The 142,991-nt window shown below is 46.9% G+C and overlaps 5 protein-coding genes across 13 annotated transcripts; all 5 read left to right on the top strand.

The window, feature by feature from the left end:
* Nucleotides 1-6,447: 6,447 nt before the first annotated feature.
* On the top strand, nt 6,448-9,308 carry LOC138785233 (zona pellucida sperm-binding protein 3-like). The gene is made up of 5 exons (XM_069960933.1): nt 6,448-6,615; nt 7,310-7,428; nt 8,734-8,837; nt 8,915-9,092; nt 9,164-9,308. Exons 1-5 carry the CDS (start codon nt 6,463-6,465, stop codon nt 9,306-9,308), a joined length of 699 nt encoding a protein of 232 aa, XP_069817034.1. The 5' UTR covers nt 6,448-6,462.
* A 26,370-nt stretch (nt 9,309-35,678) lies between these two features.
* Nucleotides 35,679-81,111, top strand: CLDN15 (claudin 15). Its single transcript, XM_069949524.1, has 5 exons — nt 35,679-36,309; nt 70,016-70,180; nt 76,084-76,165; nt 76,741-76,848; nt 77,126-81,111. The coding sequence occupies exons 1-5, from the start codon at nt 36,093-36,095 to the stop codon at nt 77,250-77,252; spliced, it is 699 nt and encodes a 232-aa protein (XP_069805625.1). The 5' UTR covers nt 35,679-36,092; the 3' UTR covers nt 77,253-81,111.
* A 4,979-nt stretch (nt 81,112-86,090) lies between these two features.
* Nucleotides 86,091-103,372, top strand: LOC138770428 (dnaJ homolog subfamily C member 3-like). Its single transcript, XM_069949534.1, has 13 exons — nt 86,091-86,190; nt 91,772-91,878; nt 92,700-92,810; nt 94,192-94,316; nt 95,067-95,141; nt 95,513-95,656; nt 95,736-95,917; nt 98,919-99,038; nt 99,231-99,336; nt 99,428-99,548; nt 99,958-100,090; nt 100,174-100,322; nt 102,915-103,372. Exons 2-13 carry the CDS (start codon nt 91,797-91,799, stop codon nt 103,052-103,054), a joined length of 1,488 nt encoding a protein of 495 aa, XP_069805635.1. The 5' UTR covers nt 86,091-86,190; nt 91,772-91,796; the 3' UTR covers nt 103,055-103,372.
* A 513-nt stretch (nt 103,373-103,885) lies between these two features.
* LOC138770438 (serine protease 55-like) lies at nt 103,886-111,642 on the top strand. Of its 8 annotated transcripts, none has more exons than XM_069949584.1 (6): nt 103,889-104,095; nt 107,203-107,302; nt 110,102-110,302; nt 110,453-110,706; nt 110,943-111,082; nt 111,291-111,642. In XM_069949584.1, the coding sequence occupies exons 3-6, from the start codon at nt 110,124-110,126 to the stop codon at nt 111,621-111,623; spliced, it is 906 nt and encodes a 301-aa protein (XP_069805685.1). In that variant the 5' UTR covers nt 103,889-104,095; nt 107,203-107,302; nt 110,102-110,123; the 3' UTR covers nt 111,624-111,642. The 8 variants fall into 8 exon arrangements, with proteins under 8 accessions (XP_069805644.1, XP_069805685.1, XP_069805678.1 ...); XM_069949577.1 differs by having other exon boundaries at nt 103,891-104,095; nt 110,086-110,302; XM_069949547.1 differs by lacking the exon at nt 103,889-104,095 and adding an exon at nt 104,249-104,340 and having other exon boundaries at nt 107,216-107,302; nt 110,086-110,302.
* Nucleotides 111,643-117,339: 5,697 nt separating this feature from the next.
* On the top strand, nt 117,340-136,642 carry TM4SF5 (transmembrane 4 L six family member 5). Of its 2 annotated transcripts, XM_069949593.1 has the most exons (6): nt 117,340-117,586; nt 117,898-117,978; nt 119,656-119,795; nt 122,899-123,088; nt 135,420-135,538; nt 136,159-136,642. In XM_069949593.1, the coding sequence occupies exons 1-6, from the start codon at nt 117,416-117,418 to the stop codon at nt 136,451-136,453; spliced, it is 996 nt and encodes a 331-aa protein (XP_069805694.1). In that variant the 5' UTR covers nt 117,340-117,415; the 3' UTR covers nt 136,454-136,642. The 2 variants fall into 2 exon arrangements, with proteins under 2 accessions (XP_069805694.1, XP_069805701.1); XM_069949600.1 differs by lacking the exons at nt 135,420-135,538; nt 136,159-136,642 and adding an exon at nt 127,817-128,044 and having other exon boundaries at nt 117,341-117,586.
* Nucleotides 136,643-142,991: the final 6,349 nt, after the last annotated feature.

Raw genomic sequence — 142,991 nt, 5'->3', positions numbered from 1 at the left:
TGGGTTGGATGATGTAGACTTAATACACCTTCTGCTTTCTATATGGTGCTATCGAAGAGGCTCTGCAGATTCCTGTTTCTACAGACTTGTAATAGAGCTGCAGTATTCTATGGGATTACACTGAGACAGGGAAGGAGAGGTTCTGTCATATGGAATCCGTAGTTCCTGGTGGCTCTGGGTAACAATTATACTTTGAGGTGACTTCAGAGACAATCACTTAATCCCAGGTTATATTTATGGGTGGGTTCACAAATTCACATTCCTGTGATAAAGTATGATCTATATATAGGAGATTAGACTCTCGGGTGGGTTTGCACTATGGAACCTGAATAGAGAATTTCTGACGGATTCCGTAGCTTGTTCATGGCCGCCTTTCTGACAGCTCTATAGACTCTCTTCTATGGGAGGCCCGATTCAGCCATGTCAAGTCTTTTATCGGAATCTTCCCCCCCCCCCCCCCCCCCCCCCCATTCCAATAAAATGACTCTTCTCTCTCCCACCCATTTATCAACTTCTGAAATGTGAGAGTTCTTCCGGGTGTCCTGTCTGCTGTGGCCTTTAATTCCAATGTTCTCCATTTCACTGCAGTTTTGGATGCAGATTAACCCTCATCATAAAGGTCATCACGGCTGTCAGATCATCTACTCCATATAAATGATGAGAAAAATTACCATCTTCAAGTGAATTTCAATGCAGAAATTTCCCCATGGACCAAGGCCTTTTGAATCCAAAATCTAATGGCAGATTTGCTCAATCATTGATCATGTTCTGGGTGTAGGGGTGGATTATTTTCCCATAGCTCCAGGCAGGGGCGTAACTAGAAATGGCTGGGCCCCATAGCAAACTTTTTATTGGGGTCTCCCCTTCTCGACCAACCACTATGCCAATAGCCCACTCAGCTCTACACAGGTTCTGTACACCATATAAATTACACTGCAGTTATATTAAGTGATGTCTTCTCTCAGAGTTGTTTCCTTTTCATTTTCTTCTCCATATGCCCTGGGCCATTATAAGAACTCCGAGTCACGGATCCACAGAATCTGCCAGACAAACAAATTAGGCTCTGTGTAGACAGCTTATAGATTGCCCCTTGTTCAGTCCTCCATATAGATGGCCCCATGTGCATCTACTATAGAAGAGATCCCCCCTGTGTAATCCATGTATAGTAGATGACACCCTCTGTGCATCACCTATATCAGGGGTAGGGAATCTCGTCTCTCCAGCTTCTGCAAAACTACAACTCCCATCATGTGTGGACAATCAAAAATAAAGCTGTAGTTTTGCAATAGCTGGAGAGCCAAGGTTCCCTATCATAGAAACATAGAAGATTGTCGGCAGAAAAAGACCACTGGGTCCATCTATTCCGCCCTTTTAGTATTTTCTTCCTTATTATCTTAGGATAGATATATGTCTATCCCAGGCGTGTTTAAATTCTGTTATTGTAGATTTACCAACCACCTCTGCTGGAAGTTTGTTCCAGGTATCTACTACTCTTTCAGTAAAATAATATTTTCTTACATTGCTTCTGATCTTTCCCCCAACTAACCTCTCACTGTGTCCTCTTGTTCTTGAGCTCAGTTTTTTACTAAAAACACTCCCCTCTTGAACCTTATTTAGTCCCTTAACATACTTAAAGGTTTCAATCATGTCCCCCCTTTCCCGTCTTTCCTCCAGACTATACAGATTCAAATCCTTAAGTCTTTCCTGATATGGTTTATGCCTCACACCCTCCACCATTTTTGTAGCTCGTCTTTGGACCCGTTCTATTTTATCAATGTCCTTTTTTAGGTGAGGTCTCCAGAACTGGACACAGTATTCCAGATGTGGCCTCACCAGAGCTCTATACAGCGGGATCACAATCTCCCTCTTCCTACTGGTTATACTTCTAGCTATACACCCCAGCATACGATTTGCTTTCCCCACCGCCTGGCTGCACTGGTGACTCATTTTAAGGCTTTCAGAAATCATTACCCCTAAATCCTTCTCTTCTGAAGTCTTTTCCAACACAGTACTGCCGATGTGATACTCGGATAGAGGATTCCTCCTCCCCAAGTGCATTATTTTACATTTGGAAACGTTGAACTTCAATTTCCACTGTTTGGACCACGTATCTAGCAAAGCTAAATCATTTTCCATATTACTGACACCTCCAGGAATATCCACCCACTTTTGTGTCGTCAGCAAACAGACAAACTTTACCTATCAACCCTTCTCCTATGTCACTTACAAACATATTAAAAAGAATAGGACCCAGAACAGACCCTTGTGGCCACCACTTGTAACCAGTCTCTGCTCGGAATATTCACCATTAACAACAACCCTCTTATATCTATCCTTCAGCCAACCACAAATCCACTGAACTATCCAGGGATTTAGTCCAATTTTCTCCAACTTCTCTATCAGCTCTTTATGGGGAACTGTATCTGCGGCTTTGCTGAAGTCCAGATAGGCGATATCCACAGCACCACCTTCATCCAGCACTTTTGTGGCATAATCAAAGAAATCAATGAGATTAGTCTGACATGATCAGCCCTCAGTAAAGCCATGCTGGTTTGGATCCATCAAATTGTTGATTCTTAGGTGATCCATTATCTTCTTTTTTAGAAGAGTTTCCATCATTTTCACTACTACAGATGTCAGGCTCACTGGCCTGTAGTTACTGGGCTCTTCTCTATTCCCCTTCTTGTGGATTGGTATAACATTGGCTGTTCTCCAATCATCCGGGACATCTCCTGTTAGCAGGGATTGGTTATACAGATCTGTCAGGGGGGCAGCAATCACAGATCTGAGTTCTTTAAGAACCCTGGGATGGATCCCATCTGGACCCATCGCCTTATTCAGCTTTAAACGGGCAAGTTCCTCTGCAACTTCAGCCTCTGAAAATACTGGAGCCGAACCCATATAGCTGGAGGCAATGTTGTGTCCAACCATCCTGTGATTGTGAAGGCCGCCTTCTGAAAACACTGAGCAGAAGTAACTATTCAAATAGTCAGCGACCGCCTTATCTCCATCAATAAACGTATTCTCCCCATTACTTATTTTAGTAATGCTGCAGCCATTCTTCTTCTTCTTCCTGTCACTTATATATCTGAAGAAGGTTTTATTCCCCGCAGTAACAGATTTTGCCATTTCCTCTTCTTTTGAGGCTTTAGCAGCATTTATAATCTGCTTTGCCTCCTTCTGTATACTTTTATACGTCTCTCTGTCAGCTTCATTCCCAGTCTCCTTATACTTCCTATACGCTGCCTTTTTTCCTTTTACAATGGCCTTAACCTCTCTAGTAAACCATAATGGATTCTTCTTCCTTTTACTTTTGCTAACTTCTCGTACATATAGTCTAGTTGCCTTTAATATGACATTTTTTAATTCTGCCCACTGAGTGCTCGCTCCCGATGTTTTATCCCACCCTCTTAATTCTTTATCTAAATACTCCCCCATTTTATTAAAATCTGTCTTCCTAAAATCCAATACTCTTGTTGTAGTATGGGATTGGACGTAGTCAGTTTGTACGTCAAACCATAGACACTGGTGGTCACTGGTGGTATCCCTGCCGTACAGTATATGGGCCCCTTTGTGTAGTCCTCTTAGATGACACCTCTGTGTAGTTCCCCTTATAGATGCCCCCTAGTCCCCTTCATAGATGGCCCTTCTGTGTAGTTCCCCTTTTAGATGGCCCACATTCCCCATAAAGGTAGCCCCCATTGTTGTCAATCCCCATCCCGCATATAGGTAGCCCCCATTGTTGTCAATCCCCATCCCCCATATAGGTAGCCCCCAGTGTTGTGCATCTCCCCTATCTGTAGCCCCCAGTGTTGTGCATCTCCCCTATGGGTAGCCCCCAGTGTTGTCCATTCCTATCCCCCATATAGCCCCCAGTATTGTGCATCCCCATCCCCCCCATATAGCCCCCAGTGTTGTCCATCCTTAGCCCCCATATTGCCCCCAGTGTTGTCCATCCTTAGCCCCCATATAGCCCCCAGTATTGTGCATCCCCATCTCCACATAGTCCCCAGTATTGTGCACCCCTAGTCCCCACATAGCCCCCAGTATTGTGCATCCCCTTCCTCACATAGCCCCCAGTATTGTGCATCCCCAGTCCCCACATAGCCCCCAGTATTGTGCATCCCCAGTCCCCACATAGCCCCCAGTATTGCGCACCCCTAGTCCCCACATAGCCCCCAGTATTGCGCACCCCTAGTCCCCACATAGCCCCCAGTATTGTGCACCCCTAGTCCCCACATAGCCCCCAGTATTGTGCACCCCTAGTCCCCACATAGCCCCCAGTGTTGCCCCTCTGATTAAAAGAACAAACAAACACATAACTCACCTAACCACACGCTCCCCCGTCGGTCGCCGGTCTCCTCTTCTCTCTGCCTCCGCCCGATGAGCAGCCCTCTGGTGAAGTCCTGGCAGCGTCATCGCTGAGCACTCAGTGTGCGCCGCGGCGGCTGGGACTTCCGGTACTAAGAACACAAACCGGAAGTCCCAGCCGCGCTGGCGCACACTGAATGCTCAGCGATGACGCTGCCAGTACTTCACCAAAGAGCTGCTCATCGGGCGGGACACTCTTGTGATTGCAAGCAGAACGCTTGCTTGCGGTCACAAGAATGATTGACAGGGCGGGAAGCCTATGGCTTCTCGCGCTGTCATTTAGAACCCTGAACACCCGGGAGGCCCGCTCGGCCGCCGGGTGTTGCAGGCGGTCATCTTTGGGGGGGCCGAGGCCACGGGCCCCCTGATGTTAGGGGCCCCGTGGCAGTTCCCCCCCTGGCTCCAGGGATGCACACCAAGCTTGGGCTCCCCCCCCCCTCAAATTTAACCATGGCCGCACTAGCATGGTGTTCATAGTGCAGGATAGATAATGTCATATGATGTAGCAGTTCTTCCATTTTAAATTTAGCGCCTAAATAACTTAATGGAGGCGCCATCATCTCTGCTCCCTGCTGTCTCTACCTGTCACACATAAGGCGGAGCTTCCTGATCTATCTCCATAGCAACCATCTCCAGGGTGACACCCAATGTAATGTCATTCTATGGTGCTGGGCTGGGTGCTACACTATGGAGGGTTGTGATATGTTCAGCATTTTTTTGGTAGGGTTTTTTTTCCCCTTTGAAAATGTGTGTTTAGTTTTTCATCTTTCTTTTTTACATTTGGAGAGAGAAGTCATCAAGGGGTTAAAGTAGGAGTCCAACGAAATCCAGAAGGGACAGGAAGGCAGGGGGGTGCGGGAAAATAAGCAAACGCGCCTATCCTTGCACCCCATAGTGACGCTCCCAGGTCCAGCTGACAGCCGCACTTCCAGTTGCTTGTCTTCTTGTCTGCTTAGCCCATGGGTCTCGAAACTGCGGTCCTCCAGCTGTTGCAAAACTACAACTCCCATCATGCCTGGACCACTTAAGCTTTGGATTTGGCTGTTCAGGCATGATGGGAAATGTAGTTTTGCAACAGCTGGAGGTCCGCAGTTTGGAGACCCCTGGCTTAGCCAATCAGTGACAGCGACCCAATCACTAACTGGCTGAGCGGGCAATCACTGAGCTTGGTGCTTAACGTTGCAGCTGGAAGAGCCAGAAAACGACATCTGGCGGCCATCAGTGGGACTACGGAGGCTTTAGGACAGGGGGGTTTATACTCCCCTGCCTTTATACATGTTTTTGAATTTGGTGGGACTTCAAACACTGGACCCCAAAATGTATTTAGGCACCAAATGAGACCAAATGAAACGCCTTTTCTTTGCCACATCCACACTGCTCCTATAATCCTGCTCTCTATGACTGGTCACTCTGTACCCACTACTCAAACAAAAAAAATATTCACGGGTTGAATACAGATTCATAAATAGAATTTAGACCAAAAATGGGCAAAAAATGCATTTATTCAACTAAAAATAGGCGCAAAGCCCTTGATAAATTTCCCTCATTGTGTGAACAGGGTCTAACAAGACAAATGGAAGCAGCTCCTAGTATGACTCCTCCTCATTGCTGTCTCCTCATCAGATGTGGTGGTGGTGGGGAGTCCCAGCTGAGTGTAATAAGGCATCAGGTGGAGGATGGCCGTGTGATGGGTATAAAGATCAGCCTCCTCCACCTTCTCCTTGTGTGACTTGTCCTGCAGTCAGGATGGAGCTGTGGATAAGGTGGAGTTGGCTCCTAGTGGTTCTGCTCTATGGACCAGGCTTTAGCAGCTCCCCGGTTAGACCCCGGCGCCAGTATGACACTTGGTTGAGGAGTAACCAGGCTGAATGGGGATCTTCTAGAGGACTTGGACAATCTTCCTCTAGACTGGGCTCTCCTAGAGCAAACCCCTGGTCTCAGTCTCACTCAGTCTCTGGTGTTGGGTCTCCGAGAAGTCTTCAGCCTGTATACGGATGGGGCTCCAGGAGTCATGGAGCAGACTATCAGTCCCGACAGCTTGCAATACAACCCTCATCCACCCCTATCAGTGTGCAGTGTGGTGAGGACAAAATGGTGGTGATGGTGAAGAGAGACTTCTATGGTAATGGTAAGCTGGTGAGGCCCTCAGACCTGTCCCTGGGTTCCTGCCCCCCTGGAGCTCAGACTACTGACCCCAATGTGATGTTTGAAGCTGATCTCCAAGACTGTGGGAGCAGCTTAGAGGTGAGTGATGGGAGGAACCCTGTGAAGCTTATGGTTGTGTACTATGAGCCTCCATATTGATCCTGTTCCCTCTCTATACATCATGGAATCTCCTACTGGCCGTCTGTAGTATGTGATAACTCTGCCATTTTTTTACTATGTGCCAGTGGTGACCGCATCTCAAACATTCAGCTGCTTATATTCCTCTTCCTCACCCGGTGAGAGATCTGTAAAGCTCCTATTACATGGGCGACTATGAGCTGTTAGCGGTCGTTTGCTCCTTGCTTTTATACGTGTGGGGGGGCTGCGGTGATCGCTTGCTCATCCGGGCAGCCCATAGCATATAGTAGCTGTCTCCTGCTGTCGTTTCTATTCCAGGTGGTGATGGCAGCAGATCACTGCTGTATGAGTCGTTTGTCTTTCAACAATGTTGAGAAACAAACTGCAATGATCAGCTGATCATTGCCTTCTTTTCCCCCCCCCCCCAGCATAATAGGGCCTTTAGTCTATGATTGTCTCTGCTGAGATTCATGATATGGTTACTTGGACTTTGTTTTAATAATTTCTTCAGTAGTTTAGCTGTGATCCTCTCTTGGTTATATAATAATTTCCTGCCCTTTCTTGGTCTCCTGTTTCCCCTATGTAGTAACTACAACTCCCACTATATGAAATTGACACTTGTTATAGTGTAACCTTACTGTGACCTTTCTTCCAGATGACTCCAGACTGGCTGATCTACAGCGTCAACCTGCGCTACACCCCCAGCTCCCCCAGAAATGTGCCCATCACCAGGTTCAACTCTGCTGTGGTTCCCATCCATTGTTACTACCCACGGTGAGCCTATACCATGGCGTGCTCCATACCGTAACCTCTGCACAACGTATGCAAAGTATTGGAGACCAATCTGTATCGCCGCAGCAGTCTTTAGGAGATATATTAGTAGGCCTTGCACCATGGCTGTTTATGTGAATGGTCATGAGAATGGTAGTGTCGTCTTCAGTCATCACTATAAAAGTAGTTTTACATGACATAATGAGGGGGAAGCGAGCGCTGACCTCTCATCTAGGTGCTCTATTTCCAGCTAAACCTTTATTAATCTCATTAAACCATACATGTGACAAGGCATAGGCCAATCTGTGTAATCCTCTTTGTGGGTTGTTACACCAACACAGACCAAGGATGGTCCTTAAAAGGGTTATCCAGCGCTACAAAAACATGGCCACTTTTTCCCCCTACTGTTTTCTCCAGTTCAGATGTGGTTTGCAATTAAGCTCCATTTACATTTACCACTTACTGGAACTGAGTTTCAAAACCCCACCCAAACTGGAGACAACAGTAGGGGGGAAGTGGCCATGTTTTTGTAGCGCTGGATAACCCCTTTAATCCACAGAGATGATCCCAGAGAAATGCTGGGATCATCAGGAGATATAAGACACTTGTGTAGTGGTGGGTGGGCCAGATTCATGGCCTTGGTCTGTTTTGGTGTAACAACCCACAAAGAGGATTTGGAGGGTTACACTGATTGGCCTATGCATTGTCAGATATACTGTTTAATGAGATTATTAAAGATTTAATTTTAAATGCCTGATTCTATGACAGTTATATATCTCACACACATTACAGTACAAAAATATACACCTGTATTGGTGGCTGCATCTGTGACTCTCCCACTGCTGTATGTTCCCCCGCTTGTTGCTTGTGCTATTACGCAGCAGGAGAGGTGGCCCAGATGATCCTTGGATTGTTGCTGATTTGATTGTGCCATGTCGACAGTCCATGGTCACCTGACGTTGTGCATGTCTGCTGATCATGTACATCTCTTTACACCAATGACTTCGGACCAGGAATCTTCAGAACACGGCCAATAGCTTTGAATAATGGGGCCTTAAAGTGACTGTACCACCAGGCCCAGGCAGAAGCACTGGAGGTGGGCCGAACCACCCTTAGTGGGAGGAAACCCTAGCCCCTCTGATAGGGTTCCATTGATTCTAATGGAGTCACATCATGGAGGGGCTGGGGTTTTCCGCCTCCAGTGCTTCAGCCAGGGCCTGGTGGTACATTTGTGCAAGTTTAAGTGACTGTATTTTCTAAACCTGTTGGTGTGCATATTACTTTATTCTGTAAACCTTTCTTGCCTAGACATGGTAATGTGAGCAGTAAGGCCATCAAGCCAACATGGATCCCATTCAGCAGCACCGTGACCTCAGAAGAGCGGCTGGCCTTCTCCTTGCGTCTCATGACTGGTAAGAAGCTTTCTAGTATTACGGTGATGGTTTGGAGTCTCTTGGCCTATACTAATCCTTCAGTATCTTCTCTCCAGCGGATTGGAGCGCTCCCAGTCCATCACTGGTCTTCCAGCTTGGTGACATGTTCTACATAGAAGCCTCTCTGGACACTCAGAACCATGCCCCGATGATCCTGTTTGTGGACAGTTGTGTGGCCACCATTACCCCAGATGTGACCTCCACTCCTCGCTATGAGATCATCTCTAACAATGGGTGAGTTACTCCCATCAATACTGTCCACGTCTTCAAGGAGTCTATTGTCTACAGCTCATCTGTCCTTACAGGTGCTTGATGGACGGGATGCAAGAAGATTCCTCTTCAGTCTTTGTTTCTCCAAGACCTCAAGCAGACACTCTTCGCTTCATAGTGGATGCCTTCAGGTTCACGGACAATGCCGTCTCCCTGGTAAGAACCCACAGTCCAGCATGACAGTGTCAAAATTAGTGTCTGCTCAAATGGCTCCTAGGTTCACCATATTTACGTGTAAGCTGCCAATATGAACTCTAGTTGCCTTTATTGGATATGACTAGGGATTGGTGAATTTATAGTACTAGTTAAGCACTTAAAGGGATTATCCAGAGCTACAAAAAACATGGCCACTTCCCCCTACTGTTGTCTCCAGTTTGGGTGGGGTTTTGAAGCTCAGTTCCATTAAAGTAAATGGGAGTTTAATTGCAAACCACACCTGAACTGGAGACAACAGTAGAAGGAAAAGTGGCCATGTTTTTGTAGCGCTGGATAACCCCTTTAACTAGTCTTGGCTGTTTTGTCATCCTGCTGCCTCTTGAGTTCTGGGTGCCTTGAAAAGATGGACCCCAACCTACTGGCTTCCCAGGACTGAATACTGCTCCTCTCCAGGTGCCTGGAAAAGCTGGATAAAGTTCAAAGGTGCAGTCTAACAAGAACTGTTAGACTAGCAAAGCTTTGCTAGTGCTGCAAATTTGCTCATTCCTAACTTTCACCCATGTTTAAAAGTCTGGCTTTGGGTAACAGTAAAAGCAGTAGTCCCTTTTTGGAGACATGACAAAGCCTTAATTGTGTACCTCTTAGATCTACATAACCTGTTCCCTGAGAGCTGCTGCCATTGACCAGACCCCTGATCCAGTGAACAAGGCCTGCTCCTACAACAAGGCATCCAGCAGGTAAGACACTGTATAGAGAGCCCAGGAATTAGGACAATGTTTGGGGCACTCTATTGATCCTCAATATCTTCTAGCTGGACACCTGTGGAAGGTTCTAGTGGGATCTGCCAGTGCTGCGCCACCGGGAACTGTGTTGCTCCTACAGGCCCCAGATCAGCATGGGGCTCATACCTTGGGAGGCCGAGAGGACTTGGGAAGAGAGATGTTGGTGAGTTATCCTATCCATGCATTGTACTGAGTGTTAGAAGCCAGTTTACTAATGGTCATTAAGATGTGGTCTTCAATACTTGTTAGGCTATGGCATGCAAGAGTTTTCAGATCATGGTAAAAGCCACTTTTGTAACAATCACAGATCAGTTTGACTACCTTTCACAGCTCAACACAGACTGCTTCTTCTTACAGGTTCTCAGGTGGAGGAGCATGGCCTGGCCACACTGGGTCCTCTTCTAGTGACTGGAGCGAAGCCTAACCAGGAGGCCAGAGCAGGAACCGCCCAAGCTTCCAGGATGGGTGCAGGCCAGGAACCTCTCCAGCTGTGGGTGATGGTGGCCATCGGATCGGTCACTACAGTGGTTGTTGCTGTTGCTCTTACTGTGGTGGGAAAATGTCTTCTGAGAAGGTTTACTGCTAAAGAATCTGTGTAGAAATAAACACGTTTTTGGTAAATCATTGTCTTGGTCTTTGAATTTGGAAACATTTGGATGGTATAGCTGTAAACTTTCTATATGGTGCTGGTCTCTCTGGTGCTATGGCAGAGATGACCTACAGATTCTTGTCTCTACTGACTTGTAATGGCCTTACAGGAGTTCATGGATTACACTGTACATAAGTATGGAGATCCTTCATTATATCTAAGAGTGGGTTCACAATTTGTTAGTGCAGGAATGAAAATAGGAGTATGGTCTATAGGGAGACTTGGAGCCCTATGGTGGCCTCAAGGACCCTTGGCAGATACTGATATTGACCCAAACCATTCATCTGTATGAGCAATGTGGGGGGGGGGGGGATCTGCAGTGTATTGTACTCTGGGCTGTGTATTCCCCTTAGTTTTCCACTTTCCCACAGTCCTGAAGCTCATCTTGCATCTCAGCCAGGGCCACAATGGAGGATGCAGAATCTACTGCAGTCTAGTTCTTGTATTATATGGACTTTGGATGGCTTTGCTGCCTCATTCACCAGGTTATGACTTGTGCTTCAGGTATTTTTGTGTAAAGTGGAATCCTGCTGGAAACCAATGATTAGAGATGAGCAAATTTATTTTTGATAAATTTGATGTGGTGTGTTTTTTTTTTATCAATTGTGTTCTCTGTCTCCTCTTTTTGTGGATGTAATTGAATATTAACAAAATATATATAAAAAAAATTAAATTTTCAGCACAAGAGGCGAATCACTTAGCTCGGCAATTGGCTTATCAGCCAGCTGTCCTTAAAGGGGTAGTGCAGCGGTAAAGAATTCACAGAATAACACACATTACAAAGTTTGTAATGTATGTTATGTCTGTGAATGGCCCCCTTCCCCGTGTCCCACCACCCCCACCCGTGTACCCGGAAGTGTGGTCTGATATACTCGCCTGTCATGTGCAGACACCCGTCTCCAATCTTCATTCAGTGACGTCTTCTTCGGCCGGCGAACAACTCCCCGTCTGTTCCGAATGCCGGCCGCACTCTGCAGCATCATCCGATGCTCAGCCGCGATTGGCTGAGCAGTTATGCTCAGCCAATCGCGGCTGAGCACAGTTGTGATGCGACGGAGGGGGGACAGGTGGCAGCGACTCGTCCATCCGAAGATGACGTTTGGCACAAAATGGCGGACGGCCCTCAACACGGATCAGGTATGTATGTATAATGCACCACACTTCCGGGTACACGGGTGGGGGTGGTGGGACACAGGGAAGGGGGCCATTCAGACATAACATACATTACGAAGTTGTATACCTTTTTGTAATGTGTGTTATTCTGTGAATAATTTCTTAGCGCCGCACTACCCCTTTAAACATACATTAAGACGCACCTGTGTATACCATAAAAAAATGAATGCAATATATTCTATGTTTAAAGGTTAGTGCAGTGCTAAGAAATTATTCACAGAATAACACACATTACAAAAGGTATACAACTTTGTAATGTATGTTATGTCTCTAAATCGCCCCCTTCCCGTGTCCCACCACCCCCGCACGTGTATCTGGAAGTGTTGGTGCATTATACTTTACCTGATCCATGTCCGCCATCTTGTGCTAAATGTAATCATCGGACGGATGGCCGAATCGCCGCCGCCACCCCCCCTCCGACCAGTCATCAGCCGCGATTGGCTGAGCATAACTGTGCTCAAGCCAATCGCGGCTGAGGGGGGGTGGCGGCAGCGATTCGTCCGTCCGAAGATATTTGGCACAAAATGGAGGCCATGTGCGACATGGATCAGGTAATGTATAATACACCAACACTTCCGGGTACACGTGCGGGGGTGGTGGGACACGGGAAGGGGGCGATTCAGAGACATAACATACATTACAAAGTTGTATACCTTTTGTAATTTGTGTTCTGTGAATTTCTTAGCGCCGCACTACCCCTTAACTTATGTGGTGAAATTGCAGGTTTTTTTTTAAATAGCTGTTAAACCAGGTGTTAACGCTGTTACAAAAAAGACCTAGCACTCTTACAGGAGTAAGAAAAGCTCCAAACTCTTAACTAGACAGTAATTATGCTTGGGTTTCTTTTTCTGGTGTAAGTTAAGATCCCATACTGTAATATTCTTTTATAATTTAAACATTTTTCATGAACATAATTAGACTGTTTTACGGATGTTACATAGGACAAATGTTTTCAGTCTCCTGCCGTTTTAAAATTAAATCCTCAATTTTAGACAGTTAAGCCACTGGTTTATGTTTTTAAAATATTTAGGAGTAGGGAAATTTTTTTTTATCAGATGTTAATTGTAACTTAAAATTGTTACTGTAAAGGCAATACAAATCCAATTTACTGAGCCAAAAGGATAAAAAAAAAATCTGTCCTATTAGGATCTGTAAATGTTATGGGGCAGGTATGAGGCTTAATAGAAATAATAACCCTTTACATCCTTCAGCCTCCACATAATCATATACAATATAGTGGCGAACTTTAGTACTACCTTCATCACCACAACATTACAATAAGTACAGACTTTTGCGAAGGGTGAATCTAACTGTAACACCCGTGGTAGGACACTACAATGACCACACCGCCGCCTACATGTGGGAAGTCTGATCTGTAGGTAATGTTTCTCAGCTGCCAACCCTCCCTACAAGCCATGGCACTGAATACAATGTTTCCATCCAGATAATCCTGCATTTCACAATAGACGGCTGTTTGTGCCCGGAGACCAAGAATGAGTAGATTATTCACTGTCACATCTCCACATAGCTGAATATTACAGTATAAGAGATCACTGCCAGCAGGGCCAGAAAACTGGCTGGGTGACACAGACTCTCTGCTGCCTCTAATGGCCGTGTTGGAAACTGTAGGGTGCTGATCACTGCTGCCGCATGCAGATACTGAGTGATGCACACCACCTGTATGCATTGCAAGAATGATAGAAGAGGGCTTAAAGGGGTTGTTCTGCAAGACATACAGCAGCTGATAAGTACTGGAAGATTGGAGTTTTTTTTTTAAATAGAATTAAATTACAAATCTCTGCCACTTTCTGGCACCAGATAATTTAAAATAATTTTTTTTTGGGTGAACTAGCCCTTTAAGTAGTAAAGCCACATATCTATACAGTGCCCATTATGTACGTTCCTTACTGACCCCATGTAACATCACAACCTTAATGCCTTACAATATACATAAACGCTTTTTCAGATACAGGAAATACAAATCATAGGTTGTAGCACAGGACCATCGGTTTCATCCCAGCACAGCTGAATCCATTCTGTTGCGGAATTCTCAGCTCAGCTCTGCCGGTGTCATAGACTCAATTCTATGCACGGATTCCGCCCTCTGTCCAAAGAATGAACTTGATTATTCTTTGGATGGATGAAAGAATCCGCCCGTGCATAGAATGGAGTCTATGACACGGGCGGAGACGCACGCGCCGCCGCAGCTTGCGAGATGAAAATTACGCAACGGAGTTTTTGTAAAAAATTACCAAGTGCGCACATACCCTTTTACAGCATTTTGGGGAAAGGGGGTGGGGGGTTCCTCAAAATTGCTGAAAACAGGCACTGCTTTACTGCGACCACACCCCTCAAACTGTTCCCCCTTGCAAAGTAAAAGCGGAAAAGAGTGTCTTAAACACATAATAAATGAATCTGAGCGAAGATGCTCCAAATAGCTGCAAATGCATCAAGTTTTAGTGCAGTTTAGGGCTTGTTCACACTGTGTAAAACAGGTGGAAATTCTGAGCAGAACTCCAGACTCCCCTCAGAATCCCGCCTGCCTCACTGTGTAATGTGTTGGGCGTCTCCGCACAAAGAATTGACATGTTATATATGTTACATGAGCAAAAGGGGAAAGGGAGGACATGATGGAAACCTTTATATATGTTATAGAAGGGAACAAGGGAAAGGGGGGACATGAAGGAAACCTTTATATATGTGGTATTCCACCATGGGTGTTTTCCCTTTGAACACCCCTCGAAAAAGCCTGGTACTTCTAAAGTGAAGTGGTAATGAAGTATTGTATAAGTTTTGCTGCTAGATGTCAGTAGTATGTATATTCATGTATATATGTTGCACAGCTGTAGTCATGTAAGGGTTACTGTATTGTATGATTCTGTACACCAATGAGAGAGACACTTTACTTCTGCCTATTTCTATCCTCCTTTCTTCTCGCACTCTCTTCTCCACCACTCACAGGAGCTATTACATACAGCCTGTAGGAAGTTGTCACATGGCGACAGGAAGTGTAGACCCACACTTCAGTCAGTTCTTCTTTGTTTCTTAGTGGAGCAAGAAACACAAATCGGGCATCCCTTCTGAGTTATCCAGGAGCCTGGCTCTGCCAGGTTCCCTGTCTGGGACGGACCAGCTGTAGCAGACAGACCCTTATGGAGAACACAGAGACTTTCTTTTCTAAAGCAACACTTATCCTCACAATGCAGTGCTAAACACCAACAGAAAAAACAAGTCAGGGATCACCCCAACCCATGCCGTGAACATCTCTAAAAGTGCAGGACAGTATCCTAAAGCAGAGGAACTTATCCTGATAGAACAAAGCAGCCAAGAGCCTACATACTCTAGCTCGCAGCGCAGGTGACACCGAATTACTTCGGAAACTTAGCTCAACTCAGTTAACTAGGACTGGGGCTTGTGTCACCCTCATAGGACGGGTAACTTGACACTGCAGGGCAAAAGGTCGTATAGCTACAAAGGTCAGAACACAAGCACAAGTATTTTTCTTCTTCTTTCAAGTATTCTTCTTCTTCTAAAGTTCCGGCAGAGCACAGTACTACATTGGGTTGGGACTCTCATGACCTACTCCTCTCCACTCCTCTAAACTCTCTCTACTCTTCTCAGCACGCAACCAAGTCAGCACTGTTACTCTACTCTACCTCAACAGCTCTCAGTACAGATCTGGTGAAGTCAAGTTTGTATCAGTCACGCATTATTCATCTGTATTCTAGAAGAATTATCAGTAAAGAAAGAGTTTATTTATTTAATCGGGACTCAGTGATCATTGCACCAGCACCTACACACAGGCTACACCGTCCTTGGGTCATCTCCCCTTTCTGTGGGTGGTTGTACCGACAGTCTGGGTGGGTCATAACTCCACTTCAGACCACCGTGATAAGCGCCCGAGGGACCCATCACAGCCCGGCAGGTCACCGACCATTGGGGAAAGTATAGCCAGCCACAAAAAAAACTAAAAGCAGGTGTGCCACCATACCTGTGTGCTGATTCAGCATTGGCATCACGACAACCTTTCACCTAGCTGAGCTATACTCCACCAACCAACCACCACAGTAGTGGCGTCACACACATTACTTTACTGAAAGAGTAGTAGATGCTTGGATCAAACTTCCAGCAAATGTGGTTGGTAAACCTATAGTAAGTAAATGTAACCTGTCTGGTATATACAAATATCTATCCTAAGATAATAAGACCCCCCCCCCCCCCCCCCTCGGGTTTCCTTATATTTCTGCCGGTTTCATAGGATTAACATCTACAGGATAAAAAAGAAAGAGTTGGAGATGGGCAAACAACTCCATACAGTAGCCCACTGTATACAGTAACCTGCTGCCTTCTGTGGAAGCCGAGTGAACAAAGCACAAGGCAGAGAATATGGTGCTGTGATGTTCAGTTCACGTGTTTTACGCAATGGCCTCCGGCTCGTCCCGTCAGTAACACGCTTCCTGTTTACACTGAAAATTACACACAATGGATCATGTTACCAAAAAGAAACCCGGTAAAGAGGGGCGGCTGGACCCTAACCCTGTCGCTGGACGCGACAATATCTGACATCTCCGCAATGTCAAGTGTTTACTTATATGGCCAGAGAGAGTTGACTCCTGGCATGCCTCACTTTTTTAAGACAATTTCTATGAATGGCCAGGACTGGATGATACCTGGGACTGTCTGCTGTTCTAATCTAATACACTTGACCTGAAAAGTTGCACAACCGAGGTTTTGTCTGCTCTGCCAGCTTCCTGGATTAAGCTAGAGAAGAATAAGTCATATTGGCTGCACCGCAGGAACACTGGGGAGGTGTGAGAAGTCGTAGAGGTGAGGCGGTAATCTCCAAATAACATCTTTATCTAAACAGCGATAAGTGCGAAAACATTGACTGTTTTTGTGTTTTGATACTAGGCACCCATAGTGTACGGGAAGGAGTCTTTCATTACAGTAAGGGGTGGGTCCTCTGGGTTCCAAGCAAAGATGGGACTTAACATTTCCCAATGGGTTGAAGAAACTTGCAGACCAGACCACAAAGGTGCACCGGAGCAAAGTTCATTTGCTCCAGAGTCCTAGTGGATTCAGTTGTCCTCCCTCTGTGTTGCTTCTTGTATCTTATCCTTACTCTTGGAAGAGCCATGGTTATCTTGTATTCATCATAGAGACGTTGCTGTCCTATGTTCATCATAGAGCCCTTGTTGTCCTGTGTTCATCATAGAGACGTTGTTGTCCTGTGTTCATCATAGAGCCCTTGTTGTCCTGTGTTCATCATAGAGACGTTGTTGTCCTGTGTTCATCATAGAGCCCTTGTTGTCCTGTGTTCATCATAGAGACGTTGTTGTCCTGTGTTCATCATAGAGCCCTTGTTGTTCTGTGTTCATCATAGAGCCCATGTTGTCATATGGTCCATGCATTGGTTACACAAATGTGTCCAGTCTCACCTTTTTATTAGTTGACAATGTGATTTCTCATGACCGCCTTCCACAGTAATATCCCTAAAAGTTATCAGAGGACTCAAAAAGCCTAATTTATATACCAATCTCTGTATCTCCTCTCATTGACTTACACAGGGTTTACACTTAAGTTTACACATTCAGTTTTCTATTTGTGGAACAGTCAGGACTAGTGCTGAGTGAACCTGTCAAAATGAACCTGAACACCCAGTGTTTGAGTCCCTGTGGCTGCAAAAGGTGGATGCCGGCCTAGGGAGTCCTGTAGGCACAGGCTTTATAAATTTTTCTTGGCAACCTCAGGGCAGGGTACCAAACAGCGGTATATCAGACACTGAGCATTCGGGTTCGGATAACGTTACCCAGAAATGTGGGAAAGCAACCATGTAAATATGAACTTCAAGCTGAGCTGAAGAGATCTGGATTGATGGTACAATATGCCGAATACTGAAGAAAACAGGGCTCTATGGAGGAAGACCAAGGAGGGCTTCAGAGTGACAAGGACAGACCACAATCCTTCTGGGAACATGTTCTATGGACAGATGAAACCAACTGGCGCTCTTTACTAATGTATTCCAGTGTTATATTTTAGATGGCAAGGTGAAGCCTAGAAAGAAGAGTGCCCCCTACCCACAGTGACACATGGTGGAAGATCCATAAGGTTGCAGGGCTGCTTTGCTGCCTCAGGGATTGGAGGTAAAGATAAACGAACTTACAGTAAGTTTGGGTTCACGCAAACCATTTGAATCCTGCAGCCAGGAGAAGTCTGCATCCATCTTCTTCAGGGTGTGGGATTTAAATGCTAAGCGATCGGTTCTACACAATCCTGGACCTACTGAAAGTTCATTCATCTCTAGTTGGAATCTTCCATTATAGTAAAAGAAGTGAGAGGAGTATTGGCCAGGGCTCAATAAACGACACACAATTTTACATCTATAAATCCGGAGAATACCATGTGGTCGCTGTTACAGCTCTCAGTTATATTTCTCTGACAGAATACACTCTTGTTTTTTCTTTTGTGCTGTTTTTAGCAAAGTTGTGAAATGTATGCAGCGTGGACAAAGAAAGCCTCAAGACACAAGAAGTGTTTCTCAGGTCATTGAGAAAGAAAGGATGACTTTGGTGCCTATAAGTTATTGTAAGCCAAAGGCAAAAATTCACTGCGTATTGTGCACCGATATCTACTCTATGGTACTCTAAGGTCTATACTTAACCGACTGATTGGAGACGCTAGATCGTGGCTCATACCATTAAACATTCATAAGAAGCAGCTTGTGCATCAGAGAGGCTCTTCTTTGTTCTTGGATCTGCCCATAAGGTGCTCTTTGTTGTTTCTTATAGTCCCAGCATGTACACCTAAACCTGCCCCGCACCAATTATCACCGGTTATTCCCTATCCTACCGCAGTGTATGATTTCCCAACACAGATTGTTGACCTTGAACCTGTGCCACCTGTGTCTGACTACACTGCTTAGCTTGCCTACTACCAGGCCTGAACCTTGACCTGTGTATAGTTGACCCTTCAGTGCAACACACCAGTGTCTCCAAGTCTGCTGGACCAGTTACGGCCCACACCATGACCACACCTGGGAAGTGACCCAGTACTGTCTACCAGCTCCCATATCCTAGAGTGGGATAAACGCTGAAAACCTACAGGGGACTTAAGGTCCCATTAGATGAAGCAATTTTTAACGGTTAATGTTTAACTAAAAAAGATTGCAAACAAGAAAATCGCTTGGCGTAATGGGTAGTGTTTAAAGTCAACCATCAGCCGTCATGCGCAGTGTCGACTGACTATTGTCTTTCAACACATTGAAAGAAAAGGATGCCAATAGTGATGGTCTGCTGGCCGTCGCCAGGAGTGAGACAGTAGATAACCGCAATCTTCTATGGCCCACCCGGATGATCATCCCGACACCCCCCCACACACAGACACACACAGCTCCCCGCACCCCCCTGCTCGCTGTCGGTGCATGTGAAAGCACCTGACAGGATGGCGCTAGTATCATACGGCCTTTAGACTCCATTTATAAACATGGGTCAAACCACTAGGTCAGCACTAACTAGGCCATTGTCCTGTTACATATATAGGAGCCCTCATACCTGGCTCAGCTCTAGGTTGTGTCTTATATTTGGAGGGATTATTGATGGACGAGTACCAGTAATACCAGTAATAGTGGAGGCAGCTTTTCTTCTCACCAGGTCATACCCTTACGGATGGGGGTTGTTGGTAGTTTTGCCTTTGGATATTCTTGTATTGCCGGTGGGGCAATGAGCAGAACAATGTGTGCCGACAATAATTATGTCACCTAGTCAATGTCTTTATATTTTCTCATAACGTATAAACAATCGGGAATGTTAACAATGTCAAAAATCCAACAATGTCAGATGTTTCTGGGATATTCATTACCGAGCCACATTCTATCAGTGAGGAAGTGTTTTCAGTCTTTCCGTCTAGATAGAAGGGAGACACCACAGTGATCTGCTGATCAATGTGTCTATGGGGGGATGCGGTCCACCTGGGGCCACTGACAAAGCTCATCTAAATAGCAGTAATGATAAAACGGGATCTATCTATCTATCTATCTATCTATCTAAACCAAGAAATCAATTTCTTGGTTTATCTAGTGGGGAGACGTGGATTCGGTCTCCAGCCGCTGGCACCCAAACTTAACCCTTACAGAGTGCACTCCGTTGTGGAAGCTTATCTATCTATCTATCTATCTATCTATCTAAATCTCTAAACACTCCGACCTTCTATTCCTGAAACTCTTCACTGATGTTCCATTTGGCATCCACAGTAACTTCTTGGATGGTAGAAGTCCTGACTACTTGAGGAGATAGCCCCATTTACCATGTAAATAAGCCACTTCTGGAGGTGAAGAGCACTATTTCGGTTCAGCTTTGTTTGCCCTGGGTAAACCTTCTCAAACTTTCTACAAAACGTCCAAGTCCTGAGTCAATAATATTATCACCCAAGTAACTATTCATTACACATCCAGAGGCATTACTAATAGAACTGAGCCTGCGGTATCCCGTGATCTGCCGGAGCGTTACCTCTATTACTCATAAGATTTCTTTTGGGAGTTCTAATGAAATTTTCAATTGGAAATTTAAAAAAATTCCTTTAAAATTGTTCTTCTAGCAGTAAAACTTGTGCGTTACTTCCCATGATACGAGTGATTTTTAGTGTATACGTCCCTATCCTGAAGAAGTTAAAGTCTAATATGTATGACCAACCTTGTTGCCCGGTAGTCTGTGTCATTTTGAGAATATCTGTCTTTAATCCTCGCTCCCAGGGTCAGTAAATAGTCATGGGGCGGAGCCTTAGGGGTATTTATTAACACTGTCTCCACCCCCCTCCCAGCCACTCATTGGCATCCTGAATACTGGGACCCTAATGCACAGCCCGGTGCTCAGGATGCCTATCAGTCCCACCAAAAAGGTGATTGAAGCGGTCATGGCAGCGGGTCTACTTTATTGTTTTCCAAGTATAGTTAAATACACATTGTAGGGCTGTGCCTAGTATTGCAGCTTAATCTCATTCATGTGAACAGGATAGATAGTCACATGCTGGAGGTGTTGATTTTATAAGAAGTAGTCCATTGGGCACTGGTGTGGAGCCTAAGGAGCCTGCCCCATTCACTTGAAGAGCAGATATGGATTCTATAAGCATTCAGTGCTGGCTAGACTTTGGTAGCTAAGGGTCCTATAACCCGTGCCGATGAAAGCCCGATCAATAAAGTAAATGGGCGCCAATCTAATAGATCTGCGTGGAGGGGTAACCTGTGATCCCTAAGGGATCATCTGGTCTTCCCCCTTAGCCCTGACATTGACTTTACTTCAGGAGGATCTCAAGGTCCTGGTCCACAGGGTGGTCATGGATTAGCAGAAAACTCGAAGTCAGTGTCCGACTGGCCCACCAGAGGTCGGGAGGATCCCCCGGTGGGCCCCCAGCTTTAGAACCTGCACTAACACTGACTGACATGTCGTTTCTCACTGGTTCTTCATTGGTGGATCCCCAGGATCATTGCTTCTGGTGGGCCCCAGATACCCCTGTCCGACACTGCTCAAAGTGGTTTCACTTTCCCACTGATCCCCCTTTAGGTCAAAATCCCATAAATAAGGTGATCATATTCATAGAAAGCAAAGAACAGTCCTCATTGCAGTCACCTAAATACCTGTGGTCCTTTGAAAGTTTCCAGAGTCCCTTCACATATCTTCTTCTTCTCCGCCATCATACTGCACTACAAGGCAGTGTAGCAGCCAGTGTGCACAGGCAATGGCGGCACATAAAGGTGGATATTAATTGGGTTACATTGTTAAATAAATACCTTTTTCTGCCAGTTTGTCCCGTGAGACCGTGACCCAGGTCACAGAACCAGCTGAGGGTTTGTTTTACTTTCACAGGATTGTTTGCACATATGCTATTGGGATTTGGCAGAGCCGCATGTGTGGGCTGTTCGTGAATTCTGGCTTAATGCATGAGATTAATTTCCTTTATAAAAAGGAAATGAAAATTATTACTAATAATAAAGAATTCAGAGGTTTACGAGTGGTCTGCTATATGGCCGAGGAGCCACTGGTCGCAGTCCAGTTCCAAGGACTTGGAGTGAATTTAAATTCTGCACTGCCCATAGTCATTCTAACGTACCAAAGTGCTGTCACTTCATGGGAAACTAATGGTGCAACAGTAGTGCCCTACAGTACAGAATAGAGAAGTATCATGGCATTTACTAGAAGATTACACTCCATAAGAGACCTTGGCTTATTCCTTAGAGAAACATCCAGTAGCTATGGTCAAGTTGGTGCAGGATGGCTGGAGGACTTCCTATTTTCGAAACTGTTTTCTAATTTTCCTGGTATCATCTCCTGGTTCCATCTCTTTGTACACACGTCATACCAACTAAGCGAAGAGATATCCTATGCACAGTGCTTCAGTCCAGCCATTGTTTCCCTCTAATGTCTTTCTTCCTATTCTCCAAGACGTTGACTTGGTTGATGTTGTTACCATGACTCATGATGTTGAACTCCTCAGGTCTTGGCTGGTTGCTGACCAGACACAATGCTTCCTTCCACCTGTGACAACAGCTGCTCTAGAATTTAGTTACAAATCTCTTTACTTTGTGAAAGAGCCAAAGATTTCTTAAACTTCTATTCATAGCTTACATTACCAGCTGTTCCAGGAACAATAGGTAAGAAGATTAACCATGACATCTATATGGACTGAAGGTCCTATTGTCTAACCCATGATTTGGCTTCTGTCTAGTTGCTTAAAAAGAGGTTATCTAATCTGTAAAAAAAAAAAAAAATGAGTGCAAGTGGTTGAACTGATGCAGATACCTCCATAAGCCAGTCTTACATACACATGACCATGCCCCTCATGCTCTTCTGAACCCATGGTTATCTCCATTCTGGCTCTCCTTGAGGGACATCACGTCTTTTTCCTCCACTGCTGCTTGGCTCATCCCCTTTCTTGAGGGACTGTGTTTCACATGCTGGACAGAGGATCATGTAGTATAAAATGGGAGTACAAAGATAATAAGGTAATAGCACTACCTTCTATCTTGTACTAGAGGGGTGTAGGCACTTGTGAAAGCAATGTCTGTGAGAGGTGAGAGAAATCATGGGAACTGTAGTCCTTGGTAATCCCACAAACAGCAAGTCCTTGTATAATGAGAAAAACAGAGCACCATAATAAAAAATAAAAAGTAACTAGTTCAGTGCTAAGGTAGCATCACATGGTGAACACTTCTTGGATAACCCCTTGAAGAATATGGCTAAAGAAAAGCTTGGTCAAACATTTTGAGACAATGAGGCTATTAATCGGCTTTGGTCCAGGTACAATCTCTTTGTCTAATGAAAAGTATCATCATAGAGCACAACATAATCCCGACAGTCGACTCCAGGCACGGTCAGGGGGCATTACTCACAGGTATTTCTGGTTTGGTCGCTTCGTGCTGTGACCACCTCTTCTTCTGACTGGTGTCTTTATAGGAATTAAGGTGCTTATGGAGGTCTCTGTGTCTACCAAGTATGAGAAAACTGCGATTGGAGATAGTGGTGGGCACCTATAGAGATATGGTCTATCTGCTGTACCTTCAAGAAAGGACTGTCTTGTGGACAAGGTTTGGCTTGGGTTGAGATGCAGAACTTTCTCTATGATAGAAGACTGAAGATGCAATCCAATCTATTCTAACTATGATGGTTTTATAAGTGTACAGAGTTTTATTTTTTCATGGCTATTAAGACTGAGAAGCAAAACATTACCATCTTAGCTTTCACGTGTCGAAACTGTATTATGCCTGAAACTCTACTGATAGGACGGCAAGCCTTGCTGTATATGCAGTGAAGTTACAGTATAGACTTTGGACAGAGCAGAGGCTGAAGTTTCAATGTTTGCAGATCAGTGTGTATCTTCAGCTGTATTCCATAGGGAAGAAGAGTCATCATTTTCTTTAGTTTTGAGAATTCGCTCCAAACCTCACTGTTCTCACTCATTTGTACCCATACTCAACTCATTGTTCAATCAGTTTCCTCATGATTGGAGAATGGTATTAATCCAATTAGTCAATTATTGGAGCCAAGATGGGATACATCACATACAAGGTTTGAGAGGCCTCATACGCATTACAAGCTAACTTTATTATGTATAGCCTGCAAGACTCTCATGGACGTATGTGATTTATCACGCAGGTCACCAGATCCTTAGAAAATAGAGAAGAATGTCCAGCTCCAACAGGTGTGTTGAAAAATTGAAGTTTATTAAAAAAAAACGTGTTTCAGAGCTTAGGTCTGCTTAGTCATGGCTAAGGAGCGCTAAGGGGGAGGGGTCTGTCTTAGGGGGAGGGGTCTGTCTATATGTTAAATCATGCCTTAAGCCTATTCTGCGGGAGGATATATGTGATGATAATGTGGAGTCTCTTTGGGTAGAAATAAGGGGAGGGACAAAGAATAATAAAATTCTTATAGGAGTGAGTTATAAACCTCCAAGTATAGTGGAAGAATCAGAAAATCTTCTTATAAGACAAATAGATGCGGCAGTGAAGCAGGGGGAAATCATTATTATGGGGGACTTTAACTACCCAAATATCAACTGGAAAGCAGAAACCTGCAGCTCCAGGAAGGGAAGCGTGTTTTTGGAAATAGTAAAAGATAATTACCTTTCCCAACTAGTAGAGGAACCAACAAGAGGGGGGGCCCTTCTGGACCTGATCTTAACCAATAGGCCCGACAGAATATCAAAAATAGAGGTGGGGGGTCACCTAGGTAATAGTGACCATAATATAGTAAGTTTTCAATTATCCTTCAATAAAATGATTAGCAGAGGGGCTACAAAAACATTAAATTTCAGGAAGGCTAATTTCCAAAAACTAAGAGAGGACCTTGGGAGCATAGACTGGGACAATGCCTTCAGAAATAAAAGTACACAAGAGAAATGGGACATATTTAAGAGCATCCTGGGTAAATCGTGTGAACGACACATACCATATGGGAATAAACGTAGTAGAAATAAGAGAAATCCAATGTGGTTAACTTCAGCTGTAAGGGGTGCAATAAATGATAAGAAACAAGCATTCAGACTACTAAAACAAGAAGGTAGTGGGGAAGCATTGAGCAACTATAGACAGAAGAATAGAATGTGTAAAACGCAAATAAAAGAAGCAAAAATAGCAACAGAAAGAAGGATAGCCACAGAAAGTAAAACAAATCCCAAAATGGTCTTCACCTATATAAATAACAAAAGACTTAAAACCGAAAATGTTGGTCCCCTCAAAAATAATCTGGGTGTAATGGTGGAGGGGGAAGAGGAAAAGGCCAATCTACTAAATACATTCTTCTCTACTGTATTCACAGAGGAGAATCCCATAACAGACGACATGACTAGGGATAATGTTAATCCTCCCATAAATCTCACCTGCCTAACACAACAAGAAGTGGGGAAACGCCTTAAAAACATTAAAATCCATAAGTCACCGGGCCCAGAAGGTATCCATCCTAGAGTTTTGCAAGAATTAAATACTGTGTTGGACAGACCGTTATTCCTATTATTTAAAGATTCTATTACGACAGGGATTCTTCCACAGGACTGGCGCATAGCTAATGTGGTACCAATATTCAAGAAGGGGTCAAGGAGTGATCCTGGAAACTACAGGCCTGTAAGTCTAACATCTATAGTAGGTAAAGTATTTGAGGGGATTGTAAGAGATGCTATACTGGAGTATCTTAATGAAAATAATCTTATGACGCAGCACCAGCATGGATTTATGAGGGATCGGTCCTGTCAGACTAATCTGATCGGCTTCTATGAAGAGGTAAGTTATAGACGGGACCTGGGGGAGGCTGTGGATGTTGTGTATCTGGACTTTTCAAAGGCATTTGATACTGTGCCGCATGAAAGGTTGGTCTACAAAATGAGGATACTGGGACTCGGGGAAAACGTATGCAAATGGGTAAGTAACTGGTTGTGTGATAGAAAACAGAGGGTGGTCATTGATGGAACATATTCAGATTGGGTTTTAGTTACTAGTGGGGTACCACAGGGGTCAGTGTTGGGTCCACTTCTTTTTAATATTTTTATTAATGATCTTGTAGAGGGGCTACAGAGTAGAATCTCCATTTTTGCAGATGATACTAAACTGGGTAAAGTAATCAGTACAGAGGAGGATAATATCATATTACAGAGGGATTTGAAGAAGCTAGAGGCTTGGGCGGAGAAATGGCAAATGAAGTTTAATGTGGATAAATGTAAGGTTATGCATTTGGGCCATAAAAATAATAAGTACAGTTATGTGCTAAATAATAAAACACTGGGTAAAACTACTTCCGAAAAGGACCTGGGGGTATTGGTGGACAGTAAACTCAACTTTAGTGATCAGTGCCAGGCAGCAGCTGCCAAGGCTAATAAAATAATGGGGTGCATCAAAAGAGGTATAGATGCTAAAGATGAGAACATAGTTTTGCCTCTTTATAGATCACTGGTCAGACCACACATGGAATACTGTGTACAGTTTTGGGCACCGGTATATAAGAAGGACACAGCTGAACTACAGCGGGTGCAGAGGAGGGCAACAAAGGTCATTAAGGGAATGGGTGGGTTACAAGGGGGCATCCTCTACGTCTAGAGGAAAGAAGATTTCATCATCAGCATCGACGCGGGTTCTTTACTGTACGAGCGGTAAGACTGTGGAACTCTCTGCCACATGAGGTTGTCATGGCTGATTCATTAAATAAGTTCAAGGGAGGCCTGGATGATTTTCTTGAAAAATATAATATTACAAGTTATGGGCATTAGATTTCTGGTGATACGTTGATCCGGGGATTGTTCTGGTTGCCATTGCAGTCGGGGGAGGGGGGAGGGGGGGGGGAGTTTCTCCCTGTGGTGGGGCGTTTGTCTTCTGCCCCATAGGGCTTTTTCGCCTTCCTGGATCAACACAGTAGGATTTTCCTAGGTTGAACCTGATGGACTCTTGTCTTCTTTCAACCTTATTTACTATGTTACTATGTTACTATGTAAGCTCTGAAACGCATCGGCATTAGACCTGGATATCCATGTTTTTTATATTTTAATTTTTTTTGGAATAAACTTCAATTTTTTAACGCATGTGTGGGAGCTGGACATTCTTCTCCCATGGTGATGGTTCAACTGTGGCAGAGCCATGAGAGGAGAGGAAAAGTACCAGAAATAGTCATAAAACTGAGCTAAAGTCATTAACAGGGAGCTAAACAGTAAAGCTACCAGGAACGATCACAAAGGGCAAGACAGGAGCAAAGTCAGGATGCAATAACAGGAGGATAATTGCACAGGAACATATACATTAACCCACATGTGGAATCTGCAGTCATGTCACCAATGTGGTCAAGTACCAAGGTCGAGGGGAAAATCATGAGGAGAAGCAAACACTACACCTCAGGCTGTATACAGGCTGCCATTTTCTGCTGCTACTAGATTATCAAACATCAATGGTGTAGCTCAAAGCTCCTCATCTAAGCATCTGTACACGTGGTGCACCCCACCTGTACCATTCATCTTCGTATGCCCCCTCAGGCTCAGGCTGCTATTATGAACCCACTATACTCACACCAGTGGATAAATCCACATTCTGTAAATGTTGTGTCTGCTAGCTGCCTGATCCCATTCGGTAGGACAGGTGTAGGGTCAAAAAGTCCATTATCAACCACTTTTTTGGTGTTAAAGGGGTTATCCAGCGCTAAAAATATATGGGCACTTTCTTTCAGAGACAACACGACTCTTGTCTCCAAGTCAGGTGTGATTTGCAATTAAGCTCAATTGACTTCAATGGAACTGAGCAGCAAAACCCCGGCCAAGCTGGAGACAAGAGTGGGGTCTCTGAAAGCAAGTGGCCAAGTTTTTGAAGCACTGGATAACCCCTTTAATTTTCCTGACATCCAGCTTCTAGAACTCCTGTTGAGCTAGTCCTATCATTGGGTGAAGTTTATGGACAACCAAGTCCAACCAAGAGCGAGGGGTGCTATCTCCAACAGTTCACTGCTCTTTCTAATAAAATAGGGTTCAAAGTTAAGAAACTTCAAGTATTTCAACTAATATGAATGTGTGGTGTACAAAGACTTCATATAGCTGTATATGGAGACACAGTATTGTATTTTCAGATAGGCACACCATCCATAGGAACCAGTAGAGAGACACAGATCACACCGGGGGATGGAGTTAGGGCTTATGCACAGAACTCTCTGGGTGTTGGATGTTGCCTTAGCGAACTGATCCCCCACTGTGATCTACATCTATGGGGAGAACATATGGAGACTCATCATCACACTGACCTTTTAAGGGGGTGTTCGGAGTAAGGGCCCCATTCCACAGTAACGATAATCGGCCGGATCGGCCCCATTTGGCCCGATTCGGCCGATTGTCGTTCGGTGAAATAGAGAGAACGATAAGCCGATGATCGTGTCATCGGCTGATCGTTCATTTAGGGCCAGACCTAAAATCATCGTTCCCCCACCGCGCATCGCTACAGTTGAATAACGGTGTGCGGCGGGCGACCAACGATTTGAGAAGAAGCAGCAGCATCATTTAATCATACATTACCTGGCTGCAGGGCTTCTTCTCTGCGCTGTCTTCATCCCCAGGTCCCGCGTGCTCTATCTTCTGAATGGCCGGTCAGCTGACGGAGCGCTCAGCTGAGTGTGGCCTGTCAGCTGACCGGCCATTCAGAAGATAGAGCGCGGGGGACCCGGGGAGGAGACAGGGCGGAGGACAAGCCCTGCAGCCAGGTAATGTATGATGCTGCAAGGGCTGCAAGGACATCGGTAACAATGTCCTTGCAGCCCTCGCTCAACGATCATCGGGCCGTGGAATAGGCCCAGTAAACGAGCGGCGATCTAGCAGATTGCCGCTCGTTTACATCGTTGATCGGGCCCTGCTCGGCCCGTGAAATAGGACCCTTAGAGAAATATGGCTGCTTTCGTTCAGACTGAAGTCAATGCATTAAAACAAACAACAAATGGGGCCACTTAATACAATGGTTTTGGTGGTCTCCAAACAGGAACAATTTATTTGCTATATTTTCCTTCCCCAGAGGGATATCTGGCGGTTTCCTTGTTTTGAGACTTTTATTTGAGGCTCTGCAGACTCTTTTGCATATTCATATTTCCCAGGGGGCACTGCAACTAGTTTCACTGTGTTGCGTGCATAAATGTGCGAACTACAGTGGTATCTTTGGCTGGTTTCCCTGAGATCAGTGATCTGTTTGCCGTATTGGTCTACTAGGCATTGCTCCAGCCAGCCAAAATCCTGCTCCACACTGATGAGGGTTAACACTCAGAAACAGCTGTCCGTGGATGGATATCTGGTCTTGGCATTTTCCTGACTCATAACTGAGTTGGATATTGACTGATAGGGCCATGTAATAGGGTGTTTTTGGTGGTCTCTGTACAGGAGCCATCCCTTGGCTGGGTTTTAAAGGGATATTTGTCTAGTTTCGTGTTTTGAGACCCTTAATTGAGGCTTCGGGGACCCTTTTAAAAGACAACCAATGGTGGCTCTTTTCTTGCTGAAGAAAATTTAGAAAATTACTTTTACTTACTTGTATAAGAAGCCTATTTCACCAGACTTTTTTTCAGAAATCAAAAAGTGCCCTAATACAAAAAATCGAGAAGTCTGGTGAGGGGACTTAGGGGCAGGGGAATAAGAACAATCTTAACTCACCTCTCCCCGTGCCTCTCTAGTGCTGGATCACCAATCCAGGATCTTCTCTCAGCCGACTTAATGACCTGGTTGATTGACTGCTGGCTCAGCCAATCAGTGACTGGGGCGGGACGGTGATGCACACACTAATTGGCTGAGCGCACAATCCATTAGCCGGAAAGGCGTTTTCCCCCTCGTCAAGACATCATCAGGACTCGGGAGAAAATGCCTTCCGGCTGGGGTCCCTGAGTCGATGCAGCGGCGTGGGCACATGTAGAGGTAAATTAGGGTTCTGTATTATGTTACCCCCTGCCGGCTGCCAAAAAAAAGGAAATGGCCGGACTTTTCTTTTAATATATCAAAGGATCACAGTTCTGCTAAAAATCACTTAGCTACAGTTACCATCCTAGATGATCACTGAGCTCCAGGTAGCACCCAAGTAACATCCTAGATGCAGGAGCAATAACCAGTGTCATTTGTACTATTATACCTAAGGGCCGTTTACACGAGCCGATTACCATACAAAAAATGGTTAAATCTTTCAAATGTTATGAATCTTACAATGAATTTAAAATCATTTGTATGTCATTGATCGCATCTTTGGAGCTGACCTCAAAATTATTGTTAATCATTCCTAAGTCTTTCAGTGTCATTCCTAAGTCTTTCTTTTTTCACAGTATACTGTATATACAAACACAATTAAGATCACATTAACGACTTTTCATAGCGATTTTTCTTCTTGTCTAAATTTTTTTTTTTGTTTAAAAGAAAAAAAAATCATTGCTGGTCGTTCTCCAAAAGAGAAATTAAACAAATTAATCTGTAGATGTAAAAAGACCCTTAGTATGCCTCCTAGCCATCTCAGCCTCAACCACTACTTGCACCAGTTGAACGGGACCACTTGGCTAAAGGCGGAAGAGTTTAACCCCTTAGGGACCAAGCCTATTTGGGCCTTAATGACCAGGCTCATTTTTCAAAATCTGACCTGTCTCACTTTATGCGCTTATAGCTCAGTGATGCTTTAACGTATGCTAGCAATTCTGAGATTTTTTTTTTCCGTAACATATGGTACTTTATGTTAGTGGCAAAATTTGGTCACTGTCTTGTGTTTTTTTTGTGAAAAACATCAAAATATCATGAAAAATTTAAAAAATTTGCACTTTACGAACTTTGATATTCTTTGCTTCTAAAAAAAGAAAGTCACATGACAAAAATTAGTTAGTAAGTCACATTATGAATATGTCCTCTATATTCTGGCTTCATTTCGTAAACATATTTCACTTTTTTAGGGTGTTAAGGGGCTCTGAAATGTATCAGCAATTTTTTTTTTTTTAGGCACCAGTTCTTTTTTTAAGTTGATTTAGGAGGCTTGTATATTGTAAACCCCCATAAGTGACCCCATTTTGGAAACTAGACTCCTTAAAGAATTAATCTAGGGGTATAGTGAGCATTTTAACCCTACAGGGGCTGGAGGAAAGTATTCACAATTAGGCCGGAATACAATGGAAAATAGAAATTTTCCAATAATATATTTGTTAAAGATTAAAGTATCTCATTTTCATAAGCAACATGAGAGAAAATGCACCCCAAATTTTGTAACGCAGGTTCTCCTGAGTACAATGGTACCCCATATGTGGGCGTAAACCACTGTATGGGCACAGAGCGGGGCTCAGAACGGAAGGAGCGACAATTAGCATTTCCAGTTCAGATTTTGCTGAAGAATTTTCTGAGCGCCAGGTGCGTTTGCAGCTCCCCTGTAGTGTCAGCATTATAGAACCTCTGCAAAAGTCACCCCATTTTGGAAAGTACACCCCTCAAAGAATACATCTTGGGGTGTGGTGACCATTTTGACCCCATAGGTATTAGAGGAAAGTATTCAAAAGAAGACGGTAAAAATGAAAAAATAGAATTTTTCCAATAATACGTTTGTTTAGTTTGAAATTTCTCAATTTCACGAGGAACAGGGGAGAAAACTCACCCCAATATATGTAACGCAGGTTCTCCTGAGTAGAACAGTACCCCATATGTGGGCATAAACCCCTGTATGGGCACACAGCGGGGCTCAGAAGGGAAGGAGCGCCAATTAGCATTTTCAGTGCATGATTTTGCTGAAGAAGTTTCTGAGCGCCAGGTGCGTTTGCAGAGCCCCTGTAGTGTCAGCAGAATAGAACCCCCCCCTAAAACTCACCGCATTTTGGAAAGTACACCCCTCAAAGAATACATCTTGGGGTGTGGTGACCATTTTGACCCCACAGGTATTGGAGGAAAGTATTCAAAACTAAACCGTAAAAATGAAAAAATTATATTTTTCCAATAACATGTTTGTTTAGTTTGATATTTCTCAATTTTATGAGGAACAGGGGAGAAAACTCACCCCAATATATGTAATGCAGGTTTTCCTGAGTAGAACGGTACCCCATATGTGGGCATAAACCACTGTATGGGCACACAGCAGGGCTCAGAAGGAAAGGAGTGTCATTTTAGTTACAGGCAATATGTGGGTGTTTACTGGCTATCTTAGGTTGCGAAAGGGAATCTGGGGTGGTTATGGGCAATCTGGAGTTGTTACGAGCAGTCTGTGCCAATCTGGGTAGGTTACGGGCAATCTGGGGTGGTTACGGGCAATCTGGGGGTGTTTACTGCCTATATGGGGGGTACGGGCAATCTGGGGGTGTTTACTGGCTATCTGGGGTGGTAACGGGCAATCTGGGGGTGTTTACTGGCTATCTGGGAGTGTTCACTGGCTATCTGGGAGTGTTCACTGGCTATCTGGGACTGGCTATCTGGGAGTGTTCACTGGCTATCTGGGGTGGTGACGAGCAATCTGGTGGTGTTCACTGGCTATCTGGGGTGGTGACGGGCAATCTGGTGGTGTTCACTGGTGATCTGGGGTGGCGACCGGCAATCTGGGGTGGCGACGGGCTGTCTGCGATGGTGACGGGCTGTCTGTGATGGTTACGGGCTGTCTGGGGGGGTTACGGGCAATCTGGGGGGGTTACGGGCAATCTGGGGTGGTTACAGGTAATCTGGGGTGGTTACGGGTAATCTGGAGTGGTTACAGCTAATCCGGGGCGGCTTTTGACTTTGGTGACAGGGGTAAAAAAGTGCGGGCACCATTTGGAACAAGCGATCAGCGGTATATAGTATATACCGCTGATCGCTTGTACTGGGACCACACCGGGTGGTCCCCGATCATTGCCCCATGCTCTCTGCCACCTCCGGTGGTGGAGAGAATGGAGCTTTGATCATTTTTAGAAATCCATCACTGTGAACAGATTCTGTTCACAGTGATGGCGACGGCCATCTTGGATCAGATGGCCGCCCAGGGAGGGGAGGGTCAGTGACCAGGTCACTAGGGTTAATTCTGGGGACAGGGGGGGGGACATGTTCTCATCTCCTCTCACTGTGGATTCACGGTGAGAAGAGATGAAAGCGTTCAGCTGCGCTGGCAATGCCCGTTACCGGTGGCCGCCGTTATACTGGTAATAACGGCGATCGCTGGTGAGGGGACTGGCCGGGACTGACCCCACATTCTTCCCCAACCCCTCAGCTACCTCTGATAGCTGAGAGGAGGGGGCTGCAGGCATTACCGGCGCTGCTGCACTATTCTGCGCCATCGCCATAAAGAGCTGATGGCAGCAGTATAGAGCCCATTAGTGATCGCCGTAAAAATCCGTATCGGCGGTCACTAATAACATAATACATATATTCTCTGGGTCGGTACGGTTACGGCGATACCACATTTGTATAGTTTTTTTTAACTATTTTCACTTTGGCGCAATAGAAACTATCTTCCTAGCAAAAACCCACAAAAACTGTCGCCGCATTGCAAGATCCATAGCGTTCTTATCTTTTCCGTGACAGAACTGGTTTTGGGCTTATTTTTTGCTGGAAGATCTGTAGTTTCTATTGATACCAAGTTTTATATGTATATGACTTTGTGATCTCTTTTATGACGTATTTTCTAAAGTGGATTGATAAAATACAGCTATTCTGGTACTTTTTTTTTTGTTTTTTTTACAGCGTGTGTCGTGCGGTGTAATTATTGATATAGTTTTATAGATTGGGTCGTTACGGATGTAATGATACCAAATATGTATATGATTTGTGTTTTTGATAACTTTTATGTCGACTTTTATTGTGTATGGGGAATGTAATGCATTTTTATTATTGGGGGGGGCTGTGTTGTGTTTGGTGCACACTTTTTTCACTTCTCTTTCAGAGGTAGCTGAAAGAAAGCATCATGGTCTGGGCCGCATGGAGAGGAAAAGGGAAAATGACGCCTCAGATCAAAGAAGACGTCACCTGTGAGTTACTGAATGACGTTTCTTTTGTATTTTTTAGAACATTATTTAGTAGGGGTGCCCTGGGGTAAAATAAAAGGTAATACTCACTCGTAATACTCACACTGCTTCTCCCTAGCAAAATCCCCCCCATTAACTGATCCATGTTTTTCCACATGTTCAAAAATCATTGGCTACGGCTGTGCTTTGCTGCGTTTAATAGTGATGTGTGACCAATGGCTGATCGAGCCTTATAATAGGCTCTGGAAGCGAGCGCCTATCTAGCAGAACGGCGCTGCTTACCCAGGATATCAGACTATGTAATATGGCCCGAAAACAGTAGGTAAGAACGCAGAGAAAGTGCTAGGTTCTCACATTGCGTTATTAACACAAACAAAACATGAGAACACTGAGCCCTCCCCTCTCCTGTCCTTAGGGCCTGGCATCTTCCTCTGCACTGCAGCCTCTTGTGACCATCATATGCACAACAGAGGAGGATGCTGAGCCATACAGCCAGGAGTGAGGAGGGGGCCCAACAAGATTGTCGCCTGGGGCCTCCACCAACCTTAATCCGGCCCTGCTTATCCCACAGATCTGGTGGTTCTACATATATTTATTGGAACTTTATCAAGTGTATCTCAAGATTCGTTGTATTACCTGCTGCACATTTACAAGTAGTAAACCAAGTCACCGTTATCAACTGAGTCTGTGATTATTCACTACCACCTGCACAGTACTTACACCGAAACCTTGGGACATTTCCCCTATCTGTGGGTAGCGGGTCCTACCACTATTCGGGAGGGTCATTACACCGCTCTCGCCACCAGTGACATAATCCCAAAGGACCTGGTAGCAACCCGACAGGACGCCGACCACAGGGGAGAAGGGTACAACTGGCCTTCCACTCTAAAAGCAGGCGTGCCATCACACCTGTGTGCCCACCAGGCACTGGCGTCATGTGACAAAACCCTAAGGTCCGGCTGTATCTCAGCCATCCACCATAGTAGTGACTTCACACTTCCACCTAGCAAGTGACCGGTCGTCCCACCGCTACAACATCATCCAGGGGCTCACCACAGTTTCATGTGAATGCAGGCTACGATCAAAAAATCGTTTGTGTGTTGTTGATCGCACCTTTTGAGCTGAACCAATAATCCTCGATGACTGTTCGCTGTAAATTCACATTTGTTCAGTGTGGTTCCACATCGTACCTTTATTTGCTGGGATCAGATAGAGCAAAGGATCATGGTAACAATCGAAACGAACGACTATTGTTCTATGTATTATGTGATAACGATTTCAGGTGTCTCTCATTTCCCATCATTTATCATTAAACTCGCTTTGTCAAATAGGACCCTATTTGCCAGAAACCCTATTGGAAAGGACAAGAGCCATTGGATGAGAGTCTACAGACGTGTATCTAATATGGATGGACCACCTGTATGACCTGTACGACCTCTTCCATTCCTGGCAATGTTTGGAAAGTATAGGACCTGTCTAGTTTGATCACATTAAAGCAGCCTATACTGCTTGTCTGTCGGTGTGATTGGACAATCTAACTTCTGCACTCATCCAGTTACTGGGGGACCACCGTGAAGAAGTTACAAGGCACTCTATCACTATAACCATATAATCTATAACCATTGAAGAGCCAGGTTATGGTGGGGACAGAGTTGCTAAATGAAGGTGTATTGGTACATAATGCCTAAGGGCAGAGGAAACAGAGAATGCAGACAAAGTATCAGACACATTCTTATAGACTGATGGTTCTGCACCTGTAAGCCCGAATGCTGCACTGGTACAATGTATCAGTGTGCTGCACAGCGTTCTCTATCAGCCTCTATAGGTGTGGTGTAAGAGAGTGCTGAGGAGGAGCTCCGGCTGTACAAACCTTTACATAGCTGTTCTCTGTGTAACAGAGCTGGGAGCCAGAACATAACATCTCCACTGGCAGGACAGCAGCTGATCCTCCATCCACAGCCACCAGGGAATCAATGACCAGACTCACAGTTTCAGATCTGAGGTTTGAAGGACGCAAGAAACAGGGGTCGAGGCAAAAAAGTGGGTGACAAAGGTGAAAGGGTCAGTAATACAGAACCGAAAGGTTATTGACAGGAAGAGACGAAGTTCATAGAAACAGATAACAGATCGGTAGCGGACAGTAAAGCAGGTCAGACCTAAAGAGAGAGAGGAGAGGGAAGCTTGTAAACACCTGAGAACGTGGATGATAGAGCAAAAGTAGACGCTCCAAAAAAAGACCTGTTCTACTTCACCTCCTACTTCACCAATCCAACCACCTACAGAGATGTCTGCCGTTCTGGAGACAGTAGGGTTCTTCTTTGGGGTCTCAGGCTCCGTCATGTTGGGGATCACTCTCTTCAATGCAAACTGGCGAGTGTCAACCGTGGATGGGAATGTCATCACAACGTCCACCTTGTTCGAAAACCTTTGGATGAGCTGCGCCACTGATTCCACGGGGGTGTACAACTGTCGAGAATTTCCATCATTGCTGGCTCTGTCTGGTGAGTTATTATAAGGGTTCAGGGGTCTAGGGGTTATACATTGTTAGGGGGATGGGTCATTTATGGTCAAGAACATGGATGAAAGCTTTGGTGAACTACTCATGGATGAGGGTTATGAAGAAGTAATATATGAGAGTTTTTCCAAGTTGATGGCTTTGGAATCATCCATGGTCGAGAAGGTTGGGAGATATTAATCGTAGGGGGCTTTGAATGTATATGTGGTTATAGCCAACACTGGTCTATGGTTCTGAGGCCACTGTTCTCGAAGTGACTGATTGACCATATGGATGGTGAAATCCTAGGAGACTGTGATAGATATTAACCCTACACAGGTGATTCTAATACTGAGCTTAAGTCAGATAAGTGACACCTAATAAAGGTTCTGCTGAGTCAGGATTTAGTAAAACTCTACAGTTATTGTACATTTTCATACTGTATGTATAGTGTGATCAGGCACTCATCAGGTAGGTCACCACAACAAATTGTATGTATAGTATGATCAGGTAGGTCACCACCACATATTGTATGTATAGTGTGATCAGGCACTCACCAGGTAGGTTACCACCACATATTGTATGTATAGTGTGATAAGGCACTCATCAGGTAGGTCACCTTCACATATTGTATGTATAGTGTGATCAGGCACTCACCAGGTAGGTCACCTCCACATATTGTATGTATAGTGTGATCAGGCACTTACCAGGTAGGTTACCACCACATATTGTATGTATATTGTGATCAGGCACTCACCAGGTAGGTCACCTCCACATATTGTATGTATAGTGTGATCAGGCACTCACCAGGTAGGTCACCTCCACATATTGTATGTATAGTGTGATCAGGCACTTACCAGGTAGGTTACCACCACATATTGTATGTATATTGTGATCAGGCACTCACCAGGTAGGTCACCTCCACATATTGTATGTATAGTGTGATCAGGCACTCACCAGGTAGGTCACCACCACATATTGTATGTATAGTGTGATCAGGCACTCACCAGGTAGGTCACCTCCACATATTGTATGTATAGTGCAATCAGGCACTCATCAGTATATACTGTATGTATAGTGCGATCAGGCACTCATCAGTATATACTGTATGTATAGTGCGATCAGGCACTCATCGGGTAGGTCACCTTCACATAATGTATGTATAGTGTGATGTAATTTGACCGTCTTCAAGCAGAATACCTCTACTTTATATAGAGTGATGAGACCTCTCTATACTGTATATAGAGTAGTGAGACACTCATGAGGTTACCACTCTATACTGTATATAGAGTAGTGTGGCACTCATGAGGTAGGTCACCTCTGTATACTGTATATAGTGTAGTATGGCACTCATGGGGTAGATTACTTATCTATAATGTATATATACAGGTTAGGGGTAGGTTACTTCTCTATACTGTATATCATGCAGATTCGTGCTCATGGGGGTAGGTTACCTCTCTATACTATATATAGCGTAGATCGGTGCTCATGGGGGTAGGTTACCTCTCTATACTGTGTATATATATAGCGTAGATCGGTGCTCATGGGGGTAGGTTACCTCTCTATACTGTGTATATATATATAGCGTAGATCGTTGTTCATGGGGGTAGGTTACCTCTCTGTTGGTGGGCTACCTACCTATTGTGAATATGTCAGGGGGATATAGTATGAACGTCGTACACACCACGTTACTGTAGAGGTTCCTACTGATGTTCCACAGAGTTTACTTATATCGATCGAATATCCCAGAATGCTTTGTGCTTATTTGCACTTGACCTTGGCTCCGAGTATAGCAAGGATTTCATTTGTTATAACAGATGGACATCCAGTCATTGTTTGCACAGAACTAGGTCAGAATAGGTTCAGCCTGCAGAGACTGTCGCTATGCTATGATGGAGCTTTAGTAACATCAAACAGGACGTCCCTTTCAACATTCAATTAAATATAGTTAAACTTTGGTGGAGTCGTCTAGAATAGGATTTCGAGAAATTTCAGTCAGACGTCCAGGATCCTTATATTTTGGCTATAAAGGGCGACCCTTGTTCTGGAGGACTTCACTGTCCTGCATTACACAGACAACACATTCATTTGAATAGATACCATGTAATACCTAAATTCCCCTGTGGTGGCGCTGCAAAAAAACCAAACACTTACTTGAGGGGTTATTTCCACTTATCACCGGGGATCCCAGTTTGTGATCACCACGTTGTCTAGGAAGCCTTCTAGTAGAGTCGCCTTGTCGAGTAGAGAGTGTCCAATGGCGGGAACCACCTTAAATTTAGGATTAACTCTTTGTATAATGTCTTTGTTTCCCTTTAGCTCTTTACTCACTGCACCAGCATGCTGACTTAGTGGTGTAGTATCCTGTATGAAGAAGCCATTTGCAGAAACTTTCTCAGATCCCTTTAAGTTGTGCAATTGCCCAATGCCTGGTTCTCAGCCCGCGCTTGTTTAAGCCTTATGTCAGTCACCAGCCCCACTAACAACAATGTGTGTATGTTGGCTCACAAAGCCATTTTACACTTTTTATACAGTATAATAGAAACTTGTTTCCACATCGATAATGACCTGGGGTGACCCCCTGATATCGAGACGTGCTCCGTATGTGTTTCCATGCCACAATGGTCTAGTATAGAGAATGGTCGCGGTCCTCACCAGTCTCATTCATGCTTTTCTAGACAAATGGGCCATTCCTATACGGATAAGGAGAATATCTCATGGATTTATAGTTGCATTGATCAACTTGACTTCTTTATGTCATCTTCTAGATGTGAGGCTGTCCAACAATGGATTTTCGGGTCAGTTGATCCCACCGATCAGGCAATGACTAAGCTTTTGTTCAGTCTAGTATAAAAGTTTCTTCAAGCTTTCCTCCTTGATACTCCACCTTGTTATTTCCAGGGTTATTATCTGGCCATCAGCATGTTCCACCTTCTACTGGTTACGAGTGTAAACACCATCCCTAAACTAGCACCATAGGGACCCAACTGATTTTACTATATGAAGCATCAACACGTCCATTACTGTGTGCCCCTATATATCTGCAGCCCAGGGCGATGAATTCTTGGCAAAGGAAAGCTCCACGGATGTCTTGGCTTGGCCCGGGGCTGGTTTTGTGGTCAGAAGGGAACGTCACTTGTCGTATAAGAATTCCTCTTGTATAAGTTATAATTAATCACCTAGAAACAGGTTCTGAGGAATCACACAGCAGTAGGTTTATTAAGCTCCACGTTTTATTACTTGGAAACCCTGCCCTTATTAAGATAATCTGGCAAGTGTCAAACACATATAGAAGATTGTATTTACTACCTTACGTTATATAATGTCAGGAAGCTATGACCTCTACTCTGTATAAGTTTAGATACGTCTATTTGTGGCTGTCATTGGAGTTGGTGGTTGTCATTGGGGTTGACCAAGGTGCACAGCAACGTGCCGTGCGCTCCTGCAGAATTTCATAAATATCATTTACATGTGTTTACGTCAATGCAGATCCCTCCATGACATTGATCCAAGCTGCGGTCGTGCCATAAAAACATCAGATGAAGAATTGATTGGAGTTGAGAATTCAAGGTCTTGGTAGAAACGTTTACAACTTAGCTCCTGAGAGACCAACATCTAGACTTTCTTTAAAAAGTTACATGCCATCAAACAAGCTATGTAAGGGAAGATCTCTTGTTATAGGTACATGCCATATGACACCATGACCATGATTTGTTGGGGGGTGTTGGTTCTATTACATCTCTTTGTCCAGAATGCCTTGTGTCTATCTGGCAGTTTAGGCCTCTCAATGGTCTATTAATGGTTCCTTGGTTTGCCTCTGTCCATCAGTTTGCCATTGTCCTCTTTCACCTGATTCCTTCAAGAATTGTCTTGTCAGATAGTTCAATGTGGTTATTTGTTCTTCAAGTGAAAGGTTTGGTGTGAAGAATCCATTCTATGACCATGTGTGGCTTTTCTGCATACACACATCCCAACCTGTAATGTCTACCAAATCTATTTTCATGTTCTCCACCAATGATCTGTACAACACCACATCCCAACTCTGATCCCATATAAACAACTTCTTTCTCCTATCATGGGCTGCTGAATACCTGTCCATGTAATGCATGGGTGGCTCGAGAGGGGCAGTGCAGAGGTCACTGATACATACTAGCCTGGCAAGCCCTATATCCCCAGGATTCAATATTCAATATTACTTGCTCTAATATGTTGGGTTATAACATCAACATTAACCCCCCCTATTCACAGGAATACTCGCTGATCAGTGGAAGTCTGACCTTGACCAACCCTTCCTGAGAACATAGTTCAAATGTCCCTCAAACTAAAGGGGTACTACAGCCCATTAAAATGTGTTATATGCCGTTATATACAAAATAATAAACATGTTATTTGTACCTCACCACACCCCCCCAGGGTCCTCCTATGGCATCTTCGGGTCTCCGGCTGAATGATCCAACCACCACTTCTGAGACACTTTCATGTCAGCAGTGACAGCCGCTCAGCCAATCACTGACCGGAGATGGGACAGCACCGCAGCCATTGATTGGCTCAGTGGGGGGACCAAAAGACTTTGCACAAGAACCTCGGTGGAGCATGGTGAGGAGGAATAACATGTTCATTACGTTCTATATAACATACCCCTTTAATAGACTGGCAGTGCACATGTGTGGACAGTGTTTCATTCATTGCCTATGAGACCTCAGACTATTGCTGGTGCTGAGGTCTATCAGAACCATGGTTGACCCTAGCTAGGTAAGTCTAGGAGCTGCTTTATCTTAGGGGCCCTACAATACAGAGGGGTCTCAGGTTGTGGCCTCCTCTCTAAGATGCCCATGTGCCCAATCCCAAAGAATAAAAGATGGTGGGGAATATATGTAGATGATTCACTGTATTCTTGTTTGTCGAACTTCGATTACAGAGTTCACATTGGCCGATTCCTCTAGTTTTAGATGTCAATGTGACAGGCAGCAGGATACAACCTCATCTTCTCATCCTGCTTCTTGTCAGTTGGTGACAGAGATCTAATAAGTGACTGTATTATTATTAGGCAGACGATCAGGCCCCCTCCAGCTCATCGGGCTATGCTCATAGTATTATCTCTGCAGCTGTGCAGGGAGAGGACCTTGACATTGGGAATGTGCGGCCGATACTCCCCTCCCCCAATAAATCTTTCCATCACACACTGAGAGTTATAACCGGCCATAAAACAATTGCTTTTATTGACTGCTGTAAGTTCATTATCTGGTGTAACATTCCAGCAGGGAGCCAGGGGACCTTAGACACCTTATGCTGAACCGCTGGACCCCATCATATGCACAGTACAACTTCTATAGGCCTACAAACTAGATATTATTCCCACGATGTATTCTAAATCCGTAAAAATAGCCACTGCACAGTACAACTTCTCCTGTCCTGTATGCTGAGTGTAATCCTCAGTATCTGCTCTTTTTCTGTATATATGGACACGGCACAATACTATGGTGTCCCACCACAGGTGTTGCTATTAGTTACACCCTTCGAAAAAGCCTGTACTTATTGGGGGACATGAATGAAAAGACATAAATGCCTTTTTTAGGCGCAAATGGGGCAAATCGGCGTAAAAATATTTGCAAACGGTATTTTTGCAAATATTTTTTTCGCATGTGCCCCATCTGTGCCACTTTCACCAGTGGGGCCGTTACGGGGGGTGCGGCCTCTGCGTGAACCACATTTATCATTTTTTCCGTGGAAAAAATTATACTGAAACCTACGCCAGATCTGGGCTGGCGTAGGTTTCAAAATTTTCGCTCGGACGGGCTCCGCGCGATCGGGATTTATGTAGAGGCACATGTCCGGCGCTGCAGGGGCATTTGTAAGCCTTCAGAAATGTCCCCCATTGTGTAGAACTGGTGATGAAGGTAGTGATAAAGTTTTGCCACTAGATGTCGCTGTATTAGATATGTGTATTTAGATGCTGCATGACTGAAGTGTGTAAAGGGTTATTGTTTATTTTTATGTCACATGGATTTGCAAACCTGTAGGAATCTTCTCTCCTATCACCTCTCTCTTTACTTCTTCTATTGCACTCTTCACCCACTCACAGCGCACTTTAGATATGCAGAGGAAAGAAGTCACGTGGGAGACAGAAAGAGTAGGTCAGTCTTAGTCAGAACCCCGTATGGGTAGGACGTCAGACAGGACACAGCTAACAGTTTTCTTCTCAGTAACGCTACACAACACTATGCAGTGTTAGACCCCCTTCAAGAGAGGACAAGTCAGAGACAACCCCATCCCACACCGTGGACTAGGAGAGTAACAGAGCAGGACAGTATCCACAGACAGCAGTAAGCTAGGAACTGATCCAGATAGAGCAAAGTTGCAGTAAGCCTAGGAACTCAATCTTGCAGCGCGGTTGTCAGCAGGGAACCCTCAGCATTCCTCTCATCCCAGGTAACAAGGTCTGGGCCTTGTGTCACCCTCTAGGACGGGTCCCCCAAATCTAGTGGGCATAAGTTGGTTGAAGACTAACAAGTCAATACACGGGCACAAGTATTCTTCTTCTTCTAAGTATTCTTCTACCTAATCCTCCAACATACTGGCACAGCACAGTACTACTTGGGTTGAGACTCTCACGACATCCTCCTCTCTGCTACTCTGCTTCTTTGTATCACTCAACACGCTACTCAGTCAGCACAACTGTACTGCTCACTCTATTACTGTCACAGATCTGGTTGCTGTACTATTCGGTGTCTTATCTAGTGCTTTATCAAGGGAACTATCAAGTGTAACTTATCTTGTCAAAGTAAATCTGTATAACTTGCTGTACACAAGTACCTTTCGAGTAAAACCAAGCTTATTTATGATAAAGAGACTCTGTGAATCTTCAACCCACACCGACACAGTGTTTACTACATCCTTGGGACATTTCCCCTTTCTGTGGGTGGCAGTTCCGATAGTCCGGGAGGGTCAATTCACAACTCCGACCACCTGTGACTACATCATCCGTGACTACACTAATCCAAGGGACCCCGTAGCAGCCCGGCAAGACACTGTCCACAGGAGAACAAGGTACAACCGGCCTTCTAAAATAAAAGCAGGTGTGTCACCATACTTGTGTTCCCAACCGGCACTAGCATCATGAGATAACATCTTAAAGGTCCGGCTGTATCTCGGCCAACCACCACCGGAGTGGCGTCACACACTACCACCTAGCAAATGACCGCCGTACCTCCGTGACACTTCTCTTGTCCTGTATGCTGGGTGTAATCCTCAGTATATATATATATAGTGCACAGTACCACTTCTCCTGTCCTGTACGCTGGGTGTAATCCTCAGTATATATATATAGTGCACAGTACCACTTCTCCTGTCCTGTACGCTGGGTGTAATCCTCACTATATATATATATATATATATATATATATATATATATATATATATATATATACAGTGCACAGTACCACTTCTCCTGTCCTGTACGCTGGGTGTAACCCTCAGTATATATGGACAGTGCACAGTACCACTTCTCCTGTCCTGTATGCTGGGTGTAATCCTCAGTATATATATATAGTGCACAGTACCACTTCTCCTGTCCTGTATGCTGGGTGCAATCCTCAGTATATATATACAGTGCACAGTACCACTTCTCCTGTCCTGTATGCTGGGTGTAATCCTCAGTATATATATATATATACAGTGCACAGTACTACTTCTCCTGTCCTGTATGCTGGGTGTAATCCTCAGTATATATATATATATATATAGTGCACAGTACCACTTCTCCTGCCCTGTATGCTGGGTGTAATCCTCAGTATATATATATACAGTGCACAGTACCACTTCTCCTGTCCTGTATGCTGGATGTTATCCTCAGTATATATATATATATATATATATATATATATATATACAGTGCACAGTACCACTTCTCCTGTCCTGTATGCTGGGTGTAATCCTCAGTATATATATATATACAGTGCACAGTACCACTTCTCCTGCCCTGTACGCTGGGTGTAATCCTCAGTATATATGGACAGTGCACAGTACCACTTCTCCTGTCCTGTATGCTGGGTGTAATCCTCACTATATATATATATATATATATATATATATATATATATATATATATATATATATAGCAAAAAGTATTCTGTGGCGCAGCACTCCTTTAAGAAAAATATGGTTGGTGCCAAACAGAAAGCACCTTTGTGACCATAGGTGCTGAATAATATAATCAAAGGAATCTCTGTGGCACTCAAAATATAGTGAAAAAAACTCGTGGTTTATTTGCCCACAACCGCAACGTTTCGAACTCACAGTGAGTCCTTTCTCAAGCAGTGTTCAAGCACATATGGCATAGAGTGAGTATAAATACATACACAGTGGTCATTAGCAACAGTGGTAACAATTTAGCAATCAGTGTCAACAAAATCAAAATAAACAACAGCACGTGTATATAGAGCAGTGGTAATCACTTACAGTGAAAATCTATACGGTGTAATAAAACAAGTGTAATCACCAATTACAGTGTTAAAAGAGTGTCTATAAGTTCATTAAAAAAAGTCCATATTTGTACAAAATATCTGGAATCTCTGGGATCATCACCCACCATGATGTCGACATAGCTGCGGCTCCCAAGATGGTGTATTCGGCGTTGTCCAAGACCGACTGCGCATGTCCAGAGTGTCACCCCATAGAATCAGCTGTCCATCCGCGATCCGTGTTGTGACGTATTCAGCTGGGTTAACCGCTTCATTGCTGATCGAAGCAGATACTGTACTGTACGTAGTGGCAAGGGTAAATCAACTGTAAACGGAGAACGTCTTCACGGCAGGTGCGCCCGCTTCATCTCGGCCTTATCTGGACACTAGTTCTGTACTACCATGTGGAGGTACAGGAGATCGGGAACGAGCTATCCGGGCTGCTGTGAAACAACAACACACGTGACCGCTCGGTGTATGGAGATCCCGGACTCGCTAAAAAACAAACCATGGATCACCTCCACTAAATCCACTCACTCCACCACCTACGGGTTCCAGGTAAGTATCCCAGCCGTGCCTGCTGACGTATAATCTCCAACAGTAATGACACATGCCACAAAAAACGTAGCCCAAAAAAACGCAGTATAGACTCATGGTCTGAATGGTGGTATAGGACATATAAGCCGATGGGAGGTTCGTTCTCTGAATCATCATGTGGTGGTGTTCCCTTCAATTCCAGAAATAAGAATGCTTGGATATCTAAATATAAAGAAAAGAAAATTAATATCCGATAACATATATTAAATGCCATATATGCAATGGGTCCACATATAAGAAGAAGAGGGAAGCAGATACTGTCAAAACCTCTAGTGAATCCTTATCCACATATTCTAGGAGTAATTTTAAAATCCACATTGAGTCCAAATGGTTTTAGGGAATTAAGCTCAAAGATCCAGTATAATTCCCGTTTTTTCAACCTTGCTAGTCTGTCCCCACCCCTTATAGGAGAAGTAATATGTTCAATGAACATGATGCGTAGGTCTTGTTCTTGGTGGTTCCTGTCACAAAAATGTTTGGAAACAGGTAAGTCTAATCTCTTTTTCCTTATCGTGTATCTGTGTTGGATGAGGCGTGTCTTAACGTCAAGTGATGTTTCCCCAACATAAATCAGGGGACATGGACAAATAATCACATAAATGACCCAATCCGTTTCACATGTAATGTGTTGTTTGATGGGATATGTTTTTTGTGTAGTGGGATGGATGAAGGTGTCACCTTTAATAACATACCTGCAATTGATACATCTCCTACAGGTATGGCAACCCGGTCTCAGGGGTCCCAGAAGAAATTGTTGTGTGGGTCCAGGAGTACTATGTGTTGTAGCATGTACAAGACGGTCTCTTAGATTGGGAGCTCTCTTATAAGATAGTAGAGGCCTATTTTGAAAATCCTCAATTTCTGGAAGTCCCCGTTGCAGGACCCCCCAATGTTTATGGATGATTTTAGCAATCTGGCCACTCAATCCATTAAATTGAGTGACAAATGGGATTCTGGAGTCAGTGTTGCGATCTAAACGTTTTGTGAGAAGGTTTTCTCTTGGTATCTCAGACACATCCTCCATGGACTTCTGGGTTATGTGCCTGGGATAGCCCCTTCTATGAAAATTGGTGGCAAAATTCGTCATGGTATGTTGGAGTTCAGACTCATCTGTGACCGGAGCGCTGGCACCAGCAATTCTATGGAGGACTCAGCTACAACAGAGAAAAAGTTTGCCCAGGGGTCCAACTTTACGGAAGATGAGGAGAGTACGATTCTTGCCGGACTGAAAGGTGATCCTAAATTTCTGCATACACCATCTATTAATGACCTTAAACGTGAACTTGAACAAGAACGCAAGCGAGAAATAGGACTTAGTCTACACCTCACCACTATTGGGGAATATTATAAGCACGGTATGATACCTCGTGGTATGCGTTCCCGGCTGAAGCCTATTATGTATACTACCAATACAGACTTCAAACAAGAATTCGAACAAATATCGAACAGATATGCACGGGACATAATGCTGTTAAACATGAAGTATCTTCAAAGGGATTTAACGACCATGGAACACAAAGTTAATAAATTAGAAGAAAATTTGAAGTCACTTATGTCAGAGGAAGAACTTACGGCGTTGTTGCAGCGAGTTAAAAATTCACTGGACAAACATGAAAAAGACATCGCGGAAGTCAAGAAAAGGAAATGGAGAAGGGATGCCAAGGATTACGATCTGGGTAACGTCTACACATGGGACTCCGAGGCCACCTATGCCAAGGCTAATGTGGGACGACGGGAGAAAAGGAACAGGATGACCAGTGACAACTCTAATTTGGACTCACCAGCTAAAGTTTTTTTAGGCACAGGGAAGATGCCAGAAACCATCAATCTAAACAAACAAGACGGGGAGGCAGGAGGCGCAACCGCCACCGCAAAAAACTTTGCAACCAAGACAACGCGGGTTCAACCGATGCGCCCCCCAAAGGAGAAGAAAAAGGGCAAGGACAATACCGCAGCAGAGAACAACTGATGGTGAATATCTCCTCTTACAAATTAAATGATATGCAAATTGATGTCTTGAATAGAGGTTTATCATTTTGTCCAGGAAATGGTGTTAACTGGTTTGACTTGGAGCTAGATTTATGGAAATTTTTTAGACGTATCAAGCTCAAAGTCTGGAGCACCACCCTTGGTGAGACTATTTCCAACGCCACACCGGGGTTGGTTTCTCCAGAACTTTGTCTTAAGGATTTTGACTTATTTACCAAAAGTGAATTTATCCCTCTTCTTACTTCACACCCCATAGAAACATTCATATCAGGGGTCAAGGGTGATATTTCCAAATTAAAAATGAACACACCAGTGGGCTTTATTAGCAACCCCAACATGACGAGGGATGAGATGCAGGCCCTGGGAGAACTGGTGCGTAACCACGACATCACCATCAAACCTGCTGACAAGGGTGGTGGTGTCGTGGTTATGAACACTACCCAATACATGGAGGAGGCCTATCGCCAATTAATGGATGCAAATGTATATGAAATTCTACACAGAGATCCCACTAGGGAAATACAATCCAAATTAAAGAGTGTCTTGGATGTAGCTTTGGCAGAGGGGTGCATAGATAAAAAGATATGGGAGTTCGTGTGGGTGGAATACCCTGTTATTCCGTTATTTTATTTATTACCCAAAATTCACAAGTCACTAGACAATCCCCCAGGTCGACCTATTGTGTCGGGGATGGGGTCAGTGTTGAATAAGGCCTCTGTCTTTTTAGATAAAGTCTTACAGCCCCATGTGACAAAAATGCGGTCATATTTACAGGACACCACACATTTTCTCCTTAAACTTAAGGAGTTAGATGCAACCAAAGTCACATTTATAGCATCCTTAGACATCGCCAGCTTATATACGTCCATAGGACATGAGAAGGGTATTAGGGCCATTAAGCATGTGCTCCATACCTCTGAACTTTCCTTAGCATGTCAGACCTTTCTGGTACAGCTACTAGATATTGTGTTGTCATGTAACTTTTTTATGTTTGACAAAAAAATTTTTCTGCAGAAGAAAGGGACCGCGATGGGGTCTAACGTCGCGCCCACTTTTGCTAACCTGTACGTCGCCACGCTTGAGGAGTCACATGTCTATGTATCCCACCACGCTCATCATGTTGTCGCGTGGTGGAGGTACATAGACGATGTGTTCCTGGCGTGGGGTGGCGATGAGGAAGGTTTGACAGCATTCCACAACTTTCTTAATAGTATGGATCCGGATATACAATTTACCATCTCTTACTCTGACACAGAGACACAATTTCTGGACACATTGGTATATCGCTGTAATAATAGATTCATTACCAAATTGTATACCAAACCTACAGATAAAAACACCCTTTTGAGATTTGACTCCAACCACCCCAGGAACACTGTGCGATCCCTTCCAAAAAGCCAATTTATGCGCATTAAACGCATAGTCACAGATGAGTCTGAACTCCAACATACCATGACGAATTTTGCCACCAATTTTCATAGAAGGGGCTATCCCAGGCACATAACCCAGAAGTCCATGGAGGATGTGTCTGAGATACCAAGAGAAAACCTTCTCACAAAACGTTTAGATCGCAACACTGACTCCAGAATCCCATTTGTCACTCAATTTAATGGATTGAGTGGCCAGATTGCTAAAATCATCCATAAACATTGGGGGGTCCTGCAACGGGGACTTCCAGAAATTGAGGATTTTCAAAATAGGCCTCTACTATCTTATAAGAGAGCTCCCAATCTAAGAGACCGTCTTGTACATGCTACAACACATAGTACTCCTGGACCCACACAACAATTTCTTCTGGGACCCCTGAGACCGGGTTGCCATACCTGTAGGAGATGTATCAATTGCAGGTATGTTATTAAAGGTGACACCTTCATCCATCCCACTACACAAAAAACATATCCCATCAAACAACACATTACATGTGAAACGGATTGGGTCATTTATGTGATTATTTGTCCATGTCCCCTGATTTATGTTGGGGAAACATCACTTGACGTTAAGACACGCCTCATCCAACACAGATACACGATAAGGAAAAAGAGATTAGACTTACCTGTTTCCAAACATTTTTGTGACAGGAACCACCAAGAACAAGACCTACGCATCATGTTCATTGAACATATTACTTCTCCTATAAGGGGTGGGGACAGACTAGCAAGGTTGAAAAAACGGGAATTATACTGGATCTTTGAGCTTAATTCCCTAAAACCATTTGGACTCAATGTGGATTTTAAAATTACTCCTAGAATATGTGGATAAGGATTCACTAGAGGTTTTGACAGTATCTGCTTCCCTCTTCTTCTTATATGTGGACCCATTGCATATATGGCATTTAATATATGTTATCGGATATTAATTTTCTTTTCTTTATATTTAGATATCCAAGCATTCTTATTTCTGGAATTGAAGGGAACACCACCACATGATGATTCAGAGAACGAACCTCCCATCGGCTTATATGTCCTATACCACCATTCAGACCATGAGTCTATACTGCGTTTTTTTGGGCTACGTTTTTTGTGGCATGTGTCATTACTGTTGGAGATTATACGTCAGCAGGCACGGCTGGGATACTTACCTGGAACCCGTAGGTGGTGGAGTGAGTGGATTTAGTGGAGGTGATCCATGGTTTGTTTTTTAGCGAGTCCGGGATCTCCATACACCGAGCGGTCACGTGTGTTGTTGTTTCACAGCAGCCCGGATAGCTCGTTCCCGATCTCCTGTACCTCCACATGGTAGTACAGAACTAGTGTCCAGATAAGGCCGAGATGAAGCGGGCGCACCTGCCGTGAAGACGTTCTCCGTTTACAGTTGATTTACCCTTGCCACTACGTACAGTACAGTATCTGCTTCGATCAGCAATGAAGCGGTTAACCCAGCTGAATACGTCACAACACGGATCGCGGATGGACAGCTGATTCTATGGGGTGACACTCTGGACATGCGCAGTCGGTCTTGGACAACGCCGAATACACCATCTTGGGAGCCGCAGCTATGTCGACATCATGGTGGGTGATGATCCCAGAGATTCCAGATATTTTGTACAAATATGGACTTTTTTTAATGAACTTATAGACACTCTTTTAACACTGTAATTGGTGATTACACTTGTTTTATTACACCGTATAGATTTTCACTGTAAGTGATTACCACTGCTCTATATACACGTGCTGTTGTTTATTTTGATTTTGTTGACACTGATTGCTAAATTGTTACCACTGTTGCTAATGACCACTGTGTATGTATTTATACTCACTCTATGCCATATGTGCTTGAACACTGCTTGAGAAAGGACTCACTGTGAGTTCGAAACGTTGCGGTTGTGGGCAAATAAACCACGAGTTTTTTTCACTATATTTTGAGTGCCACAGAGATTCCTTTGATTATATATATATATATATATATATATATACAGTGCACAGTACCACTTCTCCTGTCCTGTATACTGGGTGTAATCCTCAGTATATAAATACAGTGCACAGTACCACTTCTCCTGTCCTGTATGCTGGGTGTAATCCTCAGTATATATGGACAGTGCACAGTACCACTTCTCCTGTCCTGTATGCTGGGTGTAATCCTCAGTATATATGGACAGTGCACAGTACCACTACTCCTGTCCTGTATGCTGGGTGTAATCCTCAGTATATATATATATATATATATATATATATATATATATATATATATACAGTGCACAGTACCACTTCTCCTGTCCTGTATGCTGGGTGTAATCCTCAGTGTATATATATATACAGTGCACAGTACCACTTCTCCTGTCCTGTATGCTGGGTGTAATCCTCAGTATATATATACAGTGCACAGTACCACTTCTCCTGTCCTGTATGCTGGGTGTAATCCTCAGTATCTGCTCTTATTGCACAGTACCCCTTCTGTCTGGCCATTTCCCAGTATAACTTCTCTGGTGCCCATAGTACCCCCTCCTCCATCGGGATCAGCCCCCTTCCTTCCACCTCTGCCTTATCTCACATTGTAAATTTTACCAGACAAAATGTTACTTTTGTGTAATGGCCGGACACCTGCTCCGCATGACGTAGGATTATCACCTTGGGTCTTGTGTTTACGACGTGTGTACAAATCCTCGGCTTTTATGGTGTAATGGTGTGTGACTGAAACACGCTACACTCTTATACCAGGGCTTTATAGATTTACACAGGTAGTAATAACAAAACAAGGGCGAAAGAGCAGCTGACACCACCTCAGAGCCTCGCTCCAGCACAGTAACCGCACACACATTGGGATTCATGGTCCCTACTTCTGCAGGGCCCAGTACACACCTGACTGCCTTTAGGAGACCACAGTTCTGTCTCCTGTACAGAAAACAGCTTCTTATTTAGGGACCTATTAGATGAAGCTATTATTAACGATTAACGAAGGCAAAAGAGATCGTTTATGGTTAACCTGAAATCGGTCACCATATTGTACAGAACGCTAGTCGTCCGTTACGATCGTCACTACGATCGTTTACTCCATCTGAATCCAGCAAATGAGAGAACCATATGAGACTGCTCTGAACGATTGGTGAATGAATGCGGAATCACAGCGAACGATTAACGATGATTTTGGTGTTGACAGCAAATGAACAAAGATCGATTTCTCGTTGGTCGTTTGAACATTGCCTATATCTACACAAAATGAATATCGTTTAAATTTGAACAAAATAACGATAATTACACAGGAAAGTTCAGCATGGTCGAATGTTCCTGTGTTCTATATGGGGTAAGCCACAGTCAGACTGCTCTGGGGCCGGCTTATCTCTCCAAGAACAAAGGGGTTGGGCAGTGATTTTCCTTCACACCAGATCCCTATCTCCACTGATACATTCTTTCGGTGGAGTCTCAGGAGAGCCCCTTACCCTTGATACTGACGCAGAACAAGGCTATGTTCACACTAAGTAAAAGTATGGCCGTTGTTGCCATCGGCAACAATGGCTGTACTTTGCACGTTGTGGAACAATACCTATTGTTCTATGGGATCCCGGCCGGAGCGTATACACATTGTATACACATTCTGATGACGTTGCCGAACCCAAACAGTTTGGCAAATTCGCTCAATACTAATACCCTTTATCTGTCCAGATACTGAATGCTAGACCTTTGCTTCAATGTACCTAACCCTAATGTATATAGATGACTCTGATGTAAAAAAAAATAGAAGGGTGGGGCATATTGGATCAGCCGTCTCTCCCAGGGCTGATGATGTCGAAGAGAAGCAACGGGCATGTTGGATCAGCCATCTCTCCCAGGGCTGATGATGTCGGAGAAGAGAAGTATCGGGCATGTTGGATCAGCCATCTCTCCCAGGGCTGATGATGTTGGAGAAGAGAAGTATCGGGCATGTTGGATCAGCCATCTCTCCCATGGCTGATGATGTCGGAGAAGAGAAGTATCGGGCATGTTGGATCAGCCATCTCTCCCATGGCTGATGATTTCGAGGAAAAGAGTGATTGAACTGCTTGATCCTATTGACCAGCCATAGTCTAATCTGTATCACTCTCTAATGACAGATGATGTCGGAGAAGAGAAGGATCGGGCATGTTGGATCCCAGCTGCCTGATCCTATTGATTGGCCATCTAATCTGTATGGGGGCAGCTGACTCTTCCACGACAGATAAAGTCCCGGAAAAGAGGGAATTGGTCCATATTAGATTTTAGTTTCTTGATTCTACCGACCGACCATCTAATGGGTATTGGGCAGCTGTCTCTGGTATGACACGCAAAGGATTGGCCAGGTTGGATTTCCGCTCCCCGATCCTATTCTTAGGGTCAGCAGTAGAAAGTTGTGACATGAAGTCAACTGTCACGAGAAACCGTCACGAGTCTGACATAGAGTTATAGAGTCCTGCGATGGGTATAATGCAACAGTGGCGGCACTTTTTATTCCGACAAACATTAGCGTGTGAGCGCGCTCTAATAGACAAACAGCACTGTTACTGTGAGAAGCTCTTGGAGTGGGATGGAGTGCGGTGTTGACCTAGTTCTTAAGCTTCATCAGAAGATCACATGGATTAGATTACACAGCAGACATTAGCTTTTCCACCTTTCTGCCAAATAAACCTGCTACACAAACCTACCAGCGGCCCGGCCGGGTTCTGGGGAAATGTTTGTGCGGCGAGTGGTCGTCTGCCAATGATGTGACCCGGTGGGTCATAAGAAGTCATTAACCTTATCTTAATGAAGCCATGAATGTGGACAGAACAATAAGTGTGTGATAACAGGCAACAAACATCACGATGGAGGCCTCCGAACCTCCTGCGGTTATTAGAGCTGTTTTTCCTTACTGTGATATGATTTGTATTTCTAATGTTATTGTCCACGTGGGCTGTCATGCGGCTGGCACACAGCAGAGTAACTATAACTGTAATCTAGATTTATTGTTAAGGAGGGAAGAGTTGGCAAAGTTTCGTAAGACACATAGCCAGTGAAAAGAGGTGAAGAAGATGTCCTGGTGACCAATACCTACGTAGATCCCTATAGGAAGTTTCAGATGTGATTAGCGGGCTACACTGGTCTGAGGTCAGAGGAGGAGCTAAAAGGAGTCTCGCATAGTGGGGCTGATTTACTAACGTCTTCCAGTCAGAAAATTGTCACGTTTTTGTCCATTTTCCCTGTCGATTTGGTGTTTCGACATATTTACTAATGGTGTTGTTAGGATCCGGACAGCAGGACAAGACAAGACAGTGAGCCCTAAGCTCAGCCCCGCCCACTGTCCTCTACCTACTTGCCACAATCCGCCCTAAGATGGCGGCGAGCAACTTGGCGGCGGTCCCTGCACTGGCTAGGTGGGACACAAAGACAAGACAAACAGACAGACAGACAAACACAATGAAGAATAGTCAACAGTCCGGGTCACAACAATCGGGCAGCAAAAGTACAAAATCAATATCCAATAAACGTAGTCAAAGTCCAGGCAATATGGTCAAGGGCAGGCGGCAAGCAAGGGAAGTCAAGGAATAAGGCAAAGATCAGGAATAGCAAATACACAGAAGATACAAGCAGGCAGAGACTAAGTCAATAACCAGCAATGATATCCCAGACTGAGGAAGTTATATAGGAGGCCGGGGTTCTGATCCAGAACATCATTGGACCATCCCCCTGATCTCCAAGCACAGACACCTGAGAACAAAACAGATCCACTGGCAGGAAGACCTGTCAGTCACAGCAGAACCAAAACACAGATTAACCCTGACATGGCCAGACAGAACTCAGCAGGTGAAGTCGGGTGTGTCTCCCAAAGAGAGCAAATAAACCAGTGTTCAGACACAGCAAAACAAAACACAGAACAGAATAAGAGAATATCAGCGCCTTCTCGGCCGTACAGCACGAGCAGAGGGGCGCATAATGCTCCGCAAAGATACCATCCTGACAGTACCCCCCCTTTTATGAGGGGCCTCAGGACCCTCACAGGACTTAACCTCACTTAGAAGATTGCCATCTGACTCCCATTCATCAGAAGAAGAGTCCATGGCATGGAGAACAGGCTTACTGACAGGACGAGCAGAACAACATGTTAAATTCGCATCAGATACAGGCAAATAAGGTACAACAGAACTAGAAATATTAATTTCGCCGGAAGGTACCTGTGCGCCCAAATGACCTTCCTGGGAGTCACCTGGACGCCGATGATCTGGGTGCAGGTTTTCTTGCCGCTTGGGACGCTTGTGGCAGAAACTGATGTAATGGCCACTGTCACCACAGTAGTAACATAGACCATTGTGTCTCCGGTGTTCTCGCCTGGTCTTGGCGTCTAATAGTCCCAGCTGCATGGGCTCGTCCTCAGGAATAGTAGGGGTAACAAGAGGGGTTTTGACAGAATAGGAGACAGATTGTTTAGAAGAGTCAGAGTCTACTCTCTCCCTATGTCTGTCACGGAGCCTGCGGTCTATACGAATAGCCAAATTCATGGCCTGCTTAAGGGTGGAAGGTTCTGGATGCCCTGTCCAGGCATCCTTAATGCCATCAGACAACCCCTGCTTAAACTTGCATCTAAGTGCAGGATCATTCCATCCGGATGGAACGCACCACTGGCGGAACTCAGCACAATACTCCTCCACCGGTCGCTTGCCCTGTCTCAAAGTAGTCAACTGTCTCTCAGCTGCTGCTGCCCTGTCAGGGTCATCATAGAGTAATTCCAATGCAGAGAAAAACTGATCTACAGAAGACAATTCAGTGGCATCTGGAGGCAAAGAAAAGGCCCACTCCTGCGGAGGTCCTTGTAAGAGTGACATAACTATGCCCACTCTCTGGCTCTCATCCCCAGAGGACCGGGGACAAAGTCTGAAAAACAACTTACATCCCTCTCTGAAGATTCGAAAGGCCTTTCTCTCGCCTTTGAACCTATCAGGAAGCTGCACTGGAGGTTCTGGGGGAACAGCAGCAGATAGCATGGCATTTTGGCCCAGGAAAGACTCTACCTGCTGCACCCGTTGCGTAAGGTCCAGAACAAGCTGGTTGAGACTTTGCATTTGCTCAACCAGAGCTTTCATGGGGTCCATAGCAAGGTGGAGAGAGAGAAAAAAAAAAAAAAGTATGGCTGGTTATTCTGTTAGGATCCGGACAGCAGGACAAGACAAGACAGTGAGCCCTAAGCTCAGCCCCGCCCACTGTCCTCTACCTACTTGCCACAATCCGCCCTAAGATGGCGGCGAGCAACTTGGCGGCTGTCCCTGCACTGGCTAGGTGGGACACAAAGACAAGAGAAACAGACAGACAAAACACAATAAGGAATAGTCAACAGTCCAGGTCACAACAATCGGGCAGCAAAAGTACAAAATCAATATCCAATAAACGTAGTCAAAGTCCAGGCAATATGGTCAAGGGCAGGCGGCAAGCAAGGGAAGTCAAGGAATAAGGCAAAGATCAGGAATAGCAAATACACAGAATCCACAAGCAGGCAGAGACTAAGTCAATAACCAGCAATGATATCCCAGACTGAGGAGGTTATATAGGAGGTCAGGGTTCTGATCCAGAACATCATTGGACCATCCCCCTGATCTCCAAGCACAGACAGCTGAGAACAAAACAGATCACTGGCAGGAAGACCTGTCAGTCACAGCAGAACCAAAACACAGATTAACCCTGACATGGCCAGACAGAACTCAGCAGGTGAAGTCGGGTGTGTCTCCCAAAGAGAGCAAATAAACCAGTGTTCAGACACAGCAAAACAAAACACAGAACAGAATAAGAGAATATCAGCGCCTTCTCGGCCGCACAGCACGAGCAGAGGGACGCATAACGCTCCGCAAAGATACCATCCTGACAGGTGTGAGACACAATTTTTTGAAAAACCTGTCATTTTTGTCCAAAACCCGCCAAGTGGGTGTGCCGTGGGCGTGTCCTTTAAAGCCTGCCACAACCGACAGATTTAGGCTGGGTTCACACTATGTATATTTGAGGCTGTATTTGTGAGGCTGTATAGCAACCAAAACCAGGAGTGGATTGAAAACACAGAAAGAATCTGTTCACACAATGTTGAAATTGAGTGGACGGCCGCCATTTAATGACAAATATTTGCTGTTATTTTAAAACAACGGCTGTGGTATTGAAATAATGGCCGTTATTTACTGTTATATGGCGGCCATCCACTCAATTTCAACATTGTGTGAACAGATCCTTTCTGTGTTTTCAATCCACTCCTGGTTTTGGTTGCTATGAGGACCTGACATGAGGACCAAATACAGCCTCAAATATACATAGTGTGAACCCAGCCTTACTAAGCAAACCATCATTTGTTTGGATGGATTTCTATTCTAAAAAACAGACACTTGTAGAGCGGCGGGATGGTCGGGTTTTAGTTTTGTTTTGTGAAAAACCTTTCAGATTTACTAAGGAATTGGGCACGAAAAACCAGACACAACGGACAGCATAACGGCTTAACATTGACGGATTGAGAATGGGATGCCCACTCCACATCCATTGCTGAGGAACATCATTGGATGCATGGTCATGGGTAATGGATGGTTCTACCAAATGCCCCCATTTTGAGGATTAGTGAGCACCACTGTGGTCTATTGGGTTTATTTTTGAAAAATTATTTTTTAAGTAGAGGTTAAAGGGGTACTCTGTTGAAAATCTTTTTCTTTCAAATCAACTGAATCAACTGGTATCAGACCAGTACATAGATTTGTAGCTTACTTCTATTTGAAAATATCCAGTCTTCCAGAACTTATCAGCTGCTGTATGTCCTGCAGGAAGTTGTATATTCTTTCCAGTCTGACACAGTGCATGTCAGGAACTTTCCAGAGCAGGAGAGGTTTTCTATGGGGATTTTCTACTGCTCTACAGTTCCTGACATGACAACACTGTGTCAGACTGGAAAGAATACACTGCTTCCTGCAGGACATATAGCAGCTGATAAGTACTGGAAGACGAGGTTTTTAAATAAAAGTAAATTACAAATCTATATAACTTTCTGAAACCAGAGGATTTAAAAAAAAAAAAAAAAAGGGATTTTCGCCTGAGTGCCCCTTTTAGGCTAGAACAATGGAGAGACTGAAGTGTAAGGTGGCAGAAGGGTGTTTTCCTGCTTTTCCTTTATAGCCATACAGTTTGCATACAGTGCTCTAAATAGCTAGATACTCCAAAGTATTTTTAGATACTCCAGAGTAGTGAGTGTATCTAACCTGCATGGATGACTGATTAAAAACAACAACAACAGCAGCTCTAACCCTTCATATCCAGAAGGACACTTAGTATTAGTATTCCCGGCACTCACCAATTACTCTGCAAACGGTTTCTTAATGTGTGTATGATAAGGTGAATTTTACCTTTTCATCCACCTTATTCCCAAGTGACTATCCCTGTTCAAATTGAATACAGCTGAGTGCTAGCGACGAGAAGAAAACACCAGACACAGATAGTTGGTATTGCCTTCTCTCTCAGCGGAGACAGAAGTATACTACTCTTTATTTAGTTTCACATTGATTATATCCTCCTTCATTATAGGCGGAGTCACAAAGAGCATACATATAATACTGTGATTGGTTATTCCATAAATGGTTAGCTATTTCCTGTTCGGCGCAGTGAGCTGGGTAGTGATTAAGTGTTATCAGTTATTAGACATCATCTTCTTCTTTTGTGAGTTCAGGGTGGGATCCTATCGGGGGGGGGGGGGGGGGGGGGGGCTGCCAACATTCCTTGTAGACCAGCTAGAAGCGGTTCCAAAGCTGGAGACATTTGAAAGATTACAATGTTTTTCCAAAAGTATTAACCCTTCATGGTCACCTTCACATGTACATTACATGGGCCACAGATCCGTGTCATATGCAGAGCCCATGTATGTAAAGAAACTGCTTGCAGAGGAATTGGTGAGTGCCGGGACTACTTTCATCCAAGTTTGTAGCCACTCATCCACAAGCACCGCCGACCTCCAGAGTGCCGACTGTCCTGTTTATACTTGTTGTTAGTAATCCTATCTGTACAATGGAAGGAGAATTAGGAAACACACAGTATTCACAGAAGGGTTACTAAGGCTATCCACAAAAACGTTTTTAGTATTAGATACACCTATTTAGAGAATGTATTTAACCCTCCATAATCCAACACTCAGTAAAGGTGTAACTAATATCATCCACTTTACACGGCCATAATATATAGTCCGTATACTATTCACAGTAAGGGGTCAGGAGCTGTGGGTAGCATCAGACCCATTCTAGTCTATAGGATAATGCATATGACTGTGGACGCAATAGTCCATGCATCTTCCCAGAGCCCGGATGACCAAAGAATAGGACACACACTTGTATGGTCTGGAGTGCAGGCCAGGCTCGGGGCAGATACATAGACTTTGGCTTCATAGACTTTAGACCCCATTACGAGTGCACAGGGTGTAATTGCAGGCGGCTCCCAGGGTGACATCCGTCACCCGCAGTCATGGACTGTGCACTATGGAGCCTCATACAGCCATGTGACGGAGACCTATCAGGAGTTACATAGGCCAAAGCAGTGAGTGTATCTAACCCTCTGAGTGTATCTAACCCTCTATATCCAGAGGGACCCAGTGAAAGTGGGACTAACCCTCATCTTAGCTTTGCTTTATTAGGAATTAGATACGTTCTCATAACTAGTCAGTCATTCTAAAAAAAAGTGTATCCAACCTTATCAGCACAGAACCTTGACCTTCAGGTGTTAGATACTTATTTTCTGCTCATCAGTAAGAGTGTATCTCACTCTCCAAATCTAGATACTCAATAATTGTAGAAATCAATGGTTCTAAACTGTGTGAGATATATACTGCTCATTTTGGGGCACATCAATCAAATCCGCCCCCGTCGTATATCACAGAAAAAATCGCTCATTTTTCCACGAACCAGGTGTACCTTTTCTGTGTTGCCAACTTACCGGATTGGGGGGGGGGGGGCGTGGCAAGTGGGGGAGGTGTAGCAAGGCGGGGAGGAGTGGCAAGGTAGGGAAGGCGTGGCAAGGTAGGGAAGGCGTGGCAAGGTAGGGGAGGCGTGGCAAGGTAGGGGAGGCGTGGCAAGGCAGGGGGAGGAATGGGCTCCTCCTGCACCTGATACTGTACCATGATTTATGCCTATTCGTTTATTTGAAATTATCCATATTACCAGGGTGTAACCACTACATGACCTCCTATACACACTGCTCGGGACTATAGGGTGGTCACCCAGCTATACCAAACCCCTGGTTAGAGACTATGCTTGTGTTGTGTAGTAATACAGCCCTTCTCCCATAACTATTACATTGGACTTGCTATATAATAGTCTGTTCAGTGACGGCTCCTAAGGTTATCGGGGTTGGGGATGAGTAAGAAGTCTCTTATAGCAGATGTATTTGGATTATTGTGTTCTGCAGAAACATCACATTGTATCTTCAAGGTCACTTCTTCTCTCGTCTCCGTACATTCCTATAATTTCCCTTGGGAACATGCCTCCCTCTTGTAGATATGGATGATACGGTACATATCACAGCCAGCTCAGAGGAGATGGTCCACTATTTATCGGGCCATGAAACTACAGTAACAGGGTAATGCATTGTATCAGACTCCAGTGAACATGGATTCCGATCTCCGGATACTGACATGGAGTATTAGTGACAGGGAAGTGTCACCAGGTCGGAGTTGTGGAGTTGTGTTGATAGAAAAAGAGAAAGTTCCCAGGGACCATTATTGTATTTGTCACATGGTAACTCAAAGGGGCAGAGTCTCGTGTATCTTCACTCCTTTAACAGCCACTGGATTTCACTGGTTGAAAACCCAGGAGACGGTCCCCAGGATATTCACCAATAGATAGTCAGGTAGCAAACTGGGTCATAGATTTGGTCAACAAGGATCTGGTTCAATATAAGGCAGAAAAGTTTAAGAAGTTGGTAGTAGAAGCCAGGGTCAGATGTTAGGCCTGGGTTAGGAGGTGAGGCCAGGGTCATAAGGTTAGGCCAGTGACAAGATATCAGGCCATGGTCGGAGATGAGGCCATGATCAAGAGGTTAGGCTTGGGTTAGGAGATCAGGACAGGGACAGGAGGTTAGTTCAGGGACAGGAGGAGAGGCCATAGTCCAGAGATCAGCCCTGGATCAGGAGGTCCGGCCAGGATCAGTAAGGTTATCGTATTTGGGGATGTTCAAGAGGTTAAGTCTGGTTCAAGAGGTCAGGCCGTAGTCCGGAGATCAGGCCATGATTAAAAGGTTAGGCCAGGGACAGGAGGTCAGGTCAGGATGCAACCCAATTAAAGGAGATATAGATATGGGGGGAGGGGGGGCTGTCAAACAAAAGAAATAACCACAAAACTAAACAGCAGGACTGGCTGAGCAAGCAATTCCAGGAGCACATATCATTGTTAGGTCTTAGTCCTGCACACTAGAGGAAGCTGTGGTGTCGCCTATGTGGTGGGACGTTACCTCTCTGGATGGGTCCACAAGCCACCAGTTGGGCAGATGGTGCACCAAATCAGCTTATAATGATCCAAGACCACTGACATAGTTTAAAAACTCATCCAAAATAGTATAAGGCCAAGCTGGTTCTAGACAACCCAGTTTGAGGCTATGTTCACACTACGTAAGTTTCCGGCTGTAGCGCGAATAAGCGGCCGGAGAAATACGTAGTTTGCGTATAATGGAAAGTATACGAAGTACGGCCGCACAGTTCACACTACGTACGAACTTACGCCCTGATCGTACGCGGCGGCGTAAAAAATGAACCAGACCATTGAACCAGATCACTAAATGGGTTGTCCTGCTATACCTGTCCATAGTTTGTGTCTGCTATGGCTGCATTGAAATGATTTGGCTTCAGCTGCAGTACCCCACTCAACCTGCGTAGAAGGGTGGTGTGTGCAATGCGACAAATAAGGTCCTGTATTTCACATGAGCTCCTTCTAGAAAACTCAATTCTCCCGATATATGGAAAAGAGGAACCCAGAAGCAAGTGGAAACCTGTTGATATTTGTTATTATTGGTGGTATTACCTGGGGTTTGAACAGCAGTATGAGGGGGGCCCTAAGTGTAGGTATTATTTTAGTTGTTTGAGGGACTATAATTTATATACTGCATAATTGTGGGAACAATATGGTGGAATTATGTAAGCATGAAAGCTGAACAAGAGAGAGACAGGGCCCTGCTTTTTTAAGGCGTACAGAATGTACAGAATGCAGGCAGAACTATGAGTACAGCTCTGGGTGTAACTGAATAATGCAATAATGGTGGAGTTCTATATCCAAACAAAACATTTCTTATCTTATACATGATGAAGAGGAGACTGGCAGGATGTCCAGAAGAAACATGTGGACTTTGTAAACCAAGAAGGCAAACATAAACATAAAGTCATAATTCTTCTCCATAAAGTTGACCTATAAAGAAGGGATTGGATTAAGGGAACATGAAAACACGTTTGATAAGCCGAGCTACTAGACGTTTGTAGAATATTTTTTATAGCTCACTGGAGATCACATCCATTTCTGTAAAGTAAACAACCAGCCATTGTCCATTAATACGGCCTCAGGGCCTGGAACACCCAAAGCTCGAAAACAATCAAAATCGCATAAACAGGAATCCTGGTCAAATTGTAGCTCATCCATGAAAGCAATGTCAGACATGAACCTAAAGGTCCCCATATACCTTACACTTTAGATGGCTGTACACACTGCGGTAGTTTTGGTCATCAGTATAAGATGTATGGGGCTCTCCTGACCGTCCATCGACAGATAATGTTGGTGGAGATAGGGGTCTGTTGTGATGGACAATAAACGCCCTAACCCTTTTGTTCTGGGATAGAGAAGCCAGAGCTTTCTGGTTGTGAATTAACCCTGGGGAAGACGGAAGACGGTCGGGAAAAATAACTGATGGCTGAAAGAGATCTGATGGCCATCAGTTATTGAAGGTATATGGTGTAAGGGTACTATTACACGGAACGATAATCAGCCGAATCGTTCCGATTCAGTTGATTATCGCTCCATGTAATAAATACAACGATCAGCCGATGACAACGATCATCAGCTGATCGTTGATATAGGCTCTGACCTATTTTTGTCGGGCGCCGTAGCGGTAGCGTAGCGGTGCTCGGCCGGCGACTGACGATATATATTACCTATCCCCGATCCAGGGCTGCTCCTGCGGTCTTCTCCCCGGGTCCCGCTCGCTCTGGCTTCAGAGCGGCCTGTCAGCTGACAGGCCACTCTGAAGCTAGAATGCGCGGGACCTGTGGAGAAGCGGACCGCAGAAGCAGCCCTGGAGCGTGGATAGGTAATGTATGTAGTTTAAACAAGGGCTGCAGGGACATCGGTAACGATGTCCCTGCAGTCCTTGTTAAACGATTATCGGGCCGTGTAATAGGCCCAGTAAACGAGCGACGATCTAGCAGATCGCTGCTCGTTTACAGGTATTATCGGGCCCTGCTCGGCCCGTGTAATACTACCCTAAGATTCTGAGTCATTTCATTAGTCCTTCAAGGTTGCCTCCAATTAGAGGGGTCTTCTGTGGGGACAATAATTGCATGAGACGCTGGGCCCATTCTGAGCTTACTACAAGGAAAGGAGGTTGGATGCCAAGTATTCCATAGGGCCATGTGGCCTTGTTTGGGGCCTAACGTTTTTGGGCAAAGACTGCACTATACCTATCATGGATTTCTGGATTACTCATTGCTACTGACATCAGGGGACTCCCTCCATGGACTGGCAGACTTCTCAGTCTTGTTCAGAGCCGTACTGCCACATTTATCTTGGTTCCTCTTATTTTGGAGTACTAGTCCATTGCTTAGCCCATGCCTACATTCCTCAAAGTTCTGCCATTTCAAGACTGGATCTTCAGATTCGATACCTGGCCACCTCTGCAAAGACTGGTTTGGTATCGTGTAATATTAGCAATAATTTGTCATTGACAGACTAAAGGGTTTCCAATGTTAATTCCATGTAAGGAGAAAGATTAGCATCCTCAACATATGTACACAAGAGATTACCAATGATCATTTGGTACTGGACGTGTCTTAGGGCAATTCTCCAGCACATTCCAGTTTAGGCCACAAAAAAGATTATCCCGTTAATGCGTGTCAATCCATTCAAGTGGATATTTCTTAACTGCATGGTAAGAAAGAGTATCTTACCTGGTAACCACACCACCTGCAACAATGGTGAAAGCTCCTCCGTGTAACTTAATCACCTTATCTGGCAGAGCCTCGGGCAGCCAATTACCAAGGAAGGGCTGAATGTGCCTCCATTGAAAGCCATGTACTGTATTTTCCTATAGATCTATTGAGCTCATTATTGCTATAATTACGGACTTTTGTTGTTGCTGCGTGCCGGTGCTTGTGGCTAGTGGTTTGATTCTGCAATATTGAGTTTTAGGATTTTCCATTGATTGTTATGGTCAACTTGTCAAAGCACAATGGCATTTCAAGATCTTAGACTAAAGCTATGAGAACACAAAGTGCCCAGAGATGGTTTACTTAAAGGGGAACTATCAGCAGGTTAGATGAATCTAATCGGCTGATATCTCCCTATTGCAGAGGAGATGCAGAGGAGGAAGGTATGTGTCTTACTTCCCTCCTTGCAAAAGAACACTGCAGAGACACCATCACATGTCTCGACGTCAGTGAAATAGCCAGACCTTCCTCCGGGAAGGAACAACCAAGCCAAAGAATGTTTCCAATTAAGGAAACCACCTAAGCTAGGTATCCATCCACAGACAGCTGTTTCGGGTTTTTGCCCCTCATCAGTGTGGAGTAGTAAGTGCATGCAAAAAGATGCTGGTTGACCAATGTTCTAGAATACACTGATGTTGAGACACGTGATGGTGTCTCAGCTGTGTTTTGGTTGATCTCCCTGAGGTCAACCAGCATCTTTTTACCTCTCTCCTTGGCGCCACTCCCGTGCAGTTAGTGTTTTGCTCCACTGTCCTGTGATAGCGTTAGGAGCACTGACCGCCCACATACTGCTGATCTGGCCTGTCCAATTCATTCATTAGGCCAGCCGGGGATGGACCGGTGCTATGGGGGTAGGGCAATGCTGCTAACAGAGTCACCGGATAGTGGAACAAAAGACTAACTGCACCGAAACAGCATTGAGGAGGAAGGTAGGCCACATACCTTCCTCCTCGGCATCTCCTTTGCAATAGGGACATATCAGTAAGTTAGATTCATCTAACCTGCTGATAGTTCCCCTTTAGGGTACAAACCCACTTGGCGGGTCTGCAGCGAGTCTCCATGCTGCGTTTTTGCAGCGAGACTCGCTGCAGATCCCGACCCTATACTTTTAATGGCAGACAAACACGCAGCAGGGATGTACATCCCTGCTGCGAGTTTGTCTGCAGCCCTCCCCATTAACCCCCCGGCCGCCGGAGCTGATACTTCACCTGATCCCGGCTCCGGCGGTTCCCGATGTCTTCAGCAAGCCGGAGCGGGGACCAGGTGAAGTATATGCTCCAGCCAGCCGCCCGCAGCCCCAGCCGCCCGATCGCCCCCCCCCCCCCGCAGCCCCGGCCGCCCCCCCGCAGCCCCGATCGCCCCCCCCCCGCAGCCCCGGCCGCCCGATCGCAGCCCTGGCCGCCCGATCGTCCCCCCGCAGCCCCGGCCGCCCGATCGCCCCCCCGCAGCCCCGGCCGCCCGATCGTCCCCCCGCAGCCCCGGCCGCCCGATCGGTGCTGCGGGGGGGGGGGGCGATCGGGCGGCCGGGGCTGCGGGGGGGCGATCGGGCGGCCAGGGCTGCGGGGGGGGCGATCGGGCGGCCGGGGCTGCGGGGGAGCGGCCGGGGCTGCGGGGGGGCGATCGGGGCTGCGGGGGGCGGGCAGAATATACATTACCAGGTCCCCGCTCCTGCTTGCTTCGGCGGCTCCCGGCACGTTCTGCCCGGCCAATCAGTGCGCTGCCCTGCCGCAGCGCACTGATTGGCCGGGCGGGCCGTGAAGACACCGGGAGCCCCGAAGCAAGCAGGAACGGGGACCCGGTAATGTATAATGTCCGGCGGCCGGGGGGTTAATGGGGCGGGCTGCAGACAAAATCGCAGCAGGGATGTACATCCCTGCTGCGAGTTTCTCTGCTATTGAAAGTATAGGGCCGGGATCTGCAGCGAGTCTCGCTGCAAAAACGCAGCAAGGAGACTCGCTGCAGATCCGGCAAGTGGGTTTATACCCTTAAAGGCTTTTATTACAGTTCTCAACTGAGAAGTGGATCCTCTAAGCCTCGATTGGCTTGGCGTTGGGGTACAGCACATAAGGAAACCCCTCCCCCTCCTTCTTTACAATTAACCCTTATTAGTATTTATGGACTTTCTTCGTCGGATTCCAAGGTTGCAGTCCATGGAATCGTCACCATTTTACAGTAGGAGCGCTGAGTCAGAAACAGAGTCAAGCCGCCGGGGTGTGACAAGCCAAAAGATAAGATGGAGACATAGTCAGGGGATGAGCAAGGGTCAGAACCAAGGTAAGCAAGTGCCAGGTGACAAATCCAAGGTGCAAAGCAAAAGCGGAATACTGTAACAAGTTAAGGCCACGATCAGAGTCAGGAATAGCAACTAGGTACGAGAGCTAAAAAAAAAAAATTATGTACTGTCACCTACAGGCGATGACTGCACAACCACTAGGATTGGTGGGAGTGGAGAGGAAAACCATGGCCAGGATTCTTAGCAGGAGGCACTGCTATAGTGGAGAGTCAGGGAAAGCTGTTGCAGCTTTATAGAACCAAAAAGGAACGCTTCTCTTGGGTAATGGGTAATAAGAATAGTCATCCCCATTAACCAGACAGGCTTCCCAACCAATGGGAGCAATGGAGAGGAGAGCCCAAATCAGCCTCATAACCCAATGCAATAGCCAGTGAGCCAGAGGGTACCCGGCCAGAATATCACTTCTTTTTGCTAAGATCAAGTGGAATATTTGTGCTTATCACCAGCCAGGTGTGGGCCATTGGTATAGGATGGGTATGGTAGGTTTATGAAGGTTGTGCTCCTGGTGTACACCATAGAGAAGGCGCACATTTTTACCTTCTCTGTGGCGCTCGCCTGATGGTGTACACTGGTGTACTACTGCTAAGGGCCCAAACGGCCATGATGCTACATGAAGGCTTAACAGCACAATATGCAGAGTTTAGATTCACAAATAGCTGCAGTGATGTATACAGGACTATCTCACCATACACACATGTAATCAGTTGACATTTTACTACTTTATTCTTAGATAATTTTGGCCTAACTCATGTTAACCAACTCCTAACTAACAATACTCAAATAACAGCCGGATAATTTTTGTAACCACAGTGACTCATGTATATATCTGACCACCAAACATCCTGCTCGTGACGCCACACTTTACTAAATGTTTGATGTTTTATTGCCAATAAACAAAGTCAGCTCTCACCACTGTTGAATCTTCCAGATAACTTCATAATACAATAAAGTTTGTATATGCGGCTTCTATAGAGCCGTGGGTCCATGCCGATCCTATTTCTTTTGCTGTTTTTTGGCGAGAACCTGTGCTGTTCCAGAGTACGGGGTACGGCCATTGACAGCCACATATCACGTGCTATTCTACTCCTCTTAAGATTGTAAACCGCTCCTGGCGGCCACCTGACTTTATCTTATCATACATTTTGGCTCATTGATAGTCTGATGAGAGCTTTTATGGTTTTATAATTAATAATCTATTAGTCAGATTGAAATTTTCCATTGCAATAAAAAGAATTACAAACTGTGTTACTGAGCAGGTATCTGCTGCGCTTGCTAGGAATTTCTCTAATCTGAGACACTTCATGTCAATGGGTAAAATAATGTGGAGTCATCTTTTATCCTGTTTACATGTGCTATGCTTCAAGTACATTCAGAGCTGCACTCACAATTCTGCCTGCTTCATGTTCACTGCAACCTCACATCTCACTACCTCCTCTGCTGGTTAGGTATCTGGACAGTGTTTTTGGTGACAGATGCTACACAATACATTGTACCTGAGTGAAGGCTTGCAGACATAGCAGTGGGAGCTGATACCATCGTGAATTCTGCTTTGGATGTGAGTGGAGTATAAGGTATGATATAACAGGATTAGTATAGTACACTGAATGAGAGCTCTGCTATCCTGTGTCTGTCAACACAAAGACGATAGGTTCAAAGTAACCGCCGGCAAAATTGCAGACACAGCTCTGAATGTGACTGGAATATGATGCAATCAATACAAGTAACTTCAAGGTTGCTACAGGTGCACATCCCCTATAGAAGACGGTTCTACATTATATATGAGCACTAAGATACGGACATGGAGAGAAAGGAGCCGCTGCACCTCACACCTATGGCTGACACTAAGGCCCCTTGGCTACATTTAAAAACCAACGCCAGGATGTTGGTATACAATTTGATCAAACCATATTGCCCCATGTACCACGTGCAGGCCGCTAACCCCGCAAAGTGTGCACAAGCAGGGAAGGGAGGCCATAGAACGGCCCTGCAACCCCAGTGTCACAGGACCAAACCCCAAGGCCCCCCTCCCCCCAAAACCCAGCAGGCACCGCCGGCAGAGAAAGCTGTCACCAAGCAACACAAGTGTGAACATGGTCTTATCACTCCTTTTTCTCCTTGTCCGTATATGAGCACTAAGGGTACTATTACACACAGCGATTTTTCAACGACTAACGATAAACAATCTCAAACAACCTTAAATCGGTCACCCAATTACACGGAACGATGATCGTTACCTATGATCGTTCTTGCGGTAATCCTGTCATTGCTACTGCGTTCGTCGCTGCTGCAAACGACCGAACGACTTCTTATTATAAGCGAACTATTTGCAAACGATCAATGATATAAATAGGTCCAAATTCTCATTGGTTTCTCGTTGGTCGTTTAATCGATCTGCTATTAGACTAAATGATTATCGCTCCAATCTGAAGTATCTAACAATATTTTGAACAATAATCGCCCCTTGTAATAGGGCCTTAAGTGTCCATCAGGCTACTTGAGGTTCAGGGAGGTATGAGTTATGAGTGAAACACGGTGTGAACTAAATACAATGTTGTAATATACAAGAGTCCTGTGACACGTGAACTGTGGACATGAAGTGGTTTCGGTAGGTAAATTTCAATGCAGATCATTGGCAGCAACGTAATGGGGGAAGGAGGGAGGGGGATATATGTTTCCAGCTCATTACATCTGAAGTTTCCAGGGATGAAAGTGGAGAAGTTTTCAATGAGACCATTAATCAGAATAATTGCAGCTTAATCCTTTGAGAGCACACCACGTACTGTGTGAGCAGCAACCGTGCCAACACTGCTACATGGCAGCATGTACCAGGCCAAGGGAAAGGTATTACTCAGGCATTAGACCATACATTACATTCAATGGCTGGGTAACCAGGTAGTCCCAAAGAAAAAAAGAGGTCTATTTACACCATACAAAGACCAGACAAAGGCTACCGGGGAGGCACCATTCTCAGCCTTCGGAGAAGGTCATTGGGTCCATTGGGACAACAACGGAGTATGACCCCCTAGTCTGACCAGTTTTTTGGTAACGCTGCTTTTTGTTTGGACACCAGCTTTGTGTTATACTGGTGGTATTCTGCATACTACTAACCCCAAACTCCAATCATGGTCCCAGGGGGCAAAATAGTAACCACTCCTGCCTTGCATCCCTATCTTGGGACAAGAGGGAATTACTCTGATTTGTCCATCCCACTGCCCATCTCTTGAAGTAGAGGATGGTGATATGGCCCTCTGGTTGGGTCAACACTTTTACGAAGACATTTATCAAGACTGGTGTTTACTAGCTTTACTATCATGATTTACGCCTTCAAGCGGGTGAAAATCATGATTAATCAGGCACAGGAGGAGGCCATGTTTCCTTCCTGCCTCGATGCCCCTCGCCCATCAGGCAAGCGGGGAATATGGCTGGCTTACGCCACAGAAAAGGGTCAATTGTGCCCCTTTTCCATGGCATACGCCAGGGGTGCATCTCGATAAATCTTTCCCATAGTTTCCCTATTAATAAAATGGACAGTGCTGACCTTAGCCTAGTAATATATGGATCTATGATAAGAACAAAATTTTTGGTTATACATAAGGATACTGCTTTGGAATTTTGCAAAGCCTAACCACGGACGTTATAGCCACTCGACTGACCACACATGGAGACCTGAGGGATTTATGTTCTTAAAGTCCGTCAACCATACAAACTTCTGAAGGACGTGAGTTCACAATGATTAGTAGGATCACTGAGAATGCTTCTTTTTGTTTTTCCAGGATACTTGCAGGCTTCCAGGGCTCTGATGATCTCCGCACTGGTGTTTGGTTTTTTCGCATGCTTGTTGGGGATGATCGGACTCCAGTGCACCAAGGTTGCAGAAGGTAACAAAGTACTGAAGGGCAAGCTTGCGACAGCGGCCGGAGGGATCTCAGTATTTGCAGGTGAGATAAGATCAGCTTCTACATATTGTGGACATGTCACAGGTAAAGTGTTCGAGGGGAGGTACATCTCACCCAGGCTACTGCTTACGGTGAGATGGTAAATCCGGGAAAGATCTCTTACTCAGCAGTATTATGCTGCTGAGTTGTTCTTTACATTTTCCGGGCCGGATTTACTGGAATGGTGGGTAGGTTGGTAGTGGGACCTGCCATTCCCTTCCCCCCGATCCAGTTCGGTTGTTGCAATCAGGTGTGCCCTGATTAGCCTGCAACAACTTAAAAGCTCCACAGTGCTACAGGGGATTGCTCTCAGCCAGGGTGAACAGCCTGCATGCTGTGTTTCCTGGGAGCAAGGAGTACTAACACTGCTGGGGTCTATTCACACCCTGCGATACCGCCTCTGGAAGTGTCAGATAGGTGACCTGTGTTAGTAAGTGCCCAGACGGGCAAGACCTTTTTGTTTTGTTTTATCCTTAAAGCACAGTGTTGCTGGATTTACTTTGCTGGACTGTTTATGTTACCAATAAACATCAAAGCTGATTTTTCTAAAGTCCAAGTTTGCTGCCTGACTTGTGTCCACACACACCATCCCCCGGGAAGATCCCTACAATTGGTGGAGGATGCGGGCAGCCGCTAACCTGCGCCATGAACAGACAATGGCTGCACATCAGCAAGCGATGGCTCAACAACAGAAACTTATTGAGCACCTAATCGCAAAGCAGGAGGCGTCTGCAGGTGCTAATCCCCAGCTGGTGGCCGCAGCCGCGCCAGAGACCTTGTCTGTGAAAAGAGCCGTGCAGCGAGCGCTGCAAAAGATTAATGCTGATGACGATATTGAGGCCTACTTAACTGTCTTTGAGCGGGTGGCTGAGAGAGAGAAGTTACCCTCCACTGAGTGGGCAGAAGTGATTGCGCCTTATTTAACAGGCGAACCTCAAAAGGCCTATTATGACCTCAGTGAGCAAGAGGTCAAAGACTATCCTCGGCTAAAAGCAGAGATACTCGCCCGACTAGGAGTTACTGCTGCTGTCCGTGCCCGGAGAGTCCGCAACTGGAGCTACAGTCTGGACAAATCAGCGAGGTCCCAGATGTACGACCTGATCCATTTGGCAAGAAAGTGGTTGGAGCCAGACACCTCTACTCCTGCCCAGATCCTAGAGAGGGTCGTGATGGATCGCTACCTCCGTGCCCTTCCTGCTGATCTACAACGCTGGGTAGGACAAGGTGACCCTAGGAGTCCCGACGAACTCGTCAGCCTTGTGGAGAGGTTCCAGGCGGCCGAGGACTACCTCCGTGATGTTCCTGCAGCACCGTCACCTCCCCGGAGTGCCAGATCTGTGCCATCATCTGGTAAGAGACTTCCATCTATTGGGGGAGTGTGGAGGGGTGCTGATAGAGGGAAGAGCGCTCAGGAGGTGTCTCAGGGGCAAAAGACTGGTGATGGTCCCCGGTGGCTAAGTGGCCCTAAAAAGGACTCCCTGACAAGGAGACCAGGCCCTATCCAGTGCTGGAGATGCCATGAGACGGGACATGTGTCTGCCCATTGCCCTCTTACCACTGAGCCCATGGAGTGTGACGCTAGCCGGCGTCAGTCGCTATTTGCGGAGCCGTCATGTGTTGCAGTTCCTGGACTAGAGACTGAACCACAAGTCTGCAACATTACTGTCAATGACTTCCCTGTTAAGGCGTTGCTGGACTCGGGAAGCCTTGTCACCTTGGTGCATGCCAGCCTGGTGACTGGGGACTTTGTACCAAAAAGACATATAAGTGTGGTATGCATACATGGTGATACAAAGGTTTACCCTATAGTACTGGCTAATGTCGGGACAGAACTAGGCGCTGTACAATATGAAGTGGGTGTGGTTAAAAACCTTATGCATAATGTGATATTGGGGCGTGATTTTCCATTGTTCTGGGCTCTATGGGGAAAACAACAATCCCCTGAAAGGAGTAAGGAGACCCCTAAGTCTATGGCATTACCCACGGTCAATGATAAAAATGTACAGGATGAAAATGATGCTTTTCCTTTACAGGTCCTGGCTGGTGAGGAAGAGGCTCCTCCCACTGAGCAGAATATTCCAGACTTAGAGGTGTCTAGGGATAATTTTGGTACTGCACAGTTGCAGGACCCCACTCTCAAAAATGCGAGAGAGCAGGTCACTGTTATGAATGGGGTACCTCAGGAACCAGAAGCTGAGAAAAAGTTTCCACATTTTTCTGTGACTAACGATCTCTACTATAGAGTCACTAAGATTAATGATGAGGTTGTGGAACAGCTTCTGGTGCCTAAGTCGTACCGGCGTCAGGTACTCGACATGGCCCATAATCATGTCCTTGGGGGCCACTTGGGGACCGATAAAACGCAGGAGAGAGTCCTCCAGAGGTTCTATTGGCCTGCGATCTATGCTGACATAAAAAAATACTGTGAGTCGTGCCCCACATGTCAGCTTAGCGCCCCAGTGTCGCATTTCCGCAGTCCGTTGGTTTCGCTCCCCATCATAGAGGTACCTTTTGACCGCATTGCAATGGACTTAGTGGGTCCCATTGTAAAGTCGGCAAGGGGACACCAGTACATTTTGGTGGTCTTAGACTACGCAACCCGCTATCCTGAGGCTGTCCCCTTAAGAAACACTGCATCCAAAACAATTGCGCGTGAATTGTTTTATATGTTTTCCAGGGTGGGGATCCCCAAGGAGATCTTGACCGACCAAGGTACCCCGTTTATGTCAAAGGTGATGAAGGATGTATGCAAACTGTTTAAAATCTCACACCTTCGTACCTCTGTATATCATCCCCAGACAGATGGATTAGTGGAGAGGTTTAATAAAACCCTAAAACATATGTTAAAGAAAGTGGTGGAAAAAGATGGTCGGGATTGGGATCACTTACTTCCTTACCTGATGTTTTCTATTAGGGAAGTACCCCAAGCGTCCACAGGGTTCTCTCCCTTCGAGTTGGTCTATGGTCGTCACCCTAGGGGTTTGTTGGATATAGCGAAAGAGACATGGGAAAGTGAGTCCACCCCATACAAGAGTGTTATTGAGCATGTAGCACAAATGCAGGACCGTATAGCCACTGTAATGCCCCTAGTAAGGGAACACCTCCAGAGGGCGCAAGAGGGCCAAAGCAGAATTTACAATCGTTCTGCGAGAATCAGGACATTTAGCCCAGGTGACCGGGTACTCATTCTTGTTCCCACGGTAGAAAGTAAATTCTTAGCAAAGTGGCAGGGTCCCTATGAAATTGTAGAAAAAATCAGTGAGGTAAACTACAAGGTACACCAACCAGGTAGAAGGAAGCCTTTTCAAGTTTATCACATAAACTTGATCAAACCCTGGAAAGACAGGGAATCCTTGGTGGCGACAAACTCTATTAAGAACTTGTCACAACCAATCCCTCCGGTCAAGATTGGTGATACTCTATCAGTGTCACAGAAGCAGGAGACTAAAGAGTTTTTGCAGAAAAATAAAGACAAGTTTTCTGACCTTCCAGGGCGTACGCATCTCATTCACCATCACATTGAAACTGAGCCTAGAAGCAGGGTAAACCTTAAGCCCTATAGGATACCAGAAGCACGGAGGGAGGCGGTGTCAGCCGAGGTAAAACGTATGCTTGACCTAGGAGTCATTGAGGTGTCCCAGAGCGAATGGTCCAGCCCGATTGTGCTAATCCCAAAGCCCAATGGAACTTGGAGGTTCTGTAATGATTTTAGAAAGTTAAATGAGATCTCCAAGTTCGATGCCTACCCCATGCCCAGGGTAGATGAGTTGATTGAAAGAATGGGTAATGCCAGGTACATAACCACCCTCGATCTCACAAAAGGCTACTGGCAGATCCCCCTCACTCCTGAGGCTAGAGAGAAGACTGCATTCTCCACCCCTGATGGGCTCTTCCAATATGTAGTGATGCCATTCGGGTTACATGGAGCCCCTGCCACTTTTCAGAGGTTGATGGACTTGATTCTGCGACCACATCGTGATTACTCCGCTGCCTACCTCGATGATGTGGTCATTTTTAGCCCTGATTGGGAAAGTCACCTCTGTAAGGTCCAGGCGTTGTTAAAGGCCATAAGTGATGCAGGGTTAACTATCAATGCAGAGAAGTGTGCAATAGCCTTAGAGGAGGCCAAATACTTGGGCTACATTATTGGGAGGGGGTTAATCAAACCACAGCTAAATAAAATCGAGGCAATACAGAATTGGCCTCAACCCCTCACAAAGAAACAGGTCAGAGCTTTCCTGGGTATTACGGGCTATTACCGTAGGTTTGTGCCAAACTTTGCCACAGTTGCAGCCCCGCTAACTGACCTGACAAAGGGAGGTAAGTCCGCAATGGTGACATGGACTCCAGAGGCCGAGAAGGCTTTTCAAAGCCTTAAATCTGCCTTGTGTCAACAACCTGTACTAGTTACCCCTGACTTTAGGCAAGAGTTTCTGGTCCAGACAGACGCCTCTAATACAGGGTTAGGCGCCGTTCTCTCACAGGTCGTGAATGGTGAGGAGCACCCGGTGATGTACTTAAGCAGGAAGCTATCCCCGGCCGAAAAAAACTACGCCATTGTGGAGCGAGAATGTCTGGCAGTGAAATGGGCCCTAGAGTCCCTGAGGTATTACTTGCTAGGCAGAAAGTTCAAGTTAGTGACCGACCATGCCCCCCTAACATGGATGAAGGTTAATAAAGAGAAAAATGCGAGGGTGACTAGATGGTTTCTGTCCCTCCAAAACTTTAATTTTACCGTGGAACACAGGCCAGGAAAGTTACAGGCAAATGCGGACGCCCTATCAAGGGTACACTGTCTGTGGGGACAAAATGCTCAGCCCTCCGGTCTGAAAAAGAGGGGGGGGGATATGTGGACATGTCACAGGTAAAGTGTTCGAGGGGAGGTACATCTCACCCAGGCTACTGCTTACGGTGAGATGGTAAATCCGGGAAAGATCTCTTACTCAGCAGTATTATGCTGCTGAGTTGTTCTTTACATTTTCCGGGCCGGATTTACTGGAATGGTGGGTAGGTTGGTAGTGGGACCTGCCATTCCCTTCCCCCCGATCCAGTTCGGTTGTTGCAATCAGGTGTGCCCTGATTAGCCTGCAACAACTTAAAAGCTCCACAGTGCTACAGGGGATTGCTCTCAGCCAGGGTGAACAGCCTGCATGCTGTGTTTCCTGGGAGCAAGGAGTACTAACACTGCTGGGGTCTATTCACACCCTGCGATACCGCCTCTGGAAGTGTCAGATAGGTGACCTGTGTTAGTAAGTGCCCAGACGGGCAAGACCTTTTTGTTTTGTTTTATCCTTAAAGCACAGTGTTGCTGGATTTACTTTGCTGGACTGTTTATGTTACCAATAAACATCAAAGCTGATTTTTCTAAAGTCCAAGTTTGCTGCCTGACTTGTGTCCACACACACCATCCCCCGGGAAGATCCCTACAATATATATATTTAAACTTTTGTTCAAAATGATTCCTTTAAGGATAGGGCTATATGGCAATTCCTGACCGAGCTGGCAGAATGATATGACCAGGGGACGCAACATGATGTTTTCTGGATGTGTGAACACCAATGACTATGTAGCTATCCCCCTAATCCAGAGGACAATAAGTCGATACTACAAACACTGGATTCAGACCTAATTTTAAAAAAAAAATTGGATTCACTACAATCCAAAACCTTTGTAATTCTTTCACATTCATGCCCACTCCTGTATAGGCCTGGAGGTAAGAGGGATGCTGGATGCATTACAGCTTCTAGTCACTACATTTGCTGGGAGGGACCCTCTGCACTTGGCCCAGTTACTCAGTGTACAGCACAGAAGCAGACACTCCTGCCTGGTTGGGTTCTTCTCCTGCCTAGAAGCTTCTCATTCTCATAGATTCCATACTCTAATATAATATCATTTTCTTTCTCCAGGTATATGTGCTGGGATCTCTGTCTCGTGGTATGCCTTCAACATCACCAAAGACTTCTTCAACCCTTTGTTCCCTGGGACCAAGTATGTACTGATTACAGATTAAGCTATTAAACCAATCCCAATCCCGCACCAAGGACACCAGATAGCTTCACCAAAAAGAATAAAGGCTGTATTACATGGCTCAATGTTCATGGGGAAGCGAGTGTAGGCCTGCTTAGATTGTTCGGGGGACCCACTATAGTCTGCGGCACTCTGCTGCCGCAACTCCCATTGCGCAGAGCAACACATTGCAGACCATCGCTAACAAAATCGTGATCTTTCAGCATGTTGAAAGACTACATACAACCGATATCGTGCAGGTCGGCTGATCGTGGCTTTTCAACATGTGCTATTATACCAAACAATTATCATCCTGAATCATTTAGTGTAGTACGGCCTTTAGGTCTTGGTGGATTTTTCCATCTACATTGACAACCTGCCATTGTTTTGGTGGTCCTGATTGTGACATCACACGTCAGAATAAATCCCAACTTTTAGCTTCCTGATGTTAATTGGCAAGTTCAACCACAAGGGGGCCCCATACAAGACGATTCATTTAATAGTGATGTTCTATTCTCTTTTCTCCGATCCTTAAGACATTTGCTCTTTCCCTACAGATATGAGATTGGGCCCGCTCTTTACCTTGGCTGGTCAGGTGCCCTTCTGGACGTTGTTGGAGGGGGAATAATGTGCTGCTCGTACAAGCAAGTGGCCGAAGCTAATAAGTAAGTACCAGTAGGTAGTAAGCTTAGAAGGAGACGCAATTAGGGGCTCATTCCACCAATAAGCCATAGAACTTCAACACGTAAAAGCATGGGGGTAACAGTGAGTTCCTTGCCTATAGACACCTCGGTACAAATGCACCTATGGATGCTTGTATATGTGCACTGTACAGCTGTAGTACCGCAATACAAAAATATGTATACAGTGTGAAATCCATGGTAGGTCATGGTATCGTATTATAGTATTTTATGAGTTTTATAATGTTATATCTTCCTGCAGGACATACACCTATAACTACCGTTCAGCAAATGCCCAATCCTCGGCAAAGGCTGCCCCTCAAGCCGCCCTTCCTCGATATGAATCCAGTAACAGCATCTCTAAATACGGGAAGAACGCATACGTATAGCTTTACAGACCACAGACTGTACAAAGCGCATTGGATTGTTTGTCAAAGGATGTGACTTCTATTTACCATCCAAGGCCAGTTCTACAATCTTGAGCCATGGTCCACCTGCATTTTCAGTCATCCAACCTTTACGCATTGCTGCGCTTTCTGAAAATTTCCTGGCGTGGACATGTTGATCCTAAAAGTGAACTCTGACCTGTCGCTATGATGTTCTCTGAAGCCTACAAGGTCATCTCAAGCAGTGTCCAACTCAAGGAGACCAACGTCAATCTTCATAGCTGCTTATTTTCTAATGAGTATAGTAAAAGCTTGTGTAAAATTTTAATTTTAAAATACAATCCTGTGATTTTTTTTTATTGTACTAATTTTACATAACGTTGATTCTTGTCATCAATGAATCCTTTTCTGAAAGACGTATATTATAAGCCTGCTGGGGAACATTGGAATAGTCACTTTTTTATTCGAGAGTCATTTCGAAGGAGAGTGCTGGAGTAACCTACAAGACTTGAGCATGACCAGAGGGTCAACCATGGATTATGGGCCTGGCTTTTTCCTCAGAAACAAGGTTGAATATGTTAAAAAAAAAACCTCAATGGAAAAACTGTAGCAAATGTGAAAACTTCTTTGGGTCTTGCCCCAAATATCAGTGGTTTTCATCATGAACACGACAATGAACTGTCCAAGTGGTTGATTTGTCTTCCAGATTTTTTTTTTATAGTGCAATATGCTCTTTTTTCAGGTTTCATTTTATACTTTTATAAAAGTTGATGGTCACCAATGGTTAACACATCTCCAATCTTTGTATTTCCAATGACTTGTTCTTCGGGATGATGGAAGATTTTACATTTTGCACAGGTCATAATGCATTTCTGGGTAGCTGGTTTTGAATGTTGACTTTACAGGTCTTTATTGTGATGTTGTATCAGGTTTATCTTCCATTGGTCAACCACTTCTTGTGTTCTACTGCCTCTGGTGACCATCCCAGACCACATGAACACTTAAAGTTCAATGCAGTTCATCTGATATATTATCATTACATCATCCCTATTTATTGCATACATTCTGTTGGTACCAGGTTTTCCCAAGATTTTTTAGTGCATACGAATTATAACAATCCTTTAAATATAAATATCTGGACTTGTCTTCTCCAATCTTAGTGCCAAATATGGAACTCTAAAAAACAGTGGCATCTACAGTCCTTTGTATTAAGAGTTTGATCTTAGAGGGCAAGTCAGTAAAGTGTTTGTGAACATACATATCAAATGATGAGATGTGGCATGTAAAGTATTGTTGCATGGAAATATCTACTTAAAGGAGTTGTGAAACCTCTACTACTGACGATAAATACACTGTAGCCTTGTACTTCTGGTTAGTACATTGCATTCAGAATGACTTCAGACCCTTTCACCTTTTTCACATTTTGTTATGTTGCAACTTAAGGAAATTCCGTTCTCTGGCCGACAATTCAAGAACATTCACAGAGTTGTCCCTAGGTGGCTCCTGTGTAGTTTTGTTTGTGTGCTTAGGCTCACTGTAGTGTTGGAAAGTCCAGAGCACTCTGGATCAGGTTTTCTTTTTATTTAGAGATGAACGCAAATCGAGCATGCTTAATTCTGATCGTTTGGCACTTGAATACCGGTGGCTTAAGAAGTTGGATGCAGCCCAAAGGAGTCTGGGAAAACATGGATACAACCTATGACCTATGGCGGTACCCATGTTTTTCTGGACTCCCTAGGGCTGCATCTAACTTCTTTAGCCACTGGTAACCAAATGCTGAACGACTGAACTTCAGCATGCTTGAGTTGCGCTCATCTCTACTAAGATTACCTCTGTACTTTTCTCTTGTCATCTTTTCCTTAACCCTGACCAGTGTCCCTGTTCAGGCTTGAAAAACCTTCCCACAGCATGATATTGGGGAGGTCATGGGTAGGGATGAGCGAACCGTCGGAAATTTAGTCCGATGGCATCTTCGCTCAATTAGTATGCCTGCGATCTTGGGTGCATAGTTGCACTCCTGGGAATCTGCGGGCAGGATCTTCCAGGGAATTCAAGATACATTCCCTGGATTTCCAGAGAATTCATCTTGAATTCCCTGGAAGATCCCGGCCGCAGATTCCCGGGAGCGCAACTACCCGGGATCGCAGGCATCGCACTGGAGTGAGCGGCTTTCAGACCGAAAGTCCGAAAGTTCTGCTCATCTCCAGTCATGGGCAGTGCCTGTTTTCCGGCAGACATGATGTCTAGAATTAAGGTAAAAAAGTTCAATATTGGTTTAATCAGATCAAAGACTCAAAGTCTCTCACTCTCAGAATCCTTTAGGAAGTTTTTTCATCTGTCTGTTTCTGAGAAGCTGCTTCTTTCTGGAGACTCTGCTGTAAAAACCCTAGATTGGTGGAGGCTGCAATGGTGACCTTTTGGAGGTTTCTGCACACAGCATTTTTGGAGCTCAGCCAGAATAACCATTGGGTTCTTTGTCCCCTCTCGTACCAAGGCCCTTCTCCCCAAATAGTTTGGTGGGGGCAGCGCTTGAAGGAGTCCTGGGTGTTCCAAGTATGGAGGTCGCTAAGCTCTTTCAGTGCATCAGAAATGTTTTTGTCCCTTTCCCCAGTTCTGCTCCTCCACACAATCCTGTCTCTGAGCTTTACAGGCAGTTCTTTCCTCCTTGTGGCTTGGTGTGTGCTTCTAAATACATTGTCAGCTGTAATACCTTATATAGACAGCTTCTTCATCTCAAGTGTATTTGATTAGAGGGATCCGTTCGATTAGAGCTGGAGGTGCTGTTGTTTCGGCATCTCAGTGGCCAATAAGCAGTATTTCAAGGTTAAAAACAGTCCACTTAAATAATAAATAATTGTCCGACTGTATACAGGGGAGAAATAGTCATAGGAAGTCAGACACTGCGTGTTTGGTCTTTTCCATGTGATCTTGCACAACCCTGATCTAAAGAATTCTTTTCATCCATATTTGAGGTGACATCACAAGGTTAGGCATATATCCATGGTGACAGCCAAATCTACAAGGATTCTACTGACAGGGCAGGTCCCCATACTCCTCCATAGAGGCACAACTAGAAATGTTTGCTTACAGAAAAGCAGTATTGTAGAAGATACATTGATGCCTATCGGGCAGCGGTGTAGAAGTTATAGTTAGTGTTGAGCGAGCACTGAAGTGCTCATTACTCAAGGCGAGTATTTTTCAATGCTCAAGTGCTTGACATGAGAACCCAACCCCATTGAAAGCAATAGGAGACTCGAGCAGCCGACCGGGTGCCCCCTGCTCGGCAGAGGGGAGGGTGCCTGGTTTACCCAAAATCTTACATAGTGACAGTCTGGGGGTAAAGTTAACCACCTGTAGGCAAATTGTGCTCTACGTGAGGTGTGGGGGAGGTGCACATATGCCTCATACTAAAGTAGGCCGAACCCTCTTGACTGTCCACAGAGGATATTGGGTGTGTGGCTTTTTACTGTTCAACTATTTTATTCTTGGAGGGATAAACCAGGGCCAAAATGGTCTGGCTGCCTTTTACATCTCCAATAGAGGACGCAATGTTGGTTCAGCTGTGCTGGACATCCATGTGTATGGGAAGGACAGAGAATGAAGGTATATAGCCACGTTAACTCAGTAGGGGGCGGTCATAAACACTGGAGGGGTTACATCTCTTTAAGGGTTTCTACACAGTTGTCTTTGAGCCGCTCCTGGGGCAGATTCTGTGTCGACCAATGAGAGACTAGAACTGAGGATTATTATTTATGTATAACAATTATTCCTCCAGACATTATGGCGGGTTGACACTACGGAATTCTCACGGACAATGTCCGCGGAATTCCGTCAGCTGTCCGCCCGCACGGGCACGCGCTTTTCCACCGGCTCCATAGACACCATTCTATGGGCCGGCGTATTATGCGATCCGCTAAAAGAAGTGACATGACACTTCTTTCAGCGTATAGCGGAATACGCCGGCCCATAGAATGGTGTCTATGGGGCCGGCGGAAAGGCGCCCAGATGTGCGGGCGGACAGCTGATGGAATTCCGCGGACATTGTCCGCGAGAATTCCATAGTGTGAACCCGCCCTTACACCTCAAAAGAACCAATAATCGACACTCCAATAGAAACAGGCGTTATTCACATCATTACAGGGATTGTCGGACTGTTTATACGGCAAAGGATGCAGCAGTTATGGGCGGAGTTAGAACATGTAAGGGGTGTGGCCTCACAAGATGGAACATTCACAAAGTAACTGCACGCCAGTAGTGTAGAACATTGTCCGGGCTCAGAGTTTTCGTCTTTGTAATAAATCTATAAAATAAATGTGTAAATTTGTGCCTAATTTGATGTAATTTGTAATAAACTATTTTATATATATGAGAAGGATGTGACTTGTCTAGTCTCGTCTGTGTCCATAAGGTTTTATCTAGAATCAGTGACTTGGATAATCAGTAATGGAAGGAAGGTGGTTTTATGCTGACCGTAGTGATGTGACTGAACACCGATCCCGTACTGCTGCTCGGCTTCATTGCCCGTTGGAGTCTCGGGTAGCCTGAAGGTCAACACCGATTCCTCTCCTGACCTCCCCATATACAGTACGTGATGGTTCGACAAGACTGATCACTTATGTATTCCCTATTGAGAGGGGAGGTGTACGGCGCCGGTTTAATGGTTTGAGACGTGGATCCACTGTACCGCCGCTAACAATAGCAAAGCCACACCAGGGAGCGGAGTCTAAAGAGCAGCTGGTTTTTACCAGAGCTTGCTGCAAGGTGGGTCAGACTTGCGGCAGGTGACCACCCCAGGTCACTACCCATTGCTTGCTAGCAGCGGCGGGTGAGGTGCAGCTGGTGACACGTAGGTAGGTGGGATCGCAGCAGTACTCATGGCTTCAACCATGCATCAGGTAGGGACGCATGCATCGGGAAGAACAAGCTGGAGCATGGCAGGGTAAGGGTGTTATTACACGGGCCGATGAAGGGCTGATAGTTTACTGGGCCTATTACACGACCCGATTATCGTTTAACAAGGGCTGCAGGGACATTGTTACCGATGTCCTTGCAGCCCTTGCATAACTTTATACATTAGCTGTCCAGGCTGCAGGGCTCCTCTTTCGGTCTCAGCTGACAGGCCGCTCGGCCAATCACTGGCTGCGGCAGTCCAAGATAGGTAATGTATATCGTCAGCCGCGCACCGCAATTACACGTAGCGATGCACGGTCGGCGCCCGACAATTAAAGGTTCAAACCTATATCAATGATCAGCTGATGATCGTTGTCATCGGCTGATCGTTGTATTTATTACACATTGTATTTATTGTATTTATTAGACGGGCCAATTATCGTTCCGTGTAATAGTACCCTAAGTGTACACACGGGGCTGGAGGAGAGTCAGACAGGGACGCAGCATTCACCAGCTGGAGACGGCTCATTTTTCTCAAAACAAAAAGATCAGATGGCAAATATCCAACAAACCCGATCCTACTCTCCAGCCTCATCATCTGTTTGTGTAGAGTTAGGAGACCCCCTCACACCCACCAGCGAGTCGCACAGGGTTTGGCCACCTTTAGCGTAAAGGTCCTATTAGACAGGCCAATAGAAGCCCGACCAATAATGTAAACAAGCGCCAATCTGCTAGATCGGCACTCGTTTACTGGGCCTATTACATGGCTTGATAATTGTTTAGCAAGGGCTGTATATATATATCTATATATGTAAACTGATTATTGTATACACTAGTCTTTTTTCCTTTAATTAATTTATATAGCACTGAAGTATCAGGAAAAAGTTATTAAAAATTAACCTTTATTAAATTCACCTCTAAAAAATGTATCAAAAGCCACACGTCTAATAAATATACACAGCGTTTCTTGCACTGGGTCCCTAAGAATATGTGAGTCCTACCCTATGGCCCCTGAAGATGTGTGGTACAAGAAACGCGTTGGACTGCAAAGACCGTGTCTGAAGAGTGTCCAAGTGAAACAAGGAAAGTAATCTCTTCAGTTATTCTAAGTAAAACGCACTAATGTAAATACTCACATAACAAATATAAATGGACAATGAATAATAAACTGGGACAAATTACTTGGAATTGATTATGCACACCCGAAAAATTATATAAAGGTGTTGAAAGCATAATAGGACGATACACAGTGCTTTTGGATTTTTGAGATTTTTGCACTTTTTGTACAAGCTAAAAAAGGTGATGGCTGTGTATATTTATTAGACGTGTGGCTTTTGATACATTTTTTAGAGGTGAATTTAATAAAGGTTAATTTTTTTCCTGATACTTCAGTGCTATATATATATATATATATATATATATATATATATATATATATTTAGCGATGTCCGTGCAGCCCTTGCCCTAAACTGTTATACATTACCTCTTCACTCTCCCGGTCTTCTCCTGCCCTCGCCCTGCTCCCCAGCAACACGTGCTGCAGCTTCAAATTGGTCTCTGAGCTGACAGCCAATCACTGGCTAGGAACGACGCAGCTTCGGGAAGCAAGCAGAGCCCAGGAGAAGACCGGGAGCATGGAGAGGTAATGTATAAGGCTACGTTCACACGTAGCAAAACTAGCGAAATTGTCCCCGGCGGAATGCCGTTAGCCTCCCTCTCATAATGGGAGTCTACGGGAGGCGCGCTGCTGTTCTCACAGCGTCTCTCCGCGCTGAAGAATGAACATGTTCATTCTTCAGTGCGGGGAGAGCAGCAGCAGCGCGCGCCTCCCATAGACTCCCATTATGAGAGGGAGGCTAGCGGCATTCCGCTGCGGAATTCCGCTAGTTTTGCTATGTGTGAACGAAGCCTAACAGTTTATCCAATTGTCAGCTATCGGACGCACATTGCTATTATACGTAGCTATTACACATAGCAATGCGTGCCCGGTGGCCAATGATTTTAGGTCCAGATCTAAAGACAGGATCAGCCGATGATAGTTGTGATCGGTCAATCGATGCTTCTATTACACCGATTCAGCCGATTATCGCTCTGTGTAATAGGGCCCTTAGGGTATATGGGCATCTTGTGATGAACCACCAGTCTCACCACAGAACCAGGTTACATCTCCCTTTCTGAAGAAAGCTAAGCAGAAAGGAAGAGACGGGTTGCTCAGCCGAACACTGCTGTCCCTTTGTTCTGACGACTGGTGGTGGTCTCATCATTGTGTCTCCCATCGACCTGAACTTCTGACATATCACTATGATGTGCCACACTATAAGGTGCCATAGCCGTCTATGGACAGATGGAGTAATTAAATCCCACAGTCTATTCCTCACTCCTTGGGCTTGTCCCATTGCTTCGAAGTTATACTGATGATGTAGTAAGGACTCCCCCAGAGACCCCCCCGGGAGTGCTGGGAGCCCTGATGTTACAGTGGACGGTCAAACTCAGTCTCTCTCTGTGAATAAGGTGTCAGTCCTCAGGAGCTCACAGTTCCAAAAACTTAGGAGAGCGCCCCCATACCGCAGTGTAAAGATGGGGTTCCTCTTTTCTTTGATAAAGTCTCCGTAGAGTTTGGTAGGAACAGTCCACAGTCACTGCTTGACTATACTGGGTGATACTGGTCGGCTCCCAGTGGACTTTACATACCCGTAATCCTCACTCTCTGTCCTTTAACGCCCTCTGCAGGGTGCATGAGAACTAAGGTGTGGCTCCAATAACCAAGCGGATACTAGGCCCGGCCTGAGGACCATTGGCTCCTACACTAGCAATGTGCTCGCTTCACCCCAATGACTGGAGGAATCCTCCTTTTCTCTCTCTTTTTGGATATGATAACTCCGGTAACGTGCAGGGGCTCTATCCTCCAGGCATACTGCGGAGGTGTAAGGCCTGCTATAGGGAGGGAAGGAAACAGACTGCTCCCACTCACCTCTATAGCTATACACACACATGTATTTGTATAGCGCCAACAGATTGTGCAGCGCATCACTGAGATCACACAGGATTCCCTCTCTCAGGGTGAGGAGCTGTGCTGTCCCCAGTGTATGTCTATGGGCGGTGTGTAGAGGTGGTCACCTGCTAACAGTCTGCAACAAGGGGTCATCCAGGCTTAGAAAAACATGGCTGCTTTCTTCTAAAAACAGCGCCCCTCCTGTCATCAGGCGGGTGAGGAGTCTGCAGCTAAATTCCAGCGCATAAAAAGACATTGGGGAAGATTTATCAAACTGGTGTAAAGTAGGATTGTCTTAGTTTCCCCTAGCAACCAATCAGATTGCACCTTTCATTCCTCACAGACTCTGTAAAGCAGACTCTTATTGGTTGCTAGGGGCAACTAAGATAATTCCACTTTACGTCAGTTTGATAAATCTCTCCCATTGTGTGAACATAGTCTTATAATGTATCTGACTATTATACAAAATAGGTGTATTACCTCTACTATCCTCTGGGTGTCGCTGTGCCACCATCCTGTGACACCAGAGGGAGCGTCTAGTGCCGGCTTTGGTGTGGGCGTGGCTTAATGACAGCTGACCAATGGAGACTACAGGTTTAGAACATGCAGCTATGTAGAGATGAAAGTGGGCGGGGAAATAATTTACATAAACAGACTCGACCAATGGGAAACCAGCAGGTGGCACAGGCGCTCGTGATGTTACGGGTTCACAGCCAATAAGAGCTATAGGAGGCGGAGTCGTTAATGCCGGTCCACCAATCACCGTGCAGAGATCCGGATCTGCCAATCATCTGGTAAGGTGTACCGGGACGCAAGAAAAGCGAAAGTGGCAAAGTAAAGGAAGGCGTGGTAATGACGTCATAGAGTGCTGTCAACCTGACCAATCAGCGCAGCCCACGCTATCTCCAGCTTGTCAGTGATTGGTCGGTGGGGTGGACCCGGATGAGTCTCCTGGAATGGCTGTCAGACGCGTGTGTGTGACATCCGGAAGCGGAAGTGCCGAGTGTCTGTGTGTACAGGGGATGTGCAGTACAGAGGGGTGACAGAGCCGAGCTGCAGGTACAGAGCCGGGTGTGTGAGGGGCAGCAGGGGGCGCAGTGTGTGTGAGGGGCAGCAGGGGGCGCACTGTGTGCTGTGTGAGGGGCAGCAGGGGGCACACTGTGTGTGAGGGGCAGCAGGGGGCGCGCTGTGTGTGAGGGGCAGCAGGGGGCGCACTGTGCTGTGTGTGAGGGGCAGCAGGGGGCGCACTGTGCTGTGTGAGGGGCAGCAGGGGGCGCACTGTGTGTGAGGGGCAGCAGGGGGCGCACTGTGCTGTGTGAGGGGCAGCAGGGGGCGCACTGTGTGTGAGGGGCAGCAGGGGGCGCACTGTGCTGTGTGAGGGGCAGCAGGGGGCGCACTGTGTGTGAGAGGCAGCAGGGGGCGCACTGTGTGTGAGGGGCAGCAGGGGGCGCACTGTGTGTGAGGGGCAGCAGGGGGCGCACTGTGTGAGGGGCAGCAGGGGGCGCACTGTGTGTGAGAGGCAGCAGGGGGCGCACTGTGTGTGAGGGGCCGCCGGGGGCGCACTGTGTGTGAGGGGCAGCAGGGGGCGCACTGTGTGTGAGGGGCAGCAGGGGGCGCACTGTGTGTGAGGGGCAGCAGGGGGCGCACTGTGTGCTGTGTGAGGGGCAGCAGGGGGCGCACTGTGTGTGAGAGGCAGCAGGGGGCGCACTGTGTGTGAGGGGCAGCAGGGGGCGCACTGTGTGTGAGGGGCAGCAGGGGGCGCACTGTGTGTGAGGGGCAGCAGGGGGCGCACTGTGTGTGAGAGGCAGCAAGGGGCGCACTGTGTGCTGTGTGAGAGGCAGCAGGGGGCGCACTATGTGCTGTGTGAGAGGCAGCAGGGGGCGCACTGTGTGTGAGGGGCAGCAGGGGCGCACTGTGTGTGAGGGGCAGCAGGGGGCGCACTGTGTGTGAGGGGCAGCAGGGGGCGCACTGTGTGTGAGGGGCAGCAGGGGGCGCACTGTGTGTGAGGGGCAGCAGGGGGCGCACTGTGTGTGAGGGGCAGCAGGGGGCGCACTGTGTGTGAGGGGCAGCAGGGGGCGCACTGTGTGTGAGAGGCAGCAGGGGGCGCACTGTGTGTGAGGGGCAGCAGGGGGCGCACTGTGTGCTGTGTGAGGGGCAGCAGGGGGCCCACTGTGTGTGAGGGGCAGCAGGGGGCGCACTGTGTGTGAGGGGCAGCAGGGGGCGCACTGTGTGTGAGGGGCAGCAGGGGGCGCACTGTGTGTGAGGGGCAGCAGGGGGCGCACTGTGTGTGAGGGGCAGCAGGGGGCGCACTGTGTGTGAGGGGCAGCAGGGGGCGCACTGTGTGTGAGGGGCAGCAGGGGGCGCACTGTGTGTGAGGGGCAGCAGGGGGCGCACTGTGTGTGAGGGGCAGCAGGGGGCGCACTGTGTGTGAGGGGCAGCAGGGGGCGCACTGTGTGTGAGGGGCAGCAGGGGGCGCACTGTGTGTGAGGGGCAGCAGGGGGCGCACTGTGTGTGAGGGGCAGCAGGGGGCGCACTGTGTGTGAGGGGCAGCAGGGGGCGCACTGTGTGCTGTGTGAGGGGCAGCAGGGGGCGCACTGTGTGCTGTGTGAGGGGCAGCAGGGGGCGCACTGTGTGTGAGGGGCAGCAGGGGGCGCACTGTGTGCTGCGTGAGGGGCGGCAGGGGCGCACTGTGTGTGAGGGGCAGCAGGGGGCGCACTGTGTGTGAGGGGCAGCAGGGGGCGCACTGTGTGCTGTGTGAGGGGCAGCAGGGGGCGCACTGTGTGCTGTGTGAGGGGCAGCAGGGGGCGCACTGTGTGCTGTGTGAGGGGCAGCAGGGGGCGCACTGTGTGTGAGGGGCAGCAGGGGGCGCACTGTGTGTGAGGGGCAGCAGGGGGCGCACTGTGTGCTGTGTGAGGGGCGGCAGAGGGGCGCACGGTGTGTGAGGGGCAGCAGGGGGCGCACTGTGTGCTGTGTGAGGGGCAGCAGGGGGCGCACTGTGTGCTGTGTGAGGGGCAGCAGGGGGCGCACTGTGTGCTGTGTGAGGGGCAGCAGGGGGCGCAGTGTGTGTGAGGGGCAGCAGGGGGCGCACTGTGTGTGAGGGGCAGCAGGGGGCGCACTGTGTGCTGTGTGAGGGGCGGCAGAGGGGCGCACTGTGTGTGAGGGGCAGCAGGGGGCGCACTGTGTGCTGTGGGAGGGGCAGCAGGGGGCGCACTGTGTGCTGTGTGAGGGGCAGCAGGGGGCGCAGTGTGTGTGAGGGGCAGCAGGGGGTGTGCTGTGTGAGGGGCAGCAGGGGGCGCATTGTGTGCTGTGTGAGGGGCAGAAGGGGGCGCACTGTGTGTGAGGGGCAGCAGGGGGCTCACTGTGCTGCGTGAGGGGCGGCAGGGGGCACACTGTGTGCTGCGTGAGGGGCGGCAGGGGGCGCACTGTGTGCTGCGTGAGGGGCAGCAGGGGGCGCACTGTGTGCTGCGTGAGGGGCAGCAGGGGGCGCACTGTGTGCTGCGTGAGGGGCAGCAGGGGGCGCACTGTGTGCTGTGTGAGGGGCAGCAGGGGGCGCACTGTGTGCTGTGTGAGGGGCAGCAGGGGGCGCACTGTGTGCTGTGTGAGGGGCCGCAGGGGGCGCACTGTGTGCTGTGTGAGGGGCAGCAGGGGGCGCACTGTGTGCTGTGTGAGGGGCAGCAGGGGGCGCACTGTGTGTGAGGGGCAGCAGGGGGCGCACTGTGTGCTGTGTGAGGGGCGGCAGAGGGGCGCACTGTGCGTGAGGGGCAGCAGGGGGCGCACTGTGTGCTGTGTGAGGGGCAGCAGGGGGCGCACTGTGTGCTGTGTGAGGGGCAGCAGGGGGCGCACTGTGTGCTGTGTGAGGGGCAGCAGGGGGCGCAGTGTGTGTGAGGGGCAGCAGGGGGCGCACTGTGTGTGAGGGGCAGCAGGGGGCGCACTGTGTGCTGTGTGAGGGGCGGCAGAGGGGCGCACTGTGTGTGAGGGGCAGCAGGGGGCGCACTGTGTGCTGTGTGAGGGGCAGCAGGGGGCGCACTGTGTGCTGTGTGAGGGGCAGCAGGGGGCGCACTGTGTGCTGTGTGAGGGGCAGCAGGGGGCGCAGTGTGTGTGAGGGGCAGCAGGGGGTGTGCTGTGTGAGGGGCAGCAGGGGGCGCACTGTGTGCTGTGTGAGGGGCAGAAGGGGGCGCACTGTGTGTGAGGGGCAGCAGGGGGCTCACTGTGCTGCGTGAGGGGCGGCAGGGGGCGCACTGTGTGCTGCGTGAGGGGCGGCAGGGGGCGCACTGTGTGCTGCGTGAGGGGCGGCAGGGGGCGCACTGTGTGCTGCGTGAGGGGCGGCAGGGGGCGCACTGTGTGCTGCGTGAGGGGCGGCAGGGGGCGCACTGTGTGCTGCGTGAGGGGCGGCAGGGGGCGCACTGTGTGCTGCGTGAGGGGCGGCAGGGGGCGCACTGTGTGCTGCGTGAGGGGCGGCAGGGGGCGCACTGTGTGCTGCGTGAGGGGCGGCAGGGGGCGCACTGTGTGCTGCGTGAGGGGCGGCAGGGGGCGCACTGTGTGCTGCGTGAGGGGCGGCAGGGGGCGCACTGTGTGCTGCGTGAGGGGCGGCAGGGGGCGCACTGTGTGCTGCGTGAGGGGCGGCAGGGGGCGCACTGTGTGCTGCGTGAGGGGCGGCAGGGGGCGCACTGTGTGCTGTGTGAGGGGCAGCAGGGGGCGCACTGTGTGTGAGGGGCAGCAGGGGGCGCACTGTGCTGTGTGAGGGGTGTCAGTGGGCGCGCTGTGTGAGGGGCGGCAGGGGGCGCACTGTGTGCTGCGTGAGGGGCGGCAGGGGGCGCACTGTGTGCTGCATCAGGGGCGGCAGGGGGCGCACTGTGTGAGGGGCAGCAGGGGGCGCACTGTGTGCTGCGTGAGGGGCGGCAGGGGGCGCACTGTGTGCTGCATCAGGGGCGGCAGGGGGCGCACTGTGTGAGGGGCGGCAGGGGGCGCACTGTGTGAGGGGCGGCAGGGGCGCACTGTGTGTGAGGGGCAGCAAGGGGCGCGCTGTGTGAGGGGCAGCAGGGGGCGCACTGTGTGTGAGTGGCGGTAGGGGGCGCTCTGTGAGGGGCAGCAGGGGGCGCGCTGTGTGTGAGGGGCAGCAGGGGGCGCACTCTGTGCTGTGTGAGGGGCAGCAGGGGGCGCACTCTGTGCTGTGTGAGGGGCAGCAGGGGGCGCACTGTGTGTGAGGGGCAGCAGGGGGCGCACTGTGTGTGAGAGGCGGCAGGGGTCGCAGTGTGTGCTGTGTGAGGGTCAGCAGGGGGCGCACTGTGTGCTGTGTGAGGGTCAGCAGGGGGCGCACTGTGTGCTGTGTGAGGGGCAGCAGGGGCGCACTGTGAGGGACAGCAGGCGGTGCGCTGTGTGAGGGGCAGCAGGGGGCGCACTGTGTGCTGTGTGAGGGGCAGCAGGGGGCGCGCTGTGTGAGGGGCAGCAGGGGGCGCGCTGTGTGAGGGGCAGCAGGGGGCGCGCTGTGTGAGGGGCAGCAGGGGGCGCGCTGTGTGAGGGGCAGCAGGGGGCGCGCTGTGTGAGGGGCAGCAGGGGGCGCGCTGTGTGAGGGGCAGCAGGGGGCGCGCTGTGTGAGGGGCAGCAGGGGGCGCGCTGTGTGAGGGGCAGCAGGGGGCGCGCTGTGTGAGGGGCAGCAGTGGGCGCGCTGTGTGAGGGGCAGCAGGGGGCGCACTGTGTGCTGTGTGAGGGGCAGCAGGGGGCGCGCTGTGTGAGGGGCAGCAGGGGGCGCGCTGTGTGAGGAGCAGCAGGGGGCGCGCTGTGTGAGGGGCAGCAGGGGGCGCGCTGTGTGAGGGGCAGCAGGGGGCGCGCTGTGTGAGGAGCAGCAGGGGGCGCGCTGTGTGAGGGGCAGCAGGGGGCGCGCTGTGTGAGGGGCAGCAGGGGGCGCGCTGTGTGAGGGGCAGCAGGGGGCTTGCTGTGTGAGGGGCAGCAGTGGGCGCGCTGTGTGAGGGGCAGCAGGGGGCGCACTGTGTGCTGTGTGAGGGGCAGGCAGCAGGGGGCGCACTGTGTGCTGTTTGAGGGGCGGCAGGGGGCGCACTGTGTGAGGGGCGGCAGGGGCCGCACTGTGTGCTGTGTGAGGGGCGGCAGGGGCCGCACTGTGTGCTGTGTGAGGGGCGGCAGGGGCCGCACTGTGTGCTGTGTGAGGGGCGGCAGGGGCCGCACTGTGTGCTGTGCGAGGGGCGGCAGGGGGCGCACTGTGTGCTGTGCGAGGGGCGGCAGGGGGCGCACTGTGTGCTGTGCGAGGGGCGGCAGGGGGCGCACTGTGTGCTGTGCGAGGGGCGGCAGGGGGCGCACTGTGTGCTGTGCGAGGGGCGGCAGGGGGGCGCACTGTGTGCTGTGCGAGGGGCGGCAGGGGGGCGCACTGTGTGCTGTGCGAGGGGCGGCAGGGGGCGCACTGTGTGCTGTGCGAGGGGCGGCAGGGGGCGCACTGTGTGCTGTGCGAGGGGCAGCAGGGGGCGCACTGTGTGCTGTGTGTGGAGCTCAATCTCTGGGTCATACTGCAGTCACCTGCAGAGCTGCACTCCTAGTTCTGCCACCAGGGGGCAGCAGGGTGGCTGTGCTGAGATGTGTGTGGTGCAGTAGACACCTGTAGTCCTCCTCACCCCTGTCTGTGTCTCCCCAGGTGCAGCCCCCTCCCTCTGGTGGACATGGAGAGAGCGCGGCGCGGTGTGAGCGGGGTCCTCTCCTCCATCTCCCTCCTGTGCGTCATCCTGGACCTGCAGCTGGACGGTGAGTGATACGCCTCATACACACCTTACACTATGACAACACTTCCTGCACAGAGGGTCAGAATCTCCATGCACAGCCTCATACACACTTGACACTATGACAGCACTTCCTGCACAGGGACAGAGGGTCAAAATCCTTATACACATCTGACACTATGACAACAGTTCCTATACAGGGACAGAGGGTCAAAATCCTCATACACATCTGACACTGCATCTCTCCCCATGACAACACTTCTGCACAGCATTACAGGGTCAGAGGGTCACAGTAACCATCCACAGCCTCATACACACCTGATGCTGCACCTCTCACTATGACAAACCTTCCTGGACTGTCACAGGGACAGAGGGTCACAGTCACTATCCACAGCCTCTTATACACCTGACTTTGTCTTTCTATGACAACACTTCCTGCTTAGCATCTCAGGGACAGAAGATAACAATCACTACCCACAGCCTTGGATACACCCAACACTATGACGACACTTCCTGCTCATGGACAGAGGGTCACAATCCCCACCCACAGCCTCATATACACCTGACACTGTACCTCTCCCTGTGACAACACTTCCTGTTCAGCACCACAGGGACAGAGAGTGACAGTCACCATCCGCACACTGTTTGATATTAATGTGGATGGTGATTTGTATCCACACGTGCAGGAAGAGTTGTTATAGGCCCCTGGAGTAGAGCAGGTGTCAGCACTGTCCTCTATAGTGGTCTCATACCCTCCTGCTGCTGTAACTACTAGAGACATTATATGATTGCATACACGGCGCCCCCTGGTGGTCACCATAGTAACATCCTGTGTGTTCCGGGCAGGGTCGCTGGCTGCCGGCCAGGCTGAGGTGGAGAATCACCTGGAGATGGGCCGCAAACTGCTGGCAGCCGGACAACTGGCCGAGGCGCTGTCCCATTACCACTCTGCTGTGGGTGAGTACAGGGGGCAGGTGGGCACACACAGGGGGAGGGGAGTACAGAGGGGGAGGGGAGCACAGGGGAAGGCGGGCACACAGAGGGGGAGGGGAGCACAGGGGGGATGTGGGCACACAGAGGGGGAGGGGAGTACAGAGGGGATGTGGGCACACGGGGGGGGGGGGAGGGGAGTACAGGAGGAGACTGACACACAGAGGGGGAGAAGGGCACACAGAGGGGGAGGGGAGTACAGGGGAGAGGTGGGCACACAGTGGGGGAGAGGAGTACGGGGGAATGTGGGCACACAGAGGGGGAGGGGACAAGAGGGGAAGGGGAGTGCAGAGGGGATGTGGGCACACAGGGGGGGAGGGGGGCACACAGGGGGGAGGGGAGTACAGGAGGAGGCGGACACACAGAGGGGGAGGGGAGTACAGGGGGAGGAGGCGGACACACAGAGGGGGAGGGGAGTACAGGGGAAGGGGGGCACACAGAGGGGGAGGGGAACACAGGGGAAGGCGGGCACACAGGGGGAGGCGGGCACACAGAGGAGAAGGGGAGTACAGGGGGGATGTGGGCACACAGGGGGGAGGGGAGTACAGGATGAGGCGGACACACAGAGTGGGAGGGGAGTAGAGGGGAAGGGGGGCACACAGAGGGGGAGGGGAGTACAGGGGGGATGTGGGCACACAGAGAGGGAGGGGAGTAGAGGGGAAGGGGAGTACAGTAGGAGGCGGGCACAGAGGGGGAGGGGGCACGCAGGGGGGGTACAGGGGGAGGGGGGCACACAGAGGGGGAGGGAAGTACTGGGGGAGGGGGGCACACAGGGGTGGGCTGTACAGGTGGGAGCTGGGCACACGGGTGGGGAGTACAGGGGGAAGGTGGGCACACAGGGGTGGGGAGTACAGGGGGGAGGTGGGCACACAGGGGTGGGCAGTACAGGGGGGAGGTGGGCACACGGGGAAGGGAGTACAGGTGGGATGTGGGCAGGGGGGACGTGGGTACACGGGGAGGGGATGTACAGGTGAGCGGTGGGCACATAAGGGGGAGGGGAGTAAAGGGGGAAATGTATGGGTGAGTGTATACAGGAGGATATATATAGACAATGTCAGCCATTGTAGTCATTTGTCATAAAACAGCTGCAGATCAGTGATTGCCCACTAGAGGGCAGCGCTTCCCTCCAGCACAGCTGTTGTAGTCATGCGTGATGCTAACCTAGCAGAGCTCACCCTGCTACCTGCAGACCATGCATAGCGGGGACCCCCACAGCTACCCCCCCCCCCCCCCCCCGTACAAGAGGGGAGGCTGGTCTGAAAGATACCATCCTATCCTCCAGAGTCACCTCCAGAGCTGCGCTCACCTGTCTGCTGCTACACTGTACCCCCCCCCCTTTCTATTCTAGATGGAGACCCCAAGAACTACCTGACCTATTACAAGCGGGCTACCGTCTACCTGGCCATGGGGAAGTTTAAGTCAGCGCTGCCGGATCTCAGCAAAGCCATCGAGCTGAAGCCGGACTTCCTGGCGGTGAGTGCCTGCATCACCATCATTATCACTATACATCTCCAGCTGTGATGTCATCAGGCTGCAATCCTCCCCCCTGCCTGTAGGAGTGCTGTGATGTCATCAGGCTGCAGTCCTCCCCCCTGCCTGTAGGAGTGCTGTGATGTCATCAGGCTGCAGTCCTCCCCCCTGCCTGTAGGAGTGCTGTGATGTCATAAGGCTGCAGTCCTCCCCCCTGCCTGTAGGAGTGCTGTGATGTCATCAGGCAGCAGTCCTCCCCCCTGCCTGTAGGAGTGCTGTGATGTCATCAGGCTGCAGTCCTCCCCCCCTGCCTGTAGGAGTGCTGTGATGTCATCAGGCTGCAGTCCTCCCCCCCCCCTGCCTTTAGGAGTGCTGTGATGTCATCAGGCTGCAGTCCTCCCCCCCCCTGCCTGTAGGAGTGCTGTGATGTCATCAGGCTGCAGTCCTCCCCCCTGCCTGTAGGAGTGCTGTGATGTCATCAGGCAGCAGTCCTCCCCCCTGCCTGTAGGAGTGCTGTGATGTCATCAGGCTGCAGTCCTCCCCCCCCCCCCTGCCTGTAGGAGTGCTGTGATGTCATCAGGCTGCAGTCCTCCCCCCCCCTGCCTGTAGGAGTGCTGTGATGTCATCAGGCTGCAGTCCTCCCCCCTACCTGTAGGAGTGCTGTGATGTCATCAGGCTGCAGTCCTCCCCCCTGCCTGTAGGAGTGCTGTGATCAGTGATGATCAGTGAGATGACTCTGCTTGTTTCCTGCAGGCCAGACTCCAGCGGGGGAACATCCTTCTGAAGCAGGGGGACATACACCAGGCCAAAGAGGATTTCCACATAGTGGTGAGTGCACCCCCATGTGGGACTGATCAGTGACCTGAAATCCATCCGCACTATTCACTCCCAGAGCTGAAATCACAGCTATACCCTTACATTATATCTTGGTCTCCTGTTTCTTCCAGAGCTGCAATCACTATTCTGTTTGCAGCTCTGGATGTGACTAGAGTATAATCACAATTCTGTTTCTACTTTAGTCCCTTCCAGAGCTGCAATCACAGGGTAACTTATGCCTTCTCTATGGTAAATGTCTCATGTACCCTCAGCATCTCCCACAATGCAGTGCAGCAGGGCCTGTGGATATGGTTCCTGCAGCTTTGGGTGTGACTGGAGTATAAGGTGTGATGTAGTAACATCGTACAGTTCTCTCCCGGCAGCTGGTGAGCAGCCCCTCCAATGAAGAAGCCAAGAGCCAGCTTGAGCGGGCCCAGGAGGTGGAGGTCCATAGAGACGAGGCCTGGAGGGCCTATAACCAGGAGGACTATGTGGGGACGGTCAGCTGGCTGGAGAAGGTGGTGGAGGTAAGGTCTCTCTATACACAGACCTCTATGCCCCCGGGTCCTCCAGCTCTCTCACTGGTGATGTTCCTGTGTCCTCCAGTATTCCCCCTGGGATCCTAGTATGCGGGAGCTGAGGTCGGAGTGTTACCTGCACAATGGAGACCTGACCAAGGCCATCCAGGACCTGAAGCCCGCCACCAAGCTCCGCAACGACAACCGCGCCGCCTTCCTGAAGCTCAGCAAGCTCTACTACATCATGGGCGAGCACGAGGAGAGCCTGAGGTGAGGGGGGGCCCTGTGATCATGTATAACCACCTCATAGTACCATGTCACTATACCACGAGGAGAGCCTGAGGTGAGGGGGGGGCCCTGTGATCACGTATAACCACCTCATAGTACCATGTCACTATACCACGAGAAGAGCCTTAGGTGAGGGGGGGGGGGGCCCTGTGATCATGTGTCACCACCTCATAGTACCATGTCACTATACCACGAGGAGAGCCTGAGGTGAGGGGGGGCCCTGTGATCATGTGTCACCACCTCATAGTACCATGTCACTATACCATGAGGAGAGCCTGAGGTGAGGGGGGGCCCTGTGATCATGTATGTGCACACTGCTTAAAACAGACAAACTCCATTGTGTAATCCGTCGCTTGCAGACACCGGCAGGTGCCCGCGTCTCCGCCCGTGTCATAGACTCCATTCTATGCACGGGCGGATTCCTTCCTCCGTCAAAAGAATTAACAAGTTCATTCTTTGGACGGAGGAAGGAATCCGCCTGTGCATAGAATGGAGTCTATGACATGGGCGGAGAAGCGGGCACCTGCCGCTGTCCGCGAGCGACGGATTACACGATGGAGTTTGTCTGTTTTAAGCAGTGTGCACGTACCCTAACCGCGTCATATTACCATGTCACTATGCCATGAGGTCACATGTCTGTTTGATGTCACTATGCCATGAGGTCACATGTCTGTATGATGATGTCATCTATCCCTGTAAGCGATGTATTGTGTCTCTGTCATGTGCCTCTTAAAGTGAGTGATGTCACCTTCCCCTGTGTGTGTTGATCTGCCCTGTGATAATGTCATCACATCTCAGCATCGGTGTCATAGTCACCCCCAGCTTGGCCATAGAGATGGATGCTGATAGTCCCCTCCTCACTGTGACCATAGAGCTGGATGCTGATAGTCCCCCTCCTCCTCCATCCATCCCCTCACTGTGTCCATAGAGCTGGATGTTGATAGTCCCCTCCTCACTGTGACCATAGAACTGGATGCTGATAGTCCCCTCCTCCTCCATCCATCCCCTCACTGTGACCATAGAGCTGGATGCTGATAGCCCCCTCCTCCTCCATCCATCCCCTCACTGTGATTATAGAGCTGGATGCTGATAGTCCCCTCCTCCTCCCTCCCCTTACTGTGACCATAGAGCTGGATGCTGATAGTCCCCTCCTCCCTCCCCTCACTGTGACCATAGAGCTGGATGCTGATAGTCCCCTCCTCCTCCCTCCCCTCACTGTGACCATAGAGCTGGATGCTGATAGTCCCCTCCTACTCCCTCCCCTCACTGTGACCATAGAGCTGGATGCTGATAGCCCCCCTCCTCCTCCCTCCTCTCACTGTGACCGTAGAGATGTATGCGGATAGTCCTCTCCTCACTGTGACCATAGAGCTGGATGCTGATAGTCCCCTCCTCCCTCTTCTCACTGTAACCATAGAGATGGATGCTGATAGCCCCCTCCTCCTCCCTCCCCTCATTGTGACCATAGAGATGGATGCTGATAGTCACCTCCTCCCCTCTTCCCTCACTGTGACCATAGAATTGGATGCTGATAGTCCCCTCCTGCCTCCCCTCACTGTGACCATAGAGATGGATGCTGATAGTCCCCTCCTCCTGCCTCCCCTCACTGTGACCATAGAGATGGATGCTGATAGTCCCCTCCTACTCCCTCCTCTCAGTGTGACCATAGAGCTGGATGCTGATAGTCCCACCCTCCTCCTCCCTCCCCTCACTGTGACCATAGAGCTGGATGCTGACAGTCCCCTCCTCACTGTGACCATAGAGCTGGATGCTGATAGTCCCCTCCTCCTCCCTCCCCTCACTGTGACCATAGAGCTGGATGCTGATAGTCCCCTCCTCCTCCCTCCCCTCACTGTGACCATAGAAATGGATGCTGATGGTCCCCTCCTCCTCCCTCCCCTCACTGTAACCATAGAGGTGGATGCTGATAGTCCCCTCCTCCCTCTTCTCACTGTAACCATAGAAATGGATGCTGATAGTCCCCTCCTCCTCTCTTCCCTCACTGTGACCATAGAGATGGATGCTGATAGTCCCCTCCTCCTCCCTCCCCTCACTGTGACCATAGAGATGGATGCTGATAGTCGCCTCCTCCTCCCTCCCCTCACTGTGACCATAGAGGTGGATGCTGATAGTTCCCTCCCCTCACTGTGACCATAGAGCTGGATGCTGATAGTCCCCTCCTCCTCCCTCCCCTCACTGTGACCATAGAGATGGATGCTGATAGTCCCCCCCCCCTCTTCTCACTGTGACCTTAGAGCTGGATGCTGATAGTCCCATCTTCCTCCCTCCCCTCACTGTGACCATAGAGCTGGATGCTGATAGTCCCATCTTCCTCCCTCCCCTCACTGTGACCATAGAGCTGGATGCTGATAGTCCCCTCCTCCTCCCTCCCCTCACTGTGACCATAGAGATGGATGCTGATAGTCGCCTCCTCCTCCCTCCCCTCACTGTGACCATAGAGGTGGATGCTGATAGTTCCCTCCCCTCACTGTGACCATAGAGCTGGATGCTGATAGTCCCCTCCTCCTCCCTCCCCTCACTGTGACCATAGAGATGGATGCTGATAGTCCCCCCCCCCTCTTCTCACTGTGACCTTAGAGCTGGATGCTGATAGTCCCATCTTCCTCCCTCCCCTCACTGTGACCATAGAGCTGGATGCTGATAGTCCCATCTTCCTCCCTCCCCTCACTGTGACCATAGATCTGGATGCTGATAGTCCCATCTTCCTCCCTCCCCTCACTGTGACCATAGAGCTGGATGCTGATAGTCCCATCTTCCTCCTCCCTCCCCTCACTGTGACCATAGAGCTGGATGCTGATAGTCCCCTCCTCCTCCCTCCCCTCACTGTGACCATAGAGCTGGATGCTGATAGTCCCCTCCTCCTCCCTCCCCTCACTGTGACCATAGAGCTGGATGCTGATATTCCACCTCTCCTCCTCCTCCTCCTGCTCCCTCCTCTCACTGTGCTCTCTGTGCTCTGCAGTCACATCCGGGAGTGCCTGAAGTTGGATCAGGATGATAAGGATTGTCACTCTCATTACAAACAAGTGAAGAAGCTGTCCAGACAGCTGGAGGCAGCCGAGGAGCTCATCCGAGACCAGAGGTGAGGGTCTGTGCCGGTCTGGGGGGACGCTATACTGGTGACATGGGGGGGGGGGGGGGGGTATGTTGTACTGGTGACTTCTTTCCCCCATACCTCTATACTGCATTACCCCTGGGTGTTATGGAGGAGCCATCTACATAGATGGGGGTGTATACCAGGCCTCCACATAACATGGCGCCCGTTCCTCTGCAGATATGAAGCCGCTGTTGAGAAGTTTGAAGCTGCGATGAAGACGGAACCTGACGTGGAAATATACAGCAAAAGAGCGAAGGAGAGGATCTGTCACTGTCTGTCCAAGGTGCGTCCATGTACTGTCCTCACACCCTGCAGAGGCCCGGAGAGCCCAGCCGCACTTATATCTTATGTATCATGGTGTCTCCATCCCTTAGAGTCAGCACACCGAGGCGGCCATTAATGTGTGTACAGAAGCTCTGCAGAGAGACCCTCACAATCCTCAGGTGCTGAAGGACCGGGCGGAGGTCTATATACTGAACGAGGAGTATGAGAAGGGTGCGTCCACACCGCTGCTCTCCTGACTCCTCCTACTCGCTGTCTATAGCTTCTCCTTCCCTTTACTGTCTCATCCTCTCTTCATCACTCTTTAACTCAATCCCTCACTCTCTTCCTCCTCTATTCTTACTCACCCTCCCCTCACTCTCTGATATGCTCCTGTTCTCTCGTTTCCTCTCATGCTCCTCACCCAGCACTCGTTTCACTTCTATTGTTTTCCTCTATTCCTTATTTTCTATTAATTTCTGGTTCCCTTACTCACCCTCCCCTCGCTCCCTTCCTCATGGTTGTTATCCTGTCATCTTTATCCTTCGTTGGTCTCTTCTGTCTCCCATATATAACAGTATCCCCTCCATCAGACACATGCTCTATCCTCATTGGTCACCTCTTTGTTCTTCTCTTATGGCAGCGGTGGAAGATTTCCAGCAAGCCAAGGAGCTGGATGGAGACAGTGAGGAGATAAACCAGGGTCTGGAGCGAGCACAAAAGCTGCTCAAACAATCCCGCAAAAGAGATTATTACAAAATCCTGGGAGTCAAAAGGTAATAAAAGCTTCACTGCTGACATCATCCATAGCCTACAACTCCTATAGAGTGACATGGTCAATATGGCTGCTTCCCTACAGAAACGCCAACAAGCAGGAAGTCATCAAAGCGTATAGAAAGCTGGCACAACAATGGCATCCAGACAACTTTCAGTCAGAGGATGAGAAGAGGGAAGCAGAGAAGAAATTCATAGATATCGCAGCAGCCAAAGAAGTGTTAACAGACCCAGGTACCTCTGTGATAGAAATATATAATACTGCCCCCTATGTACAAGAATATAACTACTATAATACTACCCCTATTTACAAGAATATAACTACTATAATACTGCTCCTATATACAGGAATATAACTACTATAATACTGCCCCTATTTACAAGAATATAACTACTATAATACTGCTGCTATATACAGGAATATATCTACTATAATACTGCTCCTATATACAAGAATATAACTACTATAATACTGCTCCTATATACAAGAATATAACTACTATAATACTGCTCCTATATACAGGAATATACTACTATAATACTGCTCCTATATACTGTACAGGAATATAACTGCTATAATACTGCTCCTATATACAAGAATATAACTACTATAATACTGCTCCCTATATACAGGAATATAACTACTATAATACTGTCCCCTATATACAGGGATATAACTACTATAATACTGCTCCTATATACAGGAATATACTACTATAATACTGCTCCTATATACAGGAATATAACTACTATAATACTGCTCCTATATACAGGAATATAACTACTATAATACTGCCCCTATACACAAGAATATAACTACTATAATACTGCTCCTATATACAAGAATATAACTACTATAATACTGCTCCTATATACAGGAATATAACTACTATAATACTGCTTCTATATACAAGAATATAACTACTATAATACTGCTGTTAAATACAGGAATATAGCTACTATAATACTGCTCCTATATACAGGAATATAACTACTATAATACTGCTCCTATATACAGGAATATAACTACTATAATACTGCTCCTATATACAGGGATATAACTACTATAATACGGTTCAGGGAAGAAAAAGAGTGCTGCACCTCACACCTATGGCTGATACTAGTGCCCCTATGCTAAATAAAAAACACATCAGAATTTTGTGTATGAATTGATCAAGCCATACTGCCCCATGTACCATCGTGCAAGTATCTGATACACATGGGTCCCTACACTAAGTCCACACCGTGCCAGTCAGTGGCTACCAACCCCGCAGGCGTGCACAGTCAGGGAACGGGGGCCATGGGACGGCCCTGCGACCCCCATGCCACAGGACCAGACCCAAAAACATCACACCAGAACCCGGCCAGCACCGCCGGCGGAGAAGGTCGCCCCCAAACAGCACAAGTCTGGATGAGGTATTGCGCTCACCATAGCTGCTGCAGACAGAATGGGAAAAGACAGGAGGGATTGTGGTCGCTGACCGGCACAGTGATGTTTTTTGGTTAGGGACTCATGTGTATCAGAAGACCTGCACAAGGTACATGAGGCAATATGGTTTGGCCAAACTATATACTAACTTCTGATGTTGGTTTTAAATGTAGCTGAATAAGCTTTCGTGTCAGCCATGAGTGCGATGTGCAGCCATTTCTGCCTTTTTGGCTTGTGCATATTTTATGTATTCTGTCCCTTTTTTCAGTGTGGCTAGCACTCGTGCTTTGTAAGACCCATGTGATCCAAATTAGCAGGAAGCACCTGAGTACATAAGGGGAGGATCTCCTAGTATTCTCCCATTCTACCCGCAGAGGAATGGAGAGAGAGTTAAGAGCTTGTTCACACTTGTGTTGCCTGGCGTCCACTTTTTCCGCCTGTGGGGTCTGGGGGGGCTTTTAGGGTCTGGTCCTGTGACAATGGGGTTGCAGGGCCATTCCGTGGCCCCCTTCTCTGCTTGCGCATGCTTTGCGGGGATTGTGGTCGCTGACCGGCACAGTGATGTTTTTTGGTTAGGGACTCATGTGTATCAGAAGACCTGCACGTGGTACATGAGGCAATATGGTTTGGCCAAATTATATACTAACTTCTGATGTTGGTTTTAAATGTAGCTGAATAAGCTTTCGTGTCAGCCATGGGTGCAATGTGCAGCCATTTCTGCCTTTTTGGCTTGTGCATATAACTACTATAATACTGCTCCCTGTCTACAAGAATATAACTACTATAATTCTGCTCCTATATACAAGAATATAACTACTATAATACTGCTCCTATATACAAGAATATAACTACTATAATACTGCTCTCTATATACAGGAATATAACTACTATAATACTGCTCCTATACACAGAATTATAACTACTATAATACTGCCCCCTATATACAGGGATATAACTACTATAATACTGCTCCTATATACAGGAATATAACTACTATAATACTCCTATATATAAGAATATAAATACTATAGTACTGCTCCTATATACAGGAATATAACTACTATAATACTGCTCCTATATACAGGAATATAACTACTATAATACTGCTCCTATGTACAAGAATATAACTACTATAATACTGCTCCTATATACAAGCATATAACTACTATAATACTGCTTCTATATACAAGAATATAACTACTATAATACTGCTCCTATATACAAGAATATAACTACTATAATACTGCTCCTATATACAGGAATATAACTACTATAATACTGCTCCTATATACAGGAATATAACTAAGTCCAAGCACTCACCGGATGAAGTGATAACTACTATAATACTGCTCCCTATTGATGAGAATATAACCGTGTGTTACTTCTTACCTTCTCAGAAATGCGGCAGAAGGTTGACGCCGGGGAGGATCCTCTGGACCCGGAGAATCAGCAGGGCTCCGGACATCACCAGCAATGGCCTTTTGAGTTTAACCCCTTCAGCTCAGGAAACTTTCACTTCAAATTTAACTTTAACTAAAGCGCTGAGGCGTTCTATAGAGGGCGGCAGATGACTCCACACGCACGTCTACACGGACCTCATGTAGAAAGTTTACAGCCGTGGGGCAGGGGGGTAGCGCCGCGCTTCGGTTACCCTCCGCCACGGTCACGGTCAGTACTGTTTGTGGTCAGATTTGGGCTTCTATTTATCTTGGTGATTATGGGGGGTTGTACACTCCGCCGAGCGGCCGATCATGGATACTGCCAGTGTGAATGAGAGACGCTCCTCCTTACAGTGGATGTAAAGAGAGACTCCGGGGGGAGGGATCAGATGTATAATAAAATATCTATAATTTTACTTGGAGCGCCATATTGGTTATTTGATCCAAGCAGCACAGAGTATTTCAGATTAAGAAGTGTTGTGTACTGTACAGTGTTTCCATTCACTGACAGTGGAGATGGTTTCCTCGATGTGTTCTGCTGGATGGTCACCTGAAGGTAAGGTCCTACACAGGCTGGTGTACAGGAGCGCTGGCGGTGATGTCATCATTCTGTCAGCAGTCCGGCTTTGTGATGTCATCATTCTGTCATCATTCTGTGATCAGTCCAGCTTTGTGATGTCGTCATTCTGTCAGCAGTCCAGCTTTGTGATGTCATCAGTCTGGCTTTGTGATGTCATCATTCTGTGACAGGCCCTTCTATGTGATTTCATCATTCTGTCAGCAGTCCAGCTTTGTGATGTCATCATTCTGTGACCGGTCTGTCTTTGTGATGTCATCATTCTGTGACCTGCCTGTCTTTGTGATGTCATCATTCTGTCAGCAGTCTGGCTTTCTTATGTCATCATTCTGTGACCAGCCCGCCTTTGTGATGTCATCATTCTGTGACCAGCCCGCCTTTGTGATGTCATCATTCTGTGACCAACCCGTCTTTGTGATGTCATCATTCTGTGACCGGTCTGTCTTTGTGATGTCATCATTCTGTCATCCCTATCTGGATGTCGCGCTCTGGTTATCTTGGACATCACCATCATGTAGGATGGCCCTAGTGCCCCACGCTCTGCTAGTTCCCTGGAGGAGAGGTAAGCCCAGCGTGGACCCTGACACCAAACATGGCCACCTTTCTTCTTGTACATAGCAGTACCTTAAAGGGCTTTTCCAAGTTATACCAACAATCCCCTCTCCACAGCCTAGATGTCTGCTCCCGAGACCCGTAGTTTACCTTCAGTTTGCTGGTCGCACATGCTCAGTTGCAGCACTAGGAGTTACAGGAGGTCGAGCTGCTGATTGTCTATGAATCGGCAGAGGATGGGATCTAGGAACCAATGTGAGGGGGACCTGGAGTCTGGGGTCTTATTTAGCAAAGCTCCCTTTGTTGCCCCTAGCAACCAATCACAGCTCTGCTTTCATTTCTCTGATAAAACAAAAGTTGAGCTCTGGTTGCTATGGGCAACAGGTTATGGAAATGTCATAGAAAACCTGTGAACCAATCGGAGCTCGGCTTATATTTTTCTAGTTTTTATATAGCTGTGGTTGCTATGGGCAACAAAGACCCTTATACTATAAGTCTGTGATAAATGCGGCCCTGTCCATCTCCCAGGGAAATAGGAGAGCTCGGCCTGAAGTCAACAGCAGCAATGCATTATGGGAGCTGTAGTCTGCTACACACATGAACCGCGGTGAGGCTCCGCCCATTCTGGCTTGGGAGGCCATATGGAGCAACATGTGACCCCGCAGCCATCTTTCATCTAAATACCCCTATGGCTTATACAGGGCCAAAAATAATACTGAGATCTGTGTCCTGCATATCCACAATGTATCCTTACCGCCATGCAGTGCTGAGATACTTCCGTCATAGTGGTCAAACATTTCCTGGCTGTAGGGCCTACATAAGTCGCTGTATTAGCAGACACTGTATATAATACCGCACTGTCCCTATAAACAATTAATCTGCAGTTACTGTGCTGGTCACGAGCCGCACTGCGCCTAAATAATACTTCCATGTGATGCTTAAAGGGGTTCTCCGGGAAAGACCATGCCAATCTGATAGATCAGCGCTCACTTACCGAGCCCATTACATCTCGAAAATGGTGCAGTGGTCTGGCTGGCGTGGATATATAGCTATAATGTAGATGTATAGAGATAAAGTACATATATATATATATATATATATATATATATATATATATATATATATATATACAGTATAATATATAAAAATGTATTGTGTGTGTGTGTATATATGTATATGTATGTATGTATATATATATATATATATATATATATATATATATATACACACACCAGTCAGACCACTGCTTTTAGAGTGGATAGTGGTCGGTAACCTAGACATCGAGCTATCAACAATGGTAGGAGAAGAGAAATTTACTCAATGAATGTATTTGCAAAAAAAAAAAAATTATTGGAGTCCTACAAGCGGTGATGGGAATTTCCCTTTAAAGGGACTGTCTCAGTTGGACTACCCCTTTTTCGCTTGAAGATCTGGTGACCAGTGAGGATCTGCCTTGTCTCGCCTCTGGTGACCAGTGAGGATCTGCCTTGTCTCGCCTCTGGTGACCTGCAAGGATCTGCCTTGTCTCGCCTCTGGTGACCAGTGAGGATCTGCCTTGTCTCACCTCTGGTGACCAGTGAGGATCTGCCTTGTCTCGCCTCTGGTGACCTGCGAGGATCTGCCTTGTCTCGCCTCTGGTGACCAGTGAGGATCTGCCTTGTCTCGCCTCTGGTGACCAGTGAGGATCTGCCTTGTCTCGCCTCTGGTGACCAGTGAGGATCTGCCTTGTCTCGCCTCTGGTGACCAGTGAGGATCTGCCTTGTCTCGCCTATGGTGACCTGCGAGGATCTGCCTTGTCTCGCCTCTGGTGATCAGTGAGGATCTGCCTTGTCTCGCCTCTGGTGACCAGTGAGGATCTGCCTGGTCTCGCCTCTGGTGATCAGCGGACTTTGATGGTGGAGTTGGTGAGGTGACCATTCATTTCCGTTTTGATGAATAGGCAACCATTGGTCTTGTCAAGTCCTATAGTCCTGCCCTTTTACTAGAGAAGGTCATGCTGAGACTTTGCTCATTTTGACCCATGTTGGGGAAAATCTCTTTAAGACATTGAAATACTCATATACTTTTTTTGTAGTCCTTTTCACATTGATAATCTGCCCCCTTTTCTGTTGTTCTGGTCACCTTGAATCTGTAGAGCAGACTTGTAGCCAGCAGTGTCCCGTAATAGACATGTAGGCCACTATGTGAGGTTGTTAATGTAGAGCAGTCATGTCAAACTCTGGCCCGTGCTGCAATTATTTTTGGCCCGCCAGGCAATTCAGAATTTGAATTACATCTGTCCCGCCATGACTACTATATAATAGACTATGGGGGAGGGCTGGCTACTATATAAGAGACTATTGGGGAGGGCTGGCTACTATATAAGACACTATTGGGGTGGGCTGGCTACTATATAAGAGACTATGGGCGGGGGCTGGCTACTATATAAGACTATTGGGAAGGGCTGGCTACTACATAAGACTATGGGGGAGGGCCGGCTACTATATGAGACTATGGGGGAGGGCTGGTACTATATAAGAGACTATGGGGGGGACTGGCTACTATATAAGACTATTGGGGAGGGCTGGCTACTATATGAGACTATTGGGGAGGGCTGGCTACTATATGAGACTATGGGGGAGGTCTGGCTACTATATGAGACTATTGGGAAGGGCTGGCTACTATATGAGACTATGGGGGAGGGCTGGCTACTATATGAGACTATGGGGGAGAGCTGGCTACTATATGAGACTATTAGGGAGGGCTGGCTACTATATGGGACACTTGGGGGGCTGGCTACTATTTTGGCACTACTGGGAGGGCTGGTTAATATGTGGGGCAATTTTGGTTGGGTTGGCTACTACATAGGGTAATATTGGGGGAGGTTGGCTATTACATGGGTTGGGGTTTAATCATAGCAATTTATTATAGTGCACAGCGCTGGGAGACGCACACCATGGATAGTGGCAGGAATGCCGTGCGCTGCTTTGACAGTGCCAGGACCACTGCGTTCGTGCTTAAATAATTATCAAGGTTGGCCCGCAACTTTGTCCAATTTTTTAATTTTGGCCCACTGTTTATTTGAGTTTGACACTCCTGATGTAGAGGGTCAAGGTAAAGGGTAATAACAAGATCCAGTTCTGTTCAGCAGGTCTCATCTCAAGGTCTTGGAGTGTCATCCTGGTTCTTCTTTGGCTACATGGCAGGAGCAGTCCTTTACTCGCAACCCAAAGTAAAGGTAAATTAAACCCCACATTCAGATTTGTAGAACTTCAAAGATGGTCCCAGCTATTAGAGTGAAGGTACACCATTGGGTTACTCCTTGTGGTCTCTATATGTTTTACTGAAGAAGCCTCAGCTCTCTAAAAGATACAGAAATCTATAGTTGGGCACATAGTTAGAAGTTTTGGTGTCTCCAGGTTTTTGAAAGAGTTAAACCAGCGGGCAGAACTACAACAACAAAACAGCTCCTAAAGAGCCCCTCAGCAGTCCATATAAAGTGATTTAAACATACCTCCCAACTGTCCCGGATTCCGCGGGACAGTCCCGTTTTCGGGGTGCGGTCCCGGAACGGCCCCCCCGTGTCCTGCATTATATGTGGCCCCAGCGAAAAAAACAATAAACCAATAACTCACCTGTCCTCCGGTCCCAGCAGCTCCTCTCCCGGCAAAGCGCACTCCCGTCATCCTCCGGGGTGGGCAGCAGGGTATACAGACACTGACTGTGCCGGAAGTGACCTGCAGCCTCCATCATGAATCACTTCTGGTACAGTCAGTGTCTCTGTACCCCGCTGCCCGCTCCGGAGGATGACGGGAGTGCGCGCTCTGCCGGGATAGGAGCTGGTGGGACTGGAGGACAGGTAAGTTACTGGTTTATTGTTTTTTTCGCTGGGACCACACTAATGGGGGGATTGGCTACTCTGTGGGGCGCTATATGGGGAATTGGATACTATGTGGGCACTATATGGGGGATTGGCTACTATGTGGGCACTATATGGGGGTTTGGATAATATGTGGGGCACTATATGGGGGGCATTGGCTACTATGTGGGGCACTATATGGGGGCATTGACTACTATGTGGGGCCCTATATGGGGCATTGGCTACTATGTGGGGCACTATATGGGGGATTGGATAGTATATAGGGGGCACTATATGGGGGCATTGGCTACTATGTGGGGCATATATGGGGGCATTGGCTACTATGGGGCATATATGGGGGCATTGGCTACTATTTGGGGCACTATATGGGGCATTGGCTACTATGTGGGCACTATATGGGGGATTGGCTACTATGTGGGGCATATATGGGGGCATTGGCTACTATGTGGGCACTATATGGGGCATTCGCTACTATGTGGGGCACTCTATGTGGGATTGGCTACTATGTGGGGCATATAGGGGGGCATTGGCTACTATGTGGGGCATATATGGGGGCATTGGCTACTATGTGGGGCATATATGGGGATTGGCTACTATGTGGGGCATATATGGGGCATTGGCTACTATGTGGGGCATATATGGGGCATTGGCTACTATGTGGGACATATATGGGGGCATTGGCTACTATGTGGGGCATATATGGGGATTGGCTACTATGTGGGCACTATATGGGGGATTGGCTACTATGTGGGGCACTATATGGGGGATTGGCTACTATGTGGGGCACTATATGGGGGCATAGGCTACTATGTGGGGCACTCTATGGGGGATTGGCTACTATGTGGGGCACTCTATGGGGGATTGGCTACTATGTGGGGCACTATATGGAGGGATTGGCTACTATGTGGGGCACTATATGGGAATTGGCTACTATGTGGGCACTATATGGGGGATTGGCTACTATGTGGGGCACTATATGGGGGCATAGGCTACTATGTGGGGCACTCTATGGGGGATTGGCTACTATGTGGGGCACTATATGGAGGGATTGGCTACTATGTGGGGCACTATATGGGGATTGGTTACTATGTGGGGCACTATATGGGGATTGGCTACTATGTGGGGCACTATATGGGGATTGGCTACTATGTGGGGCACTATATGGGGGGATTGGTTACTATGTGGGGTACTATATGGGGATTGGCTACTATGTGGGGCACTATATGGGGGGATTGGCTACTATGTGGGGCACTATATGGGGGCATTGGCTACTATGTGGGGCACTGTATGGGGGCATTGGCTACTATGTGGGGCACTGTATGGGGGCATTGGCTACTATGTGGGGCACTATATGGGGGCATTGGCTACTATGTGGGGCACTATATGGGGCATTGGCTACTATATGGGGCACTATGTGGGGGATTGGCTACTATGTCGGGCACTATGGGGGATTGGATACTATGTGGGGCACTATAATGGGGGACTGGATACTATATAGGGCATTTTTGGGGGGATTGGATACTGTATAGGGCACTATTCAGTCAGCAGCATGTGGTGACTTTAGGGGAGTGGCTATGGAGGGTTGCTATGGGGGCGTGGCTATGGAGGGTTGCCATGGGGCGTGGCTATGGAGGGTCGCTATGGGGGCGTGGCCATGGGGACCGCGGCGCACATGTCCCTCTTTGCTTTTTGCAAAAGTTGTGAGGTATGGATTAAAGCCTTTAGGAGAAAGTACTACAGAGTATTATGTAATTTCGGCCTTAAGGGTTGGTAGAGCTCAATGAGTGTAGTTGGTTCTTTAAGTATAGAACAGTTGGGGCTCATTCCCATCCATTTGGTGATCCGGCATAGTTGCCATCCAGTAGGCAGCATCCAGATGACAATAACTGTCCAAAAGTCTAGCTTGTTGCCCAACGTTGGGCAATGGATGGGACGTAAAACATCATCCAGTGTTCCCATTTGGGATGGCTCCAGGATGTCAAACACGATCCCTCAGAAGGTTAATCTCAGAAGGTTAATCCTAAAACAATAGAGGCTTGTGTCAAGTTCAGCCTTGTCCATCAGGTGTAGACCATTGAAGCCCAACACTGCCCAGATCTTCTTGTATTGATTCCTACCAATTGTTTTCTGCTACGGACCAGTTTTCTGTGGCTTCAGGAAGAATTACGACAATCAACAGATGGCATTAATGGACACACAACCTAATGTACAGACTAAGATCATTGGCGGCATGGACTCCTTACCTGGAGAGTGGCCCTGGATGGCTAGTCTACAGATGAATAACGGCCACTTCTGTGGTGGTTCCATTATCAGCCACTGGTGGATACTGACTGCTGCGCACTGCATCCCGGATGTCTCGTAAGTTCATTCATCTATACTGTAGGTCATACAATGCAGAGTGTAGGGGGCTATAGTGGGGCTATAGTGGGGCTAGGGGTCTTCTTCAGCATGGTGGCATGGGAAGATTACGTGTACATGGCTTCAGGATTGTCCACCTTTCTTCTCAAGTGCGAAGAAGCTGCAGATTTTGGTTGGACACACAGAACTGATATATGGGGCCGACCTTGTAAACGTTAAGAAAATCTTCATCCATCCTCGGTTCTCGAAGACCTCCGCTGATAATGACATTGCTCTGCTCCTCTTGTCATCGTCTTTATACTTTAACAAGGTAACCATCCCCATATGCCTCCCACCCGGAACCCCGTACCAACCAGAAGACTGGAAGACATGCTACATCGCAGGTTGGGGCACCACCATCTCTGGTAAGTGACCAATTTGAGTAGGGCTTATGGGCCACTGTTATAGCCCATCTTGTACTTGTTAGAAGAATTTTCAGTGGCCCAACAAGGGAGGTAGGCTATCATCCATGATGTTGCAGTGGGATAGGTATCAGCTGAGATAGGAGGATATCCCTAGCATCTACATTTGATTGGCTAGGACTGACGTCATCATACTTGCACAGTGACCTGTCGTGTATTCTCACATTTTATATTTCCAGGCACAATGTACTTCCCCACAGTCTTGAAGAAGGTGAAGATTTTACTGTATAGCAGGGATCAATGTCTGGACTGGATGTGGTCACTGACCGATAACATGCTCTGTGCTGGATTCTCCGAGGGAGGAAAGGACGCTTGTCAGGTGAAATACTGGGTGGGACAATGGCACATGACCATATTAATGGACAGAATAACATCCGCTTACTCAGACACCGAACATTACTTAGGAATTCTAGGGGATTGTAAAGTGAAATCTAGCAACCAGTGCCAGGCAGCTGCTGTAACGTCAACCAATTTAATTGATTTATTTTAGACGTTAACTTTCTTTTTCTTGTTCTTCCCCTCCTTAGGGTGACAGCGGAGGACCCTTGGTCTGTAGGTCCTTCACCAGTAAGACCTGGTACCAGATCGGAGTCGTCAGCTGGGGTAAAGGTTGTGGTGAACCTAGAAAGCCGGGCATCTACGTAGTTGTGTCGAACTACATTGCATGGATCCACAATGTATCATCTGCTCAAGGGAAACCACTGGAGTTTATATACCCAGCGTCCAGGCCACAGGGTGTAGAGTCCATGACCAATGATGGCTATGACTTTGGGAATGTGACTTCCAATGACCGAAGACAGAATTCTGTTTATTGCTTCTTGTACTTGTCATCTTTGGGTCTGGTCTTCTTCTTCATCTAAGATAAATATATAATAAAAAAAAAAAAACTCACTTTTTGCCAAGCCATGTGACTTCTCTACCACTAATTATCTTAAGTTATTATCTGATGTAGCATTGTAATCTGTGACTGGGCCCTTGCCAACCGTGTGACATTGTGTGTAATTGGAGGTCCATATGTTCAAGTTAGTATGATTACAAAAGAGTGACGTGATTGGATGAAGAAGGTACCAGAAGCTTTGAAAGGCACAAAATATATCTAGAGTGTCAAACCATAGTTCAAGCCAAAGTAGAAGATCAAGAAGAGGAGATATGGGATTCATTGTTTTCTCTCCCATGCACACTACAGAAAGAGTCAGATACGAGCGCGCATGGAATCCGCGGCAAGTTATCCCGCTTAATTTCCGTAGTGTGCAAGGGCCCCTATCTATGTTACTTATAATGTACATATGCTTTTGCGGAGGGGGAACTTGGATGGGATGGTGGACCATCATACTGATCTGGGGCTGATAATGACATCTCGCTCATTTGCCTTGATGCCACTAACACGGGATGATTGTTGTGTGTAAAATCGTTATAGAGTTCTAATTTAAACGATAATCGTTCCGTTTAATTGCAGGCAATGATCGAAAAATCGTTTGTGTGCTGTTGATCGTTCATTTAGATCTGACCCTGAAATCATTGTCCATCGTTCGCTGTAATTCTATATTCGTTCACTAATCGTTCAGTGTAATTCCAAATCGTTCCTTCTTTTGCTGGGATCGGATGGAGTAAACAGTCATAACTAACGACTATTGTTCTGTGTAACATGGTGAACGATTGCAGGTTAACGATAGACAATCTCGTTTGCGATCCTCTACTGACTAAATGCAGGACTTGCATCCCATCACCTTATTGGAATCTTTACATGCGTTTGTATTACCTTGCTCCTTTCTCACTTCTTTCTTTTTTTCTAACCCGCACAAAATTTAGGAAACCGTTTATTAAGTAATATAATATAGAGAGTAGGTCCAGAAACATCATCTGTCAGGGTATTATGTCTTCTGCTCCACTGCACTGTATGGTTGGTTGGCTCCACCTTCTAAAGTGTCACCGAGGGCAGAGTCCGCATCGGCTTGTTCCCCATCTGATAATCCCGGATATTTATAGTTTGGTCGCTACATTAGTCCAAACTCTAACCTGATAATGGTTGTTTCCTGGATCTGATAAGCAGCTGTTATTACATCATGGGATATACCGACTTATCTCATGGCCTTCACAGGGAATGGACTGTAAATTCTCTGTTGTAGGATTTTACAATAATAATATTCATAATAACACAAGTAAGAGCAGAAGCTACGACAATACAGTGACAAAGGATCTCATGTAACCTAATTACGGCAAACAGATCACTGATCTCAGGGAGATCAGCCAAAGAAGACACTCAATACAGTGAAATCCTGGGTGCATTGCCTCCTGGGAAACATCAATATGCAAAAAGGTCCACGGAGCCTCAGTTAAGAGTCTCAAAACACGGGACTAGCCAAATATTTCTCCAGGAAAGGACCTAGCAAAGTGATGGCTTCTGTTTGGGGACCACCAAAACCACCATATTAGGTGTCCCCTTCAGTCAATATCCAACTCAATTTCAAGTCTGACGATATGACCACGGAAATACAAAAGCAGGTATCCATCCACAGACAGCTGTTTCGTGGTGTTGCCCCTCTTCAGTGTGGAGCAGGACTCTTGCTAGGTGGGAGCAATGCCTAGTAGACCAATACGATCCAACATGTAGACCAACAGATCACTGATCTCAGGGAGATTAGCCAAAGACAACACTGTTGGCTGCTGCCTTTGGATGGATACCTGGCTTTGGTATTTCCCTGGTCATATCAGACTCCTAGTTGAGTTGGATATTAACTGATGGGGCCACTTAATATGGTGGTTTTGGTGGTCTCTGTACTGGAGTCATCCTTTTGCTATGTCCTTCACTGGAGGGATATCTGGCTGGTCCTGTGTTTTGAGACTCGCAATTGAGGCTCCACAGACCTTTCATGCAGCATAAAGATATATTGGTATTGTTATCAATTGAAAGCTACTATAGGGAAGAAGCTGCCAAAGACCAGCCTGATGACTCATGGTCAATCTTGTTTGGGTCAAGTACCAGTGTCCCAATGTGCTGTGTTTTTCAGGAACTCTTCTGGTCCAGCCAAAGATAAGTTTCCATTTGGGATCCAAGGTCAGATATACATAAGTGAGACTAGGGATTCATAGAATGTAGATTCCTTTCCCGATTTAGGAGACAAGAAAAGGTCCGGCTCGATGAGGCAGGGAGACGTAGCTTCTGTCTCGGATTGTAATGTAAAGGTACAGCAATAGATCATTTGTGGTAGACTCGGGAAGGGGAGGATGGAATAATAATCAACTCATTTACTGATCGAGGTAATAACCCCAGATAGATTCTTGTGATCTACACCACAAAAATACCAATCCACTAAACCAATTTCTGCCATACGTTGAGTGTGGCTCATATGTTGGTGAAGCTTGTTATGATTAACCCATTGGTTTGGATTGGTCTAGCAGTGATCAATAGGAATTCCATTATTGTCTTCTCTATGGAAACCCCCATTCCCTATGGGGCCCATGATTGTGACAGGATAGAATTACACTCTGGGTTGTTTATTAGCCCATATCACAGACTTACATTATCACTGGTATTATAGATAGAAATGATAGCAGAACCATGTGGAACAGATAACCTACAGTAAGCATGATAGTCCTAGATCTTTACTGTGGCAACTCCTCCTGCCGTGACATAAAGGACTTTAGAAAGCTTGTGATCAGAATGATAACAGAATTTAGCAGAGAGTAAACATTGGCCACCAAGCCTCTGGATCATCGATGAGTAAATAGTGACTCCTTTAGCGCTGGATACAGTACAATATTACTCTATGCAACTTACATAGAGCTGTGTACACAACCAGTGATACCACCCCCACCCAACTACAGCCCCCACCCAACTACCACCCAGGAACGGTCTTGGCATTTCTGGGGCCCCAAGCGAAGTTATGTCTGGGGCCCCCCCCTCGACACGCGTTCCAAAACAATAGACCGCTGTGTGTTGCCCCCAGTAGTATATACCCCTTGTGCGCTACCACCAGTAATATATACTCCTTGTGTGCTGCCCCCAATAGTATATACCCCTTGTGTCCTGCCCCCAGTAGTATATACCCCTTGTTTGCTTCCCCCAGTAGTATATAGACCCCTGTGTGTTCCCCCAGTTATATATAGCCCCCCTTGTGCTCCCCGAGAAGTATATAGACCTCCTGTATGCTGCCCCAGTTGTATATAGACCCCCTGTGTGCTGCCCCCAGTTGTATATACCCCCTGTGTGCCCCCCCCACTAGTATATAGGCCCCCTGTGTGTTCCCTCAGGGGTATTTAGCCCCCGTGTGCTCCCCCACCTGGATATAGACCTCCTGTGTGCTCCCCCACTTGGATATAGACCCGTGTGCTCCTCCAGTAGTATATAAACCCCCTGTGTGGTTCCCCCAGTAGTATATAGACCCCCTGTGTGCCCCACCCGTATTATATAGACCCCTTGTGTGCTGCCCCAGTTGTATACAGACCCCTGTGTGCTCCCCCAGTTGTATATAGACCACCTGTGTGCCTCACAAGTAGTATATAGACCCCCTGTATGTTCCTCCAGTAGTGTATAGACCCCCTGTGTGCCCCGCCAGTAGTATATAGACCCCTGTGTGCTCTCCCACTTGGATATAGACCTCCTGTGTGGTCTCCAAGTTGTATATAGACCCCATTCTGCTGCCCATAGTAGTATATAGACCCCCTGTGTGCTGCCCCCAGTAGTATATAGACCCCTCTGTGAACCCCCAGTAGTCTATAGCCCCCCTGTGTGCTCCCCGTTATATAGCTCCCCATTTATCTAGACCCCCGATGTGCGCTCCCCCAGTTTAACAGACCCCTGTGTGCTCCCCCTCCCAAATAGTATATAAACACAATAAAACAAACACTTATACTCACCTGGGTCCGGGCGTCTCCTCTTCTCTTCACTCTTGTGGCTGCAGGAAGGGTTTTTCCTGCGATCACAAGAGGCCGCACTCCCCTTGTCCTGGCGCCAATGCTCCAGTGATGTCACTGGAGCACCGACACCACAAGGACAAAGCTGCCACTTGTGACCGGAGGGAAAACCCTTCCTGCGGCCACAAGAGTGACTGACAGGAAGGGAGCCAATGGCTCCCGCCCTGTCAGTGCTGCTGCATGTAACTATGAGCGCTCATTATGAGTGCTCATAGTTACAGTTCAGATGACAGCAGCGAGCAGGACAGCAGCCCTGTCCAGCGGTCTTGAGCATAAGAGCAGGGCGTGGGGGCCCCCCTGGATCGCTTGGGTTGCTTGGTGCCAAAGACCGCCACTGCTACCACCCCCTGCACCCCACACAACTGTCACCTCTAACCTTCCCACACAACTACCACCCCAGCTCCCCAAACAACTACCCCCCCCCCTACACACAACTATCACCCCCCAACCCCCCAACCCCCATGCACACAACTTTGGCAGAAACACAACAGATCTAACTTCTATTTGTAGTTAGATGTGCAGTGCAGTGCAGCTGTGCCAGAGCGCCCCCTGTGTAAGCGCACGGGTCGCACACCCCAAAGGCCGGCCCTGATTGTGATTAATGTTGGATATTGAGACAATGAAGAAAGAACTCCAGAAATCTGCACCTTGTTTCCCCAGCTGCTATTTTTGAAACCTAAGCTTTAGTTAATATTGCTCATAAAATGTGAAGTTTTATATAAAAATAGCCGATGGGGAAACAAGATGCAGATTTCTGGAGTTCTCTCCTCATTGCCTCGATATTATTGGTACCACCCGGTTGGTTGTAGGTTCATACAACATGTAATGTTGGATATCGGGCACCAGTGACAACGTTGGCTCCAGTTATGTCTGTAACATATCTTTATACAGCAGAGCTAGTTCATGCAAATGTTCTCTCATGCCGTTAGAGAGATAAGTGGGCCCAAACTTGCCAATTTCAGCAAGACCAAGGACTACCTAATGTCTTAAGGGGACGTCAGAACTCTCCCCTGATAGATGATGTCAAACATGAGAAGGTTTTGGCATTCTGATTTGTTTTTGCGGTAGATAAACTACTACCGGAGGTGTGTGACGGTGACTCTCTCCGCCCTGCCCTTTATGGGTATACAGGAATCCAGCATTCAACCGGCAGTTTTTGAGGGTGTATAGATCCTCTTAATTGGGATCAAAATTAGATCAAATTTTGTAACTGCTGTATCATCTACTAATGCCTCCAGCTCAGGACACCTATAGACACTGACCGTGTTCGGAAAACACCAAGGTCAACTTTTTGTGGGATAGTCCTGAATTGTTGATGTTTTTGGGGGCTTTTGCTTTCTAGCTGGCTTTGGATAGGGTTATGACAATGACTCTTTGACTTTGATTTGAAGGTTAAAGTCCCCAATAGATCATGTACATTTAGATAAGTTCCGTTATTACAAGTAACGTCACCTGGCTAAACGCATGAGAATGACATCATATGCAAGTGCACAAGGTGGGCTGATCCAATGCTTGTGTGCATCTTGTGCTATAACTCATCTAGGTCCATTGATTTTTCCTCCCTCCCCTTCTCCCTACCTCACCCACTCTCCTGGTCCCATCCCCGGGCTGTCACTAATGGCTTCCAATGACCTTTGTCCATCTCCTTATCATTAAACTAACAATTAGCATTCAGTAGAGCAGAGGCACAGGACTCTCAGAGAAGCAACATCAGATCTCCTATCCCACAGGCTCCAAGATGTGTACGGGGAAATGCTCCCGCTTTGTGGGGCTCTCGCTCCTACCCTTGGCTTTTCTTTGTATGATTACAAACCTCTTACTGATGTTTCCTAATGGAGAAACCAAATGGACCAACCATATTACGACCCCGGTCTGGCTGATGGCTGGTCTCCTGGGTGGGGGTCTCTTCGTGAGTACTTCTTGATAAGTATATTGATGTTGAGTTATTTGAAATTGTAAAGGGACTCTTGAGTTTTCTCTTCTCCTTCGAGGGTGATGATGTAACAGAAATAGATTGGGGTCTTGTGTTTGTCCTATTTTTCAAAGGCATTAAAGTATTATAAGAGTGTCATGAGTTTGCCGTTTCTCTTCATGGATGATGTCCAGAAGAGAAAGAGAAGAAAGACTTGAGACGTACCCTACAACTCTATGGAGCACAGACATGGCAGATGGTTATTTTTTGGCTTTGCAGGTGTTTATGGTTGCCATCTTCTCTTGTAGATGCTGTGCCCGTCATGTAACGCTATACGTGCTGGTGGTAAAGGCTGCTGCGGAGAAGGATGTTGTGGCAACAGGTGCCGGGTAAGTTCTGTTGATGCTTTTGATGAGATTTCAGGTTACTTTGGCTCACCAGTGTATTAAGGATTATAAGATAGGGGCTCACTGATCCAAAAGTGGTATTAGTATTGGGTTGTGGCTTATACTATGTATATGCATTGAATTCTAATCTGAGGTTCTAGGGTGACAGGCCAAGGACTTTGGAAACATAATTTTTGAAGGACACACAGAACTATGAAAAGAACTGCTGCACCTGTATGATACTTTTATCCATGTTGGGTGACAAATATGGAATCCCATCATGAATTTGGTGACTCTTTTTTTTTTTTTTTTTATTAATGTTTTTCTTATACAAGATCTGAATTGCTGACTGAACCCATTTTTCGCTGCCAGGGTAGTTCCCAAGTAACCCCAGTGTACCCTGTGCAATACCTCATTTCCTAGGCGAACAGTAAGGGTACTATTACACGGAACGATAATCGCCCGTATTGGCCCGATTCGGCACTGTCAGCTGATAGGCCGCTCAGACAATCACAGGCCGGGACCGCCGCGGCCTGTGATTGGCTGAGCGGCCTATCAGCTGACAGGCCGCTGTGAAGCTAGAGCGCACGTGGGACCCCGGGAGAAGCGGACGGCAGGAGCAGCCCTGGAACGTGGATGGGTAATGTATGCCAGTTTAGCAAGGGCTGCAAGGACATCGGTAACAATGTCCTTGCGGCTATCGTTAAACAATTATCGGGCTGTGTAATAGGCCCAGTAAACGAGCGATGATCTAGCAGATCGGTGCTCGTTTAAAGGTATTATCGGGCCCTGCTCGGCCCATGTAATACCACCCTAAGGGAGGCATCCAAAGCAAAAACTGCAGCTTGTTTGAAAAAAGCACAGTGTGTGACACTAGTCCAAGGATGTCTATGGTGTATGGGGGGGTTTCCTGACTCTCCACCGACAGATGATATTGGTGGAGAAAGGGTTGAAGCATGTGGGATTTTTACTTCCCGATGCTATCATTCTGGGAAGGATAACTCGCCGTCGCTGCAACTTACCCCTCTCCATAGGGAGAACATGAACATTTGGCTGTGACAAAGATCCATGTGTATCAGGAGGACGAGAGAGATAAATGCCAACTGAACAAACATTTGTCCGACAGTTATTGGAAATGTATGACGGCCATAAATCTTGACGTCAGACATTAGAAGCGATATAAGATTTAGGTCGAGGGGAGGAGGAAAAGGGGATCATAATCAGTATCATTATATATCATCCTTAAACAAATGGAAATAAATCCAGTACCTTAAACTAGTACCAATAAAACAAAAAAAAAAGGAAGAAAATAAGGTGACCCGAAAAGATGGTGACCCGAGACTAATATTAATTGTCAAGCAGTAAAATAACAAAAACTCAAGGAAAATGAAGAGAAACCAAAGCAAGTGACACTGACAAAAATGGCTGCATGGGGTTACGGAAAGGATAAACTCTTCAGGATGGATATAGTGAGAAGTGTCGACAAGGAAAGATCAAAGATCTTGTCTATTCCTGGAAAACTTTTTGAAAATTGCTTGTGGTAATTTTTAATTTTTTTTTCAAATAAAGTTTGTGCTGGTGGAAAGTTGGAGAATTGTGAGTATTTATATATCTGCGTCAGTTTTTCCTGTATAGTTGCACACAGCTTATTGTTTGTTTGTTTTTCTTGTCCCATCTCAGATGTTACGGTCAACCATATCTTCAATATTCGGAGGCCTTGGAAGCTTTTACTGTTTGATTGTGTCAGCAACGGCCTTGGCTCATGGACCTATATGTTCAGACGAGGGTGGATCATGGGGTCTTCACCTGAAGAACCTAGAGTAAGGAACATCGTCCTTATCCCCAGCATAACCATCTTACAGACAATTGTCTGGATAAAAAATGTTTTGGCTTCACCGTCAGGAATGCGCATGGCTGTGTGTGTCACTATGGCTGTCGGTCGACTTGTATGTAAAGAATATGTGACAGGGAGATGAGAAGTTATCTCAGTATGATGTCCACATGGTGTGACCAGACAGATGGTGGTCTCTCTGCAAAGTTTTCATAAGGGCGAAGTCATGGAGGAGTAGTGGTGTTTGGTCTGTTGGATGTCTGGAAGTGCGAAAAGCAACGTGACTGATTGGAAGAAGATGAAAGAGAACATTTATTGATTCTGAAGGACAAGTAAATATAAGATCAACCTATGGCCACGATGGACAGTAGGCTCAACCTGCTTAGTTTACATGGTCAACACATGGTTGGGTAGATATCAATGTAGGTGTAACTAATGGAAGGATTTCAGAGTTCAGGGGCTTTAAGGCCAGAAGAATTGTCTCTTAGTGGTAGCAGCAAGTAAGGAAGAATGGATCATTGGAATAGGCCACCGGAGGGGGTAATGTGAACACTGTGTATAGGTTATATATTTTGGGAGATGTTTCATGAGCTTTTGCCATTGTGGATAACAGTGGGATTATACCATAGAGTATACAGCATGATATGTGGGTGACAAAGTAAGGAGAGGATTGAAGGTAAAGACTGGAGAGAGGTTGATAAACACTGGAGAGAGGGGGAAAAGTAGGTAAAGACTGGAGAGAGGTAGGTAGACTGGAGAGAGGTAGGTAAAGACTGGAAAAAAGTAGGTAAAGACGAGAGAGGGGGGTAAAGACTGGAGAAAGGAGGGTAAAGACTAAAGAGAAGTAGAAAAAGACTGGAGAGAGGGGGGTAAATACTGGACAGAGGGGGTAAAGACTGGAGAGAGGTAGGTTAAGACTGGAAAGAAGTAGGTAAAGACGAGAGGGGGGGTAAAGACTGGAGAGAGGTAGGTAAAGACTGGCAAGAAGTAGAAAAAGACTGGAGAGAGGGGGTAAATACTGGAGAGAAGGGGGTAAAGACTGGAAAGAAGTAGGAAAAGTATGGAGAGAGGTAGGTAAAGACTGGAGAGAGGTAGGTAAAGACTGGAGAGAGGTAGGTAAAGACTGGAGAGAAGTAGGTAAAGACTGGAGAGAGGTAGGTAAGACTGGAGAGAGGTAGGTAAAGACTGGAGAGAGGTAGGTAAAGACTGGAGAGAGGTAGGTAAAGACTGGAGAGAGGTAGGTAAAGACTGGAGAGAAGTAGGTAAAGACTGGAGAGAGGTAGGTAAAGACTGGAGAGAGGTAGGTAAAGACTGGAGAGAGGTAGGTAAAGACTGGAAAGAAGTAGGTAAAGACGAGAGAGGGGGGTAAAGACTGGAGAAAGGAGGGTAAAGACTAAAGAGAAGTAGAAAAAGACTGGAAAGAGGGGGGTAAATACTGGAGAGAGGGGGTAAATACTGGAGAGAGGGAGTAAATACTGGACAGAGGGGGTAAAGACTGGAGAGAGGTAGGTTAAGACTGGAAAGAAGTAGGTAAAGACGAGAGGGGGGGGGTAAAGACTGGAGAGAGGTAGGTAAAGACTGGAGAGAGGTAGGTATAGACTGGAGAGAGGTAGGTAAAGACTGGAGAGAAGTAGAAAAAGACTGGAGAGAGGAGGGTAAAGACTGGAGAGAGGAGGGTAAAGACTGGAGAGGAGGGTAAAGACTGGAGAGAGGAGGGTAAAGACTGGAGAGAGGTAGGTAAAGACTGGAGAGAGGTAGGTAAAGACTGGAGAGAGGTAGGTACAGACTGGAGAGAGGTAGGTACAGAGTGGAGAGAGGTAGGTACGGACTGGAGAGAAGTAGGTACAGAGTGGAGAGAGGTAGGTAAAGACTGGAGAGAGGTAGGTACAGACTGGAGAGGGGTAGGTACAGACTGGAGAGAGGTAGGTACAGACTGGAGAGAGGTAGGTACAGAGTGGAGAGAGGTAGGTACAGACTGGAGAGAGGTAGGTACAGACTGGAGAGAGGTAGGTACAGAGTGGAGAGAGGTAGGTACAGACTGGAGAGAGGTAGGTACAGAGTGGAGAGAGGTAGGTACAGACTGGAGAGAGGTAGGTACAGACTGGAGAGAGGTAGGTACAGACTGGAGAGAGGTAGGTACAGAGTGGAGAGAGGTAGGTACAGAGTGGAGAGAGGTAGGTACAGACTGGAGAGAGGTAGGTACAGAGTGGAGAGAGGTAGGTACAGACTGGAGAGAGGTAGGTACAGAGTGGAGAGAGGTAGGTACAGACTGGAGAGAAGTAGGATAAAATTCCTTGGTAAGAGCAGCTAAAAGAAAAAAGGCAAAAAACGGCACAGGCGCCTCGTGTGATACCAGAGGGATTAGGTTGATAAAGAAAGAGAGCGGTAGCGTGCTCACCTTTTAGCCACTTGGGCTAGTAGCATATCACCCTAAACAGGGTATGGATCTTGGGTGAATCCTTCACAACTCGACTATGGTTCGGCTGATGAATCCTGGACTGCAAATGCTGGTAGTACCTCCAAGACGGGATACTCCTCACAGAGGGCCCGTAAAGTGAACACAGTGAAAAGAAAAAAGAAAAAAAGGAGGTAAAAGTAAAACCAGCGCTGTCTCTGGAGTAAAGCCAGTATCTTGGATCAATTAGGAGTAGAACAGTAACAATTTATTGCACAGAGTTAACATGTTTCAGGAGTAAAATCTCCCTTCCTCAGAACAAAGTTGCACCTTTGTTCTGAGGAAGGGAGATTTTACTCCTGAAACATGTTAACTCTGTGCAATAAATTGTTACTGTTCTACTCATAATTGATCCAAGATACTGGCTTTACTCCAGAGACAGCGCTGGTTTTACTTTTACCTCCTTTTTTTCTTTTTTCTTTTCACTGTGTTGGTAAGAGCAGAAGATATATGTAACATCCCTGTAGAAAGGTCGGAAGGTCCCCGGTTGGTTGATGCATCTCTTCCCTCAGGTGACCGCTCACATTGCTATCTCATTGGCCGGTGGACTATCTAACCCCCTATCTATGGTGTAACCTGGTACCATGTGACCACACTTATTCTAATCTCAGTATAAACCCTTCTTCCTTGTTTCCAGAGGCGGGAGCTACCTGTCCAATAGGACATCATGGAACATCTGTAAAGAGCCCCCTAACATCGTCATGTGGCACGTGGTCCTCTTCTCCATCCAGCTGGCGATCAGCGCTCTGCAGTTCATCCTTTGCGCCTCGCAGATCATTAACAGTCTCATGGGAATAATGTGCGGAGACTGCAGGAAGAAGAACAAGGTGAGTGCCTCATATAGACAGTAACAGTCACATAGACCGCCAATCCTCCTCACCTGCAGGGTCGCCTATATGGATTAGAGAGCAGTAATTCATCATGCACTTCTGTCTCCTCTAGTGCCCTCTAGTGTTCTGGTATAAGCACTGCAATACAGTAGAATTTACCAGGTTTCCCTCTAGTGTTCTGATATAAGTACTGCCATACAGTAAATTTTACCAGGTTCTCCTATAGTGTCCTAAAATAAGTACAGTGTTGCCTTGGATTAGGAGCATAATACGTTCCGGGACCACGCTTGTAATCCAAATCACTCTTAAACCAAAGCAGATTTTCCCATAAGAAATCATAGAAATGCAGACAACAGGTAAAACAAATGAAACAAAAATTTAGGAAGCTGGATATGTGATATATAAGTTACTGTACAGTATAGCAGCATGTGGTATATAATGTATAGTAACTGTATAACCCTAATGACACAGCAGCTGGATATGTGATATATAAGTTACTGTACAGTATAGCAGCATGTGGTATATAATGTATAGTAACTGTATAACCCTAATGACACAGCAGCTGGATATGTGATATATAAGTTACTGTACAGTATAGCAGCATGTGGAGTATAATGTATAGTAACTGTATAACCCTGATAACACAGCAGCTGGATATGTGATATATAAGTTACTGTACAGTATAGCAACATGTGGTATATAATGTATAGTAACTGTATAACCCTGATAACACAGCAGCAGCTGGATATGTGATATATAAGTTACTGTACAGTATAGCAGCATGTGGAGTATAATGTATAGTAACTGTATAACCCTGATAACACTGCAGCTGGATATGTGATATATAAGTTACTGTACAGTATAGCAGCATGTGGTGTATAATGTATAGTAACTGCATAACCCTGATAACACAACAGCAGCTGGATATGTGATATATAAGTTACTGTACAGTATAGCAGCATGTGGTATATAATGTATAGTAACTGTATAACCCTGATAACACAGCAGCTGGATATGTGATATATGTTACTGTACAGTATAGCAATCAGCATGTGGTATATAATGTATAATAACTGTATAACCCTGATAACACTGCAGCTGGATATGTGATATATAAGTTACTGTACAGTATAGCAGCATGTGGTATATAATGTATAGTAACTGTATAACCCTGATAACACAGCAGCTGGATATGTGATATATAAGTTACTGTACAGTATAGCAGCATGTGGTATATAATGTATAGTAACTGTATAACCCTGATAACACAGCAGCTGGATATGTGATATATAAGTTACTGTACAGTATAGCAGCATGTGGTGTATAATGTATAGTAACTGTATAACCCTGATAACACAGCAGCAGCTGGATATGTGATATATAAGTTACTGTACAGTATAGCAGCATGTGGTATATAATGTATAGTAACTGTATAACCCTGATAACACAGCAGCTGGATATGTGATATATAAGTTACTGTACAGTATAGCAGCATGTGGAGTATAATGTATAGTAACTGCATAACCCTGATAACACAACAGCAGTGTGTATAGCTGAGTGTGAGTGTAGGCACATTATAGCTGCTGAGTGTAAGTGCAGGCACATTATAGCAGGAATGGAGAGGATGGGAAACACAAGGGCTGACAGAGAGGCAGGGAGCATGGAGGAATGCGCGGGGTATAGGATGAGCACAGTATAGCAGCACTCTCTGTCCGGGGAGAGAGGGGTTACAGCTAAGATATTACCTCCACAGTGCTGTCCCCTGATGTAAGCCCCAGCCTGAAGTGGATCTTCTATGATTTGGAAGGTGAGGGAGACTTCCTGGGTCAGAGTACAGGGCTGTAGACCACGCTATGTAGACCATGCCCCTCCCCCACTCGCACTCCCACCCAGTACAGGGAGCTCTTACACCAAAGCAATGCTCTTAAACCAAGTCACAATTTTAAAAAACTGTGATCTGCTCTTGCAAAACGCTCTCAATCCAAGTTACTCCTAAACCAAGGTACCACTGTACTGCAATAGGGTAGATTTTTCTACATTTTCCTCTAGTGCCCTCTAGTGTTGTAATATCAGTACTGCAATACAGTAGACTTTACTAAGTTCTCCTCTAGTGCCCTCTAGTGTTCTAATATACATACTGCGATACAGTAGCTTTTACCAGCTTCTCATCTAGTGCTCTAATTAGAGTTGAGTGAACTTCAAGCACTTCATGCACTTGTGTCTCCTCTAGTGCCCTCTAGTGTTCTTATATAAGTACTGCAATACAGTAGACTTCACCAGGTTTCCCTCTAGTGTTCTGATATAAGTACTGCCATACAGTAAATTTTACCAGGTTCTCCTCTAGTGTCCTAATATAAGTACTGCAATAGGGTAGACTTTACTAGATTATTCTCTAGTGCCCTCTAGTGTTCTAATTAGAGTTGAGTGAACTTCACGCACCCTATAGCCTATGGCTGTATCCATGTTTCCCCGGACCCCTAGAGCAGCATCCAACTTCAACAGCCTCTGGTATTCAAATGCTGCACGCTTATTTGAACATACAACACGGATAAAACATACAGCACGGGGAGAACATACAACACAGGGAGAACGTACAACACAGGGGAACATACAGCATGGGGAGAACATACAACACAGGGGGAACATACAGCATGGGGAGAACATACAGCATGGGGAGAACGTACAACACAGGGGAACATACAGCATGGGGAGAACATACAACATACAACACGGGGAGAACATACAGCATGGGGAGAACATACAACACAGGGGGAACATACAAGACGGGGAGAACATACAAGACGGGGAGAACATACAGCATGGGGAGAACATACAACATACAACACGGGGAGAACATACAAGACGGGGAGAACATAACATACAACACAGGGAGAACATACAAAATACACCATGGGGAGAACATACAGCATGGGGAGAACATACAACATACAACACCGGGAGAACATACAGCATACAACACGGGGAGAACATACAACATACAACATGGGGGGAACATACAGCATGGGGAGAACATACAATACAACACGGGGAGAACATACAACATTCAGCATGGGGAGAACATACAACATACAACACGGGGGGAACATACAACATACAACACCGGGAGAACATACAACATTCAGCATGGGGAGAACATACAACATACAACACGGGGGGAACATACAACATACAACACCGGGAGAACATACAACATACAACACGGGGGAACATACAACATTCAGCATGGGGAGAACATACAACATACAACATGGGGGGAACATACAGCATGGGGAGAACATACAATACAACACGGGGAGAACATACAGCATGGGGAGAACGTACAACATTCAACACCGGGAGAACATACAACATACAACACCGGGAGAACATACAACATACAACAAGGGGAGAACATACAACATACAACAAGGGGAGAACATACAACATACAACACCGGGAGAACATACAACATGGGGAGAACATACAACATACAACAAGGGGAGAACATACAACATACAACATGGGGAGAACATACAATACAACACGGGGAGAACATACAACATACAACACGGTGAGAACACACAGAGTCCATGCAGATATTACTCTCGGTGGGGATTGAAATGTAAAAATTAAAAAGAAAGACAGAAAAATCATGTGACATGCTACCAGGGAAACCTAGGAGTCAAAAAACCCACAAGCGGGATGTTCCTGATCTGTGAGTGCGGAGACACAGGAATCATTTATTTATTGTACTAGAGGGGGAAACAATCAGAGCTGTATGACTGTGTCAGTGTAATCCTAGAGACCTGCAGAACATCACTGGGGGAAACCATAGAAGCATAACTATGGCGGAATCACTGTCACCCTATACTAAGAAAAGGAAAGCAATACATCAAAGCAGTACTGTCATTTATATCAGTATAATTACTGATACTAGCCTCACATTAGATCACCTATAACGCCCTCTAGTGGTGTAATATATGTACTGAGAGTCTCTGAATCCTAATAACCTGACATTAGATCACCTATAACGCCCTCTAGTGGTGTACTATATGTACTGAGAGTCTCTGAATCCTAATAACCTTACATCTTATCACCTGTAGCGCCCTCCAGTGTTGCACTATAAGTACTGACAGGCTCTAAACCTTTCTAACCTCACATTAGATCTCCTGTAGCATCCTCTAGTGGTGTAATATATGTACTGAGAGTCTCTCAATCCTAATAACCTCACATTAGATCTCCTGTACTGCCCTCTAGTGGTGGCTAGTAGAGAGGCTTTGAATCTTATTAACCTTACATAGTTAGTGTTGTAATATAAGTACTGACAGGCTCTAAACCTTAATATTCTCACATCAGATCTCATGTAGCTCCCTCTAGTGTTGTAATATAAGTACTGACAGGCTCTAAACCTTACAAACCTCATATCTTATCACCTGTAGCGCCCTCTAGTGTTATAATATATTGTAAATGCCGCAGTATAGATGTCGATGTTTCACCACCTAGTGGTTATGATGGAAGTTGCAGCTGCTGAGTTTTGCAGCATATCACAATATTGCGGTACATTGGTATCATGAGACACTGGAATCCTTAATATAATCTGCAGATAGGTGATAGTGGACACATCCGTACTCTGCGGCTGGTAGCTGCCGGATAAGTTCCGGATTAGGATGACCGATATTTACTGAATATCGTTCTCTTACCCGTTCCTTTGTCTTCCCTCCACAGAATGAAGGCTAAGAGAGGCGCGACCCTTTGTGTTCTCGGCACTGTGGCCCCATGAATTTGGGGTCAAACTCTTGTTAATAACTCCAATAAACTGTGAAGATGGGAACTTTTCTTCAGGGAAACCTAATATATTGTACGTTATATAGCGGTGGTGATCAGAGGAGATGACCCACTGCACTGTGTTTACAGGGAAGGTGTAAATAAAGATTTTCAGATTTGGGGAAAAGATTCCATATAATGTTGTTGTGTATTGTGTGCTATATAAGGTGACATCCTGTTCGTAACGCCACATTATTGCATTTATATTTAAATAGAATAACGGTAAAGCATGTATGGCCACTCTTGTGCATTAGTGACTCCGGGGGGATTAAGGGGATGTGCAATTTAGGTGACCGATGGGAAAGCTGGTGGTTGGGTTCCCTCTGATTTAACATTTATAATCTATTCAGTGAATATGTGATGAAGGTTTTTGGCAATGCTTCTCCTTTAATTGTGCCTTGTATAACATCAGCTGCGGAAGATCATAGTTAAATTTATATAACAATTTCCAGAAGCCAATAAAAAGCCCTTTTTGTACTTATATTGCAGGGCCCATTTACGGTAAAGGGGTACCCTGACAGAAACTGGTGACTGGTGTCACACAATATGGATTTTCAAATTACTTCTAGTTAGAAATCTCCAATCTTCCAGTACTTATCAGCTGCTGTATCTTCTGCAGGAAGAGGTGTATTCTCTCCAGTCTGACACAGTGCTCTCTGCTGCCACCTCTGTCCATGTCAGGAACTGTCCAGAGCAGCAGCAAATCCCCATAGAAAACCTCTCCTGACATGGACAGAGGTGGCAGCAGAGAGCACTGTGTCAGACTGGAAAGAATGCCCTACTTCCTGCAGGACATACAGCAGCTAAGTGCTAGAAGACTGGAGATTTTTTTTTTCATATATATAGAAGCAATTTACAAATCTGAATAACTTTTTGAAATAAGTTGATTTAAAACCATTTTTTTCTCCAGACAAAAATTAGTTCTAAAAACTGATAAATGAAGAAACATAAAACAAGCAAATTAGTTTTAGATGAATGAGCTGGAACTTCTATATATAGATTTCTGTTACCCAAGAGGTGACGCAGGGACAGAGACATCGGCCCATCCCAAAGTCCAGGATGAAAAGGGAAAAAAATCCCAGATAATAACCAGAGGTTTCCATGAAGAAGATAACATGGGGAGGGGGTTTCTCCTGTTACTGAAGGAAGGGTCCGGCCTTAGTTGCTCAATGTGGAAACCTGTCAGATTTTCAGGTATCAGAACGGAGTGGCGGCCATGCTGTACTCACCTAATTTTTAGTAGTTCCATAGCCAATGAATAGAGGGGCGGTTGTGTGACCAAAGCCTCATTTTAAATGGATTCTTCTGTGTGATGCCACTCCCCCTCCTCCTCCTCTTCCTTCTCCATAGACTTCTATGGGTAACTGCAACCTTACACTAAGATGAGCTAATCCACCTCAAAATGGAGTTGAGCAGAGTTTGATTAATAAGTGGAGGTGTTGGGGCAGGAGCTGGACTAACAAGTGGAGGAAGAGGCATTTTTCTCTGATAAGATATAATAAAGTTTCTCATAGGCATTTGTACAGTTGTGGCATCACATTCGATCCAGAACTTTGCCTGCTGAGTCCACAACATGCCCCCCTATTCTGCACCTAATGCCCTCATCTAATTTTATTTTGTTAAGGCAACATTGTGTCGGCTTCATGCTGTTTTACTGAACATTTTGTCAATCCATGACAATGTTTAGCCAGCATATTCATTCTGGCTATTGGCCATCACATTGTCATGGCCACCACCAGCTACTACATGGTATACTTACTTCCTCCATGCTCCACACACCACCTGGTTTCTCTGCTTTCTTCAGTGTCTGGGACTTAGGTCCTGATAGATTTAAAGGGCCAGTGTGCACTAATGCCCACTTTGCGGAACCTTTCTGCAGAGACGCTTTCCTGACAGCTGTGCCTGAACCAATCAGATCTCATTACTATAGTGATCTCAAATGGTGCGCTTGACCAAGTAGGTTACGTGACCACTCCGCTGTGTGAAAGAACTCTGGCAACTCTCTACATTTAAGTCTGGTGGCTCGTTTGGTGTACAGCTTGGTTGACTCTGTCCTGCCGATGAGCAGCTGGAACAGTGTGACTCCACTGATGTAGTGGTTGGCCGAGGTATAGCTCTGCCCTGTGTTCTGTCGTGACGCCAGTGTCGGTCGGGCACACAGGTATGGTGGCACACTGCTTTTATTTTTAGTGAGCTGGCTACACCTTTTTCCCATGTGGACAGTGACCTGCTGGGCTGTTGCAGGGTCCCTTGGGCAATTATCAAGGTGGTCCGGAGTGGAATAGTGACCCACCCTGATAGTTGGCACTGCCACCAACAGAAATGGGAGATATCCCAAGGAAGTGTGATTACTGTGTTGATGCTTAGTCAAGAATCACAGAGTCCTGTTGAAAAAATGTAATCTTGTTTACTGGGAAGATACTTGATACAGGAGAATACAGTATACTTTGGTCTTGATAAGTTACTTAATACTTTAGAGTCCAGATCCGTGCTGAGAGTAGAAGGAGTGACACAGCTGTGCTGACTGAGTTGCGTGATGAGAGGTAAAAAAAAAGGATCAGAAGAGTAGAGAGGAATAGTACTGTGCTCTGCCGGAACTTCAGAGGTAGAATAAGTAGAATACTTGAAAGTAGAGAAAGAATACTTGTGCCCGTGTTTTGAATTTTTGATCTTTGCACCACCTATTGCCCACCAGTGTCGAGTGACCCGTCCTAGAGGGTGATACAGGCCCCAGACCTTCTTACCTGGGATTAGCAGAGTGGTTAGAGTTCTTTGATTACACCCGCACTGCAAGATAGAGTGCCTAGGCTTCTAGCAACTTTGCTCTATCCGGATCAGTTCCTTTACTTCTTTGTGAATACTGTCCTGCACTGTGTTCCTCTTTGTCCACCGCATAGGTTAGGATGATCCCTGACTTGTCCTCTCTAGTGGTAACTTAACACTGCATAGTGCGTTGTAGAGTTGCTTGAAGAGAAACTATAGGGAGCGTCCTACCTCTACAGAGTCTAAGGCAAGAAGACCTACACTTCCTCTACCCATGTGACTTCTTTCCTACAGCATGTGTAAACTGTCCTGTGAGTGGGTGAGTAGTGTGTGTAAAGAAGTAGACAGATGATGATGGTTAAGAGAAGAAAGAACTCTCATTGGTGTACAGATCCATGTGGTACATAAGCAAACAATAACCCTTGCGTTACTACAGCTGTGCAATATCTGGATATACATACTTCTATTACTACTACATTACCACTTACACTTAAAAGTACAGGCTTTTGCGACGGGTGTAACCAATAGCAACACCCGTGGGAGAACACCATATAAGCCACATTCATCTGTACCAATCGATGTCTGCATGTAATCTATCTGCTACCTGCTTGTGGGACCAGTCTGTCTGTCCCTCTCCTCTCTCTGTAACTAGAGACCTCAGGCTCCTCTCAACCAATAGGGAGCAAGTGGAGAGGGCCATGTGCGCAGAACAGTTTAGTCTGGACTAGTCAGTGAGTAGAGAATTAAGCTGCTACTGTTCCTGCTGTTCCTGCCTGCATAACCATGCAGTGCTAACTTACCAGAGGTGAGACTACACCTGAGGGAACTTGCCTGTCCATGCTGAGAGGGTCATCAGTCTTCAGTCTCCTTTCAAGTCCTGCGTTCTGCAGAGGTACTTCAAAGCTTAGCCAGGGGTGGAGAAGCTGCGTTTTTTGCTGAAGTGCCCCCCTGCTTTCACCGAGTCTTTTCAGGAAAGCGTCAAAGGTCAATGACGCACTGGTACAAAGTACTCAGCACTGCCATCACCTGCCTACTGCTCCTGCCACATCTTGCCTGCCGTCACTAGCAAACCAAGCCAGGGGTAGCGACGTGGGGGTCGCCTGCCTCAGCAAGCCCTTCCCGCCTTGCGGCGGGCTCTGGTGAAAACCAGCGGTCCCTTAGACTCCGCTCCCTGGTGCGGTTTATGCCATCGCTAGTGACGGTACAGAGGATCCACGACTTCAGGCATTACAAGGATCCACAGCAGGAACATGAAAGACTTTTATACACATGCATGTGAAGTTTCGGCCATGTTCACTATCCTCAGCGTGGCCCAACTGTCTCCTACGTCCTATTTGCTGGTGAAGCCATTATAGATGTGCCATGCTCACCTGAGATGACCGCTAGCACCTGGCACAATGCAGAGCGGACTCTCTCTGTGCGAGGGGAATGACTTTACACTCTCTGTTTGTTCTTTACTGGGGACTTGGCTGGAGAACGAAATTTTAATATTTAAAAGAATTTCTGTAGCCAGGAGGAACCTTTCACCCAATGGACTCTTCAGTTTATCTAGAGCGGTGCGGAGGCCGGAGCTAGAAGTCTCTGTTGTATGGTGTCCAGGACAGGACAATGTCTCTCATCCTCTGCTCCTTCCTGCTGCTTTTCACCTTCTCCGGATCCTTCGGAGAACATGTTTTCATTGGGATCCCTAATGGAGGACAATGGGGTGAATGGGGTGCAGTGGAGTGGTGCCCCTGTGGTTTCCATGCAAAGGGATTCTCTCTAAAGGTAAGAACCCAAATCATTAACTTATTGATTATTGATTAGTATTTCTGAAGTCTCTCCCGACTCCACAAATACTAAAGATTAGGGCACAGAATACAGAGGGTCTTGTCCTCACAGACTCATCGGTCAGATCTACTTCTCAATTTAGCCTCCAGCTACATCTTCTAGTGCACTCTACTTGGCGCATTTCGTATATCTCTTGTAATACCTTGGTATGAGGCTGTTCCATTGTATCCACTATGATTTCCACCAATGCACAATGACCCGCGATCCGAGTCAATAGGAAACTCTAAGTACAGATGTAGCCTTCCTTACCATGACCAATAATGCATCAACATCCCACGTATCCCGCCTCGGTTGACTACACTATCATAACTTATCACATAAAACTAAAGAAAAAACCTTTTTCATGCATTGTAAGTTTTGGCCAATAGATGGCAGTGATGTGAAAGTGTGAACTGCAAATTATAAACGCTCCGTGTATGAGATCATGGGTACTAACAAGCTACTAATATACTATAGATTCTATGTACTGCATTATTTATCAGGTTAGTATGGGATATGAGGTCCAGGTTAGTATGGGATATGAGGTCCAGGTTAGTATGGGATATGAGGTCCAGGTTAGTATGGGATAATAGGTCCAGCTTAGTATGGGATAATAGGTCCAGGTTAGTATGGGATAATAGGTCCAGCTTAGTATGGGATAATAGGTCCAGGTTAGTAGTATGGGATATGAGGTCCAGGTTAGTATGGGATATGAGGTCCAGGTTAGTATGGGATATGAGGTCAGGTTAGTATGGGATATGAGGTCCAGGCTTGTATGGGATATGAGGTCCAGGTTAGTATGGGATATGAGGTCCAGGTTAGTATGGGATATGAGGTCCAGGTTAGTATGGGATATGAGGTCCAGGTTAGTATGGGATATGAGGTCCAGGTTAGTATGGGATTATAGGTCAGGTTAGTATGGGATATGAGGTCCAGGCTAGTATGGGATAATAGGTCCAGGTTAGTATGGGATAATAGGTCCAGGTTAGTATGGGATATGAGGTCCAGGTTAGTATGGGATAATAGGTCCAGGTTAGTATGGGATATGAGGTCCAGGTTAGTATGGGATATGAGGTCCAGGTTAGTATGGGATATGAGGTCCAGGTTAGTATGGGATAATAGGTCCAGGTTAGTATGGGATATGAGGTCCAGGTTAGTATGGGATATGAGGTCCAGGTTAGTATGGGATAATAGGTCCAGGTTAGTATGGGATATGAGGTCCAGATTAGTATGGGATATGAGGTCCAGGTTAGTATGGGATATGAGGTCCAGGTTAGTATGGGATATAAGGTCCAGGTTAGTATGGGATAATAGGTCCAGGTTAGTATGGGATATGAGGTTCAGGTTAGTATGGGATAATAGGTCCAGCTTAGTATGGGATATGAGGTCCAGGTTAGTATGGGATATGAGGTCCAGGTTAGTATGGGATATAAGGTCCAGGTTAGTATGGGATATGAGGTCCAGGTTAGTATGGGATAATAGGTCCAGGTTAGTATGGGATAATAGGTCCAGGTTAGTATGGGATAATAGGTCCAGGTTAGTATGGGATAATAGGTCCAGGTTAGTATGGGATATGAGGTCCAGGTTAGTATGGGATAATAGGTCCAGCTTAGTATGGGATATGAGGTCCAGGTTAGTATGGGATATGAGGTCCAGGTTAGTATGGGATATGAGGTCCAGGTTAGTATGGGATATGAGGTCCAGGTTAGTATGGAATAGTAGGTGCAGGTTAGTATGGGATATGAGGTCCAGGTTAGTATGGGATAATAGGTCCAGGTTAGTATGGGATAGTAGGCTGTGGGAATTACTGGTATCCTCCTTACCCAGTAGCAGTTCCATTGCCTACAAGCCCCGGTTCACCTGCCCATACATATTATGTATGTTGCCCCCTGACCGATCTACCTGCAGCGCCAACAGGATACAAGTGAAATATGGAAAATTCGCCGCTTTGAAGGCAAAAGTATTGTACCGCCAGAGCTGGGAGCAATGATAGCCCGTTAAAATGGTGGCATTGACCTCACAATCCCATAGAGATGTTTTTGGCCCATAATATGAGATGCTTTTAGGCCTCAGCCCATTGACTACACTTTTTATTTACAGTAAAGACCTAAAGTTTGGACAGACCTTCTCATTTAAAGAGTTTTCAGTATTTTCATGTAGCGGCATGCTATTCCATCCGGTTTTGCGTTTAGTTGGACCATCATTCATTTTTCAACAGGACAATGACCCCAAACACCCCTCCAGGCTGTGTAAGCGCTGTTTGACCAAGAAGTAGAGTGATGGGGTGCTACGCCAGATGACCTGGCCTCCATAGTCACCAGACCTGAACCCAACCGAGATGGTTTGGGGTGAGCTGGACCTCAGAGTGACGGCAAAAGTGCCAACAAGTGCTAAGCATCTCTGGGAACTCCTTCAAGTTTGTTGGGAGACCATTTCTGGTGACTACTAGAGATGAGCGAACCTGCCATAGGCTGCATCCCAGTTTTCCAGGCGGTCCTCCGGCTGTATCCACCCTCTCCACGGAGCGGGCAGACAGCGGCAGTCAGAAGCCGAGAGTTCAGGTTCATATGAACCTGAACCTCGGCAGTTTCGCTCATCTCAAGTGACTACCTCTTGGAGCTCATCAAGAGAATGCCAAGAGTGTGCAAAGCAGGAATCAAAGCTAAAGGCGGCTACTTTGAAGAACCTAGAAGACATACTGTATTTTCAGCTGTCTCACACTTTTTTGTTAAGTATATAGAGTAGTTCCACATGTGTAATTCATAGTTTTGATGCCTTAAGTGTGAATCTACAACAATTTTCATAGTCATAAAAATACAGACAACTCTTTGAATGAGTAAGTGTCCAAACTTTTGGTCTGTACTGTATGTACATTTTTGAGAATTTTACTACACAAGAAAACTCTTTTCCTCCTTTTAATCATCTCATCCAGGTAGAAGAGAAGCAGAAAGCTGATGACGATACCGCACTGAACGGGATCCGGCTGCACTGTGTGAACAAAACTGAGATCAGCCGAAAAATGGAATATATTATAACATCTGCTGAAGCACCGTAAGTGGAGGAGGTCGAGAAGACCCCTGGAGCTGAGAACCAATATGTCATCATCCAAGACCCCCTGTAAAAGGGACATCACTAGAGGGTTTTCAGAGGAACATGTGCCCTGGAGAGGTGCTCTGAGAGGTGTTGGTGCCCCGGGGAGGAGCTCTGAAGGTAGATGGTGCCCCAGTACAGGAGCCCTGAAGGGTGATGGTACCCCTAGTAGGAGCTCTGCAGTGTGATGGTACCCCTGGTAGGAGCTCTAAGGGGTCATGGTTCCCCCGGGAGGAGCTCTGAGGGGTGATGGTGCCCCGGGGAGGAGCTTTGAGGGCTGACGCTGCCCTGGGAAGGAGCTCTGAAGGGTGATAGTGTCAAGGTAGAGGAGTTCTGAAGGGTGACAGTGGCCGGGAGAGGAGCTCTGAAAGGTGATGGTGCCCCAGGAGAAGCTCTTAAGGGTGACAGTGCCAAGGGAGGAGTTCTGAAGGGTGATTAAGCCCCATGGAAGAGCTCTAAAGGGTGACGGTGCCCTGGGGAGCAGCTCTGAAGGATGTAGGTGCCCCACAGAGGAGTTCTGAAGGGGGGCGGTGCCCCAGCGAGAAGGTCTAATGTATGTCCATCTCTGTCTTTGTTCACAGCTGGGGGGAGTGGAGTCCTACTTTATGGTGCCCCGAAGGACATCTCATCAGCTTCAGCATGCAAGTGGAGTCCCCAAGAAAAGGTGTAGACGACACGGCCGCTAACAACGTCATGTTTCAGTGCTCTGACTATGAGATCCTGTTCGGGCCTGGTCAGAGTTGGGGACATTATGGCCGCTGGAGTGGAAAATGCCTGGATGGGATTTGTGGCTTGAAGACCAAGATCGAGCCGCCCCAGGGCAGCGGAGATGACACGGCTCTCAATGACGTCCAGTTTGTCTGCTGTAGGAGTTAGAAATCATTAGAGAACATTGAGACATCGAGAAACGATGGAATAAAATTTTTCAGATATTTTCATCTCTTTTTACTCAAAGAAATTCTATTTTATCCATTCAAATTGTTATTTCTATGCAATTGCTTAGAATGTTTTTGATTTTAGCTTACTTTATTAAAGGAACATCTATATGATATACATCGTATTATACACTTGACCCCGTGTCTGACTTCTTCAGCAGAATTGCCGGGGCATTTTGCAATCCATGTGTTTACATGGTATGAGGAACTTTACATTTCCAAATTGAAACCTCTGTATTCTGAGAATTCCTGAGAATTTGGGGCGGCCATAAAAAACTTCAACAGCAATTCATACTTTCATGTAAGTAGAAAACAGGACATATGTGACCTCAGGTGGGACAATATACATTCTAATATTACATAAGATAACACTGTGGTTTGCTGAAAGCTTTTTTAAAATTTTGGAAAATATTTGAAAAATTTTAAACAAATTGTAGAAATTGTAAAGTATATTTAATCTTTGCCCCAAATTAAAAAATATATATCTATATCAAATTTTACCAAAGTAATTTGGAACCATCCCTCCCCATGGCACAACTGTCAGTGATGGTAGTCAGTGTACAGCACTGCTGAATGTGATGTAAAATTATTACTAATAAAAGTTGGAAAAAGAATTTACACCTGGACACAGGCTGAATTATCAAGGTCTGCAAAGAAGACTGGCACTGCTGACCCTGACCCTGTGTCACCTCCCACGTCCTAACTGTGTCACCTGCTGTGCGGCTGCCAGCCAGGGGTGTAGCAGTAGGGGGGCAGCTAAGGGTCAGAGACTGATGAATTACTGTCAAGAGAAAACTTATGGGTTTCCCCATGAGGACAGATGCCATGTATTTCTACAGAGCATTGTATTTATCCTTCTGTATATTAGTACTGGAGGTGCACTGGGGTATCAAGACCGACATTTGAGGTGTAACACTAACCTGTGCAGTGTCCCAGTACAAAGTCCTCCCTACTTAGAATGGTTGAGTTGATCTCGTGGTTTAATGATCTCTCTGTACTGAGTTCCATGCATATAATTCATCCTAAACCACTTCACATTGATCCAAGGGTGTCCAACTCAGGCCCTCCAGATGTTACAAAACTACAATTCCCATCAAGCCTGGACAGCCAAAGCTAAAACATTGCTGGGAATTGTAGTTTTGTAACAGCTGGAGGGCCTGAGTTTGACAGCTTTGACTTTGTGCTTCTCTGCTTTGCCGCCATCTATTGACAAAACCATATACTGCTTATGAAATCCGCTGCTATAGGTTTTAATTAGTCCAATGGTGGAATTCTCTGGAACCTGTGGTTGGAGTATCCATAGACCGCTCTAGTTCTGGTTTAGACATCTGGGAGTTCGATGTGCCTAGTTAAGCTCTGTACAGCTGGGCTCAAATCTCTTCTCCTTCCCCTGCATGGAATTATACAAAGATACACAGACCCCTGCAAAGACCTCTACCCAAAACTAATCTGAGGGAATATTAAGTATCCTGCTGCCTCTGAGGAGTGATCTACCTGTCCATCTCCGAGAACAAGTCATCTATGTTTCTACCACTTTAGGCGTGTGGAGCTGCGATGGGGTTTGGCGGTCTCCCTGCCGGGTAGGCCGGTACGGTTATGTGGTAGCTGAGTGGGTCTAGGGTCACTTGGGCACTTGTCACAGTAGCTAGGAGTGGTGTAGGACCCACCCTGGACAGTTTGGCACCACAGCAGCACAGAAAGGAAGGTTATCCCAAGTGTACAGGTGTGTGGGTGCGGATGCGTAAGGATAGGCCAGAGTCCAACAAAAGTACAGTCTTGCGAGTTACATAGGTGTTTGTAATTGAGGCAGATACAAGGTGTTTTGGAGGATAGAGAGCTTTGCAGTAGAGAGAGTAGAGGAGAGGGAGTGCCTGAGGAGCCTTGTCCAATGTAGAAGAGGAATAGAGAATACTCGTACTCACGTATAGACTCTAGTCTGGCCGCCTTCTGTCCCCTAGTTCCAGGCTACCTGTCCTAAGTGGGTAGTACGAGCTCCAGGCCTTGTTATCTGGACTAAGCAGACACAATAGTTAACCCTTGGTATACTTCAGCTGTGCATAGAATACGCTAACACACACAGTAGTGACACCTAGTGGGAAAAAACTGCAGTAAATACCTCATCCCACTTGTGTGAACCCGGGGGAGTTACTTTACTCAGGTGCAATAAAGGTTTAGGGTGCCCGTACTGGGTCACCACAAGTCTCTACCCAGGGTAATGGCCTGGTATTATGGGTAAGCGAGCGCTGATCTGCTACATTAGAACTTGCTTAAAAAGCCTACTACATGGCTCATTTATCATGCAGCAAGGGCTGTGTATATATATATATATATATATATATATATATATATATATACAGTATATTGTTAGCGGTGTCCCTTCTTTCCTATAATCTCCCTCCTTTCCTCTTCTGTTGCACTCTTTCACCCACTCATAGCGCACCTTACATGCTAGAGAGGAAGTGAGTCACACGGAAGACAGGAAGTTCAGGTCAATCTTAAGGCCCTATTCCACGAAACAATTATTAGCTGTATTCGGCCGTTACAGCCGATAATCATCCCGTGGAATAGAAGGCAACGATCAGCCGACATCGTTGCAGTCATTTGTCTTTCAAACATGTTAAAAAACAAACGACTGTGATAGCAGCGATCTGCTGCTGTCGCTCCGTGGCATAGGAGCAGCGGCAGCAGACTGCCGCTATCCTCTATGGGCTGCCTGAACGATCTAGGGATCACCCAGGCAGCCCCCTCCCCCCCCCACCCGCGGCCCTGCCTCTGCTCACCCGCTCGCTGCCACCATGTGTAATAGCGGAAGCAGTGAGCGGGGAATGAGTCACAGTTGGCCCTTGGAATAGGGGCTTTAGTCAGTACCCCGCATGGGAAGGACGAAACACGGCACACACACTCTAACAACTTCTTCACAAGTAATGCTCCAAAGCACTATGAACTGTTAAAATCTCTTAGGAGAGGACTAGCCAGAAACTACCTCAACCCATGACAAGGAGAAGTCACAGAGCAAGACACTATCCATAACAGAGCAACAGAGCTAGGAACTGATCCGAGTGGAGCAAAGTTGCAGTAGCCTATTAACTCCATCTCGCAGTGCAGGTGTCAGCAAGGGAACCCTCAGCATTCCGCTCATCCCAGGTAACAAGGTCTGGGGCCTCTGTCACCCATTGGGAGGGTTCAGTCGAGTCGAGAGGGCATAAGAAGGTGTGAAGACTGAAGTTGAAGGTCAATACGCGGGCACAGGTGTTCTTCTTATTCTTATTCTTCTTACAAGTGTTCTACCTCATCCTCCAGAGCACATTACTATATGGGTTGAGACTCTCACGGCATCCTCCTTTCTGCTACTTCACCTCAGTACAACTTAACCAACACGACTGTATCCTACACTGCACTTCTACTGCAGATTTGGTCGTTCTACTGTCAAGTGTTTATTGGAACTTTTTCAAGTGTGTCTCAGAGACTTTATCAAAAGAAACCTTATATTATTGATCCTGTATTACCTGCTGCACATTTTCAAGTAGTAAACTGACTCAACTTTATTAGCCACCACCGACACAGCACACATCACAGCTTTGGGACACTCTCCCCTTTCTGTGGGTGTCGGGTCCTACTATACGGGAGGGTCACTATACCACTCTGGCCATCTGTGACATACAGGGGCGGATTTACTTTACCATAGGCCCTGGGCTGTTCATCAAGCCTGCCCCCCCCCCCCCCACCCCACTGTAACTATGGTGGCATTAGCCTGGAGTTCATAGTACAGGACAGATAATGTCATGATGTCCTGATTTGTTCAAAATTGCCAAATTTTTTGCAAATCATGGCGGAAGTGTAGCCAGGAGACAGTACACCACTGAAAGTATAAGTCTTTTTGGGTGGTCATGGGCCCCCCAGGAGCTCAGGGCCCCGGGCTGCCGCCCGAAACGCCCCTATTATAGTCCACTATTGGTGACATACCCCAAAGGGACCCAGTAGCAACCCGGCAGGCCACTGACCACAGGGGAAAAGGGTACAACCGGTCTTGTAATATAAAAGAAGGAGTGCCATCACACCTGTGTGCTCACCAGGCACCGGCGTCACGTCACAACATCCCAAGGACCGGCTGTATCTCGGCCATCCACCATGGTAGTGGTGTCACACTACAACACCTAGTAAGTGACCGTCCTCTCCTTCGATATAACATCACACCGGGGGCTCACCACATAAACAGTACCTAGTAGAGGGAAGGGGATCAGACTCCCTCTCTGGCCAATAAGAAGAAGAAATCAGTTTCTTAACTCTCATTTGCCACACTGTCTCAGTTCTTGGTGAGCTGGTTCCTAGATATCTCCTCACAGTTCCTCACAGCTTGTGGTCCCCTCTGCCGATGACATTACCATAACCACAGATACACTCGACCCCTGCCCGTGCCCCATCCTTTTGCACCCTCGCATTAAGGTCCCTTTTTCTGAGCATCATCATTGGTCCTGACCTGGACTGGTTCCTGCAGTATAATGCCTGCCTTGACCTTCTGCTAGAATTGCTTACTACATGAACTCTATCTGCCCTGACCTACCATCCATACACTGTGTAAGTAGGCCTCATGTATATATGGTGCCCCCATCTATTTCCATCAGGAACGGTGTCAGGTCCTCAGATAATGGTGATCACAGCCTAAGATCCCTGCCTGCCCTCACCGCGGCCTCGCTGACTTTTCTAACTTTACATTGAGCAATAATTATGTACCTAGCGCTGATCTTCTTGTTTTTGCTGCCAGTAAGAAAGGCCGCGTTCTGGGGAAGATATGCGGTAACAGTGATATAGGAAATCCAGGGGTCATAAGGTCCGTTCTCTAGAAGAGTACACAGGGAAGGAAGTCACGGCCTTTCACCATTCATACTACACAATAGGTAAAACATCTTAAATACAATAAAGTTACGTGTAAACCTTTGGGGGGGTGTACAGGGGCAGGTGTGCGGTAACTAGCATTCACATGGATAGTCGGGGACCGGCTTACACTCTCACCAACACCATTTACAGCATATACAACATATACAGTATATCCTCATATGCAGCATAGCAGGACTGTACCTGTCTGATAGTGTTTGGTCTATGCATAAACCAACACACCTGGATATTCTTCTGTATGGGGTCTGGTATAGTATCTGCGGGGCTTGGACATAACACAAGACCACCAATCCCTGTGCCATGCACCCCCCATGTGGCCCTCACGTTGTCTTCATATGACCAGCCTCAACGTGGCCTAGTATATAAGAGCTGGTCACTGCTCCCCAACTATTTTTCCCTATTAGCTTTTGTAGCACAGTTCCATTGAAGTTAATGAAGCAGAATTGTAATACCGCACACAACCTGAGGAGAGGGTTGGTGCTTTTACAAGAAAGTAGCTGTATTTTTTTCAACCCTGGACAACCCCTTCAATACTTGTACATGGACTAAAAAAAAAAAATTAATTATACACACACACACACACACTGAGATGCAGTTAAACTGACCGCTTGACCAGCTTGGTGGGCTGTAACCAATGTAGACACTTGGGGGATTAGTAATAAGCTTTTTGGTCTTGGTTAGCCTCTTTCCACAAATATGGAGTACACGTGTAGTGATGCCCTCACAGAAGGGCTAGGTTTTATAGCGTGACCACCAGATGTAGGATAGAGTGCCGACCTCACCAGGACATGCGGGTTCCAGGTTTCCCAGAAATAGGTAGCCCCTCAACTTATGCTGAGGAAACCAAGCAGGAAACAAATAGCGATTTCTCAAAGTCCCTATACAGATTGGTAGGACCTAAGACTAGAGAACCGCAATTCGCCTCAGCGTGGACAGGTCTAGTTCCCTCACCTGTGGTAGTTAATCACTTGGAGCTTTGGCAGGCCATAGCCTCAGGGCCGGCGTCAGCACCTGGCATACTCGGGCAAGTGCCGGGGCCCACAGCCGCCCAAGGGGCCCCCGACACTTGCCCAAGCAGTGAGCCAGACGCCGGCCGCATCACTGACCCCCGGGGGAGCGGGTGCTGCCGACACCAAGTCTGGGGGAGGGCTGGAGGGGCTGGGGATTGGGGAAGGACCTGCCGTGTTTGCTGCACTGGGGAAGGACCTGTGGTGACATCATAAGGGGGCGGGGCTGAGAACGGGAGAGGCTGCATATGGATGAAGGACCTGTGATCATTGTCATGTGACATGAGGAGGCGGGGCTCACTAATACCTTCCCTCTGTATGCTGTGAGTTTTAGTCCTTCTCTTATATCTCCTCCTGTAATGGCCTCTGATCTCCCATAATAACAGGCTGTCCATGCTGGGAGTTGTAGTTCTCCTCATATCTCCTCCTGTAATGGCCTCTGATCTCCCATAATAACAGGCTGTCCATGCTGGGAGTTGTAGTTCTCCTCATATCTCCTCCTGTAATGGCCTCTGATCTCCCATAACAGGCTGTCCATGCTGGGAGTTGTAGTTCTCCTCATATCTCCTCCTGTAATGT

This window comes from Dendropsophus ebraccatus, chromosome 1, assembly GCF_027789765.1.
Source record: "Dendropsophus ebraccatus isolate aDenEbr1 chromosome 1, aDenEbr1.pat, whole genome shotgun sequence".
NCBI lineage: Eukaryota > Metazoa > Chordata > Amphibia > Anura > Hylidae > Dendropsophus > Dendropsophus ebraccatus.
This window is presented reverse-complemented; position numbering and strand designations above follow the sequence as displayed.

Excerpts from the sequence above, each read along its gene's own strand:
- TM4SF5 (XM_069949593.1), top strand. The coding sequence starts at position 117,416 with ATGTGTACGGGGAAATGCTCCCGCTTTGTGGGGCTCTCGCTCCTACCC. Across the intron at positions 119,796-122,898 it reads CTTCACCTGAAGAACCTAGA|AGGCGGGAGCTACCTGTCCA; the intron begins GTAAGGAACATC and ends CCTTGTTTCCAG. Across the intron at positions 123,089-135,419 it reads ACTGCAGGAAGAAGAACAAG|GTAGAAGAGAAGCAGAAAGC; the intron begins GTGAGTGCCTCA and ends CATCTCATCCAG.
- LOC138770428 (XM_069949534.1), top strand. The coding sequence starts at position 91,797 with ATGGAGAGAGCGCGGCGCGGTGTGAGCGGGGTCCTCTCCTCCATCTCC. Across the intron at positions 91,879-92,699 it reads CCTGGACCTGCAGCTGGACG|GGTCGCTGGCTGCCGGCCAG; the intron begins GTGAGTGATACG and ends TGTTCCGGGCAG. Across the intron at positions 94,317-95,066 it reads TGAAGCCGGACTTCCTGGCG|GCCAGACTCCAGCGGGGGAA; the intron begins GTGAGTGCCTGC and ends TGTTTCCTGCAG.
- LOC138770438 (XM_069949543.1), top strand. The coding sequence starts at position 103,918 with ATGTCATCATTCTGTGACCAACCCGTCTTTGTGATGTCATCATTCTGT. Across the intron at positions 110,303-110,452 it reads CACTGCATCCCGGATGTCTC|TGCGAAGAAGCTGCAGATTT; the intron begins GTAAGTTCATTC and ends TTTCTTCTCAAG. Across the intron at positions 111,083-111,290 it reads GAGGAAAGGACGCTTGTCAG|GGTGACAGCGGAGGACCCTT; the intron begins GTGAAATACTGG and ends TCCCCTCCTTAG.
- CLDN15 (XM_069949524.1), top strand. The coding sequence starts at position 36,093 with ATGTCTGCCGTTCTGGAGACAGTAGGGTTCTTCTTTGGGGTCTCAGGC. Across the intron at positions 36,310-70,015 it reads ATCATTGCTGGCTCTGTCTG|GATACTTGCAGGCTTCCAGG; the intron begins GTGAGTTATTAT and ends TTGTTTTTCCAG. Across the intron at positions 76,849-77,125 it reads CAAGTGGCCGAAGCTAATAA|GACATACACCTATAACTACC; the intron begins GTAAGTACCAGT and ends ATCTTCCTGCAG.
- LOC138785233 (XM_069960933.1), top strand. The coding sequence starts at position 6,463 with ATGGTGGTGATGGTGAAGAGAGACTTCTATGGTAATGGTAAGCTGGTG. Across the intron at positions 7,429-8,733 it reads ATCCATTGTTACTACCCACG|ACATGGTAATGTGAGCAGTA; the intron begins GTGAGCCTATAC and ends TTTCTTGCCTAG. Across the intron at positions 9,093-9,163 it reads GAGATCATCTCTAACAATGG|GTGCTTGATGGACGGGATGC; the intron begins GTGAGTTACTCC and ends CTGTCCTTACAG.